Source organism: Pan paniscus, chromosome 21 (genome assembly GCF_029289425.2).
Source record: "Pan paniscus chromosome 21, NHGRI_mPanPan1-v2.0_pri, whole genome shotgun sequence".
Taxonomy (NCBI): domain Eukaryota; kingdom Metazoa; phylum Chordata; class Mammalia; order Primates; family Hominidae; genus Pan; species Pan paniscus.
Window position 1 is genome coordinate 19,012,839 of NC_073270.2, and position 144,179 is coordinate 19,157,017.

At 43.5% G+C, this 144,179-nt stretch overlaps 2 protein-coding genes and 1 pseudogene across 5 annotated transcripts; all 3 read left to right on the forward strand.

Annotated features, from left to right (window-relative positions):
* The first annotated feature begins 19,140 nt into the window (after positions 1-19,140).
* Positions 19,141-24,322, forward strand: LOC103784797 (protein PET117 homolog, mitochondrial). Its single transcript, XM_008962942.4, has 2 exons — positions 19,141-19,359; positions 23,483-24,322. Exons 1-2 carry the CDS (start codon positions 19,264-19,266, stop codon positions 23,630-23,632), a joined length of 246 nt encoding a protein of 81 aa, XP_008961190.1. The 5' UTR covers positions 19,141-19,263; the 3' UTR covers positions 23,633-24,322.
* On the forward strand, positions 23,948-69,320 carry KAT14 (lysine acetyltransferase 14). Of its 4 annotated transcripts, none has more exons than XM_008962940.4 (10): positions 23,948-24,206; positions 26,505-26,623; positions 32,097-32,218; positions 40,374-40,555; positions 43,088-43,507; positions 43,645-44,213; positions 62,984-63,120; positions 64,397-64,572; positions 65,882-66,072; positions 68,570-69,320. In XM_008962940.4, the coding sequence occupies exons 1-10, from the start codon at positions 23,948-23,950 to the stop codon at positions 68,741-68,743; spliced, it is 2,349 nt and encodes a 782-aa protein (XP_008961188.1). In that variant the 3' UTR covers positions 68,744-69,320. The 4 variants fall into 4 exon arrangements, with proteins under 4 accessions (XP_008961188.1, XP_034802786.1, XP_054960455.1 ...); XM_034946895.3 differs by having other exon boundaries at positions 43,091-43,507; XM_055104480.1 differs by lacking the exon at positions 68,570-69,320 and adding an exon at positions 64,809-64,855 and having other exon boundaries at positions 65,882-66,019.
* Positions 69,321-98,667: 29,347 nt separating this feature from the next.
* Positions 98,668-103,983, forward strand: LOC100987293 (gamma-glutamylcyclotransferase-like; annotated as a pseudogene).
* Positions 103,984-144,179: the final 40,196 nt, after the last annotated feature.

Here is a 144,179-nt window from a genome sequence, read left to right on the forward strand (position 1 = left end):
TCTTGGCTCACTGCAAGCTCCACCTCCTGGGTTCAAGTGATTCTCATGCCTCAGCCTCCTGGGTAACTGGGACTACAGGCATGCACCACCATGCCCAGCTAATTTTTGTAGTTTTAGTAGAGACAGACCATGTTGATCAGGCTGGTCTCAAACTCCTGACCTCAAGTGGTCCACCTGCCTCAGCCTCCCAAAGTGCTGGGATTACAGGAGTCAGCCATCAGGCCCAGCCTCCAAAACAATCTTAAAAAGAACAAAGTTGGAGGATTCATGCTTTTTTGTTGCAAAACTTACTACAAAGCTGTCGTAATCAAAACAGTGTGGTTCTGACTGGCAATAAGGACAGACATAGGCCACTACAAGACAATAAAGTATAGAAATAAACCTATACATGATTAATTGATTTTCAACAAGGGTGCTAAGATCATTCAATTGGGAAAGGACAGTCTTTTCAAATTTTCAGGGAGAAAATTGTATATCTAAATGCAAAGGAATGAAGTTGGACCTTACCTTATACAATACACACAAATTAACTCAAAGTGGATCAAAGACCTAAACAAAGAGTTAAAGCTACAAAACTGTTAGAAGAAAACACAGGGAAAAAGCCTCATGGCATTCAATTTAACAATAATTTCTGGTGGAATTTGGCTGTGAATCCGTCTGGTCCTGGACTTTTTTTGGTTGGTAAGCTATTAATTATTGCCTCAATTTCAGAACCTGTGATTGGTTTATTCAGGGATTCAACTTCTTCCTGGTTTAGTCTTGGGAGGGTGTATGTGTCGAAGAATTTATCCATTTCTTCTAGATTTTCTAGTTTATTTCCGTAGAGGTGTTTATAGTATTATCTGATGGTAGTTTGTATTTCTGTGGGATTGGTGGTGGTATCCCCTTTATCATTTCTTAATGCATCTATTTGATTCTTCTCTCTTTTCCTCTTTATTAGTCTTGCTAGTTGTCTATCAATTTTGTTGATCTTTTCAAAAAACCAGCTCCTGGATTCATTAATTTTTTGAAGGGTTTTTTGTGTCTCTATTTCCTTCAGTTCTGCTCTGATCTTAGTTATTTTTTGCCTTCTGCTTGCTTTTGAATGTGTTTGCTCTTGCTTCTCTAGTTCTTTTAATTGTGATGTTAGGGTGTCAATTTTAGATCTCTCCTGCTTTCTCTTCTGGGCATTTAGTGCTATAAATTTCCCTCTACACCCTGTGTCCCAGAGTGTGTCCCAGAGATTCTGGTATGTTGTGTCTTTGTTCTCATTGGTTTCAAAGAACATCTTTATTTCACAGCCGAATTCTACCAGAGGTACAAAGAGGAGCTGGTTCCATTCCTTCTGAAACTATTCCAATCAATAGAAAAAGAGGGAATCCTCCGTAATTCATTTTATGAGGCCAACATCATCCTGATACCAAAGCCTGGCAGAGACACAACAAAAAAAGAGAATTTTAGACCAATATCCCTAATGAACATCTATGCGAAAATCCTCAATAAAATACTGGCAAACCGAATCCAGCAGCACATCAAAAAGCTTATCCACCACTATCAAGTTGGCTTCATCCCTGGGATGCAAGGCTGGTTCAACATACACAAATCAATAAATGAAATCCAGCATATAAACAGAACCAAAGACAAAAACCACATGATTATCTCAATAGATGCAGAACAGGCCTTTAACAAAATTCAACAGCCCTTCATGCTTAAAACTCTCAATAAACTAGGTATTGATGGGACGTATCTCAAAATAATAAGAGCTATTTATGAAAAACTCACAGCCAATATCATACTGAATGGGCAAAAACTGGAAGCATTCCCTTTGAAAACTGACACAAGACAGGGATGCCCTCTCTCACCACTGCTATTCAACATAGTGTTGGAAGTTCTGGCCAGGGCAATCAGGCAGGAGAAAGAAATAAAAAGTATTCAATTAGGAAAAGAGGATGTCAAATTGTCCCTGTTTGCAGATGACATGATTGTACATTTAGAAAACCCCATCGTCTCAGCCGAAAATCTCCTTAAGCTGATAAGCAACTTCAGCAAAGTCTCAGGATACAAAATCAATGTGCAAAAATCACAAGCATTCCTAACACCAATAACAGACAAACAGAGAGCCAAATCATGAGTGAACTCCCATTCACAATTGCTTCAAAGAGAATAAAATACCTAGGAATCCAGCTTACAATGGATGTGAACAACCTCTTCAAGGAGAACTACAAATTACTGCTCAGTGAAATAAAAGAGTTCACAAACAAATGGAAGAACATTCCATGCTCATGGATAGGAAGACTCAATATTGTGAGAATGGCCATACTGCCCAAGGTAATTTATAGGTTCAATGCCATCCCCATCAAGCTACCAATGACTTTCTTCACAGAATTGGAAAAAACTACTTTAAAATTCATATGGAACCAAAAAAGAACCCACATTGCCACATCAATCCTAAGCCAAAAGAGCAAAGCTGGAAGCATCACACTACCTGACTTCAAACTATACTACAAGGCTGCAGTAACCAAAACAGCATGGTACTGGTACCAAAACAGAGATATAGACCAATGGAACAGAATAGAGCCCTCGGAAATAATACCACACATCTACAACCATCTGATCTTTGACAAACCTGACAAAAACAAGAAATGGGGAAAGGATTTCGTATTTAATAAATGGTGCTGGGAAAACTGGCTAGCCATATGTAGAAAGCTGAAACTGGATCCCTTCCTTACACCTTATGCAAAAATTAATTCAAGATGGTTTAAAGACTTAAATGTTAGCCATAAAACCATAAAAACCCTAGAAGAAAACCTAGGCAATACCATTCAGGCCATAGGCATGGGCAAGGACTTCATGACTAAAACACCAAAAGCAATGGCAACAAAAGCCAAAATTGACAAATGGGATCTAATTAAACTAAAGAGCTTCTGCACAGCAAAAGAAACTACCATCAGAGTGAACAGGCAACCTACAGAATGGGAGAAAATTTTTACAATCTACCCATCTGACAAAGGGTTAATATCCAGAATCTACAAAGAACTTAAACAAATTTACAAGAAAAAATCAAACAACCCCATCAAAAAGTGGGCAAAGGATATGAACAGACACTTCTCAAAAGAAGACATTTATGCAGCCAACAGACACATGAAAAAATGCTCATCATCACTGGCCATCAGAGAAATGCAAATCAAAACCACAATGAGATACCATCTCACACCAGTTAGAATGGCAATCATTGAAAAGTCAGGAAATAACAGGTGTTGGAGAGTATGTGGAGAAATAGGAACACTTTTACACTGTTGGTGGGACTGTAAACTAGTTCAACCATTGTGGAAGACAGTGTGGCGATTCCTCAGGGATCTAGAACTAGAAATGCCATTTGACCCAGCCATCCCATTACTGGGCATATACCCAAAGGATTATAAATCATGCTGCTATGCTGCTATAAAGACATATGCACATGTATGTTTATAGCAGCACTATTCACAATAGCAAAGACTTGGAACCAACCCAAATGTCCATCAATAATAGACTGGATTAAGAAAATGTGGCACATATACACCATGGAATACTATGCAGCCATAAAAAAGGATGAGTTCATGTCCTTTGTAGAGACATGGATGAAGCTAGAAACCATCATTCTGAGCAAACTATCACAAGGATGGAAAACCAAACACCACATATTCTCTTGTAGGTGGGAATTGAGCAATGAGAACACTTGGACAGGGTGGGGAACATCACACAGTGGGGCCTGTCGTGGGGTGGGGGTACTGGGGAGGGATGGCATTAGGAGATATACCTAATGTAAATGACGAGTTAAGGGGTGCAGCACACCAACATGGCACATGTGTACATTTGTAACAAACCTGCCTGTTGTGCACATGTACCCTAGAGCTTAAAGTAAAATTTAAAAAAAAGAAAAAAAAAACAATAATTTCTTCAGTATGACACCAAAAGCACAGACAATAAAAGGAAAAAACAAATAAATTGGACTTCATCAAAATTAAAACCTTTTGTATACATAAGGATTCTATCAGTAGAGTGAAAATGCAACCTATGGTATGGGAAAAAATATTTGCAAGTCATATATCTGATAAGAGGTTAATATCCAGAATATATAAAGAATGCATATTCAGAGAAGGACTGTGTGGTAGATAGAGCTCCCTCTCCCCTCTCCCCTCTCCCCTCTCCCCTCTCCCCTCCCCCCTCCCCCCTCTCCCCTCTCCCCTCCCCCCTCTCCCCTCTCCCCTCCCCCCTCTCCCCTCTCCCCTCTTTCCACGGTCTCCCTCTGATGCCAAGCCGAAGCTGGACGGTACTGCTGCCATCTCAGCTCACTGCAACCTCCCTGCCCGATTCTCCTGCCTCAGCCTGCCGAGTGCCTGCGATTGCAGGCGTGCGCCGCCACGCCTGACTGGTTTTCGTATTTTTTTGGTGGAGACGGGGTTTCGATGTGTCGGCTGGGCTGGTCTCCAGCTCCTAACCGCGAGTGATCCGCCAGCCTCAGCCTCCCGAGGTGCCGGGATTGCAGACGGAGTCTCGTTAACTCAGTGCTCAATGGCGCCCAGGCTGGAGTGCAGTGGCGTGATCTCGGCTCGCTACAACCACCTCCCAGCCGCCTGCCTTGGCCTCCCTAAGTGCCGAGATTGCAGCCTCTGCCTGGCAGCCACCCCGTCTGGGAAGTGAGGAGCGTCTCCGCCTGACTGCCCATCGTCTGGGATGTGAGGAGCCCCTCTGCCTGGCTGCCCAGTCTGGAAAGTGAGGAGCGTCTCTGCCCGGCCGCCATCCCATCTAGGAAGTGAGGAGCGCCTCTTCCCGGCTGCCATCACATCTGGGAAGTGAGGAGCGTCTCTGCCCGGCCGCCCATCGTCTGAGATGTGGGGAGCACCTCTGCCCTGCCGCCCCGTCCGGGATGTGAGGAGTGTCTCTGCCCGGCCGCCCTGTCTGAGAAGTGAGGAGACCCTCTGCCTGGCAACGGCCCCGTCTGAGAAGTGAGGAGCCCCTCCGCCCGGCAGCCACCCCGTCTGAGAAGTGAGGAGCATCCTCCCTCCTCGTCTGGGAGGGAGGTGGGGGGGTCAGCCCCCCGCCCGGCCAGCCGCCCCGTCCGGGAGGTGAGGGGCACCTCTGCCCGGCCGCCCCTACCGGGAAGTGAGGAGCCCCTCTGCCCGGCCAGCCGCCTCGTCCGGGAGGGAGGTGGGGGGGTCAGCCCCCCGCCTGGCCAGCCGCCCCGTCCGGGAGGCGAGGGGTGCCTCTGCCCGGCCGCCCCTACTGGGAAGTGAGGAGCCCCTCTGCCCGGCCAGCCGCCCCGTCCGGGAGGGAGGTGGGGGGGTCAGCCCCCCTCCCGGCCAGCCGCCCCATCCGGGAGGGAGGTGGGGGGGTCAGCCCCCTGCCCGGCCAGCCGCCCCGTCCGGGAGGGAGGTGGGAGGATCAGCCCCGCCTGGCCAGCCGCCCCGTCCGGGAGGGAGGTGGGGGGATCAGCCCCCTGCCCGGCCAGCCGCCCTGTCCAGGAGGTGGGGGGGGCGCCTCTGCCCGGCCGCCCCTACTGGGAAGTGAGGAGCCCCTCTGCCCGGCCAGCCGCTCTGTCTGGGAGGGAGGTGGGGGGGTCAGCCCCCTGCCCGGCCAGCCGCCCCGTCCGGGAGGGAGGTGGGGGGGTCAGCCCCCCGCCCGGCCAGCCGCCCCGTCCGGGAGGGAGGTGGGGGGTCAGCCCCCCGCCCGGCCAGCCGCCCTGTCTGGGAGGTGAGGGGCGCCTCTGCCCGGCCGCCCCTACCGGGAAGTGAGGAGCCCCTCTGCCCGGCCAGCCGCCCCCTCCGGGAGGGAGGTGGGGGGGTCAGCCCCCCGCCGGGCCAGCCGCCCCGTCGGGGAAGTGAGGGGCGCCTCTGCCCGGCCGCCCCTACCGGGAAGTGAGGAGCCCCTCTGCCCGGCCAGCCGCCCTGTCCGGGAGGGAGGTGGGGGGTCAGCCCCCCGCCCGGCCAGCCGCCCCGTCCGGGAGGTGAGGGGCGCTTCTGCCCGGCCGCCCCTACTGGGAAGTGAGGAGCTCCTCTGCCCGGCCACCACCCCATCTGGGAGGTGTACTCAACAGCTCATTGAGAACAGGCCATGAAGACAATGGCGGTTTTGTGGAATAGAAAGGGGGGAAAGGTGGGGAAAAGATTGAGAAATCGGATGGTTGCTGTGTCTGTGTAGAAAGAGGTAGACATGGGAGACTTTTCATTTTGTTCTGTACTAAGAAAAATTCTTCTGCCTTGGGAACCTGTTGATCTGTGACCTTACCCCCAACCCTGTGCTCTCTGAAACATGTGCTGTATCCACTCAGGGTTGAATGGATTAAGGGCGGTGCAAGATGTGCTTTGTTAAACAGATGCTTGAAGGCAGCATGTTCGTTAAGAGTCATCACCACTCCTTAATCTCAAGTACCCAGGGACACAAACACTGCGGAAGGCCGCAGGGTCCTCTGCCTAGGAAAACCAGAGACCTTTGTTCACTTGTTTATCTGCTGACCTTCCCTCCACTATTGTCCTGTGACCCTGCCAAATCCCCCTCTGCGAGAAACACCCAAGAATGATCAATAAAAAAAAAAAAAAAAAAAGACTACTTTAAAAAAAAAAAAAAAAAAAGAATATATAAAGAATGCCTACAACTTAACAACAAAAAATCAAGCAATTCAATTTAAAAAACAAAAGGCCAGGTGTGGTGGCTCACACCTGTAATCCCAGGACTCTGGGAGGCCGAGGTGGGCAGATCACCTGAGGTCGGGAGTTTGAGACCAGCCTGACCAACATGGAGAAACCCTGTCTCTACTAAAAACACAAAATTAGCTGGGTGTGGTGGCATATGCCTGTAATCCCAGCTACTTGGGAGGCTGAGGCAGGAGAATCGCTTGAACCCCAGGAGACGGAGGTTGCAGTGAGCCAAGATTGTGTGCCATTGCACTCCAGCCTGGGCAACAAGAACAAAACTCCGCCTCAAAACAAAAAGCAAAAGACTCAAACTTTCTGTAAATAAGATATATGAATAGCCAATAAGCAAATGAAAAGATGTTCAATATCCACTAACCATTAGGGAAATGCAAATAAAAACCTCAATGTGATACCATTTCACACTTGTTGGGATAACTACTATTAGACAAACAAGAAGATGAAAGAAAAAGAAAATAGCGTTGGCAAGTGTATTAGTCTGTTCTTGCACTGCTATAAATAAATACCCGAGACTGGGTAATTTATGAAGAAAAGAGGTTTAATTGGCTCATGGTTCTGCGGGCTGTACAGGCAGCATAGCAGCATCTGCTTCTGGAGAGGCCTCAGGAAACTCACAATCATGACAGAAGGTGAAGGGGAAGCAAGCATGTCTTTCATGGCTGGAGCAGGAGGAAGAGAGGAAGTGGGGTGGTGCTACACACTTTTAAACAACCGGATCTCATGAGAACTTACTCACTATACAGTACCAAGTGGGGATGGTGCTGAGCCATTGATGAGAACTCCACCCCAATAATCCAGTCACCTCCCATCAAGCCCCACCTCCAACACTGGGGATTACAATTAGACATGAGATTTGGGCAGGGACACAGACCTAAACCATATCAGCAAGGATATCTAGAAATTAGAACCCTTGTGCCTTGCTGGTGGGAATGTAAAATGATACACCCTCTGTGGAAAACAGGAGGGCAGTTCGTTAAAAAGTTAGATATGGAATTTCCTTATGATCTAGCAATTCCACTCCGGGTTTACATCCCAATGAACCCATGGGGGAAAAAAGTTGACAATATCATAAATTGAAAATGAGTTTTTGACTTTTTTTTTCTTTTGAGACAGAGTCTCACTCTGTCGCCCAGCCTGGAGTGCAGTGGTATTATCTGGGCTCACTGTAACCTCCACCTCCCGGGTTCAAGCGATTTTCCTGCCTCAGGCTCCTAAGTAGCTGGAATTACAACTGTGTGCCACCATGCCCGGCTAATTTTTGTATTTTTAATAGAGACAGGGCTTCACCATGTTGGCCAGGCTGGTCTCAAACCCCTGATCTCAAGTGATCTGCCTGCCTCTGGCTCCCAAAGTTCTGGGATTGCAGGCATGAGCCACTGCGCCCGGAATTTGTTTTGTTTTTCTGAGATGGAGTCACCCAGGCTGGAGTGCAGTGGTGCGATCTCAGCTCACTGCAACCTCCACCTCCCAGGTTCCAGGGATTCTCCTACCTCAGCCTCCTGGGTAGCTGGGATTACAGGCATGCTCCGTCATGCCTGGCTAATATTTGTATTTTTAATAGAGACGGGGTTTCACCATGTTGGCCAGGCTGGTCTCGAACTCCTGACCTCAGGTGATCTGCCTGCCTCAGCCTCCCAAAGTGTTAGAATTATAGGCATGAGCCACCGTGCCTGGCCAGAGTTTTTGACTTTTGATATTTTCAACTTATGATGGATTTATCTGGACACAACCCCATCATAAGTTGAGAAGCATACTGAATGTCTATCACTTCCGCACCATTGTAAAGTGGAAAAATCATAAGTCAAGCCGTCATAACTCTGGAACTGTCTGTATATCTGAAAAAATTGAAAGCAAGGATCAGAATCTGGCACACCAACATTCACAGCAGCATTATTCACAATTGCCAAAAGGTAGAAACATCTCAAATGTCCATCAGCAGATGAATGGATGAACAAAATGTTGTATATACATACAATGGAATATTTTTAAGCCTTAAAGAGGAAGGAAGTTCTGACATGTGCTACAACATAAATGAACCTCAAAGGCATTATTGCTAAGTGAAATAAGTCACACACAAAAGGACAAATATTGCATAATTCCACTTATATGAGGCATCTAACATAGGCAAATTCACAGAGGCAGAAAGTAGAATAGTGCTTACCAGGGGCTAGAGGGAGGGGAAATAGGGAGTTAGTTTTTAATGGACACAGTTTCTGTTTGGATAGATGAAAAAGTTATGGAGATGAATAGTGGTGCTGGTTGCACAACAGTGCGAGTGTACTTAATGCCCCTGAGTTGTACACTTAAACATGGTTTACCTAGTAAATTTTATGCTATGTGTATTTTACACAACTTTAAAAAGATGAACTATGAGTTAAAAGCATTGGGTAAATAAGTAGAATTTCAAAAAAGCATTAAAAAAATTATTTCCAAGTGTACTTTTCCAGAGTAGACTAGATACCATTGAAGTAAGAGAGACCCATCGATTAGAATAGAGATAGGAAGGCAAATGAAATTAAAATGACCAGAGTTTAAAAAGGATTAGACAGAAAGTAATAAATGTGACAGACAGGCACAGGAGATCCAATAGGCACATAATTCATGTCCCTGAAGGAGAAATTTGAATAGAACAGAAAATGTATTTACAGATGTAATTTAAAAAATTTTCCAGAGTTAAAAGTATGAATCTAAAAATTGAATGGGTACCTCGTGTCCAAGGAAAATAGACTCAAAATATATTCTTGTAAAGTTATTGGACTTCAAAGATAAAGAAAGTATGCTTTAAGCAACTATGCAAAGTAATTAACTAAAAGGAGAAAATTAGACCGGCCTCCAAGTTGCCACAGCTATATTTGATATTTGAGGACAGATGGGTAAAGTCTATATAGTCTTCATGCAAAGAAAGTGTGACCCAAGAAATTTTTACTCAGCTGAACTGTACTTCAGGGACAAAGGCAACACAAACATGTTTTTTTAATGTGCAAGAATTCAGGAAATATAGTTTCTACAACACTTTTTAAAAGATTCTAATAGAGGGTAGATGGAGAAAAGACACAGAAGGGACTGGTGATGACCATCAAATCCATTTAAAGATGCAACTAAGATGAAAACAAACATGGCAATTATGGTTAAAGAACAAAATGTAGGCCAGGCGTGGTGGCTCACGCCTGTAATCCCAGCACTTTGGGAGGCTGAGGCAGGTGGATCACATGAGGTCAGGAGTTCGAGACCAGCCTGGCCAAAATGGAGAAAGCCCATCTCTACTAAAAATACAAAAATTAGCTGGGCATGGTGACACGCCTGTAATCCCAGCTACTTGGGAGGCTGAGGCAGGAGAATCACTTGAACCTGGGAGATGGAGGTTGCAGTAAGTCGAGATTGAGCCACTGCACTCCAGCCTGGGTGACAGAGTGAGACCATGTCTCAAAAAAAAAAAAAGAGCAAAATATATATGTTATAAACTCTGACAGTGAAGGAGTGATATAACCAACAAAAGTTGAATGAGAAAGAGCAGAAGATAGGAAATAGGTCAAGTATGCTGGTGATATAGTTTGGCTCTGTGTCCTCACCCAAATATCATGTTGAATTGTAGTCCCCATTGTTGAAGGTGGAGCCTCATGAGGGGTAATTTGATCATGGGGGTGGTTTCTAATGGTTTAGCACCACCCCCCAAGTACTGCCTCATAGTAGAGTTCTCACAAGATCTAGTTGTTTGAAAGTGTGTAACACCTCCCCTTTCTCTCTCTCTCTCTCTCTGCTGCCAGCCATGTGAAGATGTACTTGCTTCTCCTTCACCTCCTGCCATGATTGTAAGTTTCCTGAGGCCTCCCCAAGCATGCTTCCTGTACAGCCTGTGGAAATGTAAGTCAGTTAAACCTCTTTTCTTTATAAACTACCCAGGCTCAGGTAGTTCTTTATAGCAATGTCAGAACAAACTAATACAGCTGGTTTCCTGAATGTTTAGAGCTGGTGGCCAGAATATATTATTTAAAGATGGTAAATCAAGCACAGAGGTCTAAATATATTTAAAGGCATAAAGGTAAAGCTTAAAAACAATATAATCCCTAAGTTGGGTGGTATGAAGAGAGGATATATGCTGATTCCATCATGTTTATGGAAAGGAGTGAAAAAGGCCGGGCACGGTGGTTTGCACATGTAATCCATGCACTTTGGGAGGCTGAGGCAGGTGGATCACTTGAGGTCAGGAGTTCAAGACCAGCCTGGCCAACATGGTGAAACCCTCTCTCTGCTAAAAATACAAAAATTAGCTGGGCTTGGTGGCATGCAGCTGCACTTCCAGCTACTCGGGGGGTTGAGGTGGGATAATCACTTGAACCCAGGAGGCAGAAGTTGCAGTGAGCCAAGATCGTGCCACTGCACTCCAGCCTGGATGAGTGAGATCCTGTCTCAAAAAAGAAAGAAAAGAAAAGAAAAGAAAAGAAGGAAGGAAAGGAAAGAAAGAAAGGAGTTAAAAAAATACTCTCAGGAAGATCCTAGGAAAAAGTGCAAACCATGACAAGAGCATCTAACTGTATTGCAAACATATGAAACGATATCACTGAAGGGGTGGAGGGCAAAGGTGCTGATTTGGTAACTTTGGAGTAAATGAGGTCTATAAAGCCAAAAGCAATAGGAACTGCAAAAAAGCATGGTACTCTAGTAAGTAAAGTTGTTTCCCACAAAAAAAAAAATGACATATAATTATGAGGTAAACAATTCTGAAACTGCTATACATGTATACTGGAATCAAACAATTGCGCAAGTGGATGGTGGAAAATGGGAGCCTGAATTCTCACTGATGGAGTAGGAATTTACCAATAAACAAAGGAGGTTAGAATAATCCATCTGGTAATGGACTAGAGTTGGAGACATCAGCAATATCTCACATTTTAGTCAATATAGATTCAGGTGATTACATGTAGAAATATTTGCAGATATGTAACATACACAGATAAGTATACACACATATATTTATGTGCTTTGTCAGCTGAGAGGGCCCAAAAGAAACAAAGCCCCAGTAGCAATAAGCATGCCAGGACCTATATCTTGGATTCCAATATTATTCTACAATAAAAAGAACCTTGGATTCTTGGAGAAATGGCGGATTCTGAGACTTGGGCAGGAAATATACAAGATTAGCTCAGAATATTGTGCAGTGTCAGAAAATAGACAAGTGCTAAACAAGAAAAACACACATTGATGAGGGTCCGTCAGAGAAGCAGAGGAGCTGAAAGATCTCCCAACGGCCAAAGCTGGAGCCATCCGAGCAACAGAATAAGTAATATTGGATTATAACCCAAAGTACAGAATAAATACCCACCAGTCCACACTGATAGAAACAAATGATTGAATCAGTTACTAAATGGGAAAGAAGAGACAAACCTGTGCAGAATTTCAGATTACTTATATAGATACTGCATTGAATTCATGGTGATTAATTCCAGTACCAGAAGAAAAACTGGCTGTTTTGGAGTTCCTGAGAAAATATCTATTTTCTTCAACATGTCACCTTCCTAAAATGTTTTCAAGGGTAGTTTTAACTGTTTTTGATTTTTTCCTTATGTGCTGACTTCAGAGCCTCAGCCTGAAGAAGGTGGGATTTCGTGGCCTTGTCTGCCTATAGAGCCCACTACAGGGCCATACACAAGGCAAGCCTTCTTGCTTGCATTTAAAATAGTCATAATGGTGCTTTATGCGGTGCCATGTGGTGTGATGTTTCTGTAATCATTTAGTGCTGAGACTGATAAATTTATCAGTCACTGGTGCCAGTTCAGCTGACACCCTCCACCTTCTTCCCAAATAAACCTCCTCCTTCCCACCTCCTCCTTCTCTCTCAGCCCCAATGATGACAAGCTTCTGATCATTGCCTGAAGCCTCTGCCTTGACCTATTGCATTCATGCCCACCATCAAGCCCAGTTTAAACCCGCACCTCCTACTGATACCTCCTGCTAGGGTACTAGTGATTTACTATTCTTTAAGACAGAAGTGACCCGAAACCCAGCTCTCCCAGGATAGCTGCCAGGACCTGGCCATGATTCAAGCCCAAATAACATAAGTCAAATTACACACTCAGTGAGGAAGGCATTTTTTTCAAGTCCCCACCCTTGTGTGAGTGAAGGTGGAACAAAGATTGTGTGACCATGTTGTTCAAACACAGGAAAATGACTGCATTCCCTCCCCTTAGTTTTCATTTGTTGATTCTTCTCCAAGCCCTGACTTCCAACTGTACTTCTTTTTTGATGCTGCCTCTTGCTTAGAGGATTCTGAAGGGAAGGACAGGGTAGTATGCTGTTCTAAAGAGTGTGGGACTTTATCCTGTAGGCATGGGGAGCCACTGAGAGGTTTTTAAGGTGGTCAGCTTCATATTTTTGTCTTTGGAGGTAAGTTCACTCTGAAGGCCAGCCAATGGCAGGGCAAGGCACCCACTGTCCTCTCCAGGAAAGCAGTGGCCATTCTGGGCACACCTAAGTCAATCCAAAGCTGAGAGGGGCAGGAACTGATGTGATCTTAGGATGCCGAGACACTAGAATATAGCCAGACACACAAGGTTCAGATGTTCTGGCCTTACAAGCAAATTGTATTAAATCAGCCATGCTTCCTAAGCTTCGTCCCACCTTGGTAAACATAAAAAATAAGGATATCTGTACAACTCACTGGGATCAACTTGAGTGAGCTTGGATAATTCTAAAAGGAGCTTCATGGATAATAATTATTTACATTTCCTTTATATGGTACTCTTATAAAAAAGAAAAAGAAAAACAAAAAAATAAATGACATATAATTACGAGAAGAAAAATAAAAGCAAATCTTGGGGTAGATTTAAATATCAACTTTGGGTAAAATTTCCTGATAACATTCTTCTTGGAGTCTCTTTTAAATATCAAGTTTTGTGTTAAAAATAGTTCCTGATCATTGCTCCTGCACATAGTTCTTGATCAAGATTTTTTTTTTTTTTTTTTTTTTTTTGAGATGGGAGTCTCACTCTGTCACCCAGGCTGGAGTGCAGTGATGTGATCTCGGCTCACTGCAACCTCCACCTCCCGGGCTCAAGTGATTCTCTTGCCTCAGTCTCCCAAGTAGCTGGGATTATAGGCACCCACCACCACACTTGGCTAATTTTTGTATTTTTAGTAGAGACGGGGTTTCATCATGTTGGCCAGGCTGGTCTCGAATCCCTGACCTCAAGTGATCCACCCTCCTTGGCCTCCCAAAGTGCTAGGATTAAAGGTGTGAGCCACCACGCCCAGCTGATCAAAATGTTTTTAAATGATCATCTCTTTAATTTTTGATAGTTACCATGGAGAAAAACTTTTTTTTTTTTTTTTGAGTTGAAGTCTCACTCTGTCACCGAGGCTGGAGTGCAGTGGCTCACTGCAACCTCCGCCTCTCGGGTTCAAGCAATTCTCCTGCCTCAACCTCCCAAGTAGCTGGAATTACAAGCATATGCTACCACATTTGGCGAATTTTTGTATTTTCAGTAGAGATGGGGTTTCACCATATTGGCCAGGCTGGTCTCGAACTCCTGACCTCAAGTGAGCCACCTGCCTTGGCCTCCCAAAGTGCCTGGAATACAGGCATGAACCACCGTTCCCAGCCAAAAAGCTATTTGATACAAGAAGTGATGATAAAATGTAAAGCCATCGGCTATGAACCAATGGGAAAAAAAAGAAAAAAACACACAATAAAAAATCAAAAGGAAATAAAGACAATAAAAGAAACAAAAAAGAGCCATTTTTTTTTTCTGTTCGTATAGTTATGTAAGATTTTGTATAGAAGTGTATCATGCATGTATGTGTGACCACACAGCCTTGGTGTGCCACTGGACCAATTTTCACAAACACCCAGTACCAGCACCCAGATCAAGAAACAGAATGGTACCAGCACCCCAGAAGCTCCATTCATGCCTCTCCCAGCAAATACTCCTTCTCTTCCAATAAGGTAACCAGCATGCTGACTTCTGTAAGTGGAATTTATATGAATAATTTGTTTCGTGCCTGGCTTCTTTCTTTCAATGTTATGTTTGTGAGATTCATCCACACATCACTTAGTGTGAAAACAGTTCGCTCATTCTCAAGACTGCATAGGATTTTATTGTACGAAAATATCAGAATTTACTGTCCACACTCCTGCTGATGGACCTTTGGGTAGTTTCTAGTTTTTCTGTTGTGGTTGTGTGGCTGTGAACACTCTTCCGCATGTTTCTTTGTGCGCATATGCATACGGTTCTGCTGGATATGCATATGGGGGTGAAGTTGTCAGGTCGTGGAGTACAGATGATTCCAGCTGACACTCCTACCAGGAGTGCAGAGCTGTTCCACATCTTTGCCAACACATGGTATTGTCAGTTAAAGCCATTAAAAAAAAACAAAAAAAAAACACACAGTGATTCATACATTTGTAGCAGCTGAAATAATATTCAAAAGATCTGATGGCTCTTTTCTTGTATTCATAATGGCAATACACATTTTTTTCCTCCTGATAATGTAAGTGAATCCTGAATCTAAATAACTTAGTCACATCAAGTATTGTGAAACAATGAAACTCTAATTCACAGCATGGGCAAGCACTGTTAGAAGTGCTGCTGTCAGCTGGGATGTCACCAGAAGGCCCACTCAGCTGCAAACAGACATTTTCCAAATATTTAAAGACAAGGATTCTGCGCCTCCCCCGTCTTCTTCCCTTCCCACCCCTCAGGGCCACTGAGAGTGTCTGAGTCTTAGGACTCACAGGGGACCACTGGAGGTCACTGGCTGGAATGCTCCAGCACGCATGATCGCCACACGGCTGACTTTGGCAAAGCCATACTATTAACTAATCCTCTCAACTAGTACACCAATGAGGTAGAAGACATGTTATTATCTCAATAGTACAGAGGAGGAAACTGAGGCCCAGCAAAGTAAGAGACTGTCCCCAAGTCAAGCAGCAAATGAGCTGCTACATGAAGGCAGAGCCTTACTTCCCACCACTTTCTGCTGCAGAACTTTGCTCACAGAGGCCAGCTTCTAGTAACATCTCGCTGGAGGGTGACAGCGGCTCCTCTGCTCAAAGGGAGGAATGGAAGACTTGAAAACAGAATTTCAAATAGCTTGTCTCTTTGAAATCCTTTTTCAAGTTCAAGCGTTCACAAGGGTGAACACTACTACCTCATAACGTACTTGGCAGCTGCCTCTGTGGGTTTCTGTTTTATTTATCCCTCTGCCCTCTCTGTGTGTCTAGTCACGTGTCTTCCTTCTTGCCCTATCTCCTCCCATTTTTCTAAGTAGCTAAAATATGGAATTGGAACATTCTAGATATATACGCATTCCCCTTGTATTTATTAAGTAAAGACATGTCACGTGTGTTAAACTTTTATTAAACCAAGCGAATTTAATCTTTTGAAAACAAACCTAAAAGCCAGTTAGGTTGCCCAGCTCTGTAACTTTCTAGCTGTGGACACATTACAAAATGTGCTTCCATTTCCACACCTGTAAAATGGAGATAATAACAGCATCTACGTCATAGGGTCATCTCAAAGATGAAATAATTTGGTATAATAAACAGTTTAAAATGTGCCCTGCACCTCAGTGTGCTGTTTGCTAACATGAAGTGGTGTTTTTACCCTCCCTGTGTGGGAGAGGGCCTCAATTTTGTCTTCTACCTTGGACTGGAAGTCTTACCTGCACTTACCTCTGGGATTTTTTCAGGTGTCCCTGTCACCAGGATCATCAATGGCAAAGCAAGACTTTTTCATTTACTGGGCATTAGTGATGATTCAGCACAGAGAGGAAGTGAGGGAGGAGTTCAAGACAACTAGGACTCAGTTTCTGAAGGAGAGTTGCTGGAAGTTTCTGACAGAGAACTGAGTCTGGAATCTTCTCCTTGGTTGGGGTAGGCCCACACCCACACTTAACTTTGGGAAACAGTTAATTGCTGTTTTAGTCAGTTTGGGCTGCTGTAACAAAAATACCATAGACTACATGGTTTAAACAACAATTTATTTCTCACAGTTTTGGAGGCTGGAAAGTTCAAGCTCACAGTACTGGCATGATTGGGTTCTGGTGACGGCCCTCTTCCTGGTTTGCAGACAACCATCTTCCAGCTGTGTCCTCACATGGTGGAGAGTGAGCACGAGCCTCTTTCTCTTCTTATAGGGGCACTAATCCCATCATGGGGCCTCCACCTTCATGACCTCATCTAACCCTAATTACTTCCCAAACACCCCAGCTCCTAATAGATTCCCTTGGGGGTTAGGGTTTCAACATAGGAATTTGAGGGGACACAAATGTAACATTTACTTCTTGTCAACTATCTCCCCTTTTTTGCTGTGATAATTTTGTATACCAGTCTCTTTTCCTTCCGGGCACTGACATGCTTGAGGGACGGCAGGAGGGGTACCTTGAATACATTGTTCTGACACATTCAAGATTTGTTGAAAGAATGAATGTAATCAACACCAGAAGAGAGGTGATCAGCAAATCTGAACTTTTCTTTTTCAAAATGTATCATGGCCGGCAAGGTGGCTCACACCTGTAATGTCAGCTCTTTGGGAGGCTGAGGCAGGTGGATCACTTGAGGCCAGGAGTTCTAGATCAGCCTAGCCAACATGGTGAAACCCCATCTCTACTAAAAATACAAAAATTAGCGCAGCCTGGTGGCTCAGGCCTGTAACCCCAACTACTCCAGAGGCTGAGATACAAGAATTGCTTGAATCTGGGAGGCAAAGGTTGCAGTGAGATCACGCCACAGCACTCCAGCCTGGGCGACAGAGTGAGACCCTGTCTCAATTAAAAAGAAGAAAAGAAAAGAAAAAGAAAAAAATAGTTGCTTCTCAGTTTGATGATATGCAGTCACTCTCACAAATCAGTAATTTATGCGACAATAATCACGGAAAATATACTGCTTAGGCTTATAAATATTTAAACAGATAAATATACTTTTTTTTTTTGCAAGACCTCCCTCAGTCCCCCAACCCACTTTTTTATTTGACACAGTTAATAATAAATGATTTCTTAAAAGTAGAATACTTTTTTTTTTGCTTCTGGTATCCTGAAAATAAAGAAAAGAGTACATTTCAAGAAAACAAGTTGAAAAATTAGTCACAATAAAATGAAAGGCGATTGATCTAATTCCCTGATGTACACTCTAAGGACATACAGCTCTGTTGAAGGCTCACTGATTTACAGGGGAAAATATCTAGGATATACCACGAATAAAAAGAAGTCTAATATAATTTTTAAAGAGAAATATGCAAACACACCCTGAACTGAATTTCTTCTCAAAGTTCATTACAGCAAGAACTCCATTTTCCAATTCAGTGGTACATTCTCTCTAGGCTGCAAAAAATGCAGTGGACAAAATGACATTTGAAAAAGGTATCTTTAAAGATACCTTTAAGAGCAATAGTCCCCTTATGCCATTTACGCTCACATAAGAGACTGGAATAGCAAAGCACTATGAACAGTGATGAATGTTGTAAAACTCCCTGGTGAGGCTTAATCAATACTGCCTATAGCCGTGTCCACCGGAAGAAGCTCGTTCTCTGTGAATTCTAGTGGGAAAGAATGATTGAATGATGAACACGTTTTCACTGGCTGCTCTATCAGATACTTAAAAGTTTCTGGGAGGCCTTGCCTTTTTTACCCGAGGAAGAAGTGAAAATGCGTCTTGCACAATTGCTTAACTATTCCCAACGCAAGACTTCTTTATATCATTTATTTCCCTAGTAATGTGGGCATAAGGAATTTGTATTACTGGCGCGGAAACTTGGGTGTAAAAGTGATCACAAAGATTACATGGGGCCAGGCGCGGTGGCTCACGCCCGTAATCCTCGTAATCCTCTCGGGAGGCAGAGGCAGGAGAATCGCTTGAATCCGGTAAGGCTGCAGTGAGCCGAGATCGCGCCACTGCACTCCAGCCTGGGCGATAGACAGAGACTCTGTATCAAAATAATAATAATAATAATAATAATAATAATAATAATAATAATAATAATCCGAGCCTGACCAGTCGCCCCACATTGTCAAGGTGAAACCAGGTGACCGCGACTACAGCGTTTAATAATGGGTCCTCAGGCAAAAACTCCACGGATGGGAACCCCGCGCCTCTGAAGCTGCCCAACGAGGCGGTCTCCTGGTGGCGCCTGCCCCGCCAAAGGAGCAATGAGGGGCTGCGTTTAGGCGAAGCCGGTATTGGGCGAAGCTTCTGGATCAGTCAGGGGCTCAGAAGGGACGTCTGTGGGAGAGGGGTCAGCACGGTATCCAGACCCCGCCCGGGGTGAGGTTGGTACTGAACTGACTGAGGGGCATCCACCCTGGTAAGGTGCCGGGGCCAGTTTGGGCCGGGACTCCTAGAATTTGAATCGGGGGTGGTCTAACGCTGTCGCCTGCGGGGTGTGCAGGAGGCCCCTAGGGAAGCCAAGAGTTCGTAGAGCCTGGGCGCCGCTCTATGCTCGGCTCTCGATTGCTCGCGCCTGGCAGCGGCGGGCGGCGCACGCGACGGCTGGGGCTCTGCGCTCGAGGGGTCGAGCCTGGGCCGTACAGGCGGCGGTGCGCACTCTGCGGCGGCCTCTGCGCCTCGGGCGGGCGGGAGAGAGAGGCCGCGGCCGCCTGCGTGGGGATGTCGAGGAGCTCGAAGGTGGTGCTGGGCCTCTCGGTGCTGCTGACGGCGGCCACAGTGGCCGGCGTACATGTGAAGCAGCAGTGGGACCAGCAGGTCGGTGTCACGTGACCGTCTCTTCCGGGCCCGCGCGCGGCGGCGACCGGGGGCCTCTCGTGGTCTCTGCCCGCTCGGTTCCTCAGCTCCTCCTCGTGTCTTTCCCCCGCGGTGGCGCGGCCCTGCACCCCACGCGTTTGCGGCTGCGGCCGGCGGCCGCCCTGCTGGGCTCCGGGCGCTGCAGCTCCGGGCGGGCGTGTGCAGCCCGCAGATTCAGGACGACCCGGCTGCCAGGCTTAGCGCCTTTGGAGCTCCGCGCTGAAGGGGCCTTGCTCCGCACAGGCACGGCACGCAAGCTTTTGGGGTGCCCAGTGGCTCTGTTTTCAAGTCAGCCGGCCCGCAGGGTGCGGACCTTTCCACATCTCACTTGGGCCGCTAGAAAATAGAAGGTGGGGAAGGAGTTTCTTGGGGTGCATTCTGCAAGCTACCAGCCTCCCTCCTGGCCCAAGGTTGGGGTTAAAGCCTAATGTGTTTTACGTGCTATTGATTTTATCCCATGGTAAGGGGGCCCCCCTCCCCGTACTCACTCTCCATGCCTTTGACCAAGATAATTTGGTGAGATGTTTGCACTTCTCGTTTAAATGAACAGTTTGCTATGGAGACTAGAATCTGGGAACGATAGAGATAACAGTCTCCAGATTTTCTTTTTGGTACTTTTATTTCAGGAAATATCCGTGATCTACTGATCAGTAGTGACTATTCTGTCCTCTCAGTTCATATTTTCTTTCTTATTCAAGTTGACAGACCTTTAATGGCTGATTACTGTGTGGAAGCTACCTCACTAAGCACCTTGGGAATACAGAGATAAGGAAACTCCACTCTTCCAGAGGCTATCAGTGATTCACGACCTTGCTGAGAACAGGGTCATTGGTGAATTTTCAGAAAACAACTTGGCAGTGATTGGGGTTGAACCTAGTTCACCAAGGGTGAAAATAATGGACTGGATGAATCAAGAGTAAACAGTCTTTTCTTGATTTGCCTACCCAGAGCTTTGGACTGTGCTATGTGCTTGATATACAGAGATGAAGTGGATGAGGTCTTTGTTCTTGGTGTTCACAGACTGTGGAAATTAGAAGAGAGGAAGCATGTGATGGTACAAGAATTTTGACGAGGGGATGAGATGACTTAACAATGAAAGGGCACAAGAGAGATCAGAGATTTGGGATTAAAATGTGCTCCTAAGGGGCTGGCTTTTGGAATAGAGGCAGAAGACTTCCGCCTCTTAGAAGGAAAAGTAAAAGATGTTGATCCTGGGAAAACTTGAGATGGAGTAAAATTTAGTATGACAGATGTTCTGACGTCAGTGAAGTGATGTTTGAAGGGTTTGGGTAGGGATGGATTAGAGCTTGGCTTTGGACCCTAACTGATCATCAAATGTTCCCGGAAAGTTTTTACAATGTGACTAAGGTTTGGTCCCCACCCCAGACCATTTAAACCAGAATCTCCTGGGGATGGGGACCTGGTTCAGCAATGTTTTAAAAGTAACCCAGAGAATTTTAACACAGGGCTAAGCACCATTGTGTTACAGAGTGGAAAAGTGGTTATTTGGAAGTTAGAGATGAAGAAAAAGTTGACCAAAATAACGTGTGTGTGTGTGTGTGTGTGTGTTTCTTTTTTTTCCTTTTATGTCCGGTTCTTCATTAGGGGCTTACATTGTATTAATAGCAGTGGGAAAGACTAGGACAAATGATTAGCACAGTGGATGTGTCGGAAGGTTCAAGGAAGCAAGAAATTAGATAATGAATATTGTTTCCTGACCGTCTACCACATACCAGGCAGTGTATTAAGCACTTTATGTATATCATCTGTAATCCTCACAGTAACCTAGCAAAAATTAAGCAGTGCTACATGAGGAGCCAGAGTTCTAGGTGTTAGGGTTGGAAGAATAAAGAGGTCTTTAGTGGTTAGTAAGGAAAGTGGTTAGAAAGGTAGTTCAGTGAGGGTCACAGGAAGGATGTGTGAGGCAATCAGCATAGACCTTGAAACCTAGAGGAAGATAGCAAATAATGGGATGGAGAGCCAGATCATAAGCACACATGACATCTCTGAGAAGGAAGGGTAGGATCTGGGAGGCAGGTGTGGAAGGAATGATTCTGGTGAATGGTGTGGGCTTGGGAGGGTGGGTATCGGTGTGTCATGGTGTAAGAAGCACAGGACAGGAAGACCTGCAGTTGGGGGAGTGGAATAAGCACCTCCGTTTTTGTCTCAGTGGGGATCTTGCCAAGGGTGCATGGTTCAAGACAGTTGTGTTTCAGTTGAGTTATATCAGTCCCGGGACTCCTTCAAATCCCTCATAATGAAGCTGTAGGCCTGGAGGAGGTCCAGCAAGTAGGTATTATATTAGGTGAGTTTTTAAAAATAGGTAAAATAATTTGGAAAAAACCCCACAAACATACGCAGGCCCTGGGCCCCACTCCCATTAATTCTACTCTATATAGCCACTATTAAAAACCATTTATTGGCCAGGCACGGTAGCTCATGCCTGTAATCCCAGCACTTTGGGAGGCTGAGGCAGGCAGATCATTTGAGGTCAGGAGTTCGAGACCAGCCTGGCCAATGTGGTGAAACCCCGTCTCTACTAAAAATACAAAAAAATTAGCCAGGCCTGGTGGCGCACGCCTGTAATCTCAGCTACTGGGGAGGCTGAGGCACAAGAATCGCTTGAACTCAGAAGGTGGAGATTGCAGTGAGCTAAGATCGTGCCGTGGAGCCAAGATCTCCAGCCTGGGTGACAGAACGAGACTCCTTCTCAAAAAAAAAAAAACAATAAAACAAAACAAAAAAAACAACCTATTTATTTATTTTGAGATGGGGCTTGTTCTGTCACCCGGGTGGGAGTGAAGTGGCACAATCTTAGCTCACTGCAGCCTGTGCCTCCCAGGCTGAGGTGATCCTATCACCTCAGCCTCCGGAGTAGCTGGGACCACAGGCACACACCACCACTCCCTGCAAAATTTTTTTTTTTTTTGTATTTTTGCTAGAGATGGGATTTTGCCATGTTGCCCAGGCTGGTCTAGAACTTCTGAGCTCAAGCAGTCTGCCTGCCTTGGCCTAAGATTACGGGAGTGCTGGGATTACAGGAGTGAGCCACCACGCCTGGCCTAAAACCTTTAGAGTATTTTGTGAGCAATAAACTATAAAATGTTAGTTATTAGTAATGACTGATGTTTTTAAAAGTCTCATCTTGGGTGCCAGGTCCACGTTCTGAAATGCTGTGGTTTTTTAGTGCTTACTAAGGTAACTACCACTGATGAGCATTTATTTTTTCTGCTGGTAGTAGCATCCTTCTTTTTCTTCTTTCTCTGTTACATAATTAATTAATAATTCTGTATGATTTTTACATTTTTAACTTTACATGCTAGAAGCCAAGTTCAGATTTTAGTAATCTGCATTTTTTCTCTTGGTGTTTATTGTTCAGCTAGGATAACTGCTAACAGAAGAGTAGTTTAGAGTGTTACTGTAGTAACTCGCCAAGTTTTTAAAGCATTACATATCAATTAAACTTTAAAAATTTAACATTGGCCAGGTGCAGTGGCTCACGCCTGTAATCCAGCACTTTGGGAGGCTGAGGCAGGTGGATTACTTGAGATCAGGAGTTCAAGACCAGCTTGGCTGACGTGGTGAAACCCCGTCTCTACTAAAAATACAAAAATTAGCTGGGCATGGTGATGCACGCCTGTAGTCTCAGCTACTCGGGAGGCTGAGGCCGGAGAATCACTTGACCCCAGGAGGCGGAGGTTGCAGTGAGCTGAGGTCACACCACTGCACTCCAGCCTGGGCGACAGAGCGAGACTCTTGTCTCAAAAAATAAATTAAAAAAAATTTAACATAGTGCCAGTTTTTTTTTTCTGTTATTTCCCATTAAATTTTCTGTACTAAATGTTCAGGAATTTCTTAAAATATGATAAGAAATCATTTCAGTAATAACATTTAGCACACTACCAAATTTATTTGATCGTTTATTACATTTTACACTTGTACAGAAAATTAAAATAGTAACTGGGTATTTGGAATCTGAAAGTTTTAAGTGTATTTTGGTAACACTGTTATTTGGATTTGAATGGCACAAGGATGGGGACCACCTGTTCGGGATGTTACTGAAATCTGTTTCTTACGTTTTTAGAGGCTTCGTGACGGAGTTATCAGAGACATTGAGAGGCAAATTCGGAAAAAAGAAAACATTCGTCTTTTGGGAGAACAGATTATTTTGACTGAGCAACTTGAAGCAGAAAGAGAGAAGATGTTATTGGCAAAAGGATCTCAAAAATCATGACTTGAATGTGAAATATCTGTTGGACAGACAACACGGGCTTGTGTGTGTGTGTTGATGGAGAGTAGCTTAGTAGTATCTTCATCTTTTTTTTGGTCACTGTCCTTTTAAACTTGATCAAATAAAGGACAGTGGGTCATATAAGTTACTGCTTTCAGGGTCCCTTATATCGGAATAAAGGAGTGTGGGCAGACACTTTTTGGAAGAGTCTGTCTGGGTGATCCTGGTAGAAGCCCCATTAGGGTCACTGTCCAGAGCTTAGGGTTGTTACTGAGAAGCACTGCCGAGCTTGTGAGAAGGAAGGGAGAGAAGGAAGGGATGGATAGTAGCATCCACCTGAGTAGTCTGATCAGTCGGCATGATGACGAAGCCACGAGAACATCAACCTCAGAAGGACTGGAGGAAGGTGAAGTGGAGGGAGAGACACTCCTGATTGTCGAATCCGAGGATCAGGCATCAGTGGACTTATCGCACGACCAGAGTGGGGATTCCCTCAACAGCGATGAAGGAGACGTGTCTTGGATGGAGGAGCAGCTGTCCTACTTCTGTGACAAGTGCCAAAAATGGATACCAGCCAGTAAGGAGCTTCTCAATTCCTTTGATTTGTCAATTCCTGTGTGAAGGTTTGTTTTTCCAACCTGTGAAAGAAACGTGAATGTAAAACAGACCTAAATAAAAGGATAATTATATTTATTCTCTAGTTGATCAGCTATAAATTTATATAAAACACAGGCATGTTTGTACTAATGAAACGTACTGTCAACCTCTATCACATTGTTAAATTAACACTTTTGGTGGTAACTCAATAAAATTGAGAAAATTGGAAATCCTGTGTTACTTAAAGAATTAGCCATATTTTTCTAACAAGGTCACAGAGAGTTAGGGCCAAATTCCAGTCCCAGTGTTGAATTCATGTTCAAGTTTATAAAAATTACTTTGTTAATATTTAACTTACGTGGAGAACTCCTGCTATTGTATACTGAAAAGAGGTTACAATTAGCAGATTGAAGGTGTTTTTTGCCCTTTTTCTAGGACCAGTCTTTTTTTCCATTTTCCTTTTTTTCTGCTGGCAAGAGATACCTCATACACACTCCCTGATTGCCTCAATCTTGAGATTTTCTTTTCTTTCTTTTTTTTTTGAGATGGAGTTTTGCTTTTGTTGCCCAGGTTAGAGTGCAATGGCATGATCTCGGCTCCTGGGTTCAAGCGATTCTCCTGCCTCAGCCTCCCAAGTAGCTGGGATTATAGTGTTTGCCAGCACACCTGGCTAATTTTTTTTTTTTTTTTGAGACGGAGTTTTCCTCTTATTGCCCAGGCTGGAGTGCAATGGCATGATCTTGGCTCACTGCAACCTCCGTCTCCCAGGTTCAAGTGATTCTCCTGCCTCGGCCTCCCGAGTAGCTGGGATTACAGGCATGCGCCACCATGCCCGGCCAATTTTGTATTTTTAGTAGAGATGAGGTTTCTCCATGTTGGTCAGGCTGGTCTCAAACTCCCGACCTCAGGTGATCCGCCCGCCTCAGCCTCCCAAAGTGCTGGGATTACAGGCATGTGCTACTGTGCTCGGCCCTGATCTTGAGATTTTTCAGTGGCCAGCTTCCTGGCACCTGAGGAGCGTGGCTTGCCAGCCATCATATGGTTTATACTGAAACAGGATTTTCCCATTAGGCAAGAGACTAGTAAAGATACAGGTACTTGAGGAATGCCTTTGTGTAATATAATTTGTAACCAAGTCAGAGAAATACATATATAGTTGTGAAGAGGGTCATTTTCTGGCATGTGGAAATGTTTTTCTTAAAATGGATTCAACTTCAAATTTAGTCACTGTTAACAAATTAATAGTAACATTTTCACAGGAAATGCAGAATTTACTAGTTAGCTGGTTTTTGCTTCTGAGCGGTCTCTGCTTATTAATTTCAGGTTCTGCCTGAATTCTCAGTGGCTTTCCCTTTGTCCTGTTGAGGACAAATTTTAAGCTGCCCTTTGTGGTCAGGACCCTGCTAACTGTAGTTTCTTTGATCCCCACACAACTTTGCAGTTAGGGTGAACTTATTCTTCACAAACAATTCTTATCCTTAGGGCTTTGCACAGTTTTTTTCTTCTGGAATATGCATCTCCACAGCCTCCATTCTCCCTATACACAAAGACACCCCTTTTCACCTGGCCAATTTCTAATCCTAAGCCTCCCCCTAACATAGGTTGGGCCCCCCTTTTATTTACCCTCACACTGCCCTGTGGTGCACAGCACATTCCATTCCTTATGTGTCACAGAGCATCAGCATCACCTGAGGGACTAAGAAATGTAACTCCTAGGCTCTGCTTCAGAAATTGATGCATTTTATCTGGGCTAGAATCAAGCATATTTAGAAAACCAAGAACAACCTGGGTGATTCCAATGCACTGTGAGCATGGAGAACCACTGTGCTGTTGTGATCACCTATTTTCTATGCCGCCCTCAGGGAAGTGCAAACCTGTGAGATTAGGCACCATTATCTGTCTTGGACTTTGTATTCCCAGTTCCTAGCCCAGTGCCTGGTATGCAGAGGGAGCTCATATTTTTTGAAAGAATGTGTGAAGAGACCTGCCTCTGGGAGTCAGGAATGTGACAATTGGGAAATCCAGCAACAATACCTGCTTTTCCAGTACCTTTCTCCTAAAAGTTACTGGATCCTACAGATCTCAGTGGGCGTATACTTGGTGTTAGAAGAATAGAAATCTTTCTAATTCCCTTCCTTTTCCCCATTTTGCAATTGTGGGTTGGCTGAAGAAAAGAAGACAGCATGGGAAAGGAAAATCTGGGTGATAAACGGATTAAACCTTTAGGTTACCGCTGCTCTAAATAAACCCATGATGTGACTTTTTGTTTTTCTCCTAGGTCAGCTGAGGGAACAGCTCAGTTACCTTAAGGGTGATAATTTTTTTAGGTTTACTTGTTCGGATTGCTCAGCAGATGGCAAGGAGCAGTATGAAAGGCTGAAGCTGACATGGCAGCAAGTGAGTAAAAAGCCCTTCCCCAAGTCCATGAGGGTGGTTCCCCCAGGAGTTTGTTGGAACGAATATCTAGAAACTTAGGGATGAGCTTTTGAGTTGTTTTGGAGGGGCACTTTTTATTTCGCAATGAAATTAGATACCGAATATGTAGAGAAGGGAGTGAAAAATACTCGCTGTGATCCCAGCACTCTGGGAGGCCAAGGCGGGCAGATCACCTGAGGTCAGGACTTCGAGACCAGCCTGGCCAACATGGTGAAACCCCATTTCCATTGAAAATACAAAAATTAGCTGGCTATGGTGGTGGGCCCCTGTAATCCCAGCTACCTGGGAGACTGAGGCAGGAGAATCGCTTGAACCTGGGAGGCGGAGGCTGCAGTGAGCCCACACCGTGCCACTGTACTCCAGCTTGGGCGACAAAGTGTGACTCCTTTTCAAAAAAAAAAAAAGAAAAATATTCACTGCTGACTTGGTGAATTGGGCTTGAGAGGCTTGAGAATCTCATGATTTCTTTTATATGTGATACCAAGCTCTGATTATAATTGAAAATGAAATTCTCATTTTCCTGGCAGCCATTTTAAGAACAATAAAACTATTTTTTTAAAGTGGAAAGATGGCTATGTTGAAAATAGATTTGGAAGAAGGAAGGTGACTGATTGCAAAAACCAACATAACCCAGCTTTTCTGCATTTGAACTCGGAGATGTTTGAATTTTTGTTTGCTGAAATACTTGTTCATTTTTAACCGTCTCTAATATCAGCACCCTAATCTAAGTCAGTTGTATCCTAAACAATAGCTTTTTGCTGACCTCCAGGTTGTATTAAATTGTTTTAGTTTTGTTTCTATATCAATATGTTAATGTATAATATGAATAATAATAAGGCATCAATGTATACTTTTTAGTTCAAAAACCAGATGAAACCAGACATGGTGGCTCACATCTGTAATCCCAGCACTTTGGGAGGTGGAGGCGGCCAGATCGCCTGAGCTCAGGAGACAAGCCTGGGCGATGTGGTGAAACCCCGACTCTATAAAAAACAGGCCAGGCGCGGTGGCTCATGCCTGTAATCCCAGCACTTTGGGAGGCTGGGGGGGCAGGGGGGGCAGATCACCTGAGGTCGGGAGTTCGAGACCAGCCTGACCAACATGGAGAAACACCGTCTCTACTAAAAATACAAAATTAGCTGGGCGCGGTGGCGCATGCCTGTAATCCCAGCTACTTGGGAGGCTGAGGCAGGAGAATTGCTTGAACCCAGGAGGCGGAGGTTGCAGTGAGCCGAGATCGCGCCACTGCACTACAGCCTGGGCAACAAGAGTGAAAGTCCATCTAAAAAAAAACCAAAAAAACAAAATAATACAAAAATTAGCTGAGTGTGGTGGTAGTGCACTCCTGTGGTCCCAGCTTCTCAGGAGACTGATGTGGGAGGGTTGCTTGAGCCTGGGAGGTCGAGGCTGCAGTGAGCTGTGATCGAGCCACTGTTCTCCAGCCTGGGTGGTGACAGAGTGAGACCCCATCTCAAAAAAAAAAAAATTATATATTACTTAGTTTTTATGTTCATTCATTCATTCAACAGATACTGAGTACCTTTTATGAACCAGGTGCTGTTCTAGGCCTGAGACTACTGTGGTGAATGAGACAGCTAAGGCCTCTGCCCCAAGACAGCTGACATTCTATACTTAATTTTGATAATAAACAGATCAACAAGATAATTACCCACAGCACTTTTTACTTTGAAGGAAATAGAGTAATGAGAAAGATTTTAAATTACACCATTTTAGCCACTTATGGTGTTCCTTGTAAATTGTAGTTGCCTTAGCAGCCTTCGTCTATTATCTTAATTATCAGTGCTTTATTAGGACAGCTGATGAAATCTGTCAGTGTTGAATTAGGAAGCCTTTTCTTTGACTTGCCTGAAAAAAATGTAAGTAGAAAATGAAGAGAAGTTTGTATTGAGGATAGAGCCTTATGAATATTATAACTGGGACATTTTTCTCAAGTGTACATGGGATACTGTGTGTAGGCAAGATCTTATTAATAGATTATTGTGATATGTGCACACAGGTAGATTTGTATTTGTCCTGCAAGTTGTTTCTCATAAAAGCTGTAAAATGGAAGAAGAGCAAATATATGTAAATTTTCAAAAATGTGAGTTTTCTGTAGTGGTTCTTTTTAAAAGAAAAGCTGGCTTTTGCTTATTTTGCTCAGAATATGTAATATTGGCTCACTTTGCATATTTATTTATTCTTTTTTTAAAAAAATTTTTAAATCTTTTTGAGGCACAGTCTCACTCTGTTGCTCAGGCTGGAGTGCAGTGGCACAATCTCGGCTCACTGCAACCTCCGCTTCCCAGGTTCAAGCAATCCTCCTGCCTCAACCCCTCTAGTAGCTGGGATTACAGGCATGTGCCACCATGCCTGGCTAATTTTTTGTATTTTTAGTAGAGATGGGGTTTTGCCATGTTGGCCAGGCTGGTCTCGAACTCCTGACCTCAGGTGATCCACCCACCTCGGCATCCCAAAGTGCTGGGATTACAGGCGTGAGCCACTGTGCCCGGCCACTTTGCATATTTAATTAGACTAACATAACTTGCAGATTATTTTTTCACTTCCAAAATACGTATTGATGGTGGATACTAACCTGGTAGGGTGAAGTGATAACTTAGGTTGCACATGTCTGTTTCTTAGCAAACAACTGACCAGTATTTCTAGTTGCATCTAAAAAAGCCCATCTCTCACTGAAGACCTGAAAGAGAATCAGTTGGTCTTGAATGGACTCCACTGATGTAGCCACATTCTTAGTATATTGAAATGTGAGTTTTCTGTCTTTAAATCTTAAACTTTGAAAGATTTACCAAAGAAATATGTAGAAATGCTTGTAACACAAATAGCATTTTGTTTGTATTATAAAATACTTACAGTAAAGAGGTCTGATCTCCTGATTAAAAAGCCCCTTCTTGCCACACTCCCTTTCTGTGTCCTTTCCTCTTCCTTGGTGACTCCTGTGAATAGCAGTTCCATACGTAGGAGAAACTTTATCAAACATTTGGGAAGGATAGGGAAGTTTTTGCATTCTTTTCCTGGAGACTCATTCTTATGGCACAAGTAAAGATACTATGATCGATCTTTGCTCGTTATTTTTCTAGTGTTCTTCAGCATATACTGAGTACCTGCCAGCTCTGAGCTAGGCCCTGTGGATACATTGGTCCACAAGATCAGCCTCATTACTGATGAGCTTTGTCTGGTAACATGAGAGCAGAAAACTAAACTGGGGTTCATTTTTTTTTGGTTTTTTTTTTTTGAGATGGAGTTTCACTCTTGTTGCCCAGGCTGGAGTGCAATGGCGCGATCTCGGCTCACTGCAACCTCTGCCTCCTGCATTCAAATGATTCTCCTGCTTCAGCCTCCCGAGTAGCTGGAACTACAGGCATGCGCCACCATGCCTGGCTAATTTTTGTATTTTTAGTAGAGACGGGGTTTCACCATGTTGGCCAGGCTGGTCTTGAACTCCTGACCTCAGGTGATTCACCCACCTCAGCCTCCCAAAGTGCTGGGATTACAGGCGTGAGCCACCATGCCCGGCCTGGGATTCATTCTTTTAGATCATAAATTCCAGGAGAGAAGGAAAAACAGGTCCTTTATATATTAGTTTATAGTTTGCCTAGTAAAGATTAAGTGATAATAGAAAAAGTTATTTTCAAGTAAATATGTAAGCTTTAACTTTTTAGGGTCATAAAATTTCTCAATTATACAAAAAAGTCATAGAAATACTTTATCACTGAGATTATCAGCAAATACATATTTCTGAGATACTCTTCTGAGAGTGGGCAAAGCTCGTTCTATGATTTTCTTAAATTATTTATTGAGCAATAATTATTTTTTAAAATTGTGATGAAATATGCATAACATATAGTTTACCATTTTTTAGTGTACAGTGCAGTGGAATTAAGTACATTCACATTGCTGTGTAATCACCACCACCATCCACCTCCAGAATTTTTTTATCTTTACAAAATGAAACTCCGTGCCCATTAAACACTAACTTCCCATGAATATTGATTGTTTAAAGGAAGATGTTTGTTGGCTGATGTAGACCAGATGCAGATATAACTGGAAGACATTTTTAAAAATCTGTTCATGGGGTTAATTGTTTTTAGACTGTCTGCAAGTATTGCAAATTTAAGAATGGGGGAAATTGAAACTTGGTTAGTGAGGGGTCAGAATTACTGGGCCCCTTTGAGCGGTGTAGATATTGCTCTTTCCGTAAGACTGCTGGGGATTTAATGCTGTGAATACAGATGTTGGGGGCATTAACTGCAATTTACTACACTCCTTACAGCTACAGGATGCTCTTTATAGAAATAAGGATTAGGCTGGGCGCAGTGGCTCACATCTGTAATCCCAGCACTTTTGGAGGCTGAGGCGGGCAGGTCACTTGAGGTCAGGAGTTTGAAACCCTGTCTCTACTGAAAATACAAAAATTAGCCGGGAGTGGTGGTGCGCATCTGAGATCCCAGCTACTTGGGAGGCTGAGGCAGGAAAATTGCTTGAACCCAGGAATCAGAGGTTGCAGTGAGCCGAGATCGCACCATCACATTCCAGCTTGGGCATCACAGTGGGACTCTTGTCTCAAAAAAACCAAACAAACAAATATAAAAAAACATCTATATGAGTATCTGAGTATAGATTCAAAGAAAAATGTCTGAAAGGATGGGATTATTTCTTGATGGTGGATTTCAAGTGATTTTTACTTCCTTCCCATTTGGGGCTATGAATTCCTCATCTGTAAAATAAGAGTAGATTAGATTAGGAGTTTGCATCCTGAGCTCTGGGGTTGTCTTGGAGCCCTCTGAAAATGGGCTGAGTGGCTAGGCCTTTCAGTTCCCTGTTTCTTCTCTAATGCTGATTTCATTTGAAGGAGGGGTTTGACAGGTAAAAATGGCTAAGTCACCGAGTAGATAGATGGCATGTAGCATTATTTTTAGTTCTGAAATTCTGAGTCTTGTTTTTGCCATCTAAGAGCTTAGAGAAATATATACAAGGGTAATTTTCAAGATATTTGATAAAGGGTAGTGCCGTTGGTCAGAAAATGCTGGCTGGAGTAGGCACCTGGAGGCCTCCTGCTGGCCAGAAGGTACTACACTGTGTAGGGTGCGGGATCCTTGGGACAATGCCTGTTTATCAACTAATTCAGGGGCAGCTCTGTTGTAGCCATCAGTTCAGCCACACATTAGCCCTGCATGTGTGGCACCTAAGGATTAGATGCTTAGTTCTGCACATAATTAAGTGGATTAGTGATATCTAACGAAAGTAAAAAAGGAAGTAAATTCTACCCTGGGAATATTCCAAGATACCGTCCTTCCTTTGTTCCCTCTGTTCCCCACCATTCCTACTCAGAATATAAAACAGAAGCTTTTCCCCCCTCAAGATTAACATCCCTAACCGTGCTGTTCTCCCACCTCTTGTTTCAATTGTGTTTCAGGTCGTCATGTTGGCAATGTACAACTTGTCTCTGGAAGGAAGTGGACGTCAAGGTTATTTCAGGTGGAAAGAAGATATCTGTGCTTTTATTGAGAAACACTGGACTTTTTTACTAGGGAATAGGTAATGTGTTTTTAAAAAATCTTATACTTCAAGGAATATGTAAAGAATGAAGTATACAAGATTTGAGACAGCCTAATGTAGACTTGTTAGAGATTTATTTTAATTTTTTTGAGATAGCGTCTCCCAGGCTGGAGTGCAGTGGCATGACCATAGCTCACTGCATCCTCAACCTCCTGGGCTCAAGTAGTCCTCCTGCATCAGCCTCCTGAGTAGCTGGGATTACAGGTGTGCACCAACATGCCTGGCTTATTTATTTATTTATTTATTTTTTGGAGGCAGAGTCTTGCTCTATCCCCCAGGCTAGAGTGTAGTGGCATGATCTCGGCACACTGCAACCTCCACCTCCCGGGTTCAAGTGATTCTCCTGCCTTAGCCTCCTGAGTAGCTGGGATTACAGGCACCTGCCACTATGCCCAGCTAATTTTTGTATTTTTAGTAGAGACGGGGTTTCACCATGTTGGCCAGGCTGGTCTTGAACTCCTGACCACAAGTGATCTGTCTGCCTCGGCTTCCCAAAGTGCTTGGATTACAGGCGTGAGCCACTGCGCCTGGCCTTATATTTTTGTAGAGACAGGGGTCTCGTGTTGTCTCAGGCTGGTTTCGAACTCCTGGGCTCAAACAGCTCTCCTGCCTCAGCCTTCCAAAGTGCTGGGATTATGGTGGGTGTGAGCCACCGTTCCTTACCTTGTTAGAGATTTAGAGTGTTTACTTGTGGCAATTACGAAAATTTTTGAATTCCAGAGAATGTTTTTACTTTTTTAAGATTTAAAAAAAAAAAAAAAACTTGGCTGGGCACAGTGGCTCACGCCTGTAATCCCAGCACTTTGGGAGGCCGAGGCGGGTGGATCACCTGAGGTCAGGAGTTCAAGACCAGCCTCGCCAACATGGTAAAACCCCATCTCTACTAAAATACAAAAATTAGCTGGGCGTGGTGGCAGGCAACTATAATCCCAGCTACTGAGGAGGCTGAGGCAGGAGAATTGCTTGAACCCAGGAGGTGGAGGTTGCAGTGAGCCAAGATTGCACCATTGCACTCCAGCCCGGGCAACAGAGTGAGACTCCATCTCAAAAAAAAAAAAAAAAAAAGATGTTTATTTCAATTGAACATGATGTTTTTTGAAGAAATTCTTAGAATGTTAAAAAATAAGAGTTGTATTACATGAGACTGTTCAAGAGTTGGATAAGTCAATATTTCACTTGAGGAGATAGGGTTATTATATTCTTTTAAGCTGCGTGTGGTGGGGCATGCCTGTTGTCCCAGCTACTCAGGAGACCAAGGTTGGAGGATCACTCGAGCCCAGGAGTTTGAAGCCAGCCTGGACAGTATAGTGAGACCCCCATCTCTTAGAAAACACCAACCAGGCCGGGCCCAGTAGCTCAGGCCTGTAATCCCAGCATTTTGGGAGGCCGAGGCGGGCGGATCACCTGAGGTCTGGAGTTCGAGACCAGCCTGGCCAACATGGTGAAACCCCATCTCTACTAAAAATACAGAAATTAGCTGGGCTTGGTGGCGGGTGCCCGTAATCCCAGCTACTCGGGAGGCTGAAGCAGGAGAATCGCTTGAACCTGGGAGGCGGAGGTTGCAGTGAGCTGAGATGGTGCCACTTCACTCCAGCCTGGGTGACTCAGCGAGACTCCGTCTCAAACAAACAAACAACCAAAAAAAGAACCAAAACAGAGCAGTGCCTTCTAGGACGACAAGACAGGAAAAATAATGGCAGTTACTGACTGCATCTATTTAGATTGCCCTTAGTTAATAAAGTTTTGTATTACTAGTATTTGTTTTTAACTCTGTAAAGTAGACACTCTTTTTTATTTTTAACTATTTTTCATAGTGCTTAGCAAAGTCTGGGCACATCTGCATATGGCTTGTTCATTGGTCACTGTGTTTATCATTGCGCTTTGAGTTTGCTGCTGTGTGCTCTCCCCAGTGGCTGCTTTGGTGCATTAGACTCGGGGATGCCGATGCACAGACCTTGCGACCATATATTTTCACTAAACATCCACGTGGATCTATCAAGACTTTTATTGCTCTTGGGTACTTGTGAGTTTGCTACCACACTGGTGAATTTTTGTTTGAGATTCTGATTGTTAGTTGCTGTCTGAAGTCCTGTGTGAGATTCATGAATCTTACATAATGAGGTTAGTTTAGACATGACATAGTCTTTGATCACTTCGGGTCAGGGCAGGGAGTTCATGCCTTTCCTCACTTGGGGTTCACTGCAGCCTCTGTTTCTTCAGACGCTGAGGAATCACAGCTTTGCTCATGTTACTGAGAGTGCGGGAGGGTAGTCAGAAGGAGGGTGACCTGCAGGCTGCTGTGAGAAAATAGAATAGACTCCCTACATTTTTGCAAAAGGGGTTATTTTAGTTCTTGAGCTATTTATTGGTGCTAAGAAAAGAATTGACACTATAACTGGTTGTTTCTCATAAGGAAAAGAAATCTGTTGTTTAGTTTAATGATTTAGCACTATTTATGGACCTTAATGTACCCCATTTATAAGGGATAAGAAAGGGAAAAAACTGATAAAATTGGATCTTGGAATGTTTTCATGATCTTCGAGTGCTGTTCTATTTAGTGGGTTATCTCCTGGAAGAAATTAGATTTAGATTGCCTGTTTTTAAGAATATTGCTGGATTTTAACAGAAGTTGTTTAAATGCTTCATTTGTGCATTTCTAGAGCATGTTCTGAGAGGAATCAGCTGAGCCTTATTTCTTTTTAACATGCCAATGAAAGGCATTAATTACTCTCCAGTTTCTGTGTAGTTTATTTAGTGTGTTGGCCATATTGGTATATCACCGGAATTATTATTTATTTGATCTTCCTATTTAAATCAAGTCACTTGAAAAATACATTAATTTTAAAAAGAAACTTAACATCACCATGGTAAGTGGGAAACCTATATAAATTGTCATAATAGAATGTAACAATAAAAATAAAACAATGCTGTTAAATTGTAGCTGGATCCCATGGCATATAATGGCAAGCCATGGCTTTCTTTTCCAGTCAAAAAGGGAGGCTGCTACAAGTGTTAATGAGAATTTAAAACAGTAAACTTTCTTTTGATAACTAACCAGAAGAAGCAAAAGAGAATTAGAAATCACTTTATGATTCTTGCCATCCGGTTTCATGCTACAGTGCTGCTCTTCACTTTGGGAAGTCCACTTGAAATATCAGTGATTGGAGAAGCCCCTGAAACCACTACCCCTGGGTAGTTACCACTTGCTCAGACATTTCTGTGTACGAATGTTAACAAGATTACCATACCCCAGAGAAGCTGTCTGTAAAGAGCATTTATATTTAAGGTACACTTTTTTCATAGCTACTAAAGATTTTCATTCTGCTATCCATAGGACGTACTTTATTTATTTACTTACTTACTTATTTTTTTGAGACGGAGTCCTGCTCTGTCGTCCAGGCTGGAGTGCAGCGGCGTGATCTTGGCTCACTGCAACCTCCGCCTCCCAGGTTCAAGCAATTCTCCGGTCTCAGCCTCCAGAGTAGCTGCTACTGCATTAAGAACTAAAATTGACCAGTATTAACTGCAATCTACTGTCTGTGCCTTCCCTTGGAAACCACAAGCCTTTATTAGACTCCAGAGTTCCAAAATAGTTCCATCAGTCAGATTCTGCCAGTGCAACTGCTGTCCAGGCAGGAAGGCAAATGCTTCCTATCTGCCACCTTCCCAGAATCCTCCTCGTAAAGTTGATTGAAGTGTAGATACTATGAATGTGTACTATCATATTTTATCAATTCTAAGATCCATTAACTTTAAGATACACCATTTTATGTACAAATAAGAGCTAACTACCAATTAAATTATGACATATCAGTAACTATAAGATGTATCTAGCTGTCAGAGATGTCAAAATTTGCAAAATTACGTATCTTAAAATCAGTAAAATATGGTAATAGAAGAAAATATTCAAGCTATTCTTCACTAATCAAAACTATACCTTCTGGAAGAATTCAAGGCCAGGACTGTAAAAGCAGATTAAATGAACAAATACTAGGCAATTATTCAGTAATAACTAAGTTTTCATATACTTTTTAACTTGTTTCTACAATGGTACATAAAATTATTTAGGTTAGCACACCCCACCATGCACGACTAATTTTTGTATTTTTAGTAGGGACAGGGTTTCACCTTATTGGTCAGGCTGGTCTTGAACTCCTGACCTCAGGTGATCCACCCGCCTGGCCTCCCAAAATGCTGAGATTATAGGCGTGAACCACTGCACCTGGCCAGGACATACTTTAAATTCTTAAAAATTGTAACCATTTCTCATTTGTCACAAGATCTAAGAGAATGCTATACAGTGTAATGAAGTTCTGAATTTTCTTTCAGATGTTTACAGGTTTTTCTTTTATGCCTTTAATGTTATTAAAGTTTAACTGTAAAAAGGTGGTTTTTTTTTTTTTTTAGTGCTACCCATCCCCCTTCTCCAGCCACTAGGAAGAAAGCTGTGTGTGTGTTCCTGGAGTGGCTTACACACAGCTTGTAGCATCCAGGGTGGGCAAAAATAAGCCTGTTTTCCAAATACTGGGTATTTGTGCTCTGATCACTGATTGCTGCTTCTAATCATAGAGGTGAAAAGAGATGGCAGCCATTGTTGTTATAGCTCCCCTCATTGCAAAAATGGGTAAAGGAATTTAATAGACACTTCTTCAAAGATATTAAAATGGCCAATAAGCACATCAAAAGATGCTCAACATCACTAATCATTAGGGAAATGCAAATCAAATCTATAACACGATACCACCTCATGCCTCTTAGGATGACAATTATCAAAGAAACAAAATAAGAACTGTGGGCGAGAATGTGGAGAAATGGGAACCCTTTTGCAGTGTTGGTGGGAATGTAAAATTGTACAATCATTGTGGAAAACGGTGTGTTTCCTCAAATAGTTAAAAATATAATGATCATATGATCTGGCAATTTCACTTCTGGGTATATACTCAAAAGGACTGAAAGCAGGGTCTCAGAGATACTTGTATATCCATGTTTTTAGCAGCGTTATTCACAATAACTGAGATGTGGAAGCAACCAAAGTGTCCATCAGTAGATGAATGGATAAGCAAAATGTGCCATATACATACAGTGGATATCATTCAGTCTTAAAAAGGAAGGACATTCTGGCACATGCTGCAGTGTAGATGAACCTTGAGGACATTATGCTGTGTGAAACAAACCAATCACAAGAAAACAAACACTGTGTGATTCCACTTATCTGAGATACTTAGGGTAGTGAAAATCACAGATACAGAACGTAGAATGGTGGTTGTCAGCACTTGGTGGGGAGGGTGGAATTGGGAGTTGTTTAACGGATATAGAGTTTCGGTTTTGCCCTGTGAAAAGTGTTCTGAAGGTGGATGGTGGTGGTGATTGTACCATATAAATGTACTTAATACCACTGAACTATACTGTTAAAAATTGTTCAGATAGTAAATGTTATGTATATTTTACCACAATAATAATTTTGGGGGAAAACTATTGAGGCCATTCATAAATACTGTGTTTGTATATGTCCTGGCAACAAATTTATTCCATTCCATACAAATATCTCATTATGTGTTGTGCTGTGATTTAGCTGGCTATATTAGTTTGCTAATGATGCTGTAACACAAACTGGATGGCTTAAACAACAGAAATGTATTCTAGTTCTAGAGGCTGGAAATCTGAAATCCAGGTGTTGATAGGATTGGTTCCTTTTGAAGGCTGTGAGGGAGAGAGTATTTTATGCCTCTCCCCTAGCTTCTGTTAGCCACAGGCCTTCCTTGGCTTGTAGATGACGTTCTCCCTGTGTCTTCATGCATCTTCCCTCTCTACACGTCTGTCTCTGTGTCCAAGTTTCCCCTTTGTGTAAGGACACCAGTCATATTGGATTAGTGTTCAACTTAATGACTTCATGATCACTGTTTGCACATAAAGTCACATTCACAAGTACTGGGACTTCCAACATCTTTTGGGAGGATACGATGAAATCTGTAACACTGGCCGATAATTTTATAAACATTTATGTTATTTCCAGTTTTTCTGTGTTTAAGTTAGCCTTGTGGGGCATATTCTTGTATATATATCCTTTGTGTTTTTGTGATTAGAAGTAGATTTGCGAGGTCAGAGGATACACACAATTTTGCTGTACATTATGAAAGTAACCTCCAGAAAGTATATGCCCATTTATAGTCCCACTGTCAATGTACAAGTACGCACCCGTTTTCCACACACTAAATAACACATTGGTTTTTAAAATCTTTTGAGTCTTTGTCAGTCTTTTTTATTGTTTTTGTTTGTTTGAGATAGGGTTTCACCCTGTCACCCAGGCTGGAGTGCAATGGCACAGTAATGGCTCACTGCAGCCACTACCTCCCAGGCACAAGTGATCCTCCCACCTCAGCCTCCCAAGTAGCTGGGACCACAGGCACGTGCCATCACACCCAGCTAATTTTTTTATTTTTATTTTTTTGTAAAAATGAGGTCTCACTATGTTGCCCAGACTTCTGTTTGTTTATTGCAGTAAAAACAGTGAAAATTTACCATCTTAACCAGTTCCAAGTGTACAGTTCAGTGGTGTTAAGTATGTTCACATATTTGAATATAGATTCACAGATGGCCAGAACTCTTCTCAGCTTGCAGATCTGAAACTCTATCCCTATTAAATAACTCTCCATTCTCCCCTCCCCACAGCTCTAGGCAGTCACCATTCTACTTTCTGTGTCTATGAATTTGACTACTCTAAATACTTCATATATGTAGAACCATACAGTATTTGTCTTTTTGGGACTGGCTTATTTCACTTAGCATAATGTCCTCAAGGGTTATCCACATTGCAGTATATGATAGGATTTCCTTTATTTTTAAGACTGAATAATATTCTATTGTATGTGTTTATGCTACATTTTGTATTTATTAGAGAGGATTTGGAAAGATTAGAAAAAGATAAGAATGTAGGAGAGGTACTTTGGAACCAAAAGCTTGGGGGTTTCATTCTCTCCATCTCAGATAGTGCTTTTTTTGAGACCCAGTTTTATTCTTGTTGCCCGGGCTGGAGTGCAATGGTGCAGTCTTGGCTCACTGCAGCCTCCGCCTCTCGGGTTCAGAGATTCTCCTGCCTCACCCTCCCGAGTAGCTGGGATTACAGGCATGTGCCACCACACCCAGCTAATTTTCTATTTTTAGTAGAGACGGGGTTTCACCCTGTCAGCCAAACTGGTCTCGAACTCCTGATCTCAGGTGATCCACCCGCCTCGGCCTCCCAAAGTGCTGGAATTACAGGCGTGAGCCACCGCACCCAGCCTCAGATAGTGCTTATGCCTACTATAGCTTAGCTTATTTGTTTTGTTTATTTTCTGAGTTTTCTATTAATATTACGTCTCTGTTCCTCAGAATGGTTTTCCTTTGCCTTCCCAGCAATACCTTCCAAGTGTTAGACTGGTCTTCTTGTGAAAGACTGTCTTTTAGGATTTCCGGGGATTGATTTATCTTTTCAAGGTGGAAATAGAACAGTTGCCTTAAAAGAATTTCCAATAGGGAACCCGGATAGTTGACATTTTGCATGTTTTGTTATTTTGTTGTGCAGTAGGTGCTCTCTGTGTTTGTGGAGTATACCACATAGTTTTGTTACCACTCTAGTGCATCAAGGCAGATAGGATCAGATTGAGAGATGTGTGCGACTCCTCAAGTAAAATGAGGTATTTACTGGAGCCAGTTATTAACTTCTATCACAAAATGCCCAGCCTTGGAGTCACGCTTTTTGTATGCTTTATTCTTGGGAGCTGTGCTTAATTCACATAACAAAGCAACTTAATTAAAATTAGCCTGTAGAATTCCATAATCGTGATGATTGTGATGAGAAGTATTTCACGTGCTTTGTTTGAATTATTGCATTTAATCCTCACAGCAACCCTGTGAGGTAAGTTCTATTATCCTGATTTTACAGATGAACAAACCGAGGCTGCTAGAAGTTGGTAGCGCCAGGGTTTGAAGCAGGCGGACTCCAGAGCCTCTCTCCTGCCTCTCGTGCTGTGCTCCTTCAGTAGCTGGAGGTGCCATTGCATGTTGCAGGCCAGGAGTCACAGTATACACAGACTGTCTTTTCTGTATAATGAGCAAATTGAAGTGCCAATCATTTTTAAATTCTTGGACTCTTTAGGAAAAAGACGTCTACCTGGTGGAGCACCGTCGCAGGTTGCCTCAGCGTGGGAAGTCCCATGTACTTCCGTTCAGGTGCTCAGGAATTTGGAGAGCCAGGATGGTGGAAACTTGTTCATAACAAGCCCCCAACGATGAAACCTGAAGGAGAGAAGTTGTCTGCCTCTACTTTGAAAATAAAAGGTACTGTTGTGAGAACAGTACAAAAGATGCTAGTCAGACCAGAGCCAAGCAGGTGTGAGCCCAGGAGACGCTCCTGCTTCCACTGGGCATGGCTCGCAGGCCTCTCTGGAGCTACTCTGTTTAACACTTCTGTGATGACACTTGTGTGTGTGCTAGAAATAAATGCCACATAAAAACATTTTATCACTTCCTAATCAAGCTATCAGTTTTGTAAATTTCCCAGGGTATCTGAAAGGTTCAATGTTTTCCATCTGATTTTTGTTTTTAAACTTCTCACAAAAGTGAAGAGATGTTTTAAAATTCCCATAATAAATAACATGATTCCCATGTACCTTCCACCTCACTTTGACATTAACTCCTGACAGTCTCATTTTATCTAAATCCTCAGTACTTTTCCCCAACCTTCCCCATTCTTACAATTGGATTATTTAGAAACAAATCCCAGGAATCAACATTTCATTCCTAAATATCTTAGTATGTATCTCTAAGAGATCAGGATTCTTTCCTTTTTGCAGCCTGACCATAATGCCATTTTCATATTTAAAAAGATGTTAACAGTGACTTCTTACTATCACATATTGATCTGGTTTTATAATCTAAAAAGCTTTTAATGAGCTTTTAAATTTTTATATTTATTTGTTTGCTTGTTTGTTTATTTATTTGAGGTACAGTCTCGCTTTGTTGCCCAGGCTGGAGTGCAGTGGTGCAATCTTTGCTCACTGCAACCTCTGCCTCCTAGGTTCAAATGATTCTCGTGCCTCAGCCTCCCAAATAACATGCCACCATGCCCAGCTAATATTTTTGTATTTTTATTAGAGACAGGGTTTTGCCATGTTGGCCAGGCTGGTCTCGAACTCCTGACCTCAGGCGATCCACCTGCCTTGGCCTCACAAAGTGCTGGGATTACAGGGTGAGCCACCGGATCAGGCTGATGAGCTTTTAAAATTTTTTAAATATGATTGGGAAGAAAATCAAATAATACTTAAGGGTGTAAAGTATGAAAGTTCCCCCACCTGCCTATTGCCTGCAATTTCACTTCCCAGAGTAACCACTGTTGTCTTTTGTGAATACTTTCAGAAAGATCTCTGCAGATTTAAGCATTTTCTTACTTTTTTAAAAAAGTAAAATGGACTCGTACTATTATGAGTTTTCCATTTTTGCCACACTTACCAGTATGTCTTGGACATCTTTCCATGACAGTACATGTAGATTTACCCTATTTTATTTCATTACATCCATTATATAATTATGTGATAATTTGTTAAACCATTCTCCTGTTGATGGACATTTTGGTTGTTTCTACCTTTTTGTTGTTATTTTATGTATTTATTTTTTAATTAAAACATTTTTTAAAAGTAATAGAGGTAGGGTCTTGCTATGTTTCCTGGGCTGGTCTTGAACTGTTGGGCTCAAGTGATCCTCCAGCCTCTCCTTCCAAAAGTGCTGGGATTACAGGCATGAGCCATCATGCCTGACCTTTTGTTACTTTAAACAGTGCTACAATTCTACAAATTTGTGTACATGTGAAAATGTGATAAATTCCTGGAGTTTCTACATCAAAGGGCATATTCATTCAAAATTTTAATCAGGATTGCCAAATTATCCTCCAAGAAACTGTAATAAGGCCGGGCATGGTGGCTTATGCCTGTAATCCCAGTACTTTGGGAGGCCGAGACAGGTGGATCATCTGAGGTCAGGAGTTCGAGACCAGCCTGGCCAACATGATGAAACCCCATCTGTACAAAAATACAAAAATCAGCCGGGCGTGATGGCGCATGCCTGTAATCCCAGCTTCTCGGGAGGCTGAGGCAGGAGAATTGCTTGAACCCGGGAGGCGGAGGTTGCAGTGAGCCGAGATCACACCACTACATTCCAGCCTGGGTGACAGAGCAAGACCCTGTCTCAAAAAAAAAAAAAAGTACTCATTGAAATGCCCATGAAAATGCCCATTTCCCCATACATTTACTGAGCTTTATCAAACTTTTTTTTTGGCTCACTGCAGCCACCATCTTCCAGGCTCAAAATCCACCCACCTCAGCCTCCCAAAGTTCTGGGATTAAGAGGCGTGCACCACCACGCCTGGCTAAACTTTTAATGTTTGCCAGTTCCAGTAGGTGAAAGATAGTATTTATTTGTTTAAATTTGCAGTATAACTTCTTTTTTCTCAAGAGATATCTAAGTCTTTTTTAGTTTAGGGCATTCATTGAACATTTCTCTTTATTGAACATGATATTACTCATAATAATAAATTAGCAAAAGAAACTAAAGTTGAGTAGTTATTTTAAAATTTAGATATGGGTTGAGCAATCCAAATCTGAAAATCCAAAATCTGAAACTTTTTCAGCACTGACATAACGCTCAAAGGAAATGCTCATTTGCAGCATTTCAGATTTTGTATTTCTGGGTTTGGGATACTCAGCCAATAAGTAAAATGCAAATATTCCAAAAGCCGAAAACATCTGAAATCCAAAACATGCTTGTGCCCAAGCATTTCAGATGAGGGATACTCAGCCTGTATTTATTCTTTCTTAGCAGCCTCAAAACCAACTTTAGATCCCATCATTACTGTTGAGGGACTTAGAAAACGAGCAAGTCGGAATCCTGTGGAATCTGCCATGGAATTAAAAGAGAAAAGGTCTCGAACTCAGGAAGCAAAAGACATTAGAAGAGCCCAGAAGGAGGCCGCTGGCTTTCTTGACAGGAGCACATCTTCTACCCCTGTAAAATTCATAAGCCGAGGCCGCAGGCCAGATGTGATTCTGGAAAAAGGCGAAGTGATTGACTTTTCCTCCTTAAGCTCCTCTGACCGCACCCCGCTGACAAGCCCATCTCCTTCTCCTTCTCTGGATTTCTCTGCCCCTGGTACACCTGCCTCTCATTCTGCCACACCTAGCTTGCTTTCAGAAGCAGATCTGATTCCAGATGTGATGCCCCCACAAGCCTTGTTTCATGGTAAGAGTTTGTTTGCATTGCTCTTTTATTTTGGGTATGGGCCATGGTATAAATGTACAAGTTTTCACCCCGTGAGCTATGTGCTCTGCATTTCTTCCTTCCTATGTCTTGATGACACTGTTTTGTACTCTGCACAGATGACGATGAGATGGAAGGCGATGGAGTCATAGACCCAGGGATGGAGTACGTCCCACCCCCTGCTGGGTCAGTAGCTTCTGGGCCAGTGGTTGGGGGCAGAAAGAAGGTCAGAGGCCCTGAACAGATAAAGCAGGAGGTAGAGAGTGAGGAGGAAAAACCCGACAGGATGGATATTGACAGTGAAGACACAGATTCAAATACATCTTTGCAAACAAGGGCTAGAGAAAAGAGGAAGCCTCAGCTGGAGAAGGACACAAAGCCGAAAGAGCCCAAGTATACTCCCGTGAGCATCTACGAGGAAAAGCTGCTGCTCAAGAGGCTGGAAGCTTGTCCCGGTGCTGTTGCCATGACTCCGGAAGCTCGGAGACTGAAACGCAAACTGATTGTCAGACAAGCGAAAAGGGATAGGGGATTACCACTTTTTGACTTGGATCAAGTTGTTAATGCTGCTCTTTTGTTAGTTGACGGGATTTATGGAGCCAAAGAAGGAGGAGTTTCCAGACTTCCAGCTGGACAAGCCACGTACAGAACTACCTGTCAGGACTTCAGAATCCTTGACCGATACCAGGTGAATGCAAGCACTTGCTGTAAAGCCCGTGGGGGCAGGAGTGGAGGTGGGGCAGGCAGCACTAGGCATTGGACACGGTTATGCTGTGACCTTTTAAATCCTGAGTAATTTGGGAAGAGAAAAGTAAAGTGCAAGGGAAAAAAATACAAAAATCGCTGGGCTTTATTTTTCAGAATTGTTCCTTTTAAGTACACCTGAATACATCTGAGTTTTTCTTTTCCTTTAGGCATTCAAACATAACCTATAAGTTTTCTTCATCTGTCTCTCTGTCTCTCTCTCTCTGAGGGTAGATATACATGGTTTGTGTCGTAGCTTTGACAGATTTGTTGAGGCCATGACGGTGTCTCTGACACTGTGTTGCAGAGGATCTAAAGGTGTGTAGACATCTGCGTAGGACAACATGAAGAAATAGCAGCCAAGGGATCAGTGTGGTATCAGTGTTGCTCAAAGGATGGTCGGTGGAACCCAAATTTTGTGGATGCTTCTGGGAACAATTAATTCCACTTAGAACTACCTGCATATACTCTCCCACTGGGAGGAACAAGAGGCCTTATTCCCTTTATCTTTGCTAGCACTTGACACTAACCAGCCTTTAAGTTTTGCTAATTGGCTGGCTGTAAAGTGAAATCTTGTTTTTTATTTATATTTCTTTGGTTACAGGTGAGGTTAAATTTCCTGGTTGTTTCTTTGTGAATTGCCTGTTTGGAGTCTGCATGTTTTTCTCTCTTCTCTGGAACCTAGTGGGATCTGCTCTTCATTGCTGGTGTTCTGGTATTATTCAGTGATGTGCCGTATGTAGGGCTTATGTCTTTCCTTGTGCTGGACATGTGGTGTGTGGGCCCTTTCAATTTGGAACTTTCTTTCCTGAGTATGGAAAAGTCTTGATTTCCTATCTTCTATTTTTTCTGTTCTCTCATTTTAGAACTCCCCATTATTTGGATATTGGACCCTGTAGATAAAAAGTTGGCAAACTTTATCTGTAAAGAAATAAGTATTTCTGCCAGATAGTAATTATTTTAGGCTTTGCTGGCCACAAAATCTCATTCGGAACCTCTCAATTCTGCTGTTGTGATTGGAGAGCCATAGTGAATGAGTGTGGCTGTGTTCCAGTAAAACTTTATCTACTAAAATGGGCAGTGGGCTGGATTTAGCCTGGGGGCTATAGTTTACCAAGATCCCTACTCCAGATAGATCCTCTTTTCTTTTTTCTCCTAATTCCCATCTTTCCTGGGAAGCACAGTATTAACTGGCCTGCCTACCAGGAGCCAAGTCGGGAGGGCCCAGGAGCCCATCGTTTAGGAGGTAAACTGACTCTCCCTGTCTTCAGTACAGTACTCCCACCCTTGGCTTCCTGTGTCCAGAATCTCCCTCTTGAGCCTCTCCAGTCTTCTGCCTGTGGAGGGAAAGATCATTTCCTAGATGTGGGCAGTATAATTACTATAGGGGTATAATTGGAGTCTTTAACCTCTTAAAGAGCCTCTCAATCCATAGTCATACCCCCCAGGCTCTAAGCCTGATGCCTTAGGTGACTACACTTCCCTGAGGCTGTGTTTTGTAAATCACCCTGCTTAGCTTCACCACTGGCTTAGGTATTGGCTTTCTTTGGTCTGTTAAGTCATTTGCTGCTTGTTCATATGCTTTTGTTAGTCATCTATTCACTTGTTCTTTTTTTTTTTTTTTTTGAGACGTGGTCTCTCTCTGTCACGCAGGTTGGAATGTAGTGGCACAACCACAGCTCATTGCAGCCCCGAACTCTCAGGCTCAAGCAATTCTCCCACCTCAGCTTCCCAAGTAGCTGGTACTATAGGCACACACTACCACACTCAGCTAATTTTTTTTTTTAATTTTTATTTTTAGTAGAGACAGGGTCCTACTATCTTGCCCAGACTGGTCTCGAACTCCTGGGCTCGAGTGATCGCCTCAGCCTCCCAAAGTGCTGGGATTACAGGCATGAGCCATTGCGCCTGGCCAATATTCACCTGTTCTTTGTTCTTATTCTTGTGGGCCTGTCTGTTTACTGCCTATACTTAATTTTTTAAATTGTAAGATGTGTCATACAGATAGAAGGCAGCATAGAAATATGGTATAGTTTAGATATTAGTAAAATAAATGCCCATGTATTCATCTCCTGGATAAAGAGTGTTGTAAACACCTTAGAAGTCTCCTGTGTACTTTCTATTCCCCTCACAGGAAGCCACTTTGACTTACAGTGTTAATTATTCTTTTGCTTTTTAAATGTGTATGTCTCTAAACGATATACTTTTCGTTTAAAAAAATACTGAGTAGCAAGCATAAATCTAGCTGTGTAAGGAAATTGCCACTATTAGATGAAGTTTCCTGGAGAAGATAAGCTAAATAGTCATTCTGGGTCATTGTTGTGGACTGAATTGTGTCCCCCTAAAGCATATGTTGAAGTCCCAACCCTGGTACCTATGAATGCAGCCTTATCTGGAAATAGGCCCTTTGCAAATATAATTAGCCAAGACCACCAAGGATTGCCGGCAGCACCAGGAGCTAAGAGAAGGGCACAGAACAAATTCTCCCCTAGTGCGTACCCCAGAGAGCATAGCCCTGCCCACACTGTGACTTCTGACATTTGGCCTCTAGAACTGTGAGACAATAAATTCCTGTTGTTTTAAGCCACCCAGTTTGTGGTGCTTTGTTCCTACAGCCCTGGGATACTAATACTTACAGCGATGTTCTGACTTCGGCTTCCATGAACCCCTTCTGAGGTAGTCACTGGCCAAGGTCACTAGGGAGTCCTGGGAAACATGAGGCTCACCATAGTGATTGCATCAGCCAGGGCTGTGATGTATACCAGAGATGCGGCAGAAATCTGGGCAGAGGAAGTGGGATCCTCTGTATTTCCTGCCTGAGCTGACAGCTTCCAGCTTGCAGAAGGTCAAAGCAGTTATTTGTGGAGTGAGCATCATCAGCTGGTCTTTGGGGTGGGCATGGGTGGTGTACAGGAGGCTCACCCATACATGGTGAAGACAAGCTGAGCATAGATAAGATTCTGGGCCACGACGCCATAGGTTTAAAAGATGGTCAGTGGCAGCAAGGACTTAAGGATGATAGCCTCAATATGTGTTAGAAATACCAAAATTGTTAGAAATAGATAATCGGTGCTGCGAAGAAAAGTCAGCACAGAGACAAAAGGTATCTCAGCAAGGCCATCTTTACTTTCTGTAGAAAGGGTGCTCAGTTGCAGATGGAACAAAGGTGAGAGCACACTTCAACACAGGAAAAGCAGACATATTTATCCCTTACGCACTTGGGTCGTCCTTACTGCTGTGTCCTGCATCCACTGGCTGGAGTGGGACCTCACAATCTTAAACTGATACCCAATTTGCTAATAGCCTAAAACTTTCCTAAATAGGTAAGTGCAGGGAAGAACAAAGAAGTTGCTTACAAAAGGTTTAAGGAAGCAATAACATTTCCAAATAAGGAAGGGGCATAGACTGTGGGCTGGAACGTGCCTGTGAGCATGTCCAACGGTTACATAGGATAGGGCTTAACAAAGAGTTATTAGCACAAGGCAAGGAGGCTTGAAGAAAGTTAGTCTTTAAAAGAAACTATTATTTCTAACACTTATGATTTATTCTTTAACAAGAAGGAAAACTTTGAAGAGGAAACTTTTTACTTTCTACACTATGTCTGCCCCTTGGGTCACACTTGTTCACCCTTTGTTGTGAAACTCAGCAGTGGTATTGGGATCTCCCCTCTCTGGAGATTCTTTTGCCCTCCTCTGTATTTGATCTCCTGTTTCCTGTGGCCCATCTTTACCTTGTTATAGGTTTATTCCCTTGTTCTTAATGGCTTCCTGAGAAAAGCTGCATGGGAAGTAAAATTTGAGACCAACATATTGAAAAGACTCTCATTAAGTGAGGTTGAACCTGGAATTCCATACACAGCCACATTGTCTAGGTGAGACCTCTGTTGAGGACCACTGCACTTCCTTTAGGTTTTTTCTTTGAATCTAGTCAGAGTCCCTGGGGAATAATCTTCTGGGCTCAGGATGCTGGTTGCCAAGTTGGGGAAGAGGGACCTTAGCATTCAGCTTGTCAGGTACTCACACCTCAGCCCTCCAGCTGGATCCCCTGTTAGTTCTCTAGAGATCAGACCTCCTGGCTTCTGGGGGAGGGCAGCCACCCAGCAAGAGGGAGTGGAAGGATCTGGGGATCATACTGCTTTCCACATGGTGTTTGCCTGCTCCTTATTTTATTGTCCCATTTGGTCCCAGTTCCAGAGGAATCTGCTGGCTGCTGCCTGGATTTTAGCGGGTTCTGTAGTATAGATTGCGTTAGTTCTCATTTAGCTTACCCAAAGCCACTTTGGGATTTTGGTGTTAAATCAGTTACTATTTGTCCATCTGTTTACCAGTTACTGTTCTAATTAAGTCAGCTTCTGTAGTTTTAGTGGGATTTCGGGAAGTAGTAAAGCTTTATATGCTTGTGTTTTAACCCAGTCTTAACTTGGAATTTTAGTATAAATTTTAATGTATTTACACAGGGAGTGGCTGTAAATGCGTTTATTCAATCCATACTCTTGTTTTATATTTATTCTTTGAATGTATTTGTAGCTATAAATTTCTCAATAAGTGCTGCTTTAGCTGTGATTCTTGACTTTTGAAATGTTGTGATTTTATTTCCAATCAGTACTTGGCATTTTGTTATTTTTCTCATTATTTCCTCTTTAACCCAAGGGTTATTTAGTTCTGTTTTTTGGTTTTCAGATATATGAGAATTTTAAGCTATGTTTTGGTAATTGATGTGATTTCTAATGTTGTATTATGATCAGAGAAAATAGTTTATGTGATGTTCATTCTGTACCATAAAGAAAGTTATACATTCTATTTTTATTCTTTATATAGGTCCTAACTTAAGATACATTTATTTTTCCTTATTCTTTTTTTAATATCATGTGGTTGTCCCCCCAAACAAAAAAGTACATTTTCATGCACTCATCTCTTTTTTCTTTTGTATTGCTTATTTAAATGACATAAATCTTTACTAAATTATTCACTCGTCCTGTTGTTTCTTTCTAGATTAATTTCTTGCTGGACTGCTTTCTCTAACAGTTCTTTAAAAATATGGGCTTTTTGAGGTTAATTTTGAAAACTTACACGACTAAGAATATCTTCATTTCACTTTTTCATTTAAATGATAGCAGTCATATAAAATTGTTATTTTAGTTTTTTCCATTGATATTTTGAAATTATGACTTCATTATCATCTTACATACAGTGTCACTCCTGAGAACCCCGGTATTGATAAGAAATAGAAATTTTTGACTGGGCTCAGTGGCTCATGCCTGTAATCCCAGCACTTTGGGAGGTCGAGGCAGGCAGATCACTTGAGGCCAGAAATTTGAGACCAGCCTGGACAATATGGTGAAACCCCGTCTCTACTAAAAATAAAAAAATTAGCCAGGCCTGGTGGCGCATGCCTATAATCCCAGCTGCTTGGGAAGCTGAGGCTCGAGAATCACTTGAACCAGGGAGGCAGAGGTTACAGTGAGCTGAGATCATGCCACTGCACTCCAGCGTGGGTGATTGGGTGATACTCTCAAAAAAAAAAATTTTTTTTTTGTTTCTTATCAATTAAGTGGCCTCCTTGTTTTATTCTCCCATCTCCTAAAACTTTCAGAATTTTCTCTGTTTTTTATCTTTAATTAGTGCATGTTAAGTGTCTTTTATTTTCTCTTTTTAAAGCTTTGTTTTCTTTTTTCTATTATTTTATTTTCCAGCACATCCAAAACACAGAAATTGTGTTTGTTCTCATTTGTCTTACTTGACAACTCTGTTCTTTTGGTCAGAGGTATTTTATATGCTTCTTGGCATTTATTCTGCTTGGTGTTCGCTGACCTTCCTGAATGTGTGGTTTGGTGTCTGACATTAAATTGGGGATATTCTCAGTCATTATTGCTTCAAATTTTTCTTCTATTCCTTTCTGTCTTCTGGTATTCCCATTGTGTGTTTATTACACCTTTTGTAGTTTTCCGCAGTTCTCGGATAGTCTGTTTTGTTCTTTTTTTTCATCTTTTTTGTCTTTGCTTTTCAGTTTTGGAAGTTTTTACTGACAGATCCTCAAGTTTAGAGATTCTTTACTCAGCCATGTCCAGTCTACAAATAAGCCCATCATCAAAGGCAACCTTTATATTGGTTACAGTGTTTTTTATCTCCAGCATTTCTTTTTGATTCATTTTCAGAGTTTTCATCTCTTTAATTGCCCATCTGTTCTTGCATATTGTGTATTTTGTCCATTAAGCCCTTAACATATTAAACATTATAGGCATATCTTGTTTTATTCACATTGTTGTATTGCACTTCACAGATACTGCATTTTGTACAAATGGAAGGTTTGTGACAATCTTATGTCGAGCAAGTCTGTTGGCACCATTTTTCTAGTAGTGTGTGCTTACTTTCTGTCTCTGTGTCTCACGTTTTGCTAGTTTTTGCATTACTTCCAACTTTTTCATTATTATTGTATCTTTTATGGTGGTCTGTGATCAGTGATCTTTGATGTTAGTATTGCAATTGTTTTGGAGCACCATGAACCACACCCATATGAGACAATGAACTTAATTGGTAAATGTGTGTTTTCTGACTATTGCACTAACCAGCTGTCCCTCATGTTTCTCCCTCTCCTTGGGGCTCCCTGTTCCCTGAGACAACAATATTGGAATTAGGTCAGTTAACCCTACAATGGCTTTTAAGTGTTCAAGTAAAAGGAAGAGTTATACTTCTCTCACTTTAAATAAAAAACTAGAAATGATTAAGTTTAGTGAGGAAAGCATTTCAAAAGCAGAGACAGGCTGAAAGCAAGGCCTCTTGTGCCAAACAATTAGCCAAGGTGTGAATGCAAAGGAAAAGTTCTTGAAGGTCATTAAAGGTGCTACTCCAGTGAGTGCACAACTGATAAAAAATCGAAGTAGCCTTATTGCCGATATGGAGAAAGTTTGAGTGGTCTGGATAGAAGATCAAACCAGCCACAGTATTCCCTTAAGCCAAAGCCTAATCCAGAGTAAGGCCTTAACTCTTGAATTCTGTAAAGGCTTGGAGAAGGGAGGAAGCTACAGAAGAAAAGTTGGAAGCTATCAGAGGGTGGTTCATGAGGTTTAGGAAAGAAGGCAGCTCTATAACACAAAAGAGTGCAAGTTAAAGCAGCATTTGCTAATGTAGAAGCAGCAACACGTTATCTAGAAGACCTAGCTAAGATCATTGATGGAAGTGGCTACGCTAAGCAAGATGTTCACTGTAGATGAAACAGCCTTCTATTTGAAGAAGATGCCACCTAGGACTTTCATAGTTAGAGAGAAGTCAGTGCCTAGCTTCAGAGCTTCAAAGGACAAGCCAACTGTCTTGTTAGGGATTAATGCAACTGGTGACTTTCAGTTGGAGCCAATGATCATTTACTCTTCCAAAAATCTTAGGGCCGTTATAAATTATCCTGAATCTACCCTGGCTGTGCTCTATAAATATAGCAGCAAAGCTTGGATGACAGCGTTATCTGTTTACAGCATGGTTTACTGAATATTCTAAGCCCACTATTGAAAGCTACTACTCAGAGAAAAAGATTATTTTCTTTTTTGAGACGGAGTCTCGCTCTGTCACCCAGGCTGGAGTGCAGTGGCGCAATCTCGGCTCACTGCAAGCTCCACCTCCTGGGTTCATGCCATTCTCCTGCCTCAGCCTCCTGAGTAGCTGGGACTACAGGCATCCGCCACCATGCCCAGCTTATTTTTTGTATTTTTTTTAGTAGAGACGGGATTTCACCGTGTTAGCCAGGAGGGCCTCGATCTCCTGACCTCGTGGTCCGCCCGCCTCGGCCTCCCAAAGTGCTGGGATTACAGGCGTGAGCCACCGCGCCCGGCCTGAAAAAGATTATTTTCAAACAATTACTGCTCATTGACAATGTACCTGGTCACCCAAGAGTTCTGATTGAGAGGTTTAAGATTAGTATTATTTTCATGCCTGCTAAAACAACATCTATTCTGTAACCCATGGATCAAGGAGTAATTTTGACTTTCAAGTCTTACCATTTAAGACTCTTTTTAAGGCTATTGCTATCATAGATAGTGATTCCTCTGATGGATCTGGGCAAAGACATTGAAAACCTTCTGGAAAGGAGTCACCATTCTAGATGCCATTAAGAACATTTGTGATTCATGGGAGGAATCAAAATTTCAACATTTACAGGAGTTTGGAAGAAGTTGATTCCAAGCCTCATGGATGACTTTTGAGGGGTTCAAGACTTCAGTGGAAGAAGTCACTGTGGATGTGGAAAGAGCAAGAGAACTAGAATTAGAGGTGGAGCCTGAAGATGTGACCGATAAATGTCATGATAAAACTTGAATGGATAAGTGTTGTTTCTTATGGATGAGCAAAGAAAGTGGTTTTTTGAGATGCTATCTACTCCTGCTAAAGATGCTATGAACATTGTTGAAATCTCACAACAAAAGATTTAGAATATTGCATAAACTTAGTTGATAAGTTAGTGGCACAGTTTGACTCAGATTTTGAAAGAAGTTATGTTGTGGGTGAAATGCTGTCAAACAGCATCACATGGCCAGGCACAGTGGCTCACACCTGTAATCCCAGCACTTTGGGAGGCCGAGGCGGGCGGATCACGTGAGGTCAGGAGTTTGAGACCAGCCTGGCCAACATAGTGAAACACCGCCTTTACTGAAAATACAAAAATTGCCAGGCGTGGTGGTGTACACCTGTAGTCCCAGCTACTTGGGAGGCTGAGGCAGGAGAATCGCTTGAACCTCGGAGGTGGAGGTTTCGGTTAGCTGAGATCATACCCCTGCACTCTAGCCTAGGCAACAGGGCAAGACTCTGTCTCAAAAAAACCAATATCTTTTGTGAAAGGAAGAGCAGGTCAATGTGGCATGCTTCACTGTTGTCTTATTTTAAGAAATTACCCCAGCCATCCCAACCTTCAGCAGCCACCACCACCCTGATCAGTTGGCAACCATCAGTATTGAGGCAAGAGCCTCTACCAATAAAATGATTGACTCACTGAAGGCTCAGATGATCATTGGCATTTTTTAACAATAAAGTGTTTAAAATTAAGTCACACATTTTTTTCTTAGACATAATGCTGTTATTGCACACAACAACAATATAGTGTCAACTTTTTTTTTTTTTTAATTTGAGACAGAGTCTCACTCTGTCACCCAGGCTGGAGTGCAGTGGTGCGATCTTGGCTCACTGCAGCCTCCGCCTCCTGGGTTCAAGCGATTCTTCTGCCTCAGCCTCCCGAGTAGCTGGGACTAAAGGTGCGCGCCACCACGCCCAGCTAATTTTTGTATTTTTAGTAGAGATGGGATTTCACCATATTGGCCAGGCTGGTCTTGAACTCCTGACCTCGTGATCCACCCGCCTCGGCCTCCCAAAGTGCTGGAATTACAGGTGTGAGCCACTACGCCTGACCACTTTTTTTTTTTTTTTTTTTTGAGACAGTGTCTCGCTGTCACCCAGGCTGGAGTGTAGTGGCACAATCATGGCTCACTGTAGCTGTCAGTTGACTTCCTGGGCTCATGCAGTCCTCCCACTTCAGCCTCCCAATGTGCTGGTATTACAGGCATGAGCCACCACACCCAGCCTTAAACATAATTTTTATATGCACTGGGACACCAAAAACTTGTGCAGCTTGCTTTATTATGACATTCACTTTATTGCAGTGGTCTGGCACTGATCCTGCAATGTCTCTGAGGTGTGCCTATATTTTAAATTCCCAGTCCAGTAGTTGTAACATCTTTGCCATATCTCAGTCTGGTTCTGATGTTTGTTCTGTGTCTTCAAGCTGTGTTTTTTTGCCTTTATACCTTGTAATTTTTTGTTGAAAGCCAAAGATGATGTTCTGGGTAAGAGGAGCCGTGATAAGTAGGCTGTTGGAAATGGGGGAGGTGTGGGCAGGGAAAGCCCTCTATAGCTCTGTGAGTAGTTCTCAGTCTTTTTTGAGCCTGTGCTCCGGGCTGTGTACTAAAAGTGCTTCTCAGTTTTCTCTCCGGTCAGCTGGGACAGGATGGCTAGAGGGTGTGAAGTTAGGTATTTCTCTTCCCCCAGGTGAGTTAGGCTCTGATTAAATCCCAATTGGTTAGGCTCTGATAAAAATAACTTCTCCTGAGGGCAGGTGTTACTAAGAACACAATGCTGTGTTTTATTTTAAGATGGTTCCTTTTCCCCTCCTCCATCTGGAATCAAGAGGGGAGTTTTCTTTGATATTCACTGTGAGAACCTGGTCCAACTTCTGGAGGTGAACCTTGTGGAGTGGAGTTTTTATCCTTAGACTTGTCCGCATTGAGCCTTCAGCAATTTTCAGATCTTCAGGGCTTTCCTGCCTTGATGCTGGTTCCCACAGAGGCTCTGCTCCCGTGTGCTGTGATTCTCTTTCTCTCCAAATTTGAGGGCAGTGGTTTGCCTTGTTATCTCATGTCTTTTACGGATCTACAAGAGTTCTTGATTTTTCACTTTGTTCAGTGGTTTGCTTGTTAGACTGGAGGAATGACTTCTAAGCTTCTTGCCTGCCAGATTGGAAACCAGAAGTCCTTGGATATGCTGCTGTGATCTAGGAAATTCCCCATTATTGCTTCTTTAAATATGTTCCTCCTTTATCTTTTCCTCTTCTGCACTCTGAATATGGATGTTAACACCATTACTTCTTTTTTTTTTGTCTTTTGCTTTTTAAACAAAATCCTTAACCAGTCCCTGACATCATTTGTTGAGTGCTTTATTTCAGTGATCATGTGTTTAATATCTGGTAATGAATAAGAGATGCTTCATAACTACTCATTCCTGCTTCCAGGCTCCTCCATTACGTTGGAGGCTATTTCTTATGCTTTTTCTTCCTTAACAGCTTTATTAACATACAGTTCATATACCTTACAATTCACCTATTTAAAGTGTACAGTTGACGGGTTCCTAATATATTCACAAAGTTGAACCATAATCAATTTTAGAACATTTTGTTAACCCAGAAAGAATCCTTGAACCCTTTAGCTGTTACTACCCAAAACTCCCTATTCCTACTGCCCATGAATTGACTTTCTGCCTCTGTAGATTTATGTACTCTGGACATTTCATATAAATGGAGTCATATAATATGTGGCCTTTGGTGAACACTTTCTTTCACTTAGCATAATGTTTTCAAGATTCATCCATATTGTAACATATATTAGTATTCCTAAATATGGCTTAATATTCCATTGTATGGATAGACCACATTTGGTTTATCCATTCATCAGTTGATGGACTTTTGGGTTGTTTCTACCTTTTGACTATGAACATAAATACTGCTTTGAACATATGTATACAAGTTTTTGTGTGGACACACGTTTTTGTTTCTCTGAGTGTAGATCTAGGAGTGGAATTGCTGGGTCAAATGTAACTGTATGTTTAACTTTTTGAAGAATTGCTAGACTGTCTTCCAAAGTGGCTGTGCCGTTTTACATTCCCACCAAGCAGGGTATGAAGATTCTGATTTCTCCACACATCCTTGCCATATTGTTGTTGTCTGTCTTTTTTATTATAGCCATCCTACTGAGTATGAAGTGTAGTATCTCATTGCAGTTTTGATTTGCATTTCTTTGATGACTATTATACTTTAAAATTCTTGTCTGTTTGGTAAATTAAGTGTGCGTTTTCCTGTAATAGCTTGTTTAGTAGTTTGTTATCCTTTTGTTTTCTTGCTTTTTTTTTTTTTTTTTTTTTGAGGTGGATTTTTACTGTTGTCGCCCAGGCTGGAGTATAGTGATGCGATCTCGGCTCACTGCAACCTCTGCCTCCTGGGTTCAAGCAGTTCTCCTGCCTCAGCCACCGAAGTAGCTGGGATTACAGGTGCCCGCCACCACACCCAGCTAATTTTTGTATTTTTATTAGAGATGTGGGTTTCATCATGTTGGCCAGGCTGGTCTCGAACTCCTGACCTCAGGTGATCCACCCACCTCGGCCTCCCAGAGTGTTGGGATTACAGGCATGAGCCACCGCGCCCGGCGATTTTCTTGCACTTTTTATTTACGGGTCTTGATTTTTTTTTTCCCCGTGAGCTCATACCCCCTTAGTGTTTTCAGCTACCTTTGCTGGCAGTTTACACCTAGGGAAGAGAGCAAAAGCCTGGTTCCTAGTTTTTGACCCTGTCAGCAAGTTTAGCAAAATGGGAGGTTCTGGGCAAAACCATTTCTCATCCTCTCTTTTTCCCACAATCAGCCACCCTCTTCTCTCAGGGAACCTCCCAGGACCTCTCGCCCAGGTGCTGCTTTTGATCTCCCTCTGGTGTTGCTTCCTAGGACTGTGGGATGCTCAGGGGCTGCCCAGAGTGGTGTCCACCCTCACCCAGGAAGGCTCTAGTGCCACTCTGGCGTTCCCTTCCAGCCAATACGTGGCTGGCAAAGTTGATTGGCAGCGATCTACCTCTCCCAGAGAAGTGCTCGGGGGAGGAGATGGCTTAACCAAGCAGCCCCTGACCCATCTGCGGGGCAGAGCCTTTTTCTGCCCTCTCTACTCTGCTGCCTCACTCGTACCCAGCCACCTGTCGCCTCCCCGGGCTTTCTCCCAGCCTTGTGTTTTGCCTTCCCTCTCATGTCTGTAGCATCTCTCAGTTGGGCTTGGAAAGGGACCAAGCAGCCCCCCTAGCTCTCCATTTTGTTTAGAATTAGAAGTATAAAGAAACTCATTTAACATTTTTTCTCACTTATTTGACCTTGGGATGCTTTTTTTCCCACACTTTACCATTCAGCAAATGCAAGTCAAGTACATAACATACACCGAGAGCCGAAACATGGCTCAAACCTGTAATCCCAGCACTTTGGGAGGCCAAGGCAGGCAGATCACTTGAGCTCAGGAGTTTGAGACCAGCCTGGGCAACGTGAGGAAACCTCGTCTCTACCAAAAAAAATACAAAAATTAGCCAGGTGTGGTGACATGTGCTACTCAGGAGGCTGAGGTGAGAGGATCACTTGAGCTAGGAGGTCAAGGCTGTAGTGAGCCATGGTCATGCCACTGCACTCCAGCGTGGGCAACTGAGTGAGACTGTCTCAAAAAAAAAAAAAAAAAAGCCAGGTATGGTGGCTCACCCCTGTAATCCCCACACTTTGGGAGGCTGAGGTGGGCAGATCATGATGTCAGGAGTTCAAGACCAGCCTGGCCAACATAATGAAACCCCGTCTCTAATAAAAATACAAAAATTAGCCAGGCATGGTGGCGCGTGCCTTTAGTCCCACTACTCAGGAGGCTGAGGCAGGAGAATCGCTTGAATCTGGGAGGTGGAGGTTGCAGTGAGCTGAGATGACACCTCTGCATTCCAGCTTGGGCAACAGAGTGAGACTTCGTCTCAAAAAAAAAAAAAAAAAAAAGTGCCAAGCGCTATTCTAGCAGGGAATCTGCTGTGAACTAAGACAGAGTAGGTCCCTGTCCTTAGGCAGGGGGCATCCTTGAGCAGGGACATTAACTAGCTCACCAGGCAAATAAGATTACATCATGCAGAGTGAACGCGGGGACAGTGATGTTACATCATGCAGAGTGAACTTGGGGAGGAGTAGCGGGCAGGAGCACTGCTCTATGGGGGTTCAGGACGGCCTCTCTGAGGAGGCAGCACTTGAACTAAGTCCACAAGGAGGAGCCAGGGTGATGAAGGGTCAGGGTGGAAGGCCCAGGCGCAGGCCTTGAGGCAGGAGTTGGGTTGGTGTATGTGGCTGGAACCTAGTGATGGCAGAGGGAACGGGTTGGTGGCTAATGAGGCTACTGGGGTGACAGGGGCCAGATCCTGCAGGATCCTACAGGTCATAAGTAAGGAGTTTGAACTGCATTCTGAACATATGGTAGGAAGCCATGTCAGAGTTTTGATCAAGGGAAGTGAATTTATGTTTTTAGAAGACTCTGGCTTCTGTGTCGAGAGTGGATAGTATGGGTGTAAGAGTGGGAGCAGAGAGACCAATGGGAGGCAGTGGATCCAGGCAGCATTGGGAGTGGTTTACACTAGAGTGGGAAGAAGTTAGGGAGCTGTATAATTTTGATGGAGCTTCCCAGAACTTACCTTGAGACATGAACCAGATAATGAGAGTATTCTGTGCAGTAAGTAGTTCAGTGCCTGGTGTTACAGTTATCTGTTGCTGCATTATAAACCACTCCAAAACTTAGTGGCTTTTGATCCCTGTATCTTTTTTCTGATTCTGTGGATTGACTGGGCACTGTTGGGTGGTTCTTTACTTAGTGGGCTGAAGGCTGGGGTCACTCATGTGCTGCATTAACCTGAGAGCTAGTTTGGAATTGGAATGACCAGGAGAGCCTCTCTTCCTCCAGAGTGCATCTCCCTGTGGCCTCTAGTTATTAACTGGTCTAGCTGGACTCCAAGAGGAAGAAAGTGGAAGCAAGCCACCAGCTGTCTTAAGACCTAGACTCAAAAGTCCCAGAAAGTTATTTCTGCTACTTTCTGATTGGTCAGAGCTATTCACAAGGTCCACCCAGCTTCAGGGGGTGGGGAAATTTATCCTGCCTTTTGATACAAAGAGCCGCTTAGTAGGGATGGAGGAATTGTTAGTGGCTGTGTTTAGAAATTACATACCACACTTTTCAGTTTTACCTTGAAACTGACTTTAAGCCTTGGAAGAATTCAAAGTTGGCCTTTGAAAATTTTGGTGTCCAGTTTGGGAAGGTGTGAAAGCAAATTATAATGGAAGGAATCTTGCTCTTTCCTTTTAACAAAGTTATTTTCTAGGTTAAGAGCAAACTGATTCTACAAAAACAAGTTTTTAAACATCATCCAACCCTTCGCAAACAACTTTATAAATGTGCCTTTTAATCTTCCATCTGATTTCTTTGCTATAAAGCCCTAATTGTACATGTTCTGTTAGTACATGACTGAGAGCCCTGGAGCGGCAGTCATTGAAGAACAACATATTTCCAGTCCAGCTCTTGGGGTTTGAAATGAAACACATAAAATCTACCAAGTCTGTTAGGATACCTTCCTAGGGAACAGAGGCCTCTTCCTCATTGAACCCCTGATAAGACCTCTCTGCTACTGAGATTTATTTTAGGGAGGCTGAGGCAGGAGAATCACTTGAACCTGGGAGGCAGAGGTTGTAGTGAGCCAAGATCGCACCACTGCACTCCAGCCTGGACAACAGAGCAAGACTCTATCTCAAAAAAAAAAAACAAAAAAGTGACTTGGGTGCTATTGAAAGCATTCCATTTTAAAAGGGAAACAGAACATAGAAGTTCAGAAAAGTTGCAGCCTGACAATGCAGTAGAAAAGAAAAACCTATTTTTTAAGGAGAAAGTCAAGCTGGCTGCAGAAATTTACATAAGTAACAAGGAGCCGAATGTTAATCCCCAAGACAATCTCCACGGCATTCCACGGGAATCCACGGGAGTGGTATTCTACATCACTCCCATTTTTGTCAAATTTGTTCACTGGAAAAGAGATTGTATTAGTTTGTTTTCATGCTGCTGATAAAGACATACCTGAGATTGGGAAGAAAAAGAGGTTTAATTGGACTTAGAGTCCCACCTGGCTAGGGAGACCTCAGAATCATGGTGGGAGGCAAAAGCCACTCTTACATGGTGGTGGCAAGAGAAAAATGAGAAAGATGCAAAAGTGGAAACCCCTGATAAAACCATCGGATCTCGTGAGACTTATTCACTACCATGAGAACAGTATGGTGGAAACCGCCCCCATGATTCAAATTATCTCCCACTGGGTCTCTCCCACACCATGTGGGAATTATGGGAATACAATTCAAGATGAGATTTGAGTGGAGACACAGAGCCAAACCATATCATTCCACCCCTGGCCTCTCCAAATCTCATGCCCTCACACTAAAAAACCAATCATGCCTTCCCAACAGTCCCCCAAAGTCTTAACTCATTTCAGCATTAACCCAAAAGTCCATAGTCCCAAGTCTCATCTGAGACAAGGCAAGTCCCTTCCATCTGTGAGCCTGTAAAATCAAAAGCAAGCTAGTTACTTCCTAGATACAATGAGGGTACAGGTATTGGGTAAATACAGCAGTTCTACATGGGAGAAATAGGCCAAAACAAAGGGGTTACAGGGCCCATGCAAGCTTGAATTCCAGCAGGGCAAATTCTAAATGATCTAAAATGATCTCCTTTGACTCCTTATCTTACATCCAGGTCACACTGATGCAAAAGGTAGGTTCCCAAAGTCTTAGGCAGCTCCACCCCTGTGGCTTTGCAGGGTATAGCCCCCCTCCTGGCTGCTTCATGGGCTGGCATTGAGTGTCCAACTTTTCCAGTTGCACAGTGCAAGCTATCGGTGGATCTGCCATTCTGGGGTCTGGAGGACGGTGGCCCTCTTCTCACAGCTAGGCACTGCCCCAGTAGGGACTCTGTGTGGGGGCTCTGACCCCACATTTCCCCTCTGCACTGCCCTAGCAGAGATTATCCATGAGGGCCCTGCCCTGACAGCAAACTTTTGCCTGGGCATCCAGGTGTTTCCATACATCTTCTGAAATCTAGGTGGAGGTTCCCAAACCTCAATTCTGGACTTCTGTGCACCCTCAGGCTCAACACAAAGTGGAAGCTGCCAAGGTTTGGGGCTTGCACCCTGTGAAACCATGGGCCGAGCTGTACCTTGGCCCCTTTTAGCAATGACTGGAGCGGCTGGGGCACAGGGTGGCAAGTCCCCAGGCTGCCTTCTAGGCTTCCAGGTCTGTGATGGGAGGGGCTGCCATGAATACCTATGGCATGCCGTGGAGATTGTCTTGGGGATTAACATTCGGCTCCTTGTTACTTATGTAAATTTCTGCAGCCAGCTTGACTTTCTCCTCAAAAAATAGGTTTTTCTTTTCTACTGCATTGTCAGGCTGCAACTTTTCTGAACTTTTATGTCCTGTTTCCCTTTTAAAATGGAATGCTTTTAATAGCACCCAAGTCACTTTTGTTTTTTGTTTTTTGTGTTTTTTTTTGAGATAGAGTCTTGCTCTGTTGTCCAGGCTGGAGTGCAGTGGTGCGATCTTGGCTCACTACAACCTCTACCTCCTAGGTTCAAGTGATTCTCCTGCCTCAGCCTCCCAAGTAGCTGGGATTACAGGTGTGTGCCACTATGCCTGGCTAATTTTTGCATTTTTAGTAGAGACAGGGTTTCACCATGTTGGCCAGGCTGGTCTTGAACTCCTAACCTCAGGTGATCTGCCCACCTCCGTCTCCCATAGTGCTAGGATTACAGGCATGAGCCACCATGCCTGGCCTTCAAGTCACCTCTTGAATGCTCTGCTGCTTAGAAATTTCTTCCACCAGATACCCTAAATCATCTCAAATTCAGAGTTCCACAGATCTCTAGGGCAGGGCAAAATGCCACCAGTCTCTTTGCTAAAACATAGTAAGAGTCACCTTTGCTCCAATTCCCAACAAATTCCTCATCTCCATCTGAGACCACCTCAGCCTGGACCTTATTGTTCATATCACTATCAGCATTTTTGTCAAAGCCATTCAACAAATCTCTAGGAAGTTCCAAACTTCCCCACATTTTCCTGTCTTCTTATGAGCCCTCCAAACTGTTTCAGCCTCTGCCTAATACCCAGTTCCAAAGTCATTTCCACATTTTCAGATATCTTTTCAGCAACACCCCACTCCTGGTACCAATTTATTATATTAGTCTGTCTTCATGCTACTAATAAAGACATACCCAAGACTGGGAAGAAAAGGAGGTTTAATTGGACTTACAGTTCCACATGGCTGGGTAGGCCTCAGAATCATGGCAGGAGGTGAAAGGCACTTCTTAGTGGGCAGTGGCAAGAAACAAATGAGGAAGATGCAAAAGCAGAAACCCCTGATTAAAAAAAACAAAACATAGGATCTTGTGAGACTTATTCACTACTATGAGAACAGTATGGTGGAAACCGCCCCTATGATTCAAATTATCTCCCACCAGGTCCCTCCCACAACACAAAGGAATTAAGGGAGTACAATTCAAGATGAGGTTTGTCTGGGAACACAGAGCCAAACCATATCAGAGATGTATTTCAAAAATTCTATATACAGTAGTAGTTGGCCCCAGTGGCTCTTTGGATAACAGAGCGATCATATAATGTGACTCGTGTGTGTTACCTACTTGATACTAGTTAATATTTAGTGAATGGGTTGAAGGCATAATATAGACAAAGTGAAGCCTAGAGAAGCTGCAAATCCAGTGTTCAATCCTGCATCTCACTCCCTCTAATGAGTTAAAAAAAATTTTTAAATGACTTCAAAATTTTAAAATTATTATTTTTCTTTTAAACAGCTGGGGTTTTTTGTGTCTAGTTTTATGCAAAGGTGTCTATAAACTTTGTATTGAAGTTTGAGCTTTCCAAATAAGTAATACAAAAAGACCTACTTTTTGACACATAAAAATATGATACTAATTATATATGGAAATTAACCAATCCTCAGAGTAATTTTGTTTCTTTTTTTTTTTTTTTTTTTTTTTTTTTTTTTTTTTTTTTGAGACGGAGTCTCGCTCTATTGCCCAGGCTGGAGCGCAGTGGTGCAGTCTCGGCTCACTGCAAGCTCCGCCTCCTGGGTTCACGCCATTCTCCTGCCTCAGCCTCCCAAGTAGCTGGGACTACAGGCGCACCTGCCACCACGGCCGGCTAATTTTTGTATTTTTAGTAGAGACAGGGTTTTACCGTGTTAGCCAGGATGATCTCGATCTTGTGACCTTGTGATCCGCCTGCCTCAGCTTCCCAAAGTGTTGGGATTACCGGCATGAGCCTCTGTGCCCAGCCTGAGTAATTATTTCTATATAACCAGTGTTTCTTTCTCATAGACTTCCTTGCCGTCCAGGAAGGGATTTCGACACCAGACCACCAAGTTTTTGTATCGCTTGGTGGGATCAGAAGATATGGCTGTGGACCAGAGTATTGTCAGCCCTTATACCTCTCGGATCTTGAAACCTTATATCAGGTATATGGAGAACTAGAGGTGTGATGTCAGGTGTGTCATGAGGGATAATGATTGTGGTTTCTGTGCCCTGTTCTCCTGTTGGAGAGAATAAAGATCACAAACTGTGAGCAACATTGGCAAGGACTGAGTTCTGTGCTTCACCTCCAGTTTTGTCCTTTGCTTGTTTCAACTCTACTTTTTTGCAGAGAACATGGTCCTTTGAAAGAAACTTAAAAAGCAAAAATAAATTAACTGAAAGATTGCTTTGTGATGATCATAATCATTATTTTATTTATTATTATTATTTTTTTTTTGAGACAGACTCTTGCCCTGTCACCCAGGCTGGGGTGCAGTGGTGCAATCTTGGCTCACTGTAACCTCTGCCTCCGGGGTTCAGGGAATTCTCTTGCCTCAGCCTCCCAAGTAGCTGGGATTATAGGCATGCACCACCAAGCCCAGCTAATTTTTGTATTTTTAGCAGAGACAGGGTTTCATCGTGTTGGCCAAGCTGGTCTTGAACTCCTGACCTCAAGTGATCCGCCCAGCTTGGCCTCCCAAAGTGCTGGGATTACAGGCGTGAGCCACTGGGGCCGGCCCTCATTATGTTATTTTAAATACTAAAGTTGTATATTTTTAGTAGTCTGAAATGAAAAAATGTGAAAGCCATCTCAGTTGAGCCTCCATCTGGACTGGATGTATATGAAGCAGTTTCCAATAATGAATGTCATTGTCCAGGCAATGAAATGGAAGCTGAGCTTGCTAGAGAGGACCCAGCAGTGTCTGGCACTGTAAATGAGAGCACATTATTGCACTCATTGCACTACAATTGCCCTGCAGCTCCATGATCACCCTGATCCTCCATGCCAGCACCACATTCCTGGGCAGGCACAGTGAGAAGCAGTTTGTGAGCCTGCTCCAAGCTCACTGTGTCTCTGGTGTTCCCCAAATGCCCCACAAAGTTGAGTGTTCCCTCTTCTGGCCTCCAAGGCACTGGAGATGCATCCTCATGTCTGACTCCTTGGGGTGAATCTGATGCTGTATCTGTTTCCTCACTGTTCATGAAGGCACCTAGCACAGTCCCTGGTGGGTACAGAGGGCTTTGGCCTGATGAATGTTCAGAGTGGATTTTAGATTTCATACATAAAAGTATAGCTGTAATCAAGCCAGCTTCGTGTAAAACAGTGCAGGTTACTTTAAAGTTTCAAGCAGATCAAAGAGTTTATATGAGTCAAAAAGCTAGGAATAATACCAGGTATTTTTCTTGACTTGAATTTGTTTATCTTCTGTGGTACCGGAGGCGTGATTATGAAACAAAGCCACCCAAACTGCAGCTCCTGTCACAGATTCGTTCCCACCTGCACAGGAGCGACCCTCACTGGACGCCGGAGCCCGACGCACCTCTCGATTACTGTTACGTGCGGCCAAATCACATCCCAACGATCAACTCCATGTGTCAGGAGTTTTTTTGGCCTGGTATGTTCCCCCTCCCAAACCAGGCAGGTCATTTTTCTGTACGGTCCATTCTAGCAATTTTTAAAATTAGTTTATGTGATATCCTTAAGATTTTTATTTATGATTTCGTTTAGTTTGTCTCTGCTAACATGGAAATATTAAAATACAAATACCTCTTGCTTTCCTAAAATCTAGAAGAAGCCAGCAATAAACAGTGTTTTTGTTTGTTTCTCTTCCCTGTTTGTCTCTGTTTCCAGAGTAAAAGATTCATCCTGTTTTGCTTCTGCATATGTTTAGATACCAGGTAATGTCTATCAAAGATACACAGACTGGTAGCTTGGGCGTGTTTGGACACTTTTGTTTTTGGCTTAATAATTCTTTATGTTTTGTTTATTTAGCTGTTCCTTAGAGAGTATTAGTACAGCCAGAAGGTGTTTTTTAAAAGCCAAATGCCCTGATCACAGACTGTGAGAATAAGGGTAAACCCAATATAATTTGTCATTTTATCAGCCTTAACAAAATTGCCTCTGAAGACCAAAGTCATTAATAAAAGGAACACATTTGCATTGCTAAATATAAACTATTCTTTGTGGATCTGCTTTCCCATGCTGCCTTGAAACCTAAAGGAAATAATACATGTCTTTCAGATGTTAGATACGATTTCATCAAGATAGAGCTGTGTCGTCTTTATTGTCACATAATCACATAACTGTGAATGTGGTGGCAGAGCTGCACTCATTCTTTTGGGAGTCATACTGAGCCAAAAGTAACATTCTGGGAGCATCTCCTGCTTCCTGCCCTTATGTTAGGTGCCTTCCATACATTATGCACAGAAGCATATTTTACTTATTTATTGTGAAAGGTAGCATTTGTACAAAAGAACTTATAAATTATATGTGTGGGGGGTAAAGGATGTGATAGAACACGCTCGGGGGATCTTTACTTAACCCTGTCAGGTCTAGGTATGCTCTTCATCTTACATATTGCAGAAACGGAGTCTCTGAGACATTTTGAAATGTGCCAAGCCACACATGGTAGAGGAGGCTGAGTTCAAAGCCAGCTGTGTCCAATTCTGAACCCGTGCACTGCTACCTACCCTATTCTGCCACTCTTCTTTTAGGAAATACTATGTAATTTCAATATTTTCTAAAATTCACTCTTATTTTTATGATCTGGATGTGTGGTCTCTATGTTACCTCCAGTTTTGGTGTTTTTTTTTTTTTTTTTTTTTTAGCACGCAGGTGTAGCTATATGTACATGCTGAACAGCTTGGTGTTCCTTAATTCTCAAAGGCATGTGGTTTGAGTCTCCGATGGTTTCTTTTCTTTAGGCATTGACCTGTCTGAGTGTCTGCAGTACCCAGACTTCAGTGTTGTTGTTCTTTATAAAAAAGTCATCATTGCCTTTGGCTTCATGGTTCCTGACGTGAAATACAATGAAGCTTACATTTCATTTCTGTTCGTCCACCCTGAATGGAGAAGAGCAGGGATTGCAACTTTCATGATCTATCATCTGATTCAGGTAAGTTGTCTATGTTTATGATTTATCACCTGTGTCTGGGCTCCCCTGAACAACCTGGAGGAGGAATGAAGCTGAGCTAGCCCTTCCCGGCATGGCCCAATGGAATGGTTTCCTTGTAAACCAAGTGAAGAAAGCCAGTCATCAGCATTCATGAGGTTATCAAAGCACACAGTCAAAAATCTCCGACCCTCTAAAATAAGATTATTATTCAGACTCAGGTTTCATAGAAACCAGTTTGTGAACATGTGTATAAATAAAATGAGAAAATACCAAAAGCAAGAGCTTTAGGGTGGACTATTCATATTAGTAGTAGCTACTGCTCTTAGGATCATCACCTTCGCAACTCAGAGAAGTGAGGGTAGGACTATTATTTTTATTTTTTTAAATATTTGTAAACATTTTAGCACAACTGTATCAATAAGAATATGTATATATTTTTTGAGACAGGGTCTCATTCTGTCACCCAGACTGGAGTTGCACAATCATAGCTCACTGCAGCCTCAACCTCCTGGGCTCGAGTGATTTTCCCGCCTCAGCCTTCTGGGTAGCCAGGACCACAGGTGCACACTGCCATGCCCGGCTGATTTTTTGTAGGGACAGGGTCTCACTGTGTTGCCTGGTCTGTGCTTGAACTCCTTGGTTCAAGCAATCCTTCCACCTCAGCCTCCCGAGTGCTGGGATTATGGGCATGAGCCACTGTGCCTAGCTACATATTTTATTTTTGCTGATAGTTTTTAATTTTACTATCACTGTATAAGGCTGATATGAACCTTCTAAGATTTGATTCTAGTATTGAATTATAATTCATCCTTTAATATATTTGTATCACCTTTGAAGAAAATACACCATATATCACCATCAAAAAACATGCAAGGATTTTTTTCCCCTAGAATTTTTTTTAGTCAACTTTTACTTAGAAACCATTTGGTATGGAGGATTATATGTTTATGCAGGCAAGATTCCTTTTAAAGAGGAGATGAAGATGATAAAAGTTGTTTCTCCAATTTTTAATGAAACTTGCTTAATAATTCCCAAATGTTGGCAGGAACCTTGGAACCATTTTCCTAGAAATTGCTTTCCTTCTCTCCTTAGGCAGTGACTATGTAAATCACTCACTGAGTAATTAATATGTGCTACTTTGGGTGGTGGTTTTCTCTTGAGAGCTTCTCAGTTATTTCTACAACACTCCCTTTCTCTGCCCCATCCCAACCAAGAGTTGATCTCTCAGTATGTGTCTTTTTAACCTAGGAGAGCACTTAGAGGATTTGCTGCCGTATCTGTCACTGGTAAGGGCCTGAAGACAGGGCAGGAATAGTACTCTGTCCTTGTGTGTGTGTGTCCTTGGTGCCCAACATGAGGGCTGGTACAGAGTCAGTCCCTGCTGAGTGTTTGCGAGGCCACTGGAGGAGTGGTTCATCTTTGCAGGTGGGCACCTTCCCCTCCAGCCAGACCATACACCTGAGGGCCCAAACATAGGTGGCGCACAGTCGCTGGCACTCAATGATGGCCACGGTGAGATCACGTATATTTATTTGCAATCTAGCAAACACTAATATGACCCCACAAAATTTGCTTTAAAAACTCACAAAGTGCTCTTGTCCCTGGCATACTGGTAAGTGCTCTCTTGTCCTAAAAATGCCTATGGATACACATGGAAGATAAGCAGAGAAAGCAGGTAGCTATCAGATGACTGTCAACAGAGGAGTTCTTAGAGGCCTGAGAGAACCATGGGTTATAAATCTCAAGGACTCTATCAACTTCAGTATTTCAGTGCCTTCTTTATTAAAAAGTAAGTTCTTAAATGATATGACTTTTGGGACACCTTACTCTGTGTAGCTGATTAAAGAATCTAAGGACTTGCCTTGTGTTGATAGAATGATTGTTACTCTTTTCCCCTAAGATTAGGTCAAAGCTGAATGTAGAAATCTCAGTTCTAAGAAGCTAATTCTGTCAGTTTTAGAGAGACAGAAGGTGGACTTTGGGATTCAGAAGGTCTATACAAGGGCCTCAGGTTTTATAATTACATTCTTAATATTTCATGTTTGTGCATGTAATTTAGCAGGCCTAGTAAAGGAATTTTTACAGGTTTTGGGGAGGTACAAGATAACATCTAGTTTTAAAAAGCAAAACTTATTTTGTTCTGTATTTATTCAAGGTTATCATAGTGTTAGGTATTGAAATGTTTGACATATTTAAAGGTAATTGAGTTGTAAATAATAAAGCTGACAATAACAATATCCCCATTGACCCTTTGCTTCAAAGAAAAATTAAAAACACCCAGAATACTATCAGTTTCCTTGGTCTTGTGAATGTTTTGATCAGCAGCAAAATGTCATTCTGTTTCCAGCTGTTGCTAGGTGTTGCAATGTCTCAGCCTCAGTCTCTGATTTCTCCGGTTTCCATAACTAACTGCCTACACTTAAAAGCATTTCTTTACCTACTCATTTTCCCTCAGGCCTTTCCATTTTTATCTTGTATTTTTCCACTCTTTTGGCAGACCTGCATGGGCAAGGACGTAACCCTTCACGTCTCAGCAAGCAACCCCGCTATGCTACTGTACCAGAAGTTTGGATTCAAGACTGAAGAATATGTGTTAGATTTCTATGATAAATATTACCCATTGGAGAGTACAGAGTGTAAACACGCATTCTTTCTGAGGCTCCGGCGCTGATGCGAATACAGCTCACAGAGAAACGCATGTGCTATTGGAGAACAGGTCTTTGTGGAGATCTAAAGGCAGTGATTGATTTCACAGGGAGCTCTAATCTTCTCTGTGATTACATGGTCCTTCAAACTCCCAACCAAAGTGAGAAAAGCGGCATGCAGTGAAATGAGCAGTGAGCAGCCCTTTAGCAAAATCGCCCTCCAGTCCTTCCTGGAGATGCCTTCAGCCAGCATCCCAGACTCCACAGTTAAATGAACGATGTCGTGATTCTCCCTCCACCTGACAGTTTGTAAGAGTGAAAGAGCATCTAACCTGATGCTCTTGGAGAGAGATAACCTGTCTGTCATAACTTAAAGGATGAGAAAATGTGGTGTAGCTATTAAAGATTCATGCAGTCCCAAAAGGCACTGTCCTGGGATGATGAGAGATTATGAGGTGATTTCATAAAAGGAATCCAACCCTGTGCCTGGCCATTGATGTGTTGTCATTGAATCCAGGAGGATTTCTAGGGCACTGAAGTTTTGTTGTTTCTTTTGCTGACTTTGGTTACAGTCAGAAAAAATAAACTAGATGTTTGTGTCTACATGTTCTACATGTTCTACCTGTTGTACCTATTAGCATCTTCCTGCAGGGACTTGGGCCCATGGCCTGGGAGGTTGGTTTGGGATTGGGGTTGTTGGGCAGCCTGCCATTCACCTGGCCTATCCTGGCCCTTCTCATGCCCAAGACAGTTGTTTCACAGGAGTGGAAGTGTGGGTGATGCAAGTAGAACCCTCTAGATGTACCCTGTGTGGTCTGCAGGACTGGACTGTTTGCTGTGTTTGTGGATGTTGGCGATAGACTGTCAATCAGGTTGTTTGTGATCCAACAAGAACATTTCCAAAAGTATCTAGGTGTTCTCAAATAAAAAGCTTTCTTTGCACAACCCATGGCCAGAGCGTCAATCTAGTCAGTTTGCTTTCAAACCCTCTTTAATTAAGATCAGTGGTTCTTAACTTTTTGGGACATGGATCACTTTGAGAATACAAAGAAAGCTGAATACTCTCTAGAAAACTGTCATGCACATTTACAATTTTGCATCAGGGATCTGTCGACCACAAGTTAAGAACATCTGTTCTAGAAGCTGTACTTGCAGCCAGCTCGAATTCCTTTGTGTGAGAGAGAATGTGTTGAGCTCCCACATTAAGCCAATCTGGAAGCTGTTCAGTCATCTGGGGAAACAGTTGAGGCTCCATTTCATTTGTGAGAGGAACTGTAGCAGCACTGTCTTATCTGTTTCTTTCCTTTTCTTTACCTCCCACCCTGCCTCCCAAGAGTTTTCTGCCTCTTTGGAAGGTTTTTGTTGACAGAATGGATTGTAACACCACGAAGTAAAATTGAGGAGACAACATTTCCACATCTGTAAACCAGCTTGTGATTGTTGTATGTGAATGTCAGGCATTTGTTGTTGCAAAGTGGGGGCTCAAATAATTGTCTCTGTAACTTCAAGGAGCTGAGGAAAGCTGTGATTGCTTTTACTGACTCTGTTTCACTTTTTTTTTTAATTTTGAGAAATTTTAAAAACCCTTTTCCTTTCTTTTTTCTTTTTTAAATTTTGAGACAGGGTCTCACTTTGTCGCCCAGGCTGCAGTGAAGTGGCACTGGCGCGATCTCAGCTCACTGCAACTTCCGCCTCCCAGGTTCAAGTGATTCTCCTGCCTCAGCCTCCTGAATAGCTGGGACCACAGGAACACGCGACCACACCTCGCTACTTTTTTGTGTTTTTGATAGAGATGGGGTTTCACCGTGTTTTCCAGGCTGGTCTCGAACTCCTGAGCTCAAGTGATCTTGGCCTCCCAAATTGCTGGGATTATAGGCATGAGCCACCACACCCGGCCTTTGAGAAATTTTAATCACACACAAAGAGAATGATGCCACAAACCCCATCACCCATATTCAACAATTGTTGAAATTCTATCTCATTTGCTTCATTTATCCTTTTTTTTTTTTTGCTAAACTATCTGAAGGTAAATTCTAGATATCATATAATTTTACCACTACTTACTCAAATAGGTATTTCTAAAAAATAAGGATATTTTCTTATATAATCTCAGTGTTCATTATCAGTCCTCTAACAAGATGAACACGTTTGGAATTATCTAGTAGTCAACCTGTAGTCACACCTTTTGAATTGTTTCAGAAATTCCTTTTACAGTTGGTTTGTTGGATCAGCGGCCAAGCAGGGTCCACATAAGTGACTTACTGTCCTGTCTCCACCGCCTGTTCATCCAGAGTGCCTCCGCCCTATTACTGCACTGCCACTGACAACATCAGTTGTCCCATGGCATGTCTCACATGTGGGTTGTCTGTTGCGTCCTTGTTGTGTCCTTCATGGGGCAGGACTGACTGGACAAGGTGAGGAGTGGACCTGTGCTTGTCTCTTTAGCGGAGGGTGGGGACAGCTGACTCCCTGCCCCACTCCATTCCCTGCTTGGGTGTTGGGGCAGGGCCATTTCCCAGGGGTGGGCTTGATGGCCCCTGTGTGTGGGGCAGCTGTCGGTTTTGATCTGCCTTTCTCTCTGGCCCTTCTGAGCTAGCCCTGTAGTAAACCCTTAGCTAGTCCTCTAGAAGTGAATCTCCACAGTGCCAGGCTTGGGGCTGGGTTGCGGAAGAGCCATGTTTTCATGGATTAAAGTCAAAATTTACTGTGAAGTTTCAGAATATCGAGTAAGGAGGAAGGCTTGTTTTTTCATGCCACAAAAGTGAGAATGAGTTCTGAATGAGTTCTGACAAGCTGAAGAACTCTGCCTTCAGTTGTGTGTTCGTGAGAGAGTCTGGATTGTCCCCTTGGGAGGTGGCCTGGGGTAGCCAGGTGGGCCTTTGGGATCCCTAGGGGGGTGCAGTAATTCTGATTAATTATTGTCCATATTTACTCAGTCTTGTTCTAGGGAGGTTGAGCTCTATTTACAGCAGGATGGTTAAGAACCAGAAACATAATTTTAAATTTTCTAAAGGCAGTTAACGTATTTTACATAAAGTTTTCATCACCTAAAAGCCACATTGCCTTGGGACCTTTCCTGGAACTGTCTCCTGCAAGTGGCTTGGTGTATTCACTACAGCCCTGGGGAGAAGCATCCAGGTTGACCCCACAATGTGGGGTTGCATTTCACAGTGTGGTTAAGGATATCCTCCAGGTATCTAACAGCGGGAAGTTGCAGTAAAAACATAATGTACCTCAGAACTGGGAATGGCCATGGGGTCATGAGACTCTTCATTAGTACATATCTAACTCACATACTTGTGAGTTTGTTAGTACATACTTGACTCTGAGAAATGTATTACAGTTATTTATGAGAAACAAGTTCACAGTCTTAGTGAATGTCATGCTTCAGCTTCCTCATCTGTAAAACAGGGTTGATGAGACCCACCTCACACATTTGTAGTGATAGGTACAACAAGGTCAAGAAAATCACAAATGGAGGACCCTGAATTCAAAGCCAGGCAGTCTGGTACCACAGCCTTCAGCCTTCACCGCTCTGGCTAAGCCTTGGGGAGGGGGCTGGGAGGTGTGGGGGGTAGTTTAGGGGGTCTGTGTGTGTCTGGCTCGGTACTGCCCCCAGTGCCTGGAGTGGTGCCCAGCACAGAGCCAGTACTCCACACATTGGATGAAGGAGGGAGAAAATGAGCTGTGTGTACCAGTTCAATGTGATGAGAGACCTCAGTAATGCCTCTTGTTTTTTTCACTTTTTAAATATAGGCATGGAATCTTTCTGTTCATCAGAAATCATAAGTGTTTCTCATTGCACCCAGCCCCTTCTCTTTGCCTGGATAGGTAAAGGCAACTCTTAGCCTCTTAGAACCTTACAACATTATATACAGGTTACCCCATGCCAGAAGAATCTCTACAAAAGTAACCAAAGACTGTAGTAAAATTTCAGTTTTATGAGCTAAAGGAAAAGACTGGTGGCTGCTCAGGTTAAGAGGCTGGAAGGTGGACAGTTTGTGCTGTCACAGATGGAATGGCTCCAGGCAAGCCCACGTGTGTGAAGGGCAGCTCAACCTTCCTCTGTAGCCTTGCTGCTCATATAAGGTGGAATTTTATTGCAAGTGACCTCAGAGCATAGGTCTGGAAGGCCACTGGCCCAAGCATGGTAACGAAGTCCACCTGGAAACTCAGAAGACCCAACATTCTGTCCAGCAGAGCAGGTTCCAGGTGCATCACATGTGAATCCCCTCAGCCCTTGGGAGAGCCAGAGCTCCTAGGAGTTTGTCCCCATTGGATGCAGTCAGTAATGTGCTGATAAATGACCACAGACTGGGGGTGAGGTGGGGAGAGGGGGAACAGTAAACCAAGCCCCTGATGTGTAGTGTTTGCTGATTTTCATGGTGAAATACTGTTACTATGGCAAATTTTCTTTTTCTTTTTCTTTTTTTTGAGACAGAGTTTCCCTCGTCACCCAGGGTGGAGTGCAATGGCACAATCTCGGCTCACTGCAACCTCCGCCTCCTGGGTTCAAGTGATTCTCCTGCCTCAGCCTCCCAAGTAGCTGGGATTACAGGCATGTAATCCCACCACGACCACCACGCCCAGCTAATTTTTGGGGTTTTTTTTGTTTTGTTTTGTTTTGTTTTTGAGACAGAGTCTCGCACTGCCGCCCAGGCTGGAGTGCAGTGGTGCAGTCTTGGTTCACTGCAAGCTCCACTTCCCAGGTTCATGCAATTCTCCTGCCTCAACCTCCTGAGTAGCTGGGACTACAGGTGCCCGCCCCATTCCCGGCTAATTTTTTGTATTTTTAGTAGAGATGGGGTTTCACCGTGTTAGTCAGGATGGCCTTGATCTCCTGACCTCATGATCCACCCACCTCGGCCTCCCAAAGTGCTGGGATTACAGATGTGAGCCACCGCGCCCGGCCTAATTTTTGTATTTTTAGTAGAGATGGGATTTCACCACGTTGGCCAGACTGGTCTGGATCTCCCGAACTCAGGTGATCCACCCACCTTGGCCTTCCCAAATGCTGGGATTACAGGCGTGAGCTACCACACCCAGCTCTATGGCCAATTTTCAAGCTACCAATGTGATGTCACTAAACCCAGAGGTAGAAAGATGTGTACAGTAGCCACCATTATATTGTATTTCTGTCACACAGAAACAATAGATGGAAGTTACCTCAGAAGCACAGGTAATAGTAACAAGCAGTCATGACAATTATCTAATTGTCATGTAGTAAGTTGTTTTGTTTATTTGTATCTTATAGAGATAGGGTCTTGCTATGTTGGCCAGGGTGGTCTTGAACTCCTGGCCTCAAGCAATACTCCCACCTCAGCCTTACAAAGTGCTAGGATTACAGGCATGAGCCACTACACCTGGCTGACATTTAGTACGTTTTGAATATTGATTTTAAATATGATTGATTTAATTAATGTATATAATTTAACTTTTAATAATGACTTTGGAAATCTAACCAGCAGCTCCTGCATGCAGCCACCTCAGGGCTGGGCACAATGGGGTCTGATAGCTTGCCTGGTGGTCCCACAAGCAGCAGACGTGAGCAGCTCCTGGAGCTCACCACGTGCGGCCCACAGTGTGAGCCTGGGCAAGGACGGAGCTGCCTCCCGAGGAGTTCCTGTGCTGCCAGGAGTAGCTGGTGGGGGCGGACTAGGAAGGTCAGGGAGGCTTTCTGGAGGCCCTGGGAGGCCCAGGTTGCAGCCTCACACACATTGGATTGTCTGTGGCTTTTGTAGCTTCCAAGCTGGCTGCAGGGAGACTACTCTACTGAACACATTCTATGGCTTAAAGTAGTGGTCCCCAACCTTTTTGGCACCAGAGACCAGTTTTGTGGAAGACAATTTTTCCATGGACTGGGGTTGAGGGGGGAATGGTTTCAGGATGATTCAAGCACATTACATTTATTGTGCACTTTATTTCTATTATTATTACATTGAAATATCTAATGAAATAATTATAAAAGTCACCATAATGTAGAATCAGTGGGAGCCCTAAGCTTGTTTTGCAGCTAGGTGGTCCCATCTTGGGGTGATGGGAGACAGTGACAGATCATAGGGCATTAAATTCTCATAAGCAGTGCACAACCTAGATCCCTTAAATATGCAGTCCACAATAGGGTTCACATTCCTGTGAGAATCTAATGCCACTGCTGATCTGACTGGAGGTGGAGCTCAGGTGATAATGCGAGTGATGGGGAGCGGCTATAAATACAGATGAAGCTTTGCTCACTTGCCCTCTGCTCACCTCCTGCTGTGCAGCCCCGTTCCTAACAGGCCACAGACCAGTACTGGTTCATGGTCTGGGGGTTTCAGACCCCTAGTTTAGAGCTTTCCTGCCACTTAAAAACACATGACTTGAAAAAATGTCTTTTGAATTCATGTTTCATTCACATTTTCACAATTATCAACGTTACATTTGTCCATTAGAAAAAAGATGGACTGCTGCTCCCTCCCCCTCCCCCCTCCCTCTCCCCACGGTCTCCCTCTCCCTCCTTTCCACGGTCTCCCTCTGATGCCCAGCTGAAGCTGGACTGTACTGCTGCCATCTCGGCTCACTGCAACCTCCCTGCCTGATTCTCCTGCCTCAGCCTGCCGAGTGCCTGCGATTGCAGGCCCACGCCGCCACGCCTGACTGGTTTTCATATTTTTTTGGTGGAGACGGGGTTTCGCTGTGTTGGCCAGGCTGGTCTCCAGCTCCTAACGGCGAGTGATCTGCCAGCCTCGGCCTCCCGAGGTGCCGGGATTGCAGACGGAGTCTCGTTCACTCAGTGCTCAACGGTGCCCAGGCTGGAGTGCAGTGGCGTGATCTCCGCTCACTACAACCCCCACCTCCCAGCCGCCTGCCTTGGCCTCCCAAAGTGCCGAGATTGCAGCCTCTACCCGGCTGCCACCCCGTCTGGGAAGTGAGGAGTGTCTCTGCCTGGCTGCCCATCGTCTGGGATGTGAGGAGCCCCTCTGCCTGGCTGCCCAGTCTGGGAAGTGAGGAGCGTCTCTGCCCGGCCGCCATCCCATCTAGGAAGTGAGGAGCGCCTCTTCCCGGCCGCCATCCCATCTAGGAAGTGAGGAGCATCTCTGCCCGGCCGCCCATCATCTGAGATGTGGGGAGCGCCTCTGCCCCGCCGCCCCATCTGGGATGTGAGGAGCGCCTCTGCCCGGCCGCGACCCCGTCTGGGAAGTGAGGAGCATCTCTGCCCGGCAGCCGCCCCGTCCGGGAGGGAGGTGGGGGGTCAGCCCCCACCCGGCCAGCCGCCCCGTCCGGGAGGGAGGTAGGGGGCTCCTCTGCCCAGCCAGCCGCCCCGTCCGGGAGGTGGGGGGCGCCTCTGCCCGGCCACCCCTTCTGGGAAGTGAGGAGCCCCTCTGCCCGGCCACCACCCCGTCTGGGAGGTGTACCCAACAGCTCATTGAGAACGGGCCATGATGACAATGGCGGTTTTGTGGAATAGAAAAGGGGGAAAGGTGGGGAAAAGATTGAGAAATCGGATGGTTGCTGTGTCTGTGTAGAAAGAAGTAGACATGGGAGACTTTTCATTTTGTTCTGTACTAAGAAAAATTCTTCTGCCTTGGGATCCTGTTGATCTACGACCTTACCCCCAACCCTGTGCTCTCTGAAACATGTGCTGTGTCCACTCAGGGTTAAATGGATTAAGGGCGGTGCAAGATGTGCTTTGTTAAACAGATGCTTGAAGGCAGCATGCTCATTAAGAGTCATCACCACTCCCTAATCTCAAGTACCCAGGGACACAAACACTGCGGAAGGCCGCAGGGTCCTCTGCCTAGGAAAACCAGAGACCTTTGTTCACTTGTTTATCTGCTGACCTTCCCTCCACTATTGTCCTATGACCCTGCCAAATCCCCCTCTGCGAGAAACACCCAAGAATGATCAATAAAAAAAAAAGAAAAAAGATGGACTGCTAAGACTCTTCTAATTTCAACTCTTAGAAATTTTCAGATTTTAAAGAAAGGAAGGTTAAAACTAAAAAATTTTTTAAATTTACTTATTTATTTATTTATTTTTGAGACAGCATCTCACTCTGTCGCCCAGTCTGGAGTTCAGTGGTGCCATCTTACTGCAGCCTCCTTCTCCAGGTGCGAGTGATTTTCGTACCTCAGCCTCCTGAGTAGCTGGGATTACAGGCGCATGCCACCACACCTGGCTAATCTTTTTGTATTTTTAGTAGAGACAGGGTTCACCATGTTGGCCAGGCTGGTCTCGAACTCCCGACCTCAGGTAATCCACCCACCTCGGCCTCCCAAAATGCTAGATTACAGGCGTGAGCCTCCGCACCCAGCCAGGAAGATTAAATATTTTATCACCTACTTTTGTCAATGTTTCTCATTGGTTACAGTCAGGAACTAGAAGAGAGAATTGTTAAAACTTGTGATTAGGAATTGTATGCAACCATTTCAAGGGTAATATCTGATATTTTTAAAATGTCCATGAAAACCAGATCAAGTTTCTCATTAAAATATGTGAAGAGATTTTATTTGAAAATGATATATAAATTCAATATTTAGTACATTTTTTTACTTTATCTCTCCTAAGAATGTGAAAATGATTTTCTTCACTAAGCTCCAAGTGGATGCATTCATCCCTCTGGAGTGTCCAGTATGTGGCACAGATACTCTTTTATTTGTGCTCCATGACTCAGGGAGAATGCTGACTGGCCACCTCTGCCATCCAGTCACAGCCAAAGGACGTTCTCAGAGCCACTGTCTCAGCAACTCCATGAGGTGGTCCTGTAATTGCCTCTATTTCATGAGGAGAAAAGGGAGGCTTGAGAGGTAAAGAAACTCCCCAAGGATGCGCAGATAGTGAAGTAGGGCTAATGGTTAGAGAGTAATGCCACGGCTAGGCCACAGATGGAAGGGATTGCAATGGAATATAAGGGAATATTCTGTGTTCTTTTTTTTTTTTTTTGAGAGAGAGTGTCTCGATCTGTCACCCAGGCTGGAGTGCAATGGCGCCATCTCAGCTCACTGTAACCCCTGCCTCCGAGGTTCAAGCAATTCTGCCTCAGCCTCCCAAGTAGCTAGGATTACAAGCGCCTGCCACTACACCCGGCTAATTTTTTATTTTATTTTATTTTATTTTTGAGACTGAGTCTCGCACTGTTGTCCGGGCTGGAGTGCAGTGGCACGATCTCGGCTCACTGCAACCTCCACCTCCTGGGTTCAAGCAATTCTCCTGCCTCAGCCTCCCAAGTAGCTGGGATTACAGGCACCTGCCACCATGCTTGGCTAATTTTTTTTGTATTTTTAGTAGAGATGGGGTTTCACTATGCTGGTCAGGCTGGTCTCGAACTCCTGACCTCGTTATCCACCCGCCTTGGCCTCCCAAAGTTCTGGGATTATAGGCGACAGCCACCGCACCTGGCCTAATTTTTTGTATTTTTAGTAAAGATGGGGTTTTGCCATGTTGGCCATGGCTGGTCTCAAACTTCTGACCTCAGGTGATCAGCCCACCTCAGCCTCCCAAAGTGCTGGGATTACAGGCATCAGCCACCGTGCCCAGCCTACTGTGTGGTTTTTTTTTTTTTTTTTGAGACGGAGTCTCACTCTGTCGCCCAGGCTGGAGTGCAGTGGCGCAATCTCGGCTCACTGCAAGCTCCGCCTCCTGGGTTCACTCCATTCTCCTGCCTCAGCCTCCCGAGTAGCTGGGACTACAGGTGCCCGCCACCACGCCCAGCTAATTTTTTTGTATTTTTAGTAGAGACAGGTTTCACTGTATTAGCCAGGATGGTCTCGATCTCCTGACCTCGTGATCCTCCGTCCTCAGCCTCCCAAAGTGCTGGGATTACAGGCGTGAGCCATCACGCCCGGCAGCTATTTGTTTTTAAAGACAGATCTAGCTTTAAAAATGGAAGCAACTTGATCAAAATTCTGTTACAAAATTTTTGAAACCATTGAAGTTTAATGTTAGATAAAAAATTAAATTTAGAGAACTACGTGAGAGGCCACGTGCTGATGCCTCCCCACATTATATTTTGCTCGGCAAATAATAATGCCTTTATTTGCTAAAATGCTAGCTTGTGTCAGTGTCTGCAATGGCTCTTCTGTGCAGGAGTAGGTGCTGTTGTCTGCATTAACCAGGTTTTGGGCTCCCTGGGAGCTGAGGCAGCTTTTGTCCTCCCCAGCACTTGGCTGAGGCCTGGGCACATAAAGACGCTCAGTTGCCAAGATCCCCAAAGCAGTGACGGCTTGCCTCTGGAGAACAAGTCCTCTGGACAGCTTACCACTTTCCTCCCCTTCCCAGAGAGTTAAACCAGTGCTTCCCAGCCTTGCCCTGCAAAAACCCCAACACAGAAGGAGGCACCAGCTATGACCTGGCAAGAACTCACGTCCTTTGAGGTTTCATTGTTAAAAATTGCAGCTATGGGCCGGGCGCTGTGACTCACACCTGTAATCCCAGCACTTTGGGATGCCGAGGAGGGAGGATCACCTGATGTCAAGAGTCAGACCAGTCTGACCAACGTGGTGAAACCCTGTCCCGACTAAAAATGCAAAAATTAGCTGGGAGTGGTGGTGCACGCCTGTAATTGCAGCTACTCGGGAGGCTGAGATAAGAGAATTGCTTGAACCTGGCAGGTGGAGGTTGCAGTGAGCCGAGATTGTGCCACTGCACTCCAGCCTGGGCAGCAGAGTGAGACTCCGTCTCAAAAAAACAAAAAAAATTACAGGTATGTTATATTCTGCTCTTTAAGTATATCTGATTGTTTTAATATTAAAATGGATTTTTTCACTCCAAAGCTTTGGGTAGAATTGAAACCCTAAGAAGATGGGCAGTTTTAGCTTATGGTTTGGGACACTCTATGAGCCTCCAGAGAGAGAGAGAGAGAGTGTGCGCACAAGCACACACACAAATGTGCACTATCAATCTGAAATTTCATTCTTTTCCTCTTAATGAATAATCAAGGAGTTCAAGACACACTTGTTTTCACTTTGACACTTTATAATTCGTTTCATTTTGAGAAAGAGAATTTTGAGTTGAAGATAAATGACAGTTGAAAAGCAAACGTGCTACTAATATGTTCACATTTGCCCAAAATGTCTAGTATTCCAGTTAAACTGAATATTGCTAAAGGTTCAATTAAATGAAAAGATATGTCCAGTGAAGGACATTAGACTCCAAGTGGGATAAAAAGAAAAAGCCTGATCTTAGAAGGTCTTGAGGAAGCAAGGATTGTTGGCAACATGGGCCCTTGAGATTAAGCCTTAGGCTATGGCCTCGTGCCTCTGAGTACAGTAGTTGCTTACCACTGAGGAGCAGACACTACTCAGCTCTTGCAGAGCCAGTGCTAGGCTGGGCTTGGTAAAAACAGCAAAGGTCACAAAGCATTAAGCAGACAATATTAGGTGCTAAAAATACAAAAATAACGGAAGCTGTCATTTCTGAACTCTTCTTTCTCCAGCAGCTCTATGAGGTGGTCCTGTAATTGCCTCTATTTTGTGAAGAGAAAACTGAGGCTTCAGAGGTTAAGTAACTCCCTAAGGATGCACAGACAGTAAGCAGAAGATAGCATCTAAGTCCAGGCTAGAATGGGCCTCTCAGCCAGCCCCCTCCTTGTCTGCAGAAGTGAGTAAGATGTAGGAGGAAATCATCCAAGGCCAAAGAGGCCCTTGAACCCTGGATAGGGACACATGATTCAGAGCCCAGCCATATACTTCCCATTCACTTTGCTGGTGGGACCTCTAACCTCTTGTTTAGATATTTGATTGCTGGTCTCCCAAGTCAAGGTTCTTAATCTGAGGTGGTTGTATGCAAAGGCAAGTGTATATGAGCATGAGAGTATGAATGTATTTCTGGGGAGAGGGCCTGAAGCTTTATCAGATCTTCAAAGGGGTATGTGAGACAAATAGTAGTAATTAGCCCTGTTTAGATGCAGACTCGAGGCCGGGCGTGGTGGCTCACACCTGTAATCCCAGCACTTTGGGAGGCCAAGATGGGCAGATCACCAGAGGTCAGGAGTTCAAGACCAGCTTGGCCAACATGGTGAAACCCCATGTCTACTAAAAATACAAAAATTTGCCAGGCATGGTGGTGGTTGCCTGTAATCCCAGCTCCTCCTTGGGAGGCTGAGGCAGGAGAATCATTTGAACCAGGGAGGCGGAGGTTGCAGTGAGCCAAGACTGTGCCACTGTACTCCAGCCTGGGCAACAGAATGAGACTGTGTCTCCAAAAAACAAAACAAAACAAAAAACAGATGCAGACTCAAGGAAGAAACTTTCTAGGGCCAGCTGGGTAGTTGGGATAAAGGTACAAAGGGAACGACTCACCAAACAACTTTAAAATGTTTATTTTAAATTTTGACATAATATCAGGCTTAAGGAAAAGTTGCAAAAGAGAACAAAGAATTTCCAGATACTCTTTACCCCAGTTCTGTAAATGTTAATATTTTATACATTTGCCTCTCCCTCCTCTCTTTCTCACACACGCACACTCACTCATACACACAGACACTTTTTTTTTCTGGACAAGTTAAAAGTAAGTTGCAGATATCATGCTCATTTTACCCTTAATATTTTGGTGTGTATTTCTAAAAGCAAGGAATGTTCTTACCTAACCACAGTACAATGATCAAAATCAGGGAAATCAGTGTTAATATGCTGTTATCCAATCTATAGATCAAATTCAGATTTCACTAATTGTCCTACTACTGCCCTTTATGGCAAAAGAATATCCAAGATCCAGTGTTGCATTCAGTGGCCATGCTGCTTTAATCTATAATCAGGAACTGTTCCTGAGTCTTTTTTGACATTGACATTTTGAAGAGTACTTGGCTAATTTGTAGAATGTCCCTGAATTTGGGTATGTTCGCTGTTTCCTCATGCTTGTTGAAATTTGTTTTTGTGACCTAACATATGATCTATCCTGGAGAAAGGTTCATATGCTGAAGTGAAGAATGTGTGTTCTACAGCAGTTAGATGAAATGTTCTGTAAATATCTGTTAGGTCCATTTGGTTTAGAGTGCAGTATAAGTCCGAAGTTTCTTTGTTGATTTTCTTTGTAGATGACCTCTCCACTGAGTGAAGGGTGGTGAAGTCCCCAACTATTATTGTATTGGAGCCTATCTCTCCTTTTTATTTTCTCAAAAATGCATTTTCAGACCAATGGAACTTATCTCTTAAGCTCTAATAATATTTATTTTATATCTCTAGGTTCTCTGGTGTTGGATGCATATATATTTATAACTGTTATATCCTCTTGCTGAATTGATCCCTTTATCATTTATATAATGGCCTTCTTTGTCTCCTTTTATGGTTTTTGACTTAAAGTTTGTTTTGTCTGATATAAGAATAGCTACTCTTGCATGCTTTTGGTTTCCATTTGTGTGGAATGTCTTTCCATTCCTTCACATTCAGTCTTTGTGTCTTTTCAGGTGAAGCGAGTTTCTTGTAGGCAGCATATAGCCGAGTCTTGACTTTTTTTTTTTAAATCCATTTAGCCAGTCTATATATTTTATTTATTTATTTATTATTTTTTTGAGATGGAGTTTCACTCTTGTTGCCCAGGCTGGAGTGCAATGGCACGATCTCAGCTCACTGTAAACTCTGCCTCCTGCATTCAAGCGATTCTCCTGCCTCAGCCTCCCAAGTAGCTGGGATTACAGGCATGCGCCACCTCGCCCAGCTAATTTTGTATTTTTAGTAGAGATGGGGTTTCACCATGTTGGTCAGGCTGGTCTCAAACTCCTGACCTCAAGTGATCCGCCTGCCTCTGCCTGCCAAAGTGCTGAGATTACAGGCATGAGCCACCATGCCCAGGCAGTCTGTATTTTTTAATTGGGAAATTTAAGCCATTTGTCTTCAAGGTTATTGTTGATAGTAGGCGAGAACTTACTCCTGTCATTTTGTTAATTGTTTTTTGATTGGTTTGTATATCCTTTGTTCCTTTCTCCTTCTCTTGTTGCTTATCTTTGTGATTTGGTGGTTTTCTGTAGTAATCATGTTTGATTCTTTTTTTATTTCCTTTCACTTGTGTATCTGCTGTACCAGCAAATTTTGGACTTTCATGTGTTTTTATGATGATAGGTATTGTCTTTTCACTTCCAGATATAGGATTCCCTTAAGCATTCCTTGTAGAATTGGTCTAGTGGTGATGAATATCCTCCATTTTTCTTGTGTGGGAGACTACTACTCCTTTATTTCTGAAGGATAGCTTTGCTGGGTATATTACCCATGGCTGGCAGGTTTTTTCTTTTAGCACATGGAATATATCATCCCATTCTCTCCTGGACTGTAATGTTTCTGCTAAGAAATCTGCTGTTAGTCTGAAGGGGCTAATATGTGACTTGATGCTTTTTTGTTGCTGTTTTTTTAGCATTTTCTCTGTCTTTGACATTTGATAATTTCACTGTAATGTGCCTGAGAGAGGATATTTTTGGGTTGAATCTATTTGAGGATCTTTGAGTTTCCTGTGTCTGAATGTCTATGTCTCTTCCAAGACTTGTGAAGTTTTTGACCATTTCATTAAATTGGTTCTCTTTGCCTTTCCTCATTTCTTCTCCTTCTGGAACTCCCAAAATTCAAGTATTTGTCTGCTTGATGTTTTCTCATATGTCATGTAAGCTTTCTTCATTAACATTTCTTTTTTTTCCTTTACTTTTCTTTCTTTTTGACTGACTGGGTTATTTCAAAAGACTTGTCTTCAAGTTTAGAAATTCTTTCTTCAGCTTGATCTAGTCCATTTTTGAAGATCTTATATTTTTTAATTTCATTTATTGAATTATTCATTTCCAGGATATATGTTTGCTTCTTTTTATATGTATATATCTGTCTGTTTAATTTCCCATTCAGATTGTGAATTGCTTTTCTGATATCTTTGTTTTGTCGCCCGTGTTTTCTTGCATCTCCATGTGTTCCTTGAGATCTTTATTTTGAAATCCTTTTCAAGCATTTAATAAATTTTCTTTTCTTTGTGTTCTATTACTAGATAATTATTTGTGTGTGTGTGTGTGTCTGTGTGTGTGTGTCTCTGTGTGTGTGTGTGTGTGTGTCTGTTTGGAGGTGGTGTGTTTCCTTGCTTTTTCATGTTTCTTGTGTTTTTATGTTGATAGCTGCACATCTGATGTAACAGATGCTTCTTCCAATTTTATGGAGTAGCTTTCATAGGGAATTACTTTTTCCTGTAGATGTATCTGTAGTGTCAGTGGGTAGGTATTTTGCCTTTAGTTCTGGGTGGGTACCATAGTGTAGTCTTCATATTATTTATTTGACCATATCAATGCCATTGGTATCTGTGAATGCCTCAGTGGCTTTGGCTACAATTTGTGAGGTTGTGGTGAGACTTTGCTGGGGACTAGGGTGACCAGTAGCTAGGCTGGCTGGTCCTCAGGCCCTTGGGCAAGGCACATGGTCAGTAGAGCCCCTGGTGGGTCAGTCCTCAGGCCCCAAGGTGGTGGGGAACATGGATGGCAGTGGCAGCAGGCCTGGTAGGCTTGTCCTTGGACCCCCAGGGGGCAGCCATTAGTGGGGGCAGCAGTGGGTCCTCTGTCAAGCTAGTCCCTAGGTGGAACATGTGAGCACTGGCAATGGCAGCATGGGCCCCTGGTGATCCAGTCCTCAGGCACATGAGCAGGGAAGTGGCAGCAGTGGGCCAGGTGGGCCATGGGTACCAGCCATGACAGTGGCATGGGTACCAGCCATGACAGTGGCATGGGTACCAGCAGTGGCAGCAGTGGACTCTGGGGAGGTCTGTCATTGGCTTTCAGGTGGTGCATGCACATGGGTATACAGCAGCTCCATTGCTGGACAAGCTGGGTCTCTGCCAGTGGCAATGGCCCTGGGCAGGCAGCTCTCAGTCTCTGGGGAGTGCATGCCTCTGCTCTCTCTGTCCTGGGAGCAGCCTCCTTGATGTGCTGGACTGTTTGTTCCCAGGATATAGTGCACTGTGTGGGCTCAGGTACCCAGGAACATGGCCACATGGCTGAATCCAGTTGGTGTCACAACACTTCTGCACTCTGAGGAGATGTCAGCAGGACCCTAGAAATCAGAACCTTTACTTTTTAGCACACACAGTTTTTAAAAATTTATAATTCAACCCAATTTATTATATTTACAATTTCCTACGTTTTAAAGTATTGAATAGATGACTTACGAGGTACAAAATGAATTTTCAGAGCAAAGTTGGAGAACTTTCACTTCTCATTTTCTCTCTTTTTTTTTTTAGATGGAGTCTTATTCCATTGTCCAGGCTGGACTGCAGTGGTGTGGTCTCAGCTCACTCCAACCCCCACCTCCTGAGTTCAAGCTATTCTCCTACCTCAGCCTCCTGGGTAGCTGGGATTACAGGCACCCACCACCATGCCTGGCTGATTTTTTGTATTTTTAGTAGAGACAGGGTTTCACCATGTTGGTCAGGCTGGTCTCAAACTCCTCACCTCAGGTCGTCTGCCCTCCTTGGCCTCCCAAAGTGCTGTGATTACAGGCATGCACCACTGCACCTAGCCACACTTCTCATTTTCAAAACTTAACTACAACGCTACAGTGATCAAAGCAGTGTGGTGATGGCATAAGGACAGATCATACAGAACAATGGAATAGAATTAAGAGCCTAAAAATAAACCCTTATAATCAGCTGATTAATGAGAAAGGAATAGTCTTTTTAGAAAATGGTTCTGGGACAACCAGATATCCACATGCCAAATGAATAAATGTGGACTCCACCCCCCCAACCAGCCTACTTCACATCATACAAAAATTAACACCAAATGCATCATAAGCCTAAATGTAAGAACTAATATTATAAAACTCTCAGAAGAAAGCATAGGAGTAAATTTTCATGATCTTGGTTAGTCAGTGGTTTCTTAGATATAATGCTAAAAGCACAAATGATAAAACATTGATAAATTATATTTAATAAAAATTAAAAGCATTCAACTTCAAAAGACATAATCAACAAAGTAAAAAGACAAGCCGCAGACTGGAAGAAAACCTTTCAAATTCACGTATCTGATAAGGTATTTATATCCAGAGTACATAGAGAACTCTTACAACTCAACAATATAAACACCCACCCAGATGGGTTTACGGGTGAATTCTAGCAAGCATTTAGGAAATAAATTATAGCAATTATTTTACAATCTATCTCTCAGAAAATAGAAGCAGAGGGCCTACTTCCTAACTCATTCCTGAGGTCAGCATTACCCTAATACCAAAACCAAATACACTGCAAGAAAACTACAGATTAGTATCTCTCATGAACATAGGTACAGGAATTCTCAACAAAATATTAGCAAATTGAATCCAACAATGTATAAAAAGAATTATAAAAGACAACCAAGTGTGATATATCCAGGAATGTAAGGCTGGTTCAGCATTCAAAAATCAGTTAATGCAATTCATCATATCAACAGAACAAAGAAGGAAAATCACATGATTATATCAATACATGCATAAAAAGCATTTGACAAACTTCAATACCCATGCATGATAAAAACTCTCAGCAAAGTAGGAATAGATGGGAATTTCCTTAACTTGATACAGAACATCTACAAAAACTCTACAGCTAAAATCATATCTAATGGTGAAAAGCTAGAAGTTTGTACACTAAGATCAGGAACAAGGCAAGGATGTCCTCTTCCTTTCACCACTCTTTTCAATATTGTACTGGAAGTCCTAGCTCATGCAATAAGATAAGAAAATAAAACTTTGTTTACAGATGACGTGATTACCTATATAGAAAATCCAAAAGAATAAACAAAAAACTCCTGGAATTAATAAGTGATTATAGCAAGGTTGCAGGATATAAAGTTAGTATGCAAAAGTCATTCACTTTCCTATATATTAGTAATGAACAAGTGGAATTTGAAATTTAAAAAACACAATGTTATTTATATTAGCAACCCCTAAAATGAAATACTTAGGTACAAATCTAACAAAATGAAAGGTATACAGACTGTGAAGGAAGATATAATGCTGTCTTTGTTTGCAGATGTTATGATTGTTTATGTTGAAAATGTGAGTAATAAAGAAAAAGGAAAAAAAACAAAACTCCTGAAACTAATAAAGTGATTATAACAAGGTTGTAGGATACAAGGTTAATACAAAAAAAAGCCAGTCACTTTCTTATATACCAGCAATGAACAAGTGGAATTTGAAATTAAAAACACAATACCATTAACACTAGTACCAAAAAAGAAATACTTAGGTACAAATCTAACAAAACATGTACAAGATCTATGTGAGGAAAACTATAAAAGTCTAATGAAAGAAATCAAATTACTAAATGGGAGCTATTCCATGTTCATGGATACTGTCAAGATGTCACCTCTCCTCAACTTGATGTACAGAATCAATGCAGTTTCAGTAAAGATGCCAGCAAGCTCTTTTGTATTATATTGACAAATTGGTTCTAAAATTTACATGGAGATGCAAAAAACCCAGAATAGCTAGTTTTGAAGAACAAAGTCAGAGGACTGACACTACCCAACTTTAAAACTTACTATAAAGTTACAATAATCAAAGCAGTGGTATTGACAAAAGAGTAAAGAAATAGATTAACGAAACAGAATAGTGAGCCCAGAAATAGACCCACATAAATATAGTCAGCTGATCTTTGACAAACGAGCAAAGGCAATACAATGGAGCAAAGATAGTCTTTCCAACAAAGGATGCTAAAAGAACTTGAGGTCCTATACTTTTCATAAAAATTAACTCAAAATGGATCAGAGATCTAAATGTAAAATGCAAAGCTATGAAAGTCCTAGAAGATTACATAGGAGAAAATCTAGATGACCTTGAGTATGATGATGACTTTTTAGATATAACACCAAAAGTATGATTAATGAAAGAAATAATTGGACTTCATTAAGATTAAAAATTTTGCCTTCTCATTACAAATGAGAAGGCAAGCCACAGACTAAAAGATTTAATTGTAATAGACTTATTTAAAATATACAAATAATCTTAAAACTTAACAAAGAAGATATATATGGCAAATAAGCATATGAAAAGATGCTCAACACCACATCTTTAAAGAACTGCAAATTGAAACAATGAGATACAACTGCATACCTTTTAGAACATTTTAGGGGAATCTCGGTGTTTCTCATTTACTTAAATAAGTTCTTGCTACAGTTTTGGTGGTAATCCTCACATGAGTCTGAGGGGACTGACTGCATCTGGAGAATTTGTGGGGAAGCCTCGGAAGCTTATTTCATGAATTATTAGAGTGAGGGGGGAGGTTGAGGGAGGGAGGGAAAGAGAAGGAAGAGACCAAGACCAAGAAAAAACAACCCAAAGGCAGGTCTTGTCGTATCTTCTAGTCCCTTGGCTGGACCTCAACCAACCCCCAGTGCTCATCTCTGAGCACTAGGAGGAGGGACTGTAAGGAAAAACTGGTCACCTGTTCTCTTTCTCTGGAGGCCCTTTGTTCCAGTTGCACAGCCTGATTCGCTCTTCCATCTGCTCCCATTAGTCAACGAAGGCCTGGTGTCACCATCCCAGGAACCTGGCTTCCTTCGCTGGGCTCCCTCCAGTCAGCAACACCAGATTGCTCTTTCTTCCCACTTAGCCCTGCTCCCTTTTGAATCTCATATAAATTTATATTTTCTCTTCTAATTCTCAGGTTATTTGCATTACAGCCACGAGTGTGGCTGTAAAAAACTTGGCCTTTGGATTGTTTGGGCTTGAATCCTGTATTTGCTACCTGTGGTTCAGTTTCCCTACTTGTTAAAAATATTTCTTTTGTTGTGAGGGGTATGTGAAGTACATACATGGCGCCTCGTAACTGGCGGGCACACAACAATGGTGGTTATCCTCAGGAGTAGAGAGTACCCCAAACAGTGTGGGGCTGGAACTGTGTAATTCTTCACCTTCACTGCACAAAGCACCAGGTTCCTGGGTTCCTTCCTCAGAGAATCTCATGTAGTTGGTCTGGGGTGTAGCCCTGGCATAGGGGTTTTTAAAAGCTTCCCAGACCAGATGATCCTGACAGATGGCCAAGACTGAGAACCATAGGTGTGCGGGACTAATCAAGGATGGAAATCTCTTTGTGCACTTTATCTAATCCGCCTCACCCCCTAGATCCTATGCCTTTGCTTAGCTCTGGTCTTGACCCCCAGGCACACTGTGCCTCCAATGCTGGACAGGCCCTCATTTCACTTTCTGAAGTGTATTTCTTTCTCCAAGCCCGAAGGCCTGTCTGAACATTTGGTAACTGACCTACTCAGAATGAAGCAGGACTCACTTTGTCTTTTTTAGGTAGAAGCTGACTCCGTGTTGGATTACATTTTTTCTCACAATCACTTTTTCTTTGGTATCATATTGGTGCTTATCCTTTTCCTCCCTGAATTTCTACAGACAGAAGACCAGACTCACTGGCTTTCGTGCACTAAAAATCTAAACCACTGGAGTTTACATGGAGGAGCCCAGGTGTAAATTAATGTTTGGGCAAAGCAAGGCTTCTCCCCAGGGTAATCAAAATCCCCAGGGCTAGAGATAAGGAAGGGAGGGGTGAGGTAGGAAGAAGGCTGTACAGCTGAATTAGGTAGGATGCTTTAGGCTGCAAGTAATAGAAATGCCAACTCAAACTGGTTTAACCACCATCAATTATTGTCTCACCTAGCGTATGTCCAGAGGCAGTGTGTCCCATAGTCACATAGCTTGTAAGCTTATGAGCTGTGTGGCCTTGTGCAAGTGACTTAGCCTCAATTTCCTCATCTGTGAGAAGGATCGTTGCATATCAAATTAGATAATATAAGCAAAATTCTTACAGCACTCTATAAAGTAAGTGTTTTATAAGTGTTAGCAACTGTATTGGTCAGTCATTGCTCCATAACAAACAAATGCAAACATCTCAGTCTACAACAATTGGTATTTCCTTCTCATGTGTCTACAGGTTGGCAGGATTTGGTTGGGCCACTCTAATTCAATCTGTGTGTGGCTGGGCATGGTGGCTTATGCCTGTAATCCCAGCACTTGGGGAGGCTGAGGTGGGTGGATTGCTTGAGCCCAGGAGTTCGAGACCAGCCTGGGTAACATGGTGAAACCCCATCGCTACAAAAAAAAAAAAAAAAAAAGCCTGGCATGGTGGTGTGTGCCTGTAGTCCCAGCTACTTCAGAGGCTAAGGTGGGAGGATCACATGAGCCCAGGAGGTCAAGGCTGCAGTGAGCCGTGATTATGCCACTGCACTCCAGCCTGAGTGGCAGAGAGAGAACCTGTCTTAAAAAAAGAAAACAGAAAAAAAAAAAAGACTCATAATCTGTGTGCTGCTGGGTTTAGCTCTTGTGCTGATGGGCTCAGGTTTGCCTCACACATGTTCCTTCTGGTCTCATGGCAGCACTACAACAGGCACCAGAAGAATGCTTTCCCACAGCAATAGTAGAGGCACAAGACAGTGGAAAAACACAAGGCCTTGGTCAGGAACTGGGACATTGTCCCACACGCGCGCGTGTGTGTGTTTGTGTGTGTGTATGCACACACGCAGGGCAGAAATTATGAGTGAAAGAGACAGGGATGGAGAAAGGAATGGGGGAAGGAGGAGAGGAGTAGGTAGGGAAGGAATGCACCTCAATCTGAGTAAAGGGTATATAGGTATTCTTTGTACTGTTTTTATTTTTGCCACTTTTCTGTGTTTGCAGTTATTTCCAAATAAAAAATAAGCAGAAAGGAAAAGCTAATCACCCCCCCCATTCCAGTCCTCCAGGCATGTATCCTTCCATAGCTTCTCCACACCCACACGAACCTACACGATTCCTTCCACACCTTCTCCACACCCACACGAACCTAGACAATTCCTTCCACACCTTCTGCACACCCACACGAACCTAAACAATTCCTTCCACACCTTCTCACACCCACACGAACCTATACGATTCCTTCCACACCTTCTCCACACCCACACGAACCTAGATGAATTCCTTCCACACCTTCACACCCACACAAATCTAGATGAATTCCTTCCACACCTTCACACCCACACAAACCTAGATGAATTCCTTCCACACCTTCTCCACACCCACACGAACCTAGACAATTCCTTCCACACCTTCTCCACACCCACACAGACCTAGACGATTCCTTCCACACCTTCCCCACACCCACACTAACCTAGACGATTCCTTCCACACCTTCTCCACACCCACACGAACCTAGACAATTCCTTCCACACCTTCTCCACACCCACACAGACCTAGACGATTCCTTCCACACCTTCTCCACACCCATACAAACCTAGACAATTCCTTCCACACCTTCTCCACACCCACACAAACCTAGACGAATTCCTTCCACACCTTCTCCACACCCACACGAACCTAGACAATTCCTTCCACACCTTCTCCACACCCACACAGACCTAGACGATTCCTTCCACACCTTCTCCACACCCATACAAACCTAGACAATTCCTTCCACACCTTCTCCACACCCACACAAACCTAGACAAATTCCTTCCACACCTTCTCCACACCCACACAAACCTAGACGATTCCTTCCACACCTTCACACCCACACAAACCTAGACGAATTCCTTCCACACCTTCCCCACACCCACACTAACCTAGACGATTCCTTCCACACCTTCTCCACACCCACACGAACCTAGACAATTCCTTCCACACCTTCTCCACACCCACACAGACCTAGACGATTCCTTCCACACCTTCTCCACACCCACACAAACCTAGACGAATTCCTTCCACACCTTCTCCACACCCACGCAAACCTAGACGAATTCCTTCCACACCTTCTCCACACCCACACGAACCTAGACAATTCCTTCCACACCTTCTCCACACCCACGCAAACCTAGACGAATTCCTTCCACACCTTCTCCACACCCATACAAACCTAGACAATTCCTTCCACACCTTCTCCACATCCACACAGACCTAGACGATTCCTTCCACACCTTCTCCACACCCATACAAACCTAGACAATTCCTTCCACACCTTCTCCACACCCACACAAACCTAGACGAATTCCTTCCACACCTTCTCCACACCCACACGAACCTAGACAATTCCTTCCACACCTTCTCCACACCCACACAAACCTAGATGAATTCCTTCCACACCTTCTCCACACCCACACAAACCTAGACGAATTCCTTCCACACCTTCTCCACACCCATACAAACCTAGACGATTCCTTCCACACCTTCTCCACACCCACACAGACCTAGACGATTCCTTCCACACCTTCTCCACACCCATACAAACCTAGACAATTCCTTCCACACCTTCTCCACACCCACACAAACCTAGACGAATTCCTTCCACACCTTCTCCACACCCACACAGACCTAGACGATTCCTTCCACACCTTCACACCCACACAAACCTAGACGAATTCCTTCCACACCTTCCCCACACCCACACTAACCTAGACGATTCCTTCCACACCTTCTCCACACCCACACGAACCTAGACAATTCCTTCCACACCTTCTCCACACCCACACAAACCTAGACAATTCCTTCCACATCTTCACACCCACACAAACCTAGACGAATTCCTTCCACACCTTCTCACACCCACACAAACCTAGATGAATTCCTTCCACAGCTTCTCCACACCCACACAAACCTAGACAATTCCTTCCACACCTTCTCACACCCACACAAACCTAGACGAATTCCTTCCACACCTTCCCCACACCCACACTAACCTAGACGATTCCTTCCACACCTTCTCCACACCCACACGAATCTAGACAATTCCTTCCACACCTTCTCCACACCCACACAAACCTAGACAATTCCTTCCACATCTTCACACCCACACAAACCTAGACGAATTCCTTCCACACCTTCTCACACCCACACAAACCTAGATGAATTCCTTCCACAGCTTTCTCACACCCACACAAACCTAGACAATTCCTTCCACACCTTCTCACACCCACACAAACCTAGACGAATTCCTTCCACACCTTCTCACACCCACACGAACCTAGATGAATTCCTTCCACACCTTCTCCACACCCACACAGACCTAGACGATTCCTTCCACACCTTCTCCACACCCACACAAACCTAGACAATTCCTTCCACATCTTCACACCCACACAAACCTAGACGAATTCCTTCCACACCTTCTCCACACCCACACGAACCTAGATGAATTCCTTCCACACCTTCTCCACACCCACACAAACCTAGACGAATTCTTACACACTTAAAATGGGATTTTGTTGTTTTATTAAAATGCAGTCATTCTCTATGCATTAATTATTGTGCAGCTTGATTTTTCTCCTTTTTTTTTTTTTAAATCTTCCTCCGTCATCCAGGCTGGAGTGCAGTGGCGTGATCTCAGCTCACTGCAACCTCCACCTCCTAGGTTCAAGTGATTCTCCTGCCTCAGCCTCCTGAGTAGCTAGGATCACAGGGTTGTACCACAATGCCTGTCTAATTTTTGTATGTTTAGTACACACGGGATTTCGCCATTTTGGCCAGGCTGGTCTTGAACTCCTGGCCTCAAGCAATCTGCCCACCTTGGCCTCCCAAAGTGCTGGGATTACAGGCATGAGCTACCGCATCTGGCCGATTTTTCTCTTCACAATACATCATAGACATCCCTTCAGGCCAAAAGACATAGATTTAATTTACTTTTAAATAGAGCTGCATAGTATTCTATATGTGTGTAAGTATCACAGTTTCTTCAACCATCCCTTATTGGTTGATACTCTGGCAGTTTCCAGTTTTTTGCCTACAAACAAAGCAGCAAATAGTATGCTTGCACATATAACCTGTTGTATTGGTGCCAAATCCATGAATCACTTCTGAAAGTATTATTTTAATCAGAGTCAAGTAGCACCACAGATCCTCCAAGATCCATTCTGCTCAGCACTCTTCCACAGTGGCTGTTAAGGCTGGTCTCCAGCTGTTCACACCTTATGTCCAGTGCACGCAAGCCTGGCATTTTTCTGGAGGGCCAGCAGATCTTCTAAGAAGCTGGGCACACCGAGTTTCTCCTTGAACGTGAAGAGACTATTGAAACCTGTCTGCTATCTTTTGGTAGGTCCCTCATATTTGGCAGGTGAGTCCAGTATTACTATATGTTCACCAAACTTCACAGAGCCCTTCTCATCTCACTCATGAGTGTCTGGTAATTATATATCTTTAAAAAGGTTTTGTTAGGGCTGGGAGTGGTGGCTCATGCGTGTAATCCCAGCATTTTGGGAGACCGAGGCGGGCAGATTACCTGAGGTCAGGAGTTCGAAACCAGCCTGGCCAACATGGTGAAACCCCATCTCTACTAAAAATACAAAAATTAGCTGGGCATGGTGGCGGGTGCCTGTAGTCCCAGCTACTCAGGAGGCTGAGGCAGGAGAATCACTTGAACCTGGGAGGCGGAGGTTACAGTGAGCCCAGATCATGCCACTGCACTCCAGCCTGGGCAACAGAGTGAGACTCTGTCTCAAAAAAAAAAAAATGTTTTGTTAGAAGTTTTAGGCAGGGCCCAGGCTTCTGTAGTGGGGGGCCACATATGGTCCACAAGTGGCTGATTGGATGCTCAAGTGGAGTCCATTTCCAGCACAATTAATTTGGCTGAGATCATGGTTTTGATTTTCACATGGGACACACTGCCTCAGGCCAAGAATAATAATGAACACTTATGGAAAGCTGCCTCATTCAGGAACCCAATTAAGCACTTTTACAAAGACCATCTCATTTAATTTCCTCCACAACTCTGTGAAGTCTAAGAGTTGTATTACCCCATTGTTTCACTTTTCTATTACAACAATAATTCTGTATAAAAACACCCCAAAACCTTGTGGTTCAAAATCACCACCTATTATTTGCTTGTGGTTCTGTGAGTAACTGAGGCTAGGCTCAACTGGGCAGTCCTTCTGGTTTCTGCTGGGCTTCTTCCTCTTGTGTCTGTGGCCAGCTACAGGTCAGCGAGGCACCTTGGCTTCTGGGAGTTGGCTGGCTGTTGGCTGGAGAGATGGGAATTTTTGATCTATGTGGTCTCTCAGCCTCCAACAGGCTAGCCTGGGCTTATTTACATGTAGGGGGGTGGAGGTGGTGTTGAGAGTGGGAGACAGGTGGAACAGAGAGAAAGGCAATAGAAAGGCCAAGGCTTGTGGAGGTCTGCCTCAAAACTGGCACAACATGACTTTGCCACATTCTTTTGGCCAGAACAAGTCAGAAGGTCAGCCCAGATTTAAGGAGTAGGAAAAAAGACCCCACATCTTGAGAGGAGCTGAAAAGTCACACTGCGAAGGGCACGAATACAAAGCAAAGTGGCCGGGTGCTCTGGCTCACACGTGTAATCCCGGCACTTTGGGCTTTGGGAGGCCGAGGAGGGCAGATCGCCTGAGGTTGCAAGTTTGGGACCAGCCTGGCCAAGATGGTGAAACCCCGTCTCTACTAAAAATACAAAATTTAGCCAGGCATGGTGGTGGGTGCCTGTAATCCCAGCTACTTGGGAGGCTGAGGTACGAGAACCTCTTGAACCTGGGAGGCAGAGGTTGCAGTGAGCCAAGATGGTGCCAGTGCACTCCAGCCTGGGTGACAGGGCAAGACTCTGTCTCAAAAAAAAGAAGAGAAAAAGTTTGTGGCCATTTTTGTAATTTACTTTGCTGCCTCCTGTTTTTGTAAATAAAGTTTTATTGGGACACAGCCACACCCACTGGTGTATGTATCATCTATGATTCCTTTCATGCTACAGTGGCAGAGTTGAATAGTAGCAATAATGACCACGTGGCCCGCAAAGCCTAAAATATTCCCTGTCTGGCCCTTTCTAGAATACATGTGCTGCCCCCTGCCCTGCCCTGAGTTCTCTGAAGCCTCTATCCACATGGCTGTGCTGTACCTTTAATGCAAACTGCCCTGACCTGGGGAAAAATGGTTTCTGTGGATGTTGTGTGTTTAAATGCCTGGACTAGTCTCCTCTCTGTGTGAAAACACCGTTGACTCCCACAGATTTCCTTGGCCTTCATGGTGATCCCTGTGGGCCCAGTCTTTGGTAGTCCTTTGCTTGGAGGAGGCGGCATGGGTTTGAGCTTCTGATCTTTAAGAGTAGGGACAGGTAAGACGAGAGCAGACAGGCCCTCTGGGAATTCAAGGCCCACACAGAGAGAAGCTGCCTGATGCCTGATCCCTCCCTGCCACGCAGCCGGGCACAGTCACAAAACAGTCCTGTTTGAAGTGGGTTATTAAGTATTGGCCTCAGGGCCAGGCCCTGGTAAGCCTGCCATTTCATCCAGCACTTTTCACCAAGCTTGCTGTTGAAGATTACTCAGGAAGGCGCCAGAGACACGATGATGAGATCCAATTATTATTTAAATCTAGAGCTGGTCTTAGCAGGCTGAGGTTTACTGGGAAATAGACCATAACAAATAGAAGTATTGATGAGTTTGGCCGGGCGCGATGGCTCACGCCTGTAATCCCAGCACTTTGGGAGGCCGAGGTGGGCGGATCACGAGGTCAGGAGATGAAGACCATCCTGGCTAACACGGTGAAACCCTGTCGCTACGAAAAATATAAAAATTAGCCGGGCGTGGTGGCGGGTGCCTGTAGTCCCAGCTACTCGGGAGGCTGAGGCAGGAGAATGGAGTGAACCCGGGAGGCGGAGCTTGCAGTGAGAGGAGATCGCGCCACTGCACTCCAGCCTGGGCGACAGAGAGAGACTCCGTCTCAAAAAAAAAAAAAAGAGTATTGATGAGTTCAATGTAAAGGGGAAAAAGCTCAGTATTTATGTACTTAATTGGAACCACCTATACTATGTATTAAGCCAAAAGAACAAGATTCAGAACAGCATGTGGTTTACTACCATTTATGTTAAAAGAGGGCAGGGGTATTATATTATATTATATATTTTATTATATATGCAAATAATGCCCCCTAAAGATGTTCACGTACTGATCCCCAGCACCTGTGGCTGTTACATTACATGGATGGCAAGTAGGTATTAAGTTTGTTAGCTGACTTGAGATGCAGAGGTTAGCTGGGGTTATCAGAAGGCCCATTATAGAGTGAAAGAGGGAGGCAGCCCCAGAAAGATTACATCCGCCATTGCTGGCTTTGAAGATGGAGGAAGACAGCCAGGAGCTGAGGAATGCAGGCAGCCTCCAGAGGCTGGAAAGGGAAAGTCCTTCCTGCAGTCTCCAGAAGGAGCGCAGCCTTCCTGACCACACCTTGATTTGAGCTCACTGAGCCCCATTTCGGACTTCAGGCCTCCAGGACTGTGAGATAATGAATTTGTGTTAATGTCAAGCCTTTAGGTTTGTGGCAATTTATCACAGTAGCAGTAGGAAGCATATATATATATATAGTCTCACGTGTGTCCATGTGAAGACACCACCAAACAGGCTTTGTGTGAGCAACGCGGCTATTTATTTCACCTGGGTGCAGGCGGGCTGAGTCCGAAAAGAGAGTCAGCAAAGGGTGGTGAGATTATCATTGGTTCTTATAGGTTTTAGGATAGGCGATGGAGTTAAGAGCAATGTTTTGGGGGAGGGGGTGGCTCTCACAAAGTACATTCTTAAGGGTGGGGGAGATTATAAAGAACATTGATCAGTTAGGGTGGGGTGGAAACAAATCACAATGGTGGAATGTCGTCAGTTAAGGCTATTTTCACTTCTGTGGATCTTCAGTTGCTTCAGGCCATCTGGATGTATACGTGCAGGTCACTGGGGATATGATGGCTTAGCTTGGGCTCAGAGGCCTGACATATATATATATGTAGCAGGAGGTTCTCCTCAAGCAACTAATCTCTAGGCAATCAGCCTTACTGTTATTTTATTTGTTTGTTTTTGTTGAGACGGAGTTTCGCTCTGTTGCCCAGGCTGGAGTGCAGTGGCACAGTCTCAGTTCACTGCGACCTCTGCCTCCTGGATTCAAGCGATTCTCCTGCCTCAGTCTCCTGAGTACCTGGGACTGCAGGCGCGTACCACCACACCCAGGTAATTTTTGTATTTTTAGTAGAGTCGGGGTTTCACCATATTGGCCAAGGCTGCTCTCAAACTTCTGACCTCGTGATCCTCCTGCCTTGGCCTCCCAAAGTGCTGGGATTACAGGCATAAGCCCTTACGGTTATTTTAATAAGCCCTTACTGTTATTTTAATAACTGACTTGCCAAGTACCGGGAAAAATCCTCCTTGTCCAATAGCATTAGGAGGCTGTTCCTTACCAAGGGCCATGTTGAGTTTTCTTTTAAAGCTCAATATGTAGTAAGGCCAATCTCCAGATCTTCACTATTCAAAGTGTGGTCATCACCTGAGGGCTTTTTAGATATGCAGGGTATCAGCCCTACTCCAGTCCTTCTGAATCGGAATCTGTACTTTAATAAGATGCAGTGATTCGTGTGCACACTAAACTCTGAGAAACACTGATCCAGCCCATCTTCCTTGCCTAGGTGTATTAAAAGAATACCCCACACTCTTTAATCAATATGAAAATAAAGGCATGATTATTTCCGCCAAATTTTTCTTTCTCCTGCCTCCAAATTGTTCTCTGTTGCCACATAAGAGTCTCTTCCCCCTTCTTTTGGCAAAAATTCAAATGATCATCTTCAGAAGTCACCTTTCTCCTGATAACTTCCGATCACTTCTGTTCATCTCTCCCACAGCAAATTGTCCTAAGGAATTAACACACTGTCCCTTCTCCTTGTGAAGAGACAGCCTGAGACCAGAGACTGCCCCTTCTCCTGATGAGAAGATAGCCTGAGGCCAAAGACTGTCCCTTCCCCGTCCCTCCCTACTCCTCAAGCAGAGCCTCCACTCTTTAAACTTAACAGTCTCAACTGATTTCCTCAATGACTTGATTTCTGTAAGGACTTTTATTTGTGACATCAGGTTTCCCTAAACATCCAAGGGCATACTGGGCTCCTTAAATGACCTCACCCAACTATGACGTGGCACGAGGTGAAACAGTTTCCCAAAAGAACGCTTGTGCCTCCAGACCAGAATTGTCACACCTGAAGTTGTTTATTTGAGCAGCCTTGTCATTGGGCTTTCCACAGCAGGCTTTGTACAGTGGCCACACCCTGGTCTTGCATGATACTTGAATTTGGAAGATTCCTGGTAGATGTAGAAACGGCCCAGACTGCCTGTTCAGAGCTAAGCATCATGGTAGGTTAAGGTACATTCTCTCCTAGTACACCTTGAGTTACCTAATAAAATAATCCAGAGCAGCCAGGCGTGGTGGCTCACACCTATAATCCCAGCACTTTGGGAGGCCAAGGTGGGTGGATCACGAGGTCAGGAGATCAAGACCACCCTGGCCAACACACTGAAACCCCGTCTCTACTAAAAATACAAAAATTAGAGGGAGTGGTGGCGAGTGCCTGTAGTCCCAGCTACTGGGGAGGCTGAGGCAGGAGAATTGCTTGAATCCAGGAGGCACAGGTTGCAGTGAGCTGAGATCACGCCACTGTACCCCAGCCTGGTGACAGAGTGAGACTCCGTCAAAAAAAAAAAAAAAGATCCACAGCTGAGCCTCCAAGAAGTAGACTGAGGGTTGCATTTTCTTCATCTGACATTTGAAACTGCCAGTGAAGTAAGGAAGGGCAGCTCTTTTCCACAAGCAAACATTACCTCTCTATGTCTATCTTGTAGTGGAGACCTCAAATGTGTCTGTCTTGGTAAGAATTCAGGAAGCAGTAGAGCTAGGTACCTGTGGTAGATATCACTAGAAACTTCAATTTCAACAACGTGGTGAGTAGGATATAAGCTGTTGAGGTTCTGTGGCCATATCCCCACCCAAATCTCATTTTGAATTGTAGCTCTAACAATTCCCATGTGTCATGGAACGGACCTGGTGGGAGGTAATTGAATCACAAGGGCAGGTCGTTCCCATGCTGTTCTTGTGGTAGTGAATAAGTCTCATGCGATCTGATGGTTTTATAAAAAGGAGTTCCCTTACACAAGCGCTCTCTTTGCCTGCCTCCATGTAAGACGTGACTTTGCTCCTCCTTCATCTTCTGCCATGACTGTGAAGCCTCCCCACCCATGTGGAACTGTGACCCAGTTAAACTTCTTTCCTTTATAAATTACCCAGGCTCGAGTATGTCTTTATCAGCAGTGTGAAAAAGGACTAATACAGCAGTTAACATGAACAACTCATACTCCAGAACATTCCACCCTAGATTTTCAGAGTAAAATCCAAGAGAACAGTGGAATCATAAGGGTGGGAGAGAAGTTCATGGGGCAGGAGGGGACCAAGACTGGGACAGTATATTTCATGGTTATATTTCTACAAGGATTACACTGGGGCTCCTCTTCCTTAGTACTGACCTTAACCGTTCAGATCACGATTAAAACATTTCTTATCATCCCAAGGCCTATGGATTTGGGAGCCCCACAACAGTGTAAAGCCCTGAGTTAACAAAATATCATCATTTACAAAAGCTCTAAACTAGGCACAGCAACCGTATTTTTTTGTTGTTTTTTTTTTTTATCCAGATTCACAAATTAGAAGCCTCTTTTTAAAATTGAAATGGGCCCAAGTGGTTAAGTCATGTTACTTGGCTCATGTGCCTATTGTTCTTGCTATGAAAACTAGCAACTTGTGGCAATGAACATAAAGCTTTTTTTTCCAATAGCTTTACTGAGATACAATTTATGAGCCATAAAGTTTACCCATTTTAAGTGTAGAAGTCAATGGTTTCAAGTGTATTTATGGAGTCATGCAACCATCACTGTCATTCAATTTCAGAATGTTTTCTTCCCTCCATGAACCCACTAGCAGATTCGCAGTCACTCCTCATGACCACCCCGACCCACTCAGGTAATAGGGAGCCTTTGACTAGCCATTCACTCCATTCCCAAACAGTTTTTCATTCAAGGGCAGTGTAATTTTCACAGCACTGAACAAAACTTTCACCAGAAAGAGACAGAGGCAAAGCACCAGGCTGAGCTCCTCAGATAAACTTGCTCTTTTGGTTACACTTACTTCATCCAGCAGCTGCTCAATCACAGAGACTCTCCCTGCCCCTGGCAGTCCAACTTCCCTCAGCAGGAGTCTGTTTTCAGGCTGCAGGGCTACAGAATGTGGTCATTCCCCCCACCTTAAAATATTCACATAAAGCAAATGCGTCCTCTCTGGGTAAATTCCGAGCCACGGGGGCAGGCAAATGTGAGTGTGTATATGCGTGCGCATGTGTGCATGGGAGTGTGTATGTGTACATGTGTGTGGTCGCCAACAGTTTGCAGCACAAACGTTCACATCGAATGTAAATCTTGCTGGTCTCCAAAGCCCTGACCTGGGGAAAGTCACCATACTGACATTGTTTTACATTATTAATGACAGGAATGCAATGAGAAACCTTAGAAAAATCCAGAAATATTTGAAAGCTCAAACCCCACAGTAGTGTTATGAATATTTGTAGGCAAAGCACTCAGTTCTACAACTTATTTTGCACACTTCTTATAATTCATATAATGCACTCAATATCAACTTATGGGTCCACATGTCAGCTTGATTATGCTGAAGAGCAAGTGAACCTCTAAACCCAACTTTTTGTTCAGAAGAAAAAGCTCATCCAAGTTCTTCCTGTACTTGAGGAGCCAACTACCACTATCTTTTTGAAACTTGACAAGTGGTAATTTGTCCAGGGATTTAGCTATCAAGCCATCGAATCACAGAAGCAGTTATCAGCCAAATGATGCCATAAACTGTTCTTTTTGATCCTAAGAAAGACTGGGTTTCAGATAATTATCATGTAATGTATACACTACATGTTTTGTTTCAGTAGCTCAGTTGCAATTCCTAATGGAGCTTTAAAAAATTGATACATCATGGCCTGGTGAGGTGGCTCACACCATAATCCCAACACTTTGGGGGGCTGAAGTGGGGGATTACTTGAACTCAGTCATTGGAGACCAGCCTGCACAACATAGCGAGACATCATCTCTACTAAAAGTAAAAAATAATTGGCCAGATGTGATGGCATGCACCTGTAGTCCCAGCTACTCAGGAGGCCAAGGCAGGAGGATCTCTTGAGCCCAGGAGATCAAGCCTGCAGTGAGCTATGATCACACCACTGCACTCCAGCCTGGGCAACAGAGCAAGACTCTATCTCAAAAAAAAAAAATCATTACATCAGGTAGCTGATTTCTAGAGCAAACAAAAAGTTTAGGGGGCCCACAGAGTGCTATAGCCACGTGTGTCAGACTGTCACTCTCCATCACCCTCTCTGTGTGCTCCTCTGACTCTCTAAGGGGCCAGCTTGACCCCAGCCCTGGACAGGGCCCACAAGGAGTCATAAGACAAGATGGAATTGGTGGCAGAGGTTCCAGTGAACCCAGATGGACCCATCGCACTCCAGCCTGGGCCACAGAGTGAGACCTGTCTCAAAAAAAAAGATTATTGTTGAGGCCGAACACAGTGGCTCACGCCTGTAATCCCCCCACTTTGAGAGGTCAAGGTGGGAGGATCACTTGAGGCCAGGAGTTTGAGACCAGCATGGGCAACATAGTGGAGCCCCATCTCTACAAAAATGTTAAAATTGCCCAAAACCCAAGGTGGTGGCGTGGCCATCACTGGCCAGGATCACGGGCACAGTGCTGCGCTCTGTGGTGGCTCCTCACAGCCGTGCTCCAGACTCCCGTGCAGGCATCTAGTGGGACACGGCAAACTCAGGCTGCAAGGACATCCGGGCCCAGATGAGGAGAGTTTTCTGTGCTTCCCCTACGACAGCAACCTGCTGACTGAGAGATCCACCTCCAAAACCCCTCGGTGGTGTTCTTCTACATGGCCCACCTGCAGGCAAAAAGTGATGGAATTTATGTTGTCATGGAAGTTAATGTTTCAACTCAAGAAGAGAAATAACCTATCGACATTATCTGATGACAAATTACAAGAGTGTTTCCCATCCCCACAGTATAAAAAGGTTATTTGCATAGGTGCAAAAGAAAATGGTTTGCCACTGGAGTACAAAAAGAAGTTAAAAGCTGTGGGACCAAATGACCGTACAGGAAAGGTCTCAGAAGAAATTGAAGACATCATCAAAAAGGAATCACGAACTCATTAGAACATAAGAGAATATATCCAAGGATATTCCATGTACTAATGTAAAATACCATTTGAAAACAGGGATCTGGAGGATCTCCATGTTTGATCCATCTTCAACCGTGCTCTGAAGAAATATCGCACGTGGGTGATTCTTGTTTTCAGACTATAAAAATAAACTGGTTTAGGAGTTAAGCAATGTTATAAAAGAGGGTGATTACCTAGCACTTTGGGAGGCCGAGGTGGGCGGATCACTTGAGGTTAGCAGTTCGAGACCAGCCTGGCCAACATGGTGAAACTCCATCTCCACGAAAAATACAAAAATTAGCCAGGTGTGGTGGCACATGCCTGTAAACCCAGCTACTCAGGAGTCTGAGGCAGGAAAATCGCTTGAGGCAGAGGTTGCAGTGAGCCGAGATCGTACCACTGCACTCCAGCCTGTGCGACAGAGTGAGACTCTGTCTCAAAAACAAAAAACAAAAAAACAGAAACAAAAACAAAAAAAGAGGACGATGAGGCCCTGGAATGTGTGACAAATGCATGTGACATGCGAGTACCCCTTCGGTAAACACTTGAAGCTATTATTCTCTTGAGTTGGTCTTCAGTGTTTCCTTGTTCTGGCAAAGGATGGATTTGCAGCTTGCTTGATGATGATACTGATGGTGCTGGTAAATTGCTCTGCTCTGGGTTTTAAAAAAATCAGCTTAACGAGAGTAAGTAATCTGCAGACAATTGATAATAACATTTTGAAACTGGAAAGATGGTATACTGTTTTTAGAGGAATAAATCTATTTGTGGTTAAAAAAATAAATAAAATTAGCCAGGTGTGGTGGTGGCGTGCATCTGTACTCCCACGTACTCAGGAGGCTAAGGTGGGAGGATGGCTTGAGCCCAGGAATTCAAAGCTGCAATGAGCTATGAATGCACCACTGCATTCCAGCCTGAAAGACAGAGACTCTGTGTCTAAAAAAAAAACCCAAAAGCCAAAACAAAATAAAAAAAATGTTTGTTGAATGCATAATAACTTTTGATACTTTCCCTCAAAATGCAAGTTAGGAAATGAAGACACAGAACATCCCTCCCTCTGTTTCTCCTGAGTGCATTCAGTGCATCCCCTCAGTCTATCCTGTGCATCTGATTTATTTGAGAGGCTCTGCTCTGGGTGGCCCCACTGAAGACAGAGCATTTACCCCACTCAGAGTTTTCAAAAAGTTTTCATATGCACTTTCCCATTTGATATTCACAACCTCCCTGTGAGGGCCCATGTGTCTATCCCCATCTCATAGACATTCATTGGACCTTGCTGGGAACATAGCCAGGAACCAACAAATGTTAATTACTCTTATTTTTCATGTCTTCTTTCCCATGTCTTCAATTGCCAAGCTACATTAATTAAATTTTTGCCTGTGACACTTTGTGCAATGAAACAAAGGTTGTAAATATAAATCAATTAATATTTGTTAGACACTTACAGGCTTGCAATGCCCCAGCCACCATATAATAGATACCAATCAGTAAATAAATAAATAAATAAGGAAGAAAGGGCAGCTTTTGCTTATGGAAGAATTATAATTAATATGTGTAGAAGGAATGAGGAAAATAGAAAATCACTGAGAAAAGCACAGTAATAATTGTTGGACTCACCAATGAATTCTAAAAGTATTCAGCAAAAGTTTGAGGAAAAACAGGATATTTGCAGACTCAAGTGTGTTCCCCAAAATGTTTATTAATTACAAAGAGAAATATAGTAATTTCAGAGCAGACAAATCCAAGCGGATCAGGGAGACATGACTACAAAGTTTAGTTTACTTTATATAAAACAAATAGGTTAAAGAAATATCAGCAAACATTTTTGTCAGTTTTTCCCCAAGTCAGATGTTTCACAGATGTGCCATCTGATTGTAGGGAGCACTTATAAGCCCCAAAAATATTGTACCAATGAGGTGAGTGATAATTCCCATTCTTACTGAATTTCTTCTTGCCTGCAGGCTGGCTTCTCTAAGGTTTAGCCAGTTTTTTATTTTATGCTGTGTAACTTCTCCTTTACATAGATTATATGGAAACATCTCTATATAGTGAAGAATCATAAATTCCTGTTTCAGTAAACTCCAAATTAATAACTTCTAAAGATTTTATTTACCTGACAATTGAATATAATTCAGCCTGATATTGACTTCATAAACATCATCATGGATAGTAGAGAAAACATGCTATCAGAGAAATTAAACTGTTTTCACAATCCCGGGTTTGAAGCTCACTGACCTGAGCAATTGCCTAGAAAATCTGAGGCTCTAAATTTTAAATTTAATCAAATATTTTATGAAACCAAAAGAACGCAAGAAAAAGGGGATACTGAGGAGCAAAAATCAAATGAAACAAAAAAAAGCAAATAGCAAAATAGCAGCAACTCAAACTATATTAATAATCACATCAAATATAAATGGACTAAATACTTTAGTCAAAAGGCAGAGATTATCAAACTAGTTATAAAAGTAAGAGCTAACTATATACTGTCTATTAGAGATGCAATTTAAGGTTAACCAACCCACATGGCTGAATGTCCTTACTTGGGAAAGAATATCCTAGAATGGCCACATCTTGGGAACTGAGGGACACATTATCAAAATTGAGCAGATTTCTGTAAAAGTAAAGGGATTCAAGGGAAGGGGACCTACACTTTACCTCTTGATGGGAGGAGAATCAAAAAATTTGTGGCCATTGAAAAAAACTGTTACAAGGGTAAAACTACCTATGTATACATTGATTATGAGGATTAGAATTGAACGTAATGCATGTATTGGACACATGAACGAGAGGTTACTAGTATAATTATTATGGCTGTTAAAATAGTGAATGATTGGAATGCAGTCTGGTCAGGTTGGTTTTTTAGCTTTAACCATCAGAACTTCAATATCATGTGGCATCTCAGCAGGAGATGTTCAGTAGCTTATTGCCTTGGGTCAGGTGCCCCAGAAGCAGACTCTTAATTGCAGAGTTGAATGTAAGCTACTCATTAAGGACATGCTCACAGGAAGGCTGATGTGGAAGTAGGGATGGGCAAAGCAAATGTATGCTTTCAGGCAAAGTCCTGTGGCTCCAGCGTGATCCTACAGGGGAACTCAGGAGTGTGAGTTATGCCTCAGAGTTTCCCTGACTCCAGGCAAAGGAACTGAGCTGTCACACGCCTGCATCCTTCAGACTTTGGCCATGGACTGCCCCAGATAGAGGATATAAACTCACAGGCACTTCTAGCAACCTGAGTGTGGAAAAAGTGGCTCCAGTAGCCCGAGAAAAGACTTCCAAGAAGAGTCTCTGGTGTGAGTCATGGGGTGCACACTCAAGGGAGTACAGACAAAACAGTTAAAGGGATCTGCAAGGGTCTGGCCAGAGCCCTGGCAGTGTCTACTGCACTTATTAATATTTATTATGCTGAATAGACATTAGGTTGGAGACTCTCAGCTAACACCCAGCTTGCCTGCTACAGGGCAGGGTCTTCTTTCATGTTTGTTAGGAAAGAAATCTAACATCTTGACGGGCCACCATGTGTGAGGCCACACAATAAACAATTTAAAAAACACGACCTCATTCACTCTTTAGATGGCCTTAGGAAGAGAGTTTCATAGCCTTCTTTGAAGGATGAAGAATGCTCTAGAGAGACTTAGGATCTTGCCCAACGTCAAGTAGATAATAAATGGTGAAGCTGAGATTTGTAAGCATGTGTGTCTGGCTCCCTGGCTGTTTCCTGAGAACTTGCTTGGGAAATAGAAAACCTTTATGAAATCCTCAGAGACCCTGAAAATTGTCTTCTCAAAATAATTTTACAACAAACTACAGTGAACCTATGTCCATTGCTGCTGTATTCATTTTCTAGAGCTGCCATAACAAAATATCAAACAACAAACTGGGTGGCCTAAAACAATGGAAATTTGTTTTCTCACAGTTCTGGAGGCCAGGAGTCCAAAACCCAAGGTGTTGGCACAGCCGTGCTCCCTCTGAGGGTGCTAGGGAAGGAACTGCTCCAGGCCTCTCTCCCGGCTTTTGGAAGCCTTAGTCTTTCTGGGGCAGTAGCTGCTTCACGCGATCCTCTGTAATCACACAGCGTTCTCCCCGTGTCTCCACACCACTGCCCTCTGCATGTATGTTCAAATTTGCCTTTTTTATAAGGGCACCAGTGACCCCATCTTAACTTAGCTAAATCTGTAAAGATTCTATTTCCAAGTAAGCTCACAATCTGAGATACTAGAGATAGGATTTCAACATAACGTTTTTTGAGGAATACAATTCAACCCATAGCAGCTGCCCACAAGAGACCATGTCTCTAAATAAATAAACAAAACAACAAAACAATGCTTTCTTTATAGAAATCTCTCTCAGTGGCTGGGAAGACAGTATACCAAAAGCCCAGGTTTAATTTGATTTGATGGGTGATCCTAGGAATTTTTGTTCTTTGTATGCAACTTCCTATTGGCTAATAGGACCCAAAAAAAATCCATTTCAGGGACTCAGAGGGTAGGCGGTGTCTGTGTATCAGCCTGGCCTTATGCCCCCTCGGAGCCCCAGGCTGACTCATGGCAGGGTTCTCTCAGCTCAGCCCTCGTGCTTTCTTTGTTTCTCTTGTTGTTGAGCACAGCCTGGTTTTCCTGCCGGCTCCCACAGGGAGTGTGCCCTGTCCCACATCTCTGACGAGCTGACAATACAGAGCTGCAGGCTGGAGCCCCTGAGGACTGAGAGTATACTGACCTCTAACTTCTTCACCCTTGTCTGCAAGAAAAGAAAGCCTCTGAGCTGCAGGGTGGCAGGTCCTGGCTGTGTCATGATTCTGGAATCACAGATGTTTTTCTTGGCTGAATGCCAGGGCCAAACTATCCAGGGAACACTGGTGGGGCAGGGAAAAAAAAGAAGAAAGCCCTAAGTTTGTTTTCTTTGCTGTCTTTTTCATCAAGATTTAAACAGTGTCAAGGCTAAGACTGAGCAGATCTAGGGACAAACAGCAACAACCACCATCTGGAAAATCAGCGGGCAAGGTGCTCTGGCTAGGCCAGCAGGCACAGCAGTCCTTCGGAGGTGGTGACATTTGACTCTCGGCATAATCCCCCGTGTCCTGCCATTCTTTTACTTACCTTTCCCATTCTGGGGTCTGCACTAAGGTCTGGAATTGAGAGCTGCTATAAATGTAGGACCTGACGTTAGCAGGTGTGTGCCCCAACTGTTTTCTCCAGTATCCTAAAAGAAGAGAACCCCCAAGCCAGCTACATGGATAATTCTTCTCTGGCCAAGAAAGAAAAATGCTCGCATGGATTGTGCATTTTCAGAAGGAACCATGCATTCTCAGAAGGGTGTTTTTCCTTTGCCAAGCTCTGTGCTGGGTTTTTCCTGTACTGGGCTCAGACAGTGTTTGGCACAGAGTAGTCATTCATTTCACAAGTATGTATTGAGCACGTGTGATGTATTGCTCTAGGTGTTACTTAAATGGACAAAAGAGTAAAATAAAACCATAGTATCTAAACTAATTACAGAGTTTCTAAATGTTGGTGACATAGAGGCCTGGGACATTATTTTAGCTCTGTCATGTAGAGATCAATAGTGATACTTTGTTTTGTTCATGATTAATTAGACAGCAATATCATTGATGCTTCTATTCCAGAGCTGAGGCACCTTATGGTGCCAGTAAGGAGGGAAGTGCCAGGAAAAAAAGGGTGAGGACAGTCAAAGGGCACAGGAATCAACCTGAAAGAGCTCCTAATGGCCAAAGCTGAAGCAATTTAAGACTTAAAAAAAGTAATGTTGGATTATAACCATAGAATAAAATAAATATCCATGAGTCCATACTGATACCAGTAAGTTTTTAAAAATCAGTAAATAAATAAGGAAGAAAGAGCAGCTTTTGCTTATGTGTAGAATGAATGAGGAAAATAGAAAATCACTGAGAAAAGCACAATAATAATTGTTGGACTCACAAATGAATTCTAAAACTATTCAGCAAAAGTTTGAGGACAAACGGGATATTTGCAGACTCAAGTATGTCCCCCAAAATGTTTATTAATTACAAAGAGAAATACACTAATTTCAGAGCAGGAAAATCCAAGAGACACCACCTTAACTAGGTGATCAAAGATACTGAGAAGTGACAGCGTGCTGGCAGCCCTCACAGCCCTCGCTCGCTCTGGGTGCCTCCTCGGCCTTGGCACCCACTCTGGCCGTGCTTGAGGAGCCCTTCAGCCCGCCACTGCACTGTGGGAGCCCCTTTCTGGGCTGGCCAAGGCCGGAGCTGGCTCCCTCAGCTTGCAGGGAGGTGTAGAGGGAGAGACGCAAGCTGGAACCGGGGCTGCGCGCGGTGCTGGCGGGCCAGCTGGAGTTCCGGGTGGGCATGGGCTTGGCGGGCCCCGCACTTGGAGCGGCCAGTCGGCCCTGCCGGCCTGGGCAATGAGGGGCTTAGCACCCAGGCCAGCGGCTGCAGAGGGTATGTTGGGTCCCCCAGCAGTGCCGGCCCACCAGCGCTGCGCTCGATTTCTCGCCGGGCCTTAGCTGCCTCCTCGCGGGGCAGGGCTCAGGACCTGCAGCCCGCCATGCCTGAGCCTCCTCCTCCTCCGTGGGCTCCTGTGCGGCCTGAGCCTTCCCGACGAGTGCGGCCCCCTGCTCCACAGCGCCCAGTCCCATCGACCACCCAAGGGCTGAGGAGTGCAGGCGCACGGCGTGGGACTGGCAGGCAGCTCCACCTGCGGCCCCGGTGCTGGATCGACTGGGTGAAGCTAGTGGGGCTCCTGTGTCTGGTGGGGACTTGGAGAACCTTTATGTCTAGCTAAGGGATTGTAAATACACCAATCGGCACTCTGTATCTAGCTCAAGGTTTGTGAATGCACCAATCAGCACCCTGTGTCTAGCTCAGGGTTTGTGAATGCACCAATCAACACTCTGTATCTAGCTACTCGCTTGGAGAACCTTTGTGTGGACACTCTGTATCTAGCTAATCTAGTGGGGACGTGGAGAACCTTTGTGTCTAGCTCAGGGATTGTAAATGCACCAATCAGCACCCTGTCAAAACAGACCACTGGGCTCTCTGTAAAATGCACCAATGGGCAGGATGTGGGTGGGGCCAGATAAGAGAATAAAAGCAGGCTGCCAGAGCCAGCAGTGGCAACCTGCTCGGTCTCCTTCCACGCTGTGGAGGCTTTGTTCTTCAGTTTTTTGCAAATCCTGCTGCTGCTCACTCTTTGGGTCCGCACTGCCTTTATGAGCTGTAACACATGCCGTGAAGGTCTGCAACTTCACTCCTGAAGCCAGCGAGACCGCAAACCCACCGGGGGGAGCGAACAACTCCAGACGCGCAACCTTAAAAGCTGTAACACTCACTGCGAAGGGCTGCAGCTTCACTCCTGAGCCAGCGAGACCATGAACCCACCAGAAGGAAGAAACTACGAACACATCTGAACATCAGAAGGAACAAACTCTGGACACGCCGCCTTTAAGAACTGTAGCACTCACCACGAGGGTCCGCGGCTTCATTCTTAAAGTCAGTGAGACCAAGAACCCACCAATTCCGGACACAATGCCATCACCAGTAAGAAGATACATCAACATGATGTTCCCTCAGTAGGATGCAGGGAGAAGGAACAATGCCACCTGTGGTTTCCTGCCCAAAATGAATAGCCTCCATCTAACCCGTAGACAAACCCACGTTGAAGGGTATTCTACGAAATCAGTGACCAGTACTTTTCAACAGTGGCAAAGTCATGAATGACAAGGAAAGACTGAGGGACTGTCACAGGTTTTAGGAGATTAAGGAGACATGACATCTATATGTAATAGTGGGAAAACTGTTGTTGAAGCCCAAATAAAGTCTGCAGCTATGTTAATAGTATAGTACCCATGTCCATTTAGAATTTTTTTTTTTTTTTTTTTTTTTTTTTGAGACTTGAGATTCTATCACCCAGGCTGGAGTGCAGTGGGGCGATCTCGGCTCAGTGCAAGCTCCGCCTCCCAGGTTCACGCCATTCTCCTTCCTTAGCCCCCCCTTTCCCTCTTCCCCGCCCCCCCCACCCCCCCCCGCCATCAACTGGGACTACAGGCACCCGCCACCACACCCGGCTAATTTTTTGTGTTTTTAGTAGAGACGGGGTTTCACTGTGTTAGCCAGGATGGTCTCGATCTCCTGACCTTGTGATCCGCCCGCCTTGGCCTCCAAAAGTGCTGGGATTACAGGCGTGAGCCACCAGGCACAGCCTAGAAAAAAATTTTTTATAGCCCAATAGTAAATAATCAAACAAGAATGTACATTTCTTAATTTTAATGTGGTTATGCCAGATGTTGATATTGGGGGTAAAGGAGAACTCTACTATCTGCAACTTTTCTGTGAGCCTAAAACTGTTCTTTTTAAAAGCAAGAATACATTTGACGCTCAGTGCAGTGTCTCACACCTGTAATCCCAGCAGTTTGGAAGTGCGAGGGAGGCAGATCACCTGAGGTCAGGAGCCTAGCCAACATGATGAAACCCTGTCTCTACTAAAAATATAAAAACCAGCTGGACATGGTGGCAGGCACCTGCAGTCCTAGCTACTCTGGAGACTGAGGCAGGAGAATCCCTTGAACCCAGGAGATGGAGGTTGCAGTGAGCCGAGATCACTGTGCACTCTGCACTTAACTTTTTCAGAACAAAATACTGTATAAGCCACACTACCCCATACAAAGAACTGTAATTATTTGTAATTCTTATGAACTAGGTATTCATTTGTACAAATCTGGAAAGCCAGTAGGCGACAGAGTGAGACTCCGTCTCAAAAAAAAAAAAAAAAAAAAAAAAAAGAATACATTTGAAATTAGGTCTATTTTAGATTCCATAGAAAAAGATTTACTTTTAAAGATTCAGAATGGCCGGGCGTGGTGGCTCACACCTGTAATCCCAGCACTTTGGGAGGCCGAGGCGGGCGGATCATGAGGTCAGGAGATCGAGACCATCCTAGCTAACACGGTGAAACCTCGTCTCTACTAAAAGTACAAAAAATTAGCCAGGTGTGGTGGCGGGCGCCTGTAGTCCCAGCTACTCGGGAGACTGAGGCAGGAGAATGGCGTCAACCCAGGAGGCGGAGGTTGCAGTGAGCGGAGGTTGCAGTGAGCCGAGAATATGCCACTGCACTCCAGCCTGGGCAACAGAGCAAGACTCCCTCTCAAAAAAAAAAAAGAAAAAAAAAAAAGATTCAGAATGGGCTGGGCGTGGTGGCTCACGCCTGTAATCCCAGCACTTTGGGAGGCCGAGGTGGCAGATCACCTGAGGTCAGGAGTTCAAGACCAGCCTGGCTAACATGGTGAAACCCCGTCTCTACTAAAAATACAAAAATTAGCCAGGCATGGTGGCACGCACCTGTAATCTCAGCTACTCAGAAGGCTGAGGCAAGATAATCACTTGAACCTGGGAGGCGGACGTTGCAGTGAGCGGAGATCACGCCATTGCACTCCAGCCTGGGCGACAGAGAGAGAGTCCGTCTCAGGAAAAAAAATAAAAAAGATTCAGAATGATCTGGTTTTATAAAGCGTGTGTTTATCATGAACTTGGTGTATTTAAGAGAGTAAACCCGTGTGTCTGTGAAAGGCTAAACCGGCTGTCAAGGTAACTGAGCCTTTGTTCTTGCTTTGCCCCTTTCTGACTCAGCATTACCAGGTCATCTTGGCTTTCCAGATTTGTACAAATGAATACCTAGTTCATAAGTATTACAAATGATTACAGTTCTTTGTATGGGGGTAATGTGGCTTATACAGTATTTTGTTCTGAAAAACAAAGTAATACAAAAACTAGTCAGTTGGTGTGAATTTTGTTTACCTGAAATCAGATGTCATGTTGATCACGTAACTTCTTCTGGCCTAACATTGACGCATTGATATCCTCAGACCAGGTCCAGAGAGGCCACTTCCCATAATACCAGACTTTCATTACTGGCACCAAATTGGTGGGGAGAAAAAAGAAACAAGGGATTTCTTTCTACTGAATAAACTCTTAGGACCTTCTGAGAGAAAGGATCAAATCTCAGGTAACCAGAAAGGTCACTGTGATTATGAAAATCACAGCAACCAATGGTTAAGCAGAATGTAGATGACGCCATTTCTATTGTATCCATGTAACTACTGAAAAGAGTTAAATATTTCCTATTTCTACTGTCTGTATACTTCTCAAAGAAACCTTTTTTTCAGTTGTTTTTTTTTTTTTTTTTTTGGAGACTGAGTCTTGCTCCGTCACCCAGGCTGGAGTGCAGTGACACAATCTTGGCTCACTGCAACCTCTGCCTCTCGGGTTCAAGCGATTCTCCCTGCTTCAGCCTCCCGAGTAGCTGGGACTACAAGTGCGTGCCACCGTGCCCGGCCTTTTAGTCTTTTTTTTTTTTTTAATTTGTATTTCCATAGTTTTTTGTGGGGGGAACAGGTGGTGTTTGTTTCCATGAGTAAGTTCTTTCGTGGTGATTTCTGAGATTTTGGTGCACCCACCACCCGAGCAGTGTACACAGAACCCAATTTGTAGTCTTTTATCCCTCACCCCCTTCCCACCCTTTCCCCCTGGAGTCCCCACTGTCTATTGTATCATTATTATGCATTTGCGTCCTCATAGCTTAGCTCCCACTTATGAGTGAGAACATACGATGTTTGGTTTTTCCATTCCTGAGTTACTTCACTTAGAATAATAGTCTCCAATCCCATCAAAGTTGCTGGGAATGCCATTAATTCATTCCTTTTTATGGCTGAGTAGTATTCCATCACATATATATACCACAGTTCAAATAAACCTTTATTTTTAAGAATGCTGTATTTCTGGCCAGGCGCAGTGACTCACGGCTGTAATCCTAGCACTTTGGGAAGCCAAGGCGGATGGATCACAAGGTCAAGAGTTCAAGACCATCCTAGCCAACATGGTGAAACCCCATCTCTACTAAAAATACAAAAATTAGCTAGGCGTGGTGGCATGTGCCTGTAGTCCTAGCTATTAGGGAAGCTGAGGCAGGAGAATCACTTGAACCCGGGAGGCGGAGGTTGCAGTGATCTGAGATTGCACCACTGCACTCCAGCCTGGGTGACAGAGCGAGACTCTGTCTCAAAAAAAAAAAAAAAAAATTGCTGTATTTCTTAACCAGGCACAGTGGCTCATGTTTGTAATCCTAGCACTTTGGGAGGCCGAGGCAGGCAGATCACTTGAGGCCAGGAGTTCAAGACCAACGTGGCCAACATGGTGAAACCCTGTCTCTACTAAAAATACAAAAATTAGCTGGGCGTGGTGGTACATGCTTGGAATCCCAGCTACTTGGGAGGCTGAGGCATGAGAATCACTTGAACCCAAGAGGCGGAGGTTGCAGTGAGCCAAGTTCATGCTACTGCACTCCAGCCTGGGTGATGGAGTGACACTCTGTCTCAAAAAGAAAAAAAGAAAAAAGAAAAAAAAGAATGCTGTATTTTTAACAACATGTGCTATGTGTTCTTTTTGGTCTATGAATAATAACCCTTATTTTTTTTTTTTTTTTTTTTTTTCTTTTTTTCTTTTTTATTGATCATTCTTGGGTGTTTCTCGCAGAGGGGGATTTGGCAGGGTCACAGGACAATAGTGGAGGGAAGGTCAGCAGATAAACAAGTGAACAAAGGTCTCTGGTTTTCCTAGGCAGAGGACCCTGCGGCCTTCCGCAGTGTTTGTGTCCCTGGGTACTTGAGATTAAGGAGTGGTGATGACTCTTAACGAACATGCTGCCTTCAAGCATCTGTTTAACAAAGCACATCTTGCACCGCCCTTAATCCATTCAACCCTGAGTGGATACAGCACATGTTTCAGAGAGCACAGGGTTGGGGGTAAGGTCACAGATCAACAGGATCCCAAGGCAGAAGAATTTTTCTTAGTACAGAACAAAATGAAAAGTCTCCCATGTCTACCTCTTTCTACACAGACACAGCAACCATCCGATTTCTCAATCTTTTCCCCACCTTTCCCCCCTTTCTATTCCACAAAACCGCCATTGTCTTCATGGCCTGTTCTCAATGAGCTGTTGAGTAAACCTCCCAGATGGGGTGGTGGCCGGGCAGAGGAGCTCCTCACTTCCCAGTAGGGGCGGCCGGGCAGAAGCGCCCCTCACCTCCCGGACGGGGCGGCTGGCCGGGCGGGGGGCTGACCCCCCACCTCCCTCCCGGACAGGGCGGCTGGCCGGGCAGAGGGGCTCCTCACTTCCCAGTAGGGGCGGCCGGGCAGAGGCGCCCCTCACTTCCCCGACGGGGCGGCTGGCCCGGCGGGGGGCTGACTCCCCCACCTCCCTCCTGGAGGGGGCGGCTGGCCGGGCAGAGGGGCTCCTCACTTCCCGGTAGGGGCGGCCGGGCAGAGGCGCCCCTCACCTCCCGGACAGGGCGGCTGGCCGGGCGGAGGGCTGATCCCCACACCTCCCTCCCGGACGGGGCGGCTGGCCGGGCGGGGGGCTGACCCCCCCACCTCCCTCCCGGATGGGGCGGCTGGCCGGGCGGGGGGCTGACCCCCCACCTCCCTCCTGGACGGGGCGGCTGGCCGGGCAGAGGCGCCCCTCACCTCCCGGATGGGGCGGCTGGCCAGGTGGGGGGCTAACCCCCCCACCTCCCTCCCGGACGGGGCGGCTGGCCGGGCCGGGGGCTGACCCCCCCACCTCCCTCCCAGACAGAGCGGCTGGCCGGGCCGGGGGCTGACCCCCCCACCTCCCTCCCAGACAGAGCGGCTGGCCGGGCAGAGGGGCTCCCCACCTCCCAGTAGGGGCGGCCGGGCAGAGGCGCCCCCCCCACCTCCTGGACAGGGCGGCTGGCCGGGCAGGGGGCTGATCCCCCCACCTCCCTCCTGGACGGGGCGGCTGGCCAGGCGGGGGGCTGATCCCCCCACCTCCCTCCCGGACGGGGCGGCTGGCCGGGCGGGGGGCTGACCCCCCCACCTCCCTCCCGGATGGGGCGGCTGGCCGGGAGGGGGGCTGACCCCCCCACCTCCCTCCCGGATGGGGCGGCTGGCCGGGCAGAGGGGCTCCTCACTTCCCAGTAGGGGCGGCCGGGCAGAGGCACCCCTCGCCTCCCGGACAGGGCGGCTGGCCAGGCGGGGGGCTGACCCCCCCACCTCCCTCCCGGACGAGGCGGCTGGCCGGGCAGAGGGGCTCCTCACTTCCCGGTAGGGGCGGCCGGGCAGAGGTGCCCCTCACCTCCCGGACGGGGCGGCTGGCCGGGCGGGGGGCCGACCCCCCCCCGCCTCCCTCCCAGACGAGGAGGGAGGACGCTCCCCACTTCTCAGATGGGGTGGCTGCCGGGCGGAGGGGCCCCCCACCTCTCAGACGGGGCGGCTGCCAGGCAGAGGGCCTCCTCACCCCTCAGACAGGGCGGCCGGGCAGAGACACTCCTCACATCCCGGATGGGGCGGCAGGGCAGAGGTGCTCCCCACATCTCAGACGATGGGCGGCCGGGCAGAGACGCTCCTCACTTCCCAGATGTGATGGCGGCCGGGAAGAGGCGCTCCTCACTTCCTAGATGGGATGGCGGCCGGGCAGAGACGCTCCTCACTTTCCAGACTGGGCAGCCAGGCAGAGGGGCTCCTCACATCCCAGACGATGGGCAGTCAGGCAGAGACGCTCCTCACTTCCCAGACGGGGTGGCTGCCAGGCAGAGGCTGCAATCTCGGCACTTAGGGAGGCCAAGGCAGGCGGCTGGGAGGTGGTTGTAGCGAGCCGAGATCACGCCACTGCACTCCAGCCTGGGCGCCATTGAGCACTGAGTTAACGAGACTCCGTCTGCAATCCCGGCACCTCGGGAGGCCGAGGCTGGCGGATCACTCGCGGTCAGGAGCTGGAGACCAGCCCAGCCGACACATCGAAACCCCGTCTCCACCAAAAAAACACGAAAACCAGTCAGGCGTGGCGGCGCACGCCTGCAATGGCAGGCACTCGGCAGGCTGAGGCAGGAGAATCGGGCAGGGAGGTTGCAGTGAGCTGAGATGGCAGCAGTACCGTCCAGCTTCGGCTCGGCATCAGAGGGAGACCGTGGAAAGAGGGGAGAGGGGAGAGGGGAGAGGGGGGAGGGGGGAGGGGAGAGGGGGGAGGGGGGAGGGGAGAGGGGAGAGGGGAGAGGGGAGAGGGGAGAGGGAGCTCTATCTACCACACAGTCCTTCTCTGAATATCAATAACCCTTATTGTGTAAGGAAAATGTGGCTGCAGCCAGGGTCACCATCGACACTTGTGCATACTGTGCACTGTAAAATGCACCCAGCTGAGGGACAAGTAGGGGCTGACATCTGTCTTCCTCTCTGCTCCCCACGCTGCATGCCTGTGGGGCTGTAACTACCCAGAGGAATGCATGTCTTTTTCTAATCACACAAAGGTGCCGACTGGCTGTTAGCTCTACTCGTAGGTGTAGTGTGTGTGTAATGGACTGGATCAGCAAATTGAGAGAGAGATTACAAGTTCAGTGCAGCAAAAGGCATTGTGGTGATCTATTTGAAATTCTTTACCATATTATGAAAAATATTCCTTTCTAAATCTAGTGTTTTCATTGAAAAATTCATACTCTCTGCCATACCAGAAACCTACTGTCACTACTCACATATTCTTCAGAAATTTCCTGAATACATCCAAATGTATATTTTTGTACACACACAGCCACAGCCACACACATATTCATTTATGCAAATGGAAGTTTGCTATTTTATCCCTTGTTTTTTAAAAAACTTCAAGATTTTTATTATTGTGGTAAAATATATATAACATAAAATATATCATTTTAATAATTTTTAAAGGGTAAAATTCAATAGCATTAAGGACATTTACATCATTTGTGAAACTCTCATCACTATCTCCACAACTCTTTCATTCCAAACTGAAACTCTGTACCCATTAAACAATAACTCCTAATCCCTCCACTCCATCCACCACTGTTTTTCTTTCTGTCTCTATTAATTAGTAGAGAAAGTAAATTAGTACAGAAAGTAAATTCTGCCACTACATACCTCATATAAGTAGAATCACACAATATTTGTCCTTTTGTATCTGCCTTACTTCACTTAGCATAATGTCTTTGAGGTTCATTCATGTTGTGGGATGTATCCGAATTTCATTTTTTTTTGAGGCTGAGTAATATTCTATTGCATGTATATAACACATTTTATTTATCCATTCACCTGTCAATCAACACTTGAGCTGCTTATACCTTGTGGTTATTGTGAATAATGGTGCTGTGAACAGGGGTGTATGAATATCTATTCAAGTTCCTGGTTTCAAGTTTCAGGGTACATAGCCAGAAATCATATGGTAATTCCAGCTTTAATTTTTTCAGGAGCCACCATACTGTTTTCCACAGCATCTGCACCATTTTACATTTCTACCAACCAACAATGAACAAATCTAATTTGCTCACGTCTTCACCAACACTTGTATTTTGTTAGTAGTCATCCTAATCAGTGTGATGTAATACATCTTTGCGGTTTTTATTTGAATTTCTCTAATGATTAGCAATGTCAAGCATCGTTTCAGGTATTAATTGTGGCTATTTGTGTATCTTCTTCAGAGACATGTTTACTAAAATCTTTTATCCATTTTTTACTTGGGTTGGCTTTTGAGTTTTAGGCGTTTATTATATATTCTGGATATTAATCCCTTGTCAGATATATGGTTTACAAATATTTTCTCCCATTCTGTCAGTTGTCTTTTTACTCTGTTGATAGCATACTTTCATGCACAGAAGTTTTAAATTTTGGGCCGGGTTTAGTGGCTTATGCCTGTAATCCCAGCACTTTGGGTGGCTGAGATGGGAGGTCAAGAGTTCAAGACCAGCTTGGTCAACATAGCAAGATGCCCATCTCTATAAAAAGAAATAAAAAAGAATTTTTTTTTTAAAAAAAAGAAGTTTTTAATTTTGATGAATCCCTATTTGTCTACTTTTTCTTTTCCTTCTTTCCTTCCTTCTTTCCTTCCTTTCTTTCTCTTTCTTGCTTCCATTTCTTTCCTTCCTTCCTTCCTTTTTTTCTTTCCTGAGACAGAAAGGGTCTCACTCTGTTGTCCAGGCTGGAGTGCAGTGGTGTGATCTCAGCTCACTGCAACTTCTGCCTCCCAGGCTCAAGCCTGATGTCATGTCCAGAAGCACAAACAACTAAATCATTACCAAATCTAATGTCATGAAGCTTCCCCCCTATGTTTTATTCTAAGAGTTTTAGCCCTAAAATTCAGACCTTTGATCAATTTGATTTAATTTTTGTACAGGTACACCTCAGAGATACAGCAGATTCGGTTCCAGACCACTCTAATAAAGCGAATATTAAACTAAAGCCAGGGACAAAAAGTTTTTGGTTTCCCAGTGTATATAAAAGTTATGTTTACACTACCCTGTAGTCTATTAAGTGTGCAATAGCATTACAATGAAAATGTAATACCTTAATAAAAAAATACCTTATTGCTAAAAAATGCTAATGATTGTCTTAGGCTTCAGTGAGTTGTACTATTTTTGCTGGTGGTCTTGCTTCAATGTTCATGGCTGCTGACTGATTAGGGTGGTGGTTGCTGAAGCCTGGGGTGTCTGTACAATCTCTTAAAATAAGACAACAGTGAAGTTTGCCACATTGATTGGCTCTTCCTTTCACAAAAGATCTCTCTGTAGCATGCGATGCATTTGGCAGCATTTTACCCACAGTAAAACTTCTTTCGACACTGGAATCAGTCCCCTCAAACCCTGTTGCTGTTTTGCCAAGTAAGCTTATGTAAGATTCCAAATCCTTTGTTATTTCCACAATTTTCACAGCATCTTCACCAGGAGTAGATCCTATCTCAAGAAAAACCACTTTCTTTGCTCATCCTTAAGAAGCAACTCTTCATTTATTCAAATTTTATCATGAAATTACAGCAACCCAGTCACATCTTCAGACTCCTCTTCTAATTCTAGTTCTCTTGCTGTTTCCACCACATGCACAGTGGCTTCCTCCACTGAAGTCTTGAACCGCTCAAAATCCTTCAGGATGCTTGGAATCAACTTCTTCCAAACTCCTGTGAATGTTGATATTTTGACCTCCTCCCATGAATCGCAGATTTTTATTTTTTTATTTTTATTTTTTTTGAGTCTCGCTGTCACCTAGCCTGGAGTGCAGTGGCGCGATCTCGGCTCACTGCAGCCTCCGCGTTCTGGGTTCAAGGGATTCTCATGCCTCAGCCGCCCTCATAGCTGGGATTACAGGCGCCCACCACCACGCCCGGCTAATTTTTGTATTTTTAGTAGAGACGGGGTTTCACCATGTTGCCCAAGCTGGTCTTGAACTCCTGACCTTGAGTGATCCGCCCACCTTGGCCTCCCAAAATGCTGGGATTACAGGCATGAGCCACCGTGCCCAGCCAGAATCACAGATGTTCTAAATGGCATCCAGAATGGCCTGATTTCAGTATTGTTGTGTCTGAGGGAATAAGGAAGCCTGACGTGAGTACAGAGAGGTGGGAAATGGTCTATTGGTTGAGTAATCAGGTGCCTCAAAACAATTAACAATGGTAACATCAAATATCATTGATCATAAATCACCATTAACAGATATAACAATAATGAAAAAGTTTGAAATATTGCAAGAATTGCCAAAATGTGACACAGAGACACGAAGTGAGCACATGCTGTTGGAACACATCCCTGATAGATTTGCTCAATGTAGAGTTGCCACAAATCTCCAATTTGCAAAGAATGCCATATATGCGAAGTGCAGTAAAGCAAAATGCAGTAAAATGAGGTATGCCTGTATATGGTGTAAGAAAAAGATCTAATTTGACACTTTTGCATGTAGATATCTGGTTTTCCTGGCATTTCTCCATTGAATGGCCTTGGCATCAATGTCGAAAATTGTTTGACCGTATATGTGAGGGTTTAAATCTGGGCTCTCTATTCCATTGGTTTATAGGTTTGTATATCTGTCTTTATGCTGGTACCATACTGTTCACACTACTATAGCTTTGTAGTAAGTTTTAAAACCAGCTTTGGTCCTTCCTTTTGAAGATTATTTTGGCTATTAGACATCCCTTGAAATTCCATATGAATTAAAGATGGATTTTTTCTATTTCTGCAAAAACTATCATTGGGATTTCAACAGGGATTGCACTGAATCTGTAGACTGCTTTTGGAAGTACTGATGTCTTCACAATATTAAATTTTCCAATCTATGAACCTGGGTTGTCATTCTATTGATTTATGTCTTCTTTAATTTCTTCCAAAATATTTTGTAGTCTTCATTGTACCAGTCTTTCACCTCCTGTATTAGGTTAATTCCTAAGCATTTTATTATTTTTTTTTGATACTGCCGTAAATGAAATTGTTTTCTAAACTTCCTTTTCAGATTATTGGTTTTTTGGGTTTTTGTTTTATTTTGTTTTTCCTTTGAGACAAATTATCATTCTGTTGCACAGGCTGGAGCACAGTGGCACGATTTGGGCTCACTGCAGCCTCTGCCTCTTAGGTTCAAGCGATTCTCATGCCTTAGCCCCCTGAAGCTACTACTTAGCTCTCGAGTAGTCCTGAGCTGAGACTACAGGCATGCACCACCACGCCTGGCTAATTTTTTTTGTATCTTTAATAAAGACGAGGTTTCACCATGTTGGCCAGGCTGGTCTTGAAGTCCTGACCTCAATCCACCCGCCTCAGCCTCCCAAAGTGCTGGAATTACAGGTGTGAGCCACTGTGTTCTAACACGTGTTCATTGTTAATGCATAGAAACACAACTGATTTTTGCATGTTGATTTTGTATCCTGCTCTATCCTTTGCTTTTAAAATGTATGTATTGGGATTTTCCCTTACAATCAATATTTTGAGATACTTCATTGTGCCCTGGATAGCATTCTATTATGCGGATATTCTAGATTGGTCTTCATTCTACAGCCCACAGAACAAAGCTGGCCCATTGCCTGTTTTTGTATCTAAGCTGAAAGTGGTTTTATAATTTTTAAATTGTTGCATTTTAAGCAGTACATATATAACCTTTATCTTGTTTCTTGACCACAAAACCTAAAATACTTATTATTGGCCCATCAAGAAAAAGTATATTAATCCCCATTCTGGAACATACTTAGCCAGTATCTTGTTGAAATTTTATTTGAATTGTTTCTAATTTCAGGCTTTTTTTTTTTTTTTTAAGAGATAGGTCTTGCTATGTTGACCAGGCTGGTCTCGAACTCCTGGCCTCAAGCAATCCTCCCATCTTGGCCTCCCAAAGTGCTGGGATTACAGGTGTGAGCCACTGCACCTGGCCCTAATCTCATGGTATTCTAAGCAATATTTTAGTAATGTTCATCAAATTTTGCCCTCAAGGATATCTGTAGGGTAAATCCCTAGTAGAGGAATAATTGCTGGATCCACACGTGTGCATTTTTATTTTGGAGAGTTAATGCCACAAGTCCCCTGAAGGAAATCACAGCCAATCTCCTCTCATCAGCAGTGCATTTCCTATGTGCTTACAGTGTGAATTACTGATTTTTACACTTTTATTGTCTCACTGTTGGAATTTCCATTTATTTAATTGTAAGGTAGGCTGAGCACCTTTTAATAAAAAGATATATCTATATGTTCCTGTTTTTTGCTCCTTTTTTCTTTCACATGGTTGTGGGGCAGGATAAGTAAGGTTAGGAGGCCATGCTGACTTGCTTCCTTGTGTGAAGCCCTGTGGGCTTCTTTTGCAGTGGGCTTCTTTCGTTTGCACCCTTGCATGTTAGCATCTAACTCTTTGCAAGGTAGCAAAAGAGCTACCAGTCTCTGATACCCAATATGGCTGGGAAGAGCCCCTTTCTCATGATGTAGCTTCCCCAGTCTCCAGCCAATCATCACCAAAAGCCCAAGAAGCTATTAGCTACAAATTCCTGCTTTGAGGAGATAGGGACTTCTCTGGGGTCCCACATGCACGGCTAGACTCAAGGTTTAGCTTACAATGAGCTTTTCCTCAATTTAATAGTAAAAAAGACACCCCTAGGTGGAAACTTTTTATGCTTTTGATACATGTGACAAGTGTTAGAGCATGTAGACAGCAAGTGCATGCGCCAACCGCTGGTCCTCCTTTGCATACTTGACCTTACCAGTATTTTATGAATAGGTATGAACTACTACCCTAAAGGGAATTTCCCTTAAGGCACTAGCTGCCGTCTCTCCTTTTAAGCAGCCTGCTCTGCCTCTCACAATGTACTTTGCGCTTTGCAATAAACTTTTTTGCTTTCTCTTACTTTGGATTTGCTGTCAATTTCTTTTGTGTGATGAAGTCAAGAACCTGAACTGGCCCACTGACAACAGTTGGATTATTGATAGTCACTAGCTATTTTTGTTTCTAATAATAATTCTTTATATATTAAGGCAAACTGAGCTTTTGTCATATTAGTATCAAATGTTTTTTTCCCAAGTTTGTCATTTAAAAAATCGTTTAAGTCTGTATTTACCCTGAATGTGTTATATGCACATGAATATAGTCATCTTTTCCTTTATGGCTTCTGGGTTTTATGTCTTACATGAAAATTTCTTCCCTATTTGAAGATGATTAAAAAAAAACTTCATGTTTCCTTTTGGTTCTTATATGTTTTTAAAGTACTTTAATCCATCTGGCATTGACTTTGGTATATGGAGTAAAGGATGGCTCTGGCTGGTAGTCAGCTGTCCCAAAGCCATTTCGTGAATAATCTTTTTTTTCACTGCTTTAAAATGCCATCTTTCCATATGTATTTGGGTTTACTTTTCAGCACTCTAATTTATTCCACTGATCTAGCTATACATTCATTCATGTACTATTTCACGCTTCCTTAATTAAGTATAGTTTTATAATGCCTTTTATCATTTGGAAAAAGTAGTCTTTATTAGCCTTCTTCTGTAGAGTTTTCTTGGCTATTTTTTCTATGAAATTCAGAATCAGCTTGTCTAATTAAAAAGTTGGTATTTAATTGAAATTGTATTAAATTTTTAGATAAATTCAAAGAAAAACTGTATTATTAGTTCTTCCTATTAAAAACCAGGGTGTATACTGCTATTTATTCAGGGTTTGTTCTTTGCTAGCTAGAGCTTTAAAGTTTTGGTTTATATAAATTAATTTTAACTGAGTTTATTCCTAGGTATTTTTTCTTTTCTGGGTATTATGAGTAAGATTTTTCTTTTTTATGTTTTCTAACAGGTTTTTTGTCCATCAAAAATGATTGTATTTTGATCTTTGGAGAAAAATGATGGATAGGAGACAGGACTAACTTGCAGCTCCCATTCAGATGGACAGAGCAACATGTGGAGACTCACACTGTGGACTTTCGCTCCAAAAACTACCACAGGAACATACCAGGAAAGCCAAGAGAATCCACAGAACCTTTGAAGGAAACTGATTGCTGCTGCAGGTCCCTGGAGACAACGGAAAAACTCCGAAGACAAAGGACATAATCTCTTGGGAGCTCTAGGGCCCTGCTCACCTCCTGATCCTCCCTATATTACTGCAGCTGATGCTGTCTTGAAAGTACCACCTCCTGGCTGGAGGCCAATCAACACAAAACTAGCACAACAAACAAAAATACAACCAAGACCCTCACAGAGTCCACTTCGCTCCCCTGCTACCTCCACCAGAGCAGGTGCTGGTATCTACAGCTGAGAGACCTGAAGACATCACATCACAGGACTCTGTGTAGACACTCCAGTACCAGTCCAGAGCCCAGTAGCTCCACTGGTTGTCTAGATCCAGAAGAGAAATAACAATCACTGCAGTTTGGCTGTCAGGAAGCCATATCCCTAGGGGAAGGGGGAAAGCACCACATCAAGGGAGCACCCCATGGGACAAAAGAATCTGAACAGCAACACTCGAACTCCAGATCTTCCCTCTGACATAGTCTACCCAAATGAAAATGAAACAGAAAAACAATCCTGGTAATAGGACAAAACAAGGTTCTTTAACACCCCCAAAAGATCACACTAGCTCACCAGCAATGGATTCAAACCAAGAAGAAATCTCTGAATTGCCAAAAAAAGAATTCAGAAGGTCGATTATTAAGCTAATCAAGGAGGCACCAGAAAAAGGTGAAGTCCAACTTAATGAAATCAAAAAATGATACAAGATAGGAAGGGAAAAATCTTCAGTGAAATAGAGAAAATGAATAACAGTCACAACTTCTAGAAATGAAGGAGATACTTAGAGAAATGCAAAATGCACTGGAAAGTCTCAGCAATAGAACCAAACAAGTAGAAGAAAGAACTTCAGAGCTTGAAGACAAGGCTTTCCTATTAACCCAATCTAACAAAGACAAAGAAAAAAGAATTTAAAAAATGAACAAAGCCTCCAAGAAGTTTGTTGGTCTTGAGGAAGAAGAGAAATCTAAACGTCTGGAAAGCAAGTGTGAGGGAATAATTGAGGAAAACTTCCCTGGCCTTGCTAGAGAACTATACACCTAAATACAAGAAGCTCAAAGAACACCCGGGAGATTTATGGCAAAAAGAGCATCACTTAGGCACATAGTCATCAGGTTATCTAAAGTCAAGATGAAGGAAAGAATCTTAAGAGCTGTAAGGCAAAAGCATCAGGTAACCTGTAAAGGAAAACCTATCAGATTAACAGCAAATTTCTCAGCAGAAAACCTACAAGCTGGAAGGAATTGGGGCCCTATCTTTAGCCTCCTTAAACAAAACAATTATCACCCAAGAATTTTGTGTCCAGTGAAACTAAGCTTCATAAATGAAAAAAAAAAAAAAGATACACCTTTTTTCAGACAAACAAATGCTGAGAGAATTCACCACTACCAAGCCAGCACTACAAGATCTGCTAAAAGGAGCTCTAAAGCTTAAAACGAATCCTCAAAATGCACCAAAATAGAGCCTCCTTTTTTTCTTTTCTTTTTTTTTTTTGAGACAGTCTTAATCTGTCGCCCAGGCTAGAGTGCAGTGGCACTATCTTGGCTCACTGCAAGCTCCGCCTCCTGGGTTCATGCTATTCTCCTGCCTCAGCCTCCTGAGTAGCTGGGACTACAGGTGCCCGCCACCACGCCTGGCTATTTTTTTTTTTTGTATTTTTAGTAGAGATGGGGTTTCACTGTGTTAGCCAGGGTGATCTCGATCTCCTGACCTCGTGATCTGCCTGCCTCAGCCTCCCAAAGTGCTGGGATTACAGGCGTGAGCCACCGCACCCGGCCAATAGAGTCTCCTTAAAGCGTAAATCTCACAGGACCTATGGAACAAAAACACAATAAAAAAAAAAACCCAAGGTATTCAGGCAACAAAATTGCTTGATGAATAGAATAGTACCTCACATCTCAATACTAACATTGATTGTAAATGGCCTAAATGCTCCACTTAAAAGACACAGAAACAAACAAACCAAAAACAAAACAAACACAAACACAAACAAAAGATACGGAATGGCAGAATGGATAAGAATTCACCAACCAAGTATCTGCTGTCTTCAAGAGACTTACCTAACACATGAGAACTCACATAAACTTAAGGTAAAGCAGTGAAAAAGATATTTCATGCAAATGGACACCAAAAGCAAACATGAGTTCACTTAAGATATAAGCTATTCTTATATCAAAAAAAACAAACTTGAAAGCAACATCAGTTAACAAAGACAAAGAGGCCTAATGGCCCCTTTTATCATGATAAAAGGACTTGTCCAACAGGAAAATATCACAATCCTAAATATATACGCAAATAACACTGGAACTCTTAAATTTATAAAACAATTGTTACTAGACTTAAGAAATGAGATAGACAGCAACACAATAATAGTGGCGGATTTCAATACTCCACTGATAGCACTAGAGAGGTTATCAAGACAGAAAGTCAACAAAGAAACAATGGATTAAAACTATACCCTAGAACAAATGGACTTAACAGATATTTATAGAACATTCTACGAGCAACTGCAGAATATACATTTTATTCATCAGCACATGGAACATTCTGTAAGATAGACCATATGATAGGCCACAAAACAGTCTCAACAAATTTAAGAAAATCTTTTTTTTTTTTTTTTAACAGAGTCTGAGTCTATTGCCCAGGCTGGAGTACAGTGGTGCAATCTTGGCTCACTGCAACCTCTGCCTCTTGGGTTCAAGTGATTCTCATGCCTCAGCCTCCTAAGTAGCTGGGATTACAGACACCTGCCACCACACGTGGCTAATTTTTGTATTTTTAGTAGAGATGGGGTTTCTCCATGTTGGCCAGGCTGGTCTCAAACTCCTGACCTCAAGTGATCTGCCTGCCTCAGCCTCCCAAAGTGCTGGGATTACAGGCATGAGCCACCATGCCCGGCCAAGAAAATCAAAATTATATCAAGTACTCTCTGAGACCACAGTGGAAAAAAATTGGAAATCAACTCCAAAAGGAACTTTCAAAACTATGCCAACACATGGAAATTAAATAACCTGCTCCTGAGTGATCGTTGGGTCAACAATGAAATCAAAATGGATGTTAAAAAATTATTTGAACTGAACGATAATAGCGACATAACCTATCAAAACCTCTGGGATACAGCAAAGATGGTGCTAAGAGGAAAGTTCATAGCCTTGAATGCCTACATCAAAAAGTCTGAAAGAGAACACATAGACAATCTGAGGTCACACCACACATAACTGGAGAAACAAGAACAAACCAACCCCAAACCCAGCAGAAGAAAAGAAATAACAAAGATCAGAGCAGAACTAAATGAAATTGAAACAAAAAATACAAAAGATAAATGAAACAAAAAGCTTGTTCTTTGAAAATATAAATAAAATTGATAGACCATTACCAAGATTAACCAAGGAGAAGATCCAAATAAGCTCAATTAGAAATGAAACAGGAGATATTACAACCAATACCATAGAAATACAAAAGCTCATTCAAGGCTACTATGAACACCTTTACACACATAAACTAGAAAACCTAGAGGAGATAGATAAATTCCTGGAAATATACAATTCTCCTAGATTAAACCAGGAAGAAATAGAAACTCTGAACAGACCAATAACCAGCAGTGATATTGAAATGGTAATTTAAAAATTGTCAACAAAAAGAAGTCCAGTACCAGACAGATTCACAGCTGAATTCTATCAGACATTCAAAAAAGAATTGGTACCAATCCTATTGACACTATTCCACAACACAGAGAAAGAGGGAACCCTCCCTAAATCATTCTATGAAGCCAGTATCACCCTAATATCAAAACCAGGAAAGGACATAACAAAGAAAAAGAAAACTACAGACCAATATCCCTGATGAACATAGATGCAAAAATCCTCAACAAAATACTAGCTAACAAAATCCAACATCATATCAAAAAGATAATCCACCATGACCGAGTGGGTTTCACACCAGAGATGCAGGGTTGGTTCAACATGCACAAGTCAATAAATGAGATATACGTAAACAGAATTAAAAACAAAAATCACATGGTCATCTCAATAGACACAGAAAAATTATTTGACAAAATCCAGCATCCCTTTATCATTAAAACCCTCAGCAAAATCGGCATAGAAGGGACATACCATAAGGCCATAAAAGCCTTCTACAACAAATCCACAGCCAACATAATACTGAACAGGGGAAAATTGAAAGCATTCTCCCTGAGAACTGAAACAAGACAGGGAATGCCCCCTCTCATCACTTGTATTCAATATAGTACTGGAAGTGCTAGTCAGAGCAATCAGACAAGAGAAAGAAATAAAGGGCACCCAAACTGGTTTTAAAAAAGTCCAACTGTCACTATTTGCTGATGATATGATCATATACCTAGAAAACCCTGAAGACTTCTCCAAAAAGCTCCTAGAACTGATAAATGAATTCAGCAAAGTTTCAGGATACAAAATTAGTGTACACAAATCAGTAGCTCTGTTACACACAGCAACCAAGCTGAGAATCAAATCAAGAACTCAACCCCTTTTACAGCAGCTGCAAATAAAATAAAATAAAATACTTGGGATATACCTAACCGAGGAGGTGAAAGACCTCTACAAGGAAAACTACAAAACACTACTGAAAGAAATCATAAACAACACAAACAAATGGAAACACATCCCATGCTCACGGATGGGTACAATCAATGTGAAAATGACCACACTGCCAAAAACAATCAACAAATTCAATGCAATTCCCATAGAAATTACACCAGCATTCTTCACAGAACTAGAAAAAAATAATTCTAATGTAGACCAATGAACAGAAGAGAAAACTCAGAAATAAAACCAAGTACCTACAGCCAACTCATCTTTGACAAAGCAAACACAAACAGTCGAGAAAGGACACCCTAGTCAACAAGTGGTGCTGGGATAATTGACTAGCCACATGTAGAAGAGTGAAACTGGATCCTCATCTCTCACCTTATACAAAAATCAACTCAAGATAGATCAAAGATTTAAATCTAAGACCTGAAACCTTAAAAATTCTAGAAGATAATATCAGAAAAATCCTTCTAGATATTGGCTTAGGCAAAGACTTCATGACCAAGAACCCAAAAGCAAATGCAACAAAAACAAAGATAAATAGATGGGACTTAATTAAACTAAAAAGCATCTGCACAGCAAAAGAAACAATTAGCAGAGTAAACAGACAACACACAGAATGGGAGAAAATCTTCACAATCCATACATCCAACAAAGGACTAATACCCAGAATCTACAAGAAACTCAAACAAATCAGCAAGAAAAAGAAAACAATCCATATCAAAAAGTGGGCTAATGACATGAATAGATAATTCTCAAAAGAAGATACACAAATGGCTAACAAGCATATAAAAAATGCTCAGCATCACTAATGATCAGGGAATTGCAAATCAAAACAACAGTGAGATACCACCTTACTCCTACAAGAATGGCCATAATCAAAAAATTAAAAAAAATTGATGTTAGCAAAGATGTAGTGAAAAGGAAACACCTTTACACTGCTGGTGGGAATGTAAACTAGTACAACCACCATGGAAAAAAGTATGGCGATTCCTTAAAGAACTAAAAGTAGAACTACCATTTGATCCAGCAATCCCACTACTGGGTTTCTGCCCAAAGAAAAAGAAGTCATTATATGAAAAAGATACTCACACACATATGTTTATAGCAGCACAATTCGCAATTGTAGAACTATGGAACCTGCCCAAATACCCATCAACCAATGAGTGGATAAAGAAACTGTGGTATATATATGTATATGTATGTATATATATATGTATGTATATATATGTGTGTATGTATATGTGTGTGTGTGTATATATATATATATATGTGTGTATATATATCCATATCCAGCAGCGGCTGGGTCTGAGTGAGAGTAATTAAGGAGGTGGAATTGGCTAAAATTGAATGAGCGTTTACTACGTGTCTGGGAGTCAGTGCTTTAAGCCCAGCCAGCCTAGGATCATTTCCATCTTTTATGAAGGAAACTGGGCTCCGATAAAGTACAATATGTGCCCAGGTTCCCTGGTCTGCAGGTGATGGAGGCAGTTTTGGGACTTTGAGAGAAGGTGTGAAGAAAGGCTTCAGCTTTGGGGGGCTGTCATGAAGCAGGACAGCCAGCAGGAGCAGGGGAGGAGATATAGGACCGGAGATGAAGATTTCCGCTCAGCATATGCTGCGCAGAAAGTCTGGCCGGCAGATGACTCCGCAGGTCTGGGCCAGGAGTGAGCCTGGGCTGTAGTTGGAGATTTGGGACACCTCCTTAATTTCCTGCCTTAAAGCCTTCACCCAGCAGTGGGGTCTCTGCTAGGACTGAGACCTCCCAGTCCCAGCTCTGTCCTTTCTGGAGCCTCAAGAATGGCTAATTCAAGGATTGGGTGTCATCATTCCCCCCAGCTAGTGTGAGTTGAACTTCACCATCCCAGGCCATTTCCCCTTGAACATGCTGGTCCCTCTGCCAGATTGGTCCCCCTCATTGATTGCACCCAGCCTGACCACTCTGCCACTTACTAGCTGGGAGACCTTGGTCAACTGACCAATTTAACTTGTCTGTGCCTCAGTCTCTGCATCTGTAATGGGAATGCGAATGATACCTGCCCAAGGGTTGTTACGAGGATTACATTTCTATTATTTTAAATTATTATTATTTTAATTAAATATTAATACACGTGTAATTGCTATTTAAATGTTGCTAAGTAAGAAAATGCAACTAGAGATTTTTGTATGGGGCATACTACGAGCATTAAGAAAGAAGGTCAATTTTATTTGGAAGTTGGAAAGGGATCAAGAAAGAAATGATTCTTGGGCTCCGTCTGCCCTCACCTCCTTGCTGTGGCCAGTTAGTCTCAGGGCTTGGCTTCTGTTTGATAGTCTAGTGTGCTGTGGTGAAGTGGTTGTGTGCTAATTCTAATTTCTTTACGTTCTTCCCCCAAAACCAGATATGTCAGGTCTTTTTTTGTCATTACTTTTTAAAATTTTTATTTATTAATTTATTTTTGAGACAGGGTCTCGCTCTATTGCCCAGGCTGGAGTGCAGTGATATGATCTTGGCTCATTGCAGCCTCAGGTGCCCGGGCTCAAGCAATCCTCTAGCCTCAGCCTCCTGAGTAGCTGGGATCACAGGTGTGTGCCACCACACTCAGCTAATTTTCTTATTATTTGTAGAGATGGGGTCTTGTTGTGTTGGCCAGGCTGGTCTTGAACTCCTGGGCTTCAGTGATCCTCCTGTTTCTGCCTCCTAAAATGTGGGGATTACAGACATAAGCTACCATACCTGGCCCTTAATGTTTTTAGAGCAGTTTTATGCTCACAGCAAAACTGAGAAAAAGATAAAAAGATTTCCCATATACACACCACCCTCACACATGCAAAGCCTCCCCCGTTATTAACATCCCCCACCAGAGTGGCACATCTGTTCATTATAACCAATGAACCTACACTGACCATCATCATCACCCACAGGCCATAGTTTACATTAAGGTTCTCTCTTGGTGTACATTCTGCAGGTTTGGACAAATGTATAATGACACGTACCCACCATTACAGGATCACACAAAGTAGTTTCACTACCCTAAAAATCCTCTGTGCTCCATCAAAAAGCTTATCCACCATGATCAAGTGGGCTTCATCCCTGGGATGCAAGGCTGGTTCAACATACGCAAATCAATAAATGAAATCCAGCATATAAACAGAACCAAAGACAAAAACCACATGATTATCTCAATAGATGCAGAAAAGGCCTTTGACAAAATTCAACAGCCCTTCATGCTAAAAACTCTCAATAAATTAGGTATTGATGGGACGTATCTCAAAATAATAAGAGCTATTTATGAAAAACTCACAGCCAATATCATACTGAATGGGCAAAAACTGGAAGCATTCCCATTGAAAACTGGCACAAGACAGGGATGCCCTCTCTCACCACTGCTATTCAACATAGTGTTGGAAGTTCTGGCCAGGGCAATCAGGCAGGAGAAAGAAATAAAGGGGATCCAATTAGGAAAAGAGGAAGTCAAATTGTCCCTGTTTGCAGATGACATGATTGTATATTTAGAAATCCCCATCATCTCAGCCGAAAATCTCCTTAAGCTGATAGGCAACTTCAGCAAAGTCTCAGGATACAAAATCAATGTACAAAAATCACAAGCATTCTTATACACCAATAACAGACAAACAGAGAGCCAAATCATGAGTGAACTCCCATTCACAATTGCTTCAAAGAGAATAAAATACCTAGGAATCCAACTTACAAGAGATGTGAAGGACCTCTTCAAGGAGAACTACAAACCACTGCTCAACAAAATAAAAGAGGACAGAAACAAATGGAAGAACATTCCATGCTCATGGATAGGAAGAATCAATATTGTGAAAATGGCCATACTGCCCAAGGTAATTTATAGATTCAGTGCCATCCCCATCAAGCTACCAATGGCTTTCTTCACAGAATTGGAAAAAACTACTTTAAAGTTCATATGGAACCAAAAAAGAGCCCACATTGCCAAGTCAATCCTAAGCCAAAAGAACAAAGCTGGAAGCATCATGCTACCTGACTTCAAACTATACTACAAGGCTACAGTAACCAAAACAGCATGGTACTGGTACCAAAACAGAGATATAAACCAATGGAACAGAACAGAGCCCTCAGAAATAATGCCACACATCTACAACCATCTGATCTTTGACAAACCTGACAAAAACAAGAAATAGGGAAAGGAGTCCCTATTTAATAAATGGTGCTGGGAAAACTGGCTAACCATATGTAGAAAGCTGAAACTGGATCCCTTCCTTACACCTTATACAAAAATTAATTCAAGATGGATTAAAGACTTACATGTTAGATCTAAAACCATAAAAACCCTAGAAGAAAACCTAGGCAATGCCATTCAGGACATAGGCATAGGCAAGGACTTCATGTCTAGAACACCAAAAGCAATGGCAACAAAAGCCAAAATTGACAAATGGGATTTAATTAAACTAAAGAGCTTCTGCACAGCAAAAGAAATTACCATCAGAGTGAACAGGCAACCTACAGAATGGGAGAAAATTTTTGCAATCTACTCATCTGACAAAGGGCTAATATCCAGAATCTACAAAGAACTCAAAGAAATTTACAAGAAACAAAAACAACCCCATCAAAAAGTGGGCGAAGGATATGAACAGACACTTCTCAAAAGAAGACATTTATGCAGCCAACAGACACATGAAAAAATGCTCATCATCACTGGCCATCAGAGAAATGCAAATCAAAACCACAATGAGATACCATCTCACACCAGTTAGAATGGTGATCATTAAAAAGTCAGGAAACAACAGGTGCTGGAGAGGATGTGGAGAAATAGGAACACTTTTACACTGTTGGTGGGACTGTAAACTGGTTCAACCATTGTGGAAGACAGTGTAGTGATTCCTCAAGGATCTAGAACTAGAAATACCATTTGACCCAGCCATCCCATTACTGGGTATGTACCCAAAGGATTATAAATCATGCTGCTATAAAGACACATGCACACGTATGTTTATTGCAGCACTATTCACAATAGCAAAGACTTGGAACCAACCCAAATGTCCATCAATAATAGACTGGATTAAGAAAATGTGGCACATATACACCATGGAATACTATGCAGCCATGAGAAAGGATGAGTTCATGTCCATTGTAGGGACATGGATGAAGCTGGAAACCATCACTCTTAGCAAATTATTGCAAGGACAGAAAACCAAACACCATATGTTCTCACTCATAGGTGGGAATTGAACAATGAGATCACTGGACACAGGAAGGGGAATATCACACCCAGGGGCCTGTCGTGGGGTGAGGGGAGGGGGGAGGATAGCATTAGGAGATATACCTAATGTAAATGACAAGTTAATGGGTGCAGCACACCAACATGGCACATGTATACATATGTAACAAACCTGCACATTATGCACATGTACCCTAGAACTTAAAGTATAATTTTAAAAAATCCTCTGTGCTCCACGTATTTATTCTTCTCCTCCCAACCCCTGGCAACTACTGATCATTTTACTGCTGCCTTTTCCAGAATGTCACATAGTTGGAATCATATAGTGTATAGCTTTTTCAGATTGATTTCCTTCACTTAGTCATAGGCATTTAAGTTTCCTCCACGTCTGTTCATGGCTTGCTAGCTCATTTCTTTTTAGCACTGAATAATATTTCATTGTCTGGATGAACTACAGTTGATTTATCCATTCACCTACTGAAGGACGTCTTGGTTGGTTCCCAGTTTTGGCAGTTATGAACAAAGCCACTATAAAATCTGTGTGCAGGTTTTTGTGTGGACGTAAATTTTCAACTCCTTTGAGTAAATACCAAAGAGCACGACTGCTGGATAAAATGGTAAGAATATTTTTAAGTTTGTAAGAAACTGCCAAACTGTCTTCCAAAGTGGCTGTATCATTTTGCATTCCCACAAAAATTCATTTGTGTTGTAATGAATGAGAGTTCCTGTCACTCCACAACTTCATCAACATTTGGTGTTGTCAGAGTTCTGGATTTTGTGGATTTGCGTCATTTAATAGGTGTATAGTGGTATCCTACCACTGTTTTAATCACATTTCTCTAATGATGTATGATGTCCTCTGTTGATGGACATTTGGGTTGTTTCCAGTTTGAGGATGGTACAAAAAGAAATGCTGAAAACATTCCTGCAGGTATTTTTGGTGGTCCTATGCACTCATTTTGCTTCAGTATACACATAGAAGTGTGAAACTGCTGTATCCAAAGATATGGATGTGTTCAGCTTTAGGAAACTGTGCCAATTGGGTTTCCAAGGTAGTTGTACCAGTTTCCACTTCTGCCTGGAGTTAGTCATATTTAAAAACTAGAAACATTTCTTTCATATTGAAATAACTCTGGGATTTGCATAATTCAAAGGAGGCCTGGTATGGCTTGTAACAATCTGAACCATCCTCCTTTTCAACAGAGAATTGTAAAATGGTATTAAAGGAGTATAATTTGTTCCCCTTGCTAATAGTAAAAGAGAAATGATTCACACAAAGACACAGAGAATAATGGAAGCCAGCATTCTTGAATCTGTCTTCCCTGTATTAAACTATTACCTAATTAACAGCATGCTGGGGTCGTACATTGGATTCTGGAGCCAACCTCCAGGGTGCACTGGAGTCTATTTGAGGATGGAGGGTGGGAGAAGGGAGAAGAGCAGAAAACATAACTATTGGGTACTGGGTTTAATAGCTGAGTGACGAAATCTTCTGTCCAAGAAACCCCCATGACATGGGTTTACCTATGTAACAAACCTTCACATGGACCTTTGAACCTAAAATAAAGGGCCTTTATTACAAGGCCTTTATCACAAGGACCTTTGAACCTAAAAAAAATGTTTTTTTTTAAAGAAAAAACATTCTGCTAAAAATGTACAAATGCATGATACAATTGAATATTTGAATACAACTGAATATATTAAATATTAAGACATTTTGGCCAGGCACGGTGGCTCGCACCTGTAATCCCAGAACTTTGGGAGGCCAAGGTGGGCGGATCACTTGAGATTAGGTGTTCGAGACCAACCCATGCAACATGGTGAGACTCTGTCCCTTTAAAAAAAAAAAAAAAAAAAGAAAGAAAAATTTTTATTAACTTTCATATGTAAAAAGAGTAGGGTGGTCAGGCACGGTGGCTCACGCCTGTAATCCCAGCACTTTGGAAGGCTAAGGCAGCAGATCACAAGGTCAAGAAATCGAGATCATCCTGGCCAACATGGTGAAACCTCATCTCTACTAAAAATACAAAAATTAGCTGGGCGTGGTGGCATGCACCTGTAGTCCCAGCTACTCGGGAGGCTGAGACAGGAAAATCGCTTGAACCTGGGAGGCAGAGGTTGCAGTGAGCCGAGATAGGACCACTGCACTCTGAGCTGGCGACAGAGTGAGACTGCGTCTCAAGAAAGAAAGAAAAAGAGTAGGGTAATTGTGATAAAAATAATTGTATCTTTTGGAGATACATGTCTAAATATCTAGAAGTGAAATGATACAATGTCTGGGATTTGCTTCAGTTCTATGGGTGGAGGGGGATGTCACTGAGTGGGATGTGGGGGGCAGGACCAGTCACCACTGATGGCAATTGAGGCTGGGTGATGGGTACTGTGGATTTACTCAACTCTGAACCATTTCTGTGTATCTTGAAAACTTTCCATGTTAAAGTTATTTTTAAAAGCTACTCTTAAAAAAAGATATAAAAAATCATGTAATCTATTTTAGAAAAATTTCCATCAAAATTGCTAAAATAAAATATGGCAATTGAGGAAGGAAAAAAGAAAGAAAAAATGCAGGAAATATAGTAACATATTTTACAATAATGTCAATCCAAAATATTATTTAAGAAGATTTTGCTACATGATACGAGTAGGGAGTGATATTGTCAATTATCTGAAGTTGCGCATCTAGAAATTATCAATAAGCTTATTTATCCATCATGAATTTGCTGGTAACCCACTAGGAGCAGAGCATCAGGAACCCCGGCCCGGGCAGGGAGACCCTAGGCAGTGTCCTCCTCGGCCTCCCCGCCTATGCCAGTGACCATACCACTAAGTCTCTCTGCGTCTGTTTTCTGCTCTGAACAGTGGAGCTCATGATGGCATTAGAGCAACACCCATTTTACTGTGTTGTGAGGAGTAAAGATCATAATGGACATAGGTGCTCTTGATTCATTTGGGAAAAAAAGAAGGGCATGGGGCAGGGATTTGCTTGTGGAATAGTGCTCTGAGGGCAGGGAAAGCAGGTAGCTATTTTTATGGGAACCACACACAACCCTAATACTGTAGGAGTTGAAAGAACAAGCTTTTAGGATGGCTCCCAGCACTGCCCCTTGGGAGCTGTCTGCCTTGGGCACTCTTTGCCGTAGGCGCTGTCTGTCGGTGCCCCGACGACGTCTTCATCCTGGAATTCAATCAGACCTCAAAGCCCCGTGGTGATAATCAAAAGTATCAATATGTGGCAAAGGTGTAGAAGAGTGATTGGCTTGTAGGAAGCACTTAAGCCAGGTGCACAATCAACTTTGTGATTACTACTAATATAATAAAGCAGCAGGTTGTTTACTCTGATGTCCCGTGGACCCCTTAAGTATTTCTGGAGCCAGGCCTATGTCTGCAAAATGATGAGTTGCTGCCCCAGAGAGCTACAGCATCTTTCTGTAAAACCATAATTGATTCAGACTGCACCTAACTAACCTAGCCAGAAAGTTGGAATTTCAAGATGACCAACTAGACCTTTAATAGTTCAGTGCTTTTATAGTTCATGTCCAGGGTCACGTGTCACTGGGAAACAAACCTCCATCCTTCTGTCCTGTGAAATGGGTACTCATCCTCAAGGTGGTAGAAAGGAGAGGCTGCTTTCCACTCTGTTGATGTTGTTAAGTCCTTGCTTAAAGGGTAAGACTGGGAGGTCCCAGGAAGGCAGCCTGAACAATTTCTCTTCTCTCTGGGTTTGCCACAGACACTTCAGCGCCTGCCTTCCTGACAGTGCGATACGCCGGGTGATTCACCAGGTTCAGTCTGGGAGGAGGCGTGGAGGATCCTGCCTATCTTCTCAGACACGCAAAGTCCCAGGTTTTGTTTTCCGAGTCTTGGCGTCCCCAGCCAAAGTTCCTGGGTACTGGCTGCCACCCATGGGAGAGGGGAACACCCACCAGCTCCACCCCATAGGACATTGCTAGGGCCTTAGTCACCTAGAAAAGCCCTCCACGTATTTGCCCGGTTAATGCAACAATAGAAGGGTTACGCCCCAGCAACTTTGGTCTCCTCACTCGGTCACCTCAAGAAAGCCTCATCAAACCTTTGCCATGAAAGCACAATGCCAGAAACGCGGCTGCGTGCCTGGCTTAGCCATGCTTGGGCTGCTCTTCATTCAAAAAGGCCTCTGGCAGCCTCTCCTGAAATCATTTGGGCTCCAGATGTCATTCCCTGGTCACACCTAGATTCTTAACTGATTTGTTAAGATTTATGGAGAAAGGCTCCATTCTCTTATTCACTTGGCAAATACTTTTTGGCTCCTGTTCAGAGGTGATTGCAAGAAGCACACGGAGAAGTCAGATGTGGTCTCCGGAGCTGTTCTGGCAGTTTTCACAAGGCCCAGGGGCAGGGTAGGGGTGCATGAGGCTGGGGTGAGTTGTTGGCCTGAAGATCTGAAGACATAGACAAGTTGAGGTACTGCTAACATCCCCTAGGGAGTCCCAAACTTTTGTGCCACCTGGGGTCAGGCAACAGGGAGTGGTGAGGCCTGTGGTAAACCAGAGAATGCATGGGCTTTCTAGAGAGCAGCCGCCCTCCCGAGTAGCTGACTGCTGCCTTGTGGAAATAAGTGCCCAGCTGAGCCAGATCTCTTGTTTTGTCAAGAGAAGCCAGGAATTTGGAGTTATTGTGAAATTTACAGGTATTTCATGTTGACAACTAATTTTTAAAAAATTATATACACACATGGAAAGATGCTCAACATCGGTAATCATTGGGGAAAAACACACCAAAACTACAATGAAATACCACCTCACATCCATTAGGATGGCCATTATTTTTTAAAAAAAGAAAATAAGAAATGTCGGTGAGAATGTGGAGAAGTTGAAATCCTTGTGCCCTGTCAGTAGGAATGTAAAACGGTATAGCCACCGTGAAAAACAGTATGGCAGTTCCGCAAAAAATTAAAAATGGAACTACCATATGATCCAGCATTTCCACTTCTGGGTATACTTCCAAAAGAACTGGAAGCAGGGATACTAACAGATATTTATACACCTCTGTTTGTAGCAGCGTTATTCATAATAGCCAAACTGTACCAGGAACCCAAGTGTCCATCAGTAGGTGAATGGATCAGCAAAATGTGATATATGTGAGTGTATACAATAAGACTTTATTTAGCCTTAAAAAGGAAGGAAATTCTGACAGTGTTACAACGTGGATGGGTCTTGAAGACATCATGCTAAGTGATGTAAGCCAGTCACAAGAAGACAAATGCTGCATGATTCCGCTTCTATGAGGCACCCAGAATTGTCAAAGTCACAGAGACAGAAAATAGAATGGTGGGTTGCCGGGAGCTGGGAGAGAAGAGAATGGAGAATTAGCATTTAATGGATACAGTTTCTGTTTTGCAAGATAAAAAGAGCTCTGGAGATGGTTGTACAACATTATGAATGTATTTAATGCCACTCAACTATACACTCAAAATGGATAAAATGGTGAATTCTGTTATGTGTATTTTACCACAATAAAAAAAAATGGGAACAAAATTGTAAGTATAGCACAATTCAAACAAAATTTGTCTTTGGGTCCTGTGGGGCCCGAGGCTGCTAGCTTGTCCCTCTGCCCTACTGGTCTTCTGCGAGAGCCCCATGGCCGCTCCACATTCTGGCCTAACTCCACTCTGCGTAGTCTTGGGAGCTGGACACACCTAGGTTTGAATCCTGGCTCTGCTCCTTAGTAGTCATGAGATGCTGAATTCTTCTCTACCAATGGGTCTGGGATTATAAAAGCTTTGTCTCTGAGAATATTTGTTTCCTACCAGAAGGCTCTGAAGGAAACAAATCTACTAGATTCACGACCTGGACAGAGCATCCATTGCCAATGTGAATAAACTCTGTGTGAAACTAAAGCAGAGCTCAGCCCCTGGCTGTGAGGACGAGTTCCCAGCGCACTGATTTGAAGTGGTACTTCAGAACTATAAACTCTCTTTGACCTCATGCTTAACATTTTAAGAAGAGGGCAGCAAAATCGCCAAGGTATGCTGAGAGCAAGTGTTCATGTGCACCCAGCCAAACATTGTGAAGAAAAGGAGTAGGGAGAGGACATATTCACAAAACAATTTTTTTTTAAGAGACGGAGTCTTACTCTGTCACCAGGCTGGAGTGTGATGGTGCAATCATGGCTCACTGCAGCCTCGAATTCCTGGGCTCCAGCAATCCTCCCACCTCAGCCTCCCGAGTAGCTAAGACTATAGGCATGTGCTACCATGCCTGGCTAATTTTAAAATATATACAGATTATAGAGGTAGGGTCTCACTATGTTGCTCAGGCTAGTCTTGAACTCCTGGCCTGAAGTAATCCTCCTGCCTTGGCCTCCCAAAGTGTTGGGATTTAAGGTGTGAGCAAACACACCCAGCCATTTTTTAAATAATGTAATTTCCCCCACAATTTCCCTGTAGAGTTTGAAATTTTTGTTGTTGTCTGTTTTGTCTGAGGGATTCCAATGGACTTGCTTTTTCTTACGGTATAAAATGTAGCAAAAGTAAATTAGAATTTTTGAGTTATATTCTTAAAATCTACCACCTTTCCTTGGACAGGTACTAGAGATTTGAAAACAAATAAACTGTGCCAGGCCCCTGTCTGCAAGGAGCCGACATTGTAGAGGAGAAGACAGAGTGTGGTTAAGCGTAGTTTGCTAACTTCTGAGTGTGAAAATTGATTATACAAATTGGGTCATTCTTGTCACACCCAACAAAAACAGAGTTGAGAAGCCAGAAGGGAAAAGCACTTGCGGCATATAGCATTGCTCCAAAAATTTAATTCTCTCCAAGTCCAGCAGCTAAAGCTGCCTGTGGTAACCTAAGACCGGCTTTACCCAATAGCTACTGAAACAAGACCAGCCTTGGACCAGCTTTACCCAATAGCTGCTACAGCTCAAAGACTAATTTTACCCAGGCCTGTGGCTCACCAACTGGAGCTTTCCAGCTCCCCACAACTTTACTAATACCCATGAACTTTCTTTCAAGACCACAGGCAACATTTCTTTTTAAAAATAAAACCCCCAACTTTGTCTTTGTTCTTCAGACACACCAAAGAGTACCTAGTCTATGTGTACGCCCCAAATTGCAATTCTTGTATCCCAAATAAAACGTTAAATTTAGAGACTCATCTCTACATTTTTATTAGACTATGACATGGGCAAGACGGTGCAACAAGAGTACCCCGCCGGGCACGGTGGCTCATGCCTGTAATCCCAGCACTTTGGGAGGCTGAGGCAGTTGGATCACCTGAGGTCAGGAGTTCAAGATCTGCTTGGCCAACATGGTGAAACCCTGTCTCTACTAAAAATACAAAAATTAGCTGGGTGTGGTGGCACACACCTGTAATCCCAGCTACTCAGGAGGCTGAGGCAGGAGAATCACTTGAACCCAAGAGACGGAGTTTGCAGTCGAGATAGCGCCACTACACTCTAGCCTGGGAGACAGAGTGAGACTCCGTCTCAAAAAAAAGAAAAAAAAAAAAAGGCACTAAGAGTACCTAGGATAGGTAAGCAACTCAGCTAGATAGGAGAGGCCAGGGAAGTGGCCTGCTGGAGAGGAGATCAGAGTTGAAAAATAAGGCTGACCAGGAGTTAGCCAGAGTAAGTGGGAGTGGGGAGATGGAGGAGCCCACAGAGGTGGAGCTCACCTGTTTGCCTGTGATGTAAGGCCTAGAATTTCGTTCAATATTAAGTGCTGCTTTGACATCTGGTCAAACTGAGAGAGCCTAGAATGCTCTAACCACAAATTCCCCTCCCTTCTGCTCTCTTGGATAAGATCCCCTAGCCAAACACGGTGCAGTTCCTGCTTATCTCTGAGCAGTGGGTGTCAGTCAGTTCCCTGTCAGCCTGAGAAATTATTCAAACAAGCCCATCATATTCTGCTGCAGGAACCAGGAATCACCCTACCCTTTTGATAGCACAAAGCCTGACTCCAGACCCTGGCTGTTCACTCTATTCCCAAGTGCAGCCCCTGTGGCCCTGCGTGCTATGCTGTGTTCTGATCCAGAATGTGAGTTATAAACTGCCGTCACCTCATCTGTCCAGTGTGAGGTGTCCTGTGTTTGGCCATCCCCATAACCCTGGAACAGGAATCCCTTTCTCACCAGCAGGATGAATAGGAGGTGATTAAAACAATCCCTGTAAGGGGTCTGTGTGCAAAGCCATCAATCAGCATTGCTCGAGGATCCCCTGAGGTTGGGAGCAACAGGATGGCTGCTAAGGAAGTGGTCAGAGACCAGCCCCGGAAACTTTTAGTTCCTTTTAACCAGCCATTGCAGATCATAGTGGCGGGAGCCCCTGGGGGGTGTCGAGCAGGGGTTAGCCCCCTGGCCAGATCTGAGTTGTTGTTTTTTTTTATTTTATTTATTTATTTGTTTGTTTTACTTTAAGTTCTAGGGTACATGTGCACAACGTGCAGGTTTGTTACATATGTATACATGTGCCATGTTGGTGTGCTGCACCCATTAACTCGTCATTTACATTAGGTATATCTCCTAATGCTATCCCTCCCCACTCTCCAGATCTGAGTTTTAAATAGATGGTTCTGGCCAGTGTGTGGGCTGGGTTTGAAGGGGATGAGACTAAAAGGAGCAAGTCTGATTAGGGAGTCACTGCAGGTGCCCAGGTAAGAGACGACAGGACCTCAACTAGGACCAGAAATGGAGGGTTAGAGAGAGAAGGCGAGCCTTGGAGGGTGTTTATAATGCAGAAAATATAATCGGGTTGGCCCCACTTCTTCAAAAGACAGCAAATATGTGTTGAATACATTAGTGCATGCATGAATATTAATTGAGATTTTATTGGGCCTAGGAGAACTGCAGGGTAAGGTTGGGCAGGGTGGGCACTTCCCAAAGGCGCCAGTCATGGGGGTGAGGGCTGTAGGGTCCACTCTGCGCTCTGCTCACCAAGTGCAATACAGAGGTTTGCAGAGGGCAACATGGAGACCTAAGACAAAGATATAGCCCCCCAGGTGCTGACCGATTCATAGACGTGAACTGTGGCTATGACTGCATGCTAAATTGCTGATTCCGGCTAGGTGGGCAGAAGAGTTCTGAATAGGCTGATGCCATTTCTCTCCATGTTCTCCTGTAACATGAGAGCTGGGCTTCTTGAACCAAAAAAGTTTTACTTTTTTCCTGGGGGTAGAATTAACCTTCAACCTGTTGACTCAAGTGTGTATTAACCAATAATCTAAATTAAAAACTTTAAAAAGTCAAGGCCTGTTATCAAGGTCTTCTGAAGTGTGATTTCAAGAGAAATTTAGAAATATGAGAAACTCAATGTATTAAACACCAAAGGGCTTTATGTCAGTGGTTCTCAATCTTGGATGTGCATTAAAACATCCGGGGGCCCTTTTAAAGTACTTACACCTGGGCTGCATGCCCCGCGCTTTTGATTCAGTTTGAGAGGGGCAGAGCTTGGGGATCTGTATTTACGTTATCATTCTCGGAACAGCTCTAGAGGGCACTGTCTGCCAGATGTTAGCTCACGCCCTGGCAGAAAACGCCATCGTGAGAACAGCAGGCACCATTTTTCTGGACTTTTAAAATCATTTTCTTTCAGGCAAATACTGAGTAATCTCATTCACATGTAGAATCTATTTTTTAGCTTTTTAATTAAATTTTTTCCTTTTTAAAAAATTTATTTTATTAAAAATATTAGTTTATACAAAAAATTTAAAATTTCCTTTTTTAGAGATGGGGTCTTGCTATGTTGCCCAGGCTTGAGTACAGTGGCTAGTCACAGGCCCAATCCCACTCCAAACAGCAAGGGAGTTTTGACCTGCTCCGTTTCCAACCTGCACTGGTTCACCCCTCCTTAGGCAACCTGGTAGTCCCCTGTTCCCAGGAGGTCACCGTATTGATGCCGAACTTAGTGCAGACACCCAATCAGCATTGCACACTACAGCCCAGAACTCCCAGCCTCAAGCGATCCTCCTGCCTCAGGCTCCCAAGAAGCTGGGACCACAGGCATGTGCCACTGCACCCAGCAACATGTGGAATCTAAGAAAGTTGATCATAGAAGCAGAGAGAATAGTGGTTACCAGATCCTGGGGAGGGGAGGGTTGGAAAGTTACAGTTAAGAATAAGTTCTGGTGTTCTATTATACAATAGAGTGACTATAACTATTAATAATAATAATGTATTATATATTTCAAGATAGCTAGAAGAGAGGATTTTGAATGTTAACACTACAAAGAAATAATAAATGCTTAAAGTGATAAATGTGCTAATTATGCTAATATGATTATTATACAATGTACCATGTATTAAAACATCATACTGTACCCCATAAATATGTAGAATTATGTGTCAAGTATAGATAAAACAAAACTAAAAAAAATCGCTAGCTTTCATTACCTAATTTTATTCACATATTATACTAAATCAATGCTCAAAAGTCTTGTTCATGTTCAGACAAAACAATCAAGATTTATAAGTATAGAGAAGCTTCAAGTTGAAAAATTGATATCCAAGAAGATTCCAT

Excerpts from the sequence above, each read along its gene's own strand:
- LOC103784797 (XM_008962942.4), top strand. The coding sequence starts at position 19,264 with ATGTCGAGGAGCTCGAAGGTGGTGCTGGGCCTCTCGGTGCTGCTGACG. Across the intron at positions 19,360-23,482 it reads AGCAGCAGTGGGACCAGCAG|AGGCTTCGTGACGGAGTTAT; the intron begins GTCGGTGTCACG and ends TTACGTTTTTAG.
- KAT14 (XM_008962940.4), top strand. The coding sequence starts at position 23,948 with ATGGATAGTAGCATCCACCTGAGTAGTCTGATCAGTCGGCATGATGAC. Across the intron at positions 44,214-62,983 it reads GAATCCTTGACCGATACCAG|ACTTCCTTGCCGTCCAGGAA; the intron begins GTGAATGCAAGC and ends TCTTTCTCATAG. Across the intron at positions 66,073-68,569 it reads TGATCTATCATCTGATTCAG|ACCTGCATGGGCAAGGACGT; the intron begins GTAAGTTGTCTA and ends CTCTTTTGGCAG.